General features: G+C 44.8%; 1 protein-coding gene across 1 annotated transcript; it reads left to right on the top strand.

Moving 5' to 3' along the window:
• The first annotated feature begins 12949 nt into the window (after nucleotides 1–12949).
• Nucleotides 12950–75244, top strand: LOC141111698 (embryonic protein UVS.2-like). Its single transcript, XM_073603845.1, has 14 exons — nucleotides 12950–13136; nucleotides 16197–16390; nucleotides 49226–49256; nucleotides 51338–51409; nucleotides 53219–53359; nucleotides 55520–55637; nucleotides 59178–59353; nucleotides 62124–62205; nucleotides 64785–64912; nucleotides 65124–65239; nucleotides 67801–68026; nucleotides 69965–70083; nucleotides 73367–73589; nucleotides 75234–75244. The coding sequence occupies exons 1-14, from the start codon at nucleotides 12950–12952 to the stop codon at nucleotides 75242–75244; spliced, it is 1824 nt and encodes a 607-aa protein (XP_073459946.1).
• The last annotated feature ends 68935 nt before the right edge of the window (nucleotides 75245–144179 follow it).

Raw genomic sequence — 144179 nt, forward strand, 5'->3', positions numbered from 1 at the left:
TGTAAGCACATCAGGAAGGACACTATGGGGGTTATTTATGAAAGGCAAACTGAAAATGCACTTGGAAGTGCAATTGCTATAGATCTGAGGGGTAGATCTGAAATGAGGGGAAACTCTGCTGATTTTATCATCCAATCATTTGCAAGCTAAATGCTGTTTTTTATATTCCTTGCATGTCCCCCTCAGATCTACAGTGACTGCACTTGAAAGTGCACTTTGAGTGTATTTTCAAGTGCCCTTGTAGTGCAAAGTGGATTTGCCTTTCGTAAATAACCCCCTATGGTCCTGTATTCAAATTCTTGGTAACTGTGGGACGCTAGCCACTGCACCAGCTTGGACTGCATTTATGGGACTCGCCACATCACCACGTGATACTGCAGTGCTGGTGTGTAAAATGCCAGGATGTACTAGGCCACTGGTGCCTACCAGATCACCAAAAGGTAGTACGGTTCTAGTACTTGGACCTTGCTGAATATGAGACAAGTCATGTATTCCTAGCCCTTCAGCTACCTGGGGTCGGGGTACACCTGACCCTAGCAGGGACCTCTTCTCCATTGACCGGGCTCCCTGACGGGGTGCCGCTGCTTTCTACAGATTCGTATTTCAAGGTGGATTCTATCAGACAGGCTTCCCCTTCGCTCTCATCTGACATGCTCAGAATCCTGCAGAATTCTTCACTAGTGTACCTTTGTTTGGACATTTTTGCCACTAAATTAACAGGTACCTAGTGCGATTCATGGGAAAAAGAGCACATGGCTGTCAAGGATCACTATAAATAAAACTTACCTGCTAGTGCTAGCAGAGTTTAGGCCTGATTTTGCTAACACTGAGGTTTTGTGTGCAATGTATCACATGTGACAGTGATCTAATGACACTGCACTTGTTCAGGGGGCATAGGGGCTAAACATAAGTGCTGGCAGCGAATGACTAACACTGTGTTTTAGAACACTATACTATACACCAACGTCTGCTCTACTGACACTGTCCACTGCTCTAATGACACCATCCATTGCCCCACTGACACCAACCTGTGCCCTACTGACCCATCCACTGCCCTACTGACACCGACCACTGCCCTACTGAAACTGTTCACACACCATCCATCACCCTACTGACTGACACCATCCATTGCCCTATTGACACCAACCTTCACTTTTAAGAAAGGCCACGTTCTTATTTTTTACAGTGACAGTGTTAATCAAGGCATATTTTATTAATACAAGAATGCTTTGATTTTATTTAAAGCAGAGTTCCACCCATTTCTGTGTTTATTAAAAGTGAGCAGCTACAAAAAGTTTAGCTGCTGACTTTGAATAAACAGACACTCACCATTCCCACGGTCCAACGATGCGGCTGTCTGAAGCCTCGCTTCTCTCCTTCTCTTCTCCGCGGCACTGGCATTGCAAGTGAGGGCACCCGGCTGTGACAGCTTGTGGCTTCACAGCCTGATGCACACTGCACATGCACGAGTTGCGCCGCGTTTTCTGAATGACCATGCAATGTTCTGGGACCTGTGACGTGTCCAGGAAGATTGCAGGGAGGGAGGGGGGAGAGGAGAATTTCCACTCAGCACCACATCAACACTAGGTACCCGCTCCCCCGCCCCCCAAAAAAATGACATGCCAAATGTGGCATGTCAGGGGGTCAGGAGTACTTAAAGCAGAAGTTCCACTTTTGGGTGGAACTCCGCTTTAACCGTGCCCCTTTAAGCCCCTACCACTGTTTATGCAATTTGGCCACACCCAATGTTTAGCATTACTATTCTCCTTTGTGCACTCAGGTCTTTTGCAATCCTATAGTGTATAATACAAAAAAAGTGTTCAGGTTTGGCTTGAAGAAAAGGGCTGCCCTATGCATACATGTTGCTCAAAAGAAGCTCCTGCTCCTTTTTAGGCAGTGCAGTTCTATCAAGCGACAATCATGGCAGAATTGCCATTAAGAATAATGCCACCCAAAAGCTTGTTCTGCAGCAATTTGGAATCGTGGGCAGTTTTACAACGATTCTGCCCACAATTTAAAATCGCCTTACATGAATTGGGCCTTAGCGACCAGACCCTTAAAACTCCTATAGCCAGGCCTGCCTCTAAGTCAGTATGTGTGTATAGGTACAGGACAATGGGAGAAGAGATGAGCTTTGAGTTCGAGTCGAACATCGCCTGTTCGACCGTTCGTTGAATTGCGAATGTTAGGGGCCGTTCGCACCACATTCGAGTGGCGCGTCACGGCCCATAATTCACTGCGGCATCGCAGTGCATTGCTGGCTGACGATTGGCCAAGCATGCACTATGACCCACATGCTTGGCCAATCATAGTGCCGCCTGTACAGAGAGCCGTAATTGGCCAAAGCCAGGGTGGTTTGGCCAATTATTGCTCAGGGGGTTTAGTACACGCCCCACACTATATAAGGCCGCCTGCGTGGTGGCCTTGTGTAGTCATTTGATTTAAGTTAGATAGAGTAGGCAGGCGAGTCAGTTAGCTTCACTTACAGTATATTGTGTATATATATATATGCATCCTAGGTGTTGTATATATATATATAAATATATATACACTGTATTCAGTTTATATATACACTGTATCCGTTCCTGTTATTCTCTTCCTACTGACAGGCAGGCAGGTGTATTTACAGCTGCCTGAAGAAAATTGCTGGTGTTCTTAAAAATCCTATTAGTACCACAGGCAGACAGCTACAGTATTTACAGTTAGTGTACTGTGTCCTCTGCACAGTGTGCACCTAAAGCTACCTGAAGATAATTGCTGTTGTTATGATCCTATTAATACCACAGGCAGGCAGCTGCAGTATTTAAAGTTAGTGTACTGTGTCCTCTGCACAGTGTGCACCTAAAGCTACCTGAGGAAAATTGGTGGCGTTCTTCTGATCCTATTAGTACCACAGGCAGGCAGCTGCAGTATTTACAGTTAGTGTAGTGCGTCCTCTGCACAGTGTGCCCGTAAAGCTACCTGAAGAAAATTGGTGGTGTTCTGATCCTATTAGTACCACAGGCAGGCAGCTGCAGTATTTACAGTTAGTGTAGTGCGTCCTATGCACAGTGTGCCCCTAAAGCTACCTGAAGACAATTGCTGTTGTTCTGATTCTATTAACCACTTGAGCCCCGGACCATTATGCTGCCTAAGGACCAGAGGTCTTTTTCCAATTTGGCACTGCGTCGCTTTAACTGCTAATTGCGCGGTTATGCAATGCTGTACCCAAACGAAATTTGCGTCCTTTTCTTCCCACAAATAGAGCTTTCTTTTGATGGTATTTGATCACTTCTGCAGTTTTTATTTTTTGCGCTATAAACGGAAAAAGACCGAAAATTTTGAAAAAAAATGATATTTTCTACTTTTTGTTATAAAAAAAATCCAATAAACTCAATTTTAGTCATACATTTAGGCCAAAATGTATTCGGCCACATGTCTTTGGTAAAAAAAATGTCAATAAGCGTATATTTATTGGTTTGCGCAAAAGTTATAGCGTCTACAAACTAGGGTACATTTTCTGGAATTTACACAGCTTTTAGTTTATGACTGCCTATGTCATTTCTTGAGGTGCTAAAATGGCAGGGCAGTACAAAACCCCCCCAAATGACCCCATTTTGGAAAGTAGACACCCCAAGGAAATTGCTGATAGGCATGTTGAACCCATTGAATATTTATTTTTTTTGTCCCAAGTGATTGAATAATGACAAAAAAAAAAAAAATATTTACAAAAAGTTGTCACTAAATGATATATTGCTCACACAGGCCATGGGCCTATGTGGAATTGCACCCCAAAATATATTCAGCTACTTCTCCTGAGTATGGGGATACCACATGTGTGGGACTTTTTGGGAGCCTAGCCGCGTATGGGACCCCGAAAACCAATCACTGCCTTCAGGATTTCTAAGGGTGTAACTTTTTGATTTCACTCTTCACTGCCTATCACAGTTTCGGAGGCCATGGAATGCCCAGGTGGCACAACCCCCCCCCCAAATGACCCCATTTTGGAAAGTAGACACCCCAAGCTATTTGCTGAGAGGCATATTGAGTCCATGGAATATTTTATATTTTGACACAAGTTGCGGGAAAGTGACACTTTTTTTTTTTTTTTTTTTTTTTTTGCACAAAGTTGTCACTAAATGATATATTGCTCACACAGGCCATGGGCCTATGTGGAATTGCACCCCAAAATACATTTAGCTGCTTCTCCTGAGTATAGGGATACCACATGTGTGGGACTTTTTGGGAGCCTAGCCGCGTACGGGGCCCCGAAAACCAATCACCGCCTTCAGCGTTTTTAAGGGCGTGAATTTTTGATTTTACTCTTCACTGCCTAACACCGTTTCGGAGGCCATGGAATGCCCAGGTGGCACAAAACCCCCCCAAATGACCCCATTTTGGAAAGTAGACACCCCAAGCTATTTGCTGAGAGGCATGGTGAGTATTTTGCAGCTCTCATTTGTTTTTGAAAATGAAGAAAGACAAGAAAAAACTTTTTTTTTTTTTCTTTTTTCAAATTTCAAAACTTTGTGACAAAAAGTGAGGTCTGCAAAATACTCACTATACCTCTCAGCAAATAGCTTGGGGTGTCTACTTTCCAAAATGGGGTCATTTGGGGGGGTTTTGTGCCACCTGGGCATTCCATGGCCTCCGAAACTGTGATAGGCAGTGAAGAGTGAAATCAAAAATTCACGCCCCTTAGAAAGCCTGAAGGCGGTGCTTGGTTTTCGGGGTCCCGTACACGGCTAGGCTCCCAAAAAGTCTCACACATATGGTATCCCCGTACTCAGGAGAAGCAGCAGAATGTATTTTGGGGTGTAATTTCACATATTCCCATGGCATGTTTGAGCAATATATCATTTAGTGACAACTTTGTGCAAAAAAAAAAAAAAAAAAAATTTGTCTCTTTCCCGCAACTTGTGTCGCAATATAAAATATTCCATGGACTCGACATGCCTCTCAGCAAATAGCTTGGGGTGTCTACTTTCCAAAATGGGGTCATTTGGGGGGGTTTTGAACTGTCCTGGCATTTTATGCACAACATTTAGAAGCTTATGTCACACATCACCCACTCTTCTAACCACTTGAAGACAAAGCCCTTTCTGACACTTATTTTTTACATGAAAAAGTTTTTTTTTTTTTGCAAGAAAATTACTTTGAACCCCCAAACATTATATATTTTTTTAAAGCAAATGCCCTACAGATTAAAATGGTGGGTGTTTCATTTTTTTTTTTCACACAGTATTTGCGCAGCGATTTTTCAAACGCATTTTTTGGGGAAAAAACACACTTTTTTAAATTTTAATGCACTAAAACACACTATATTGCCCAAATGTTTGATGAAATAAAAAAGATGATCTTAGACCGAGTACATGGATACCAAACATGACATGCTTTACAATTGCGCACAAACGTGCAGTGGCAACAAAATAAATACATTTTTAAAAGCCTTTAAAAGCCTTTACAGGTTACCACTTTAGATTTGCAGAGGAGGTCTACTGCAAAAATTACTGCCCTCGATCTGACCTTCGCGGCGATACCTCACATGCATGGTGCAATTGCTGTTTACGTTTGACGACAGACCGCCGCTTGCGTTCGCCTTAGCGCAAGAGCAGGGGGCGACAGGGGTGCTTTTTTTTTTTTTTTTTTTTTTCTTTATTATTTTTTTGCTTTTTTATCTTATTTTTAAACTGTTCCTTTCATTTTTTTTTTTTTAAATCATTTTTATTGTTATCTCGGGGAATGTAAATATCCCCTATGATAGCAATAGGTAGTGACAGGTACTCTTTTTTGAAAAAATTGGGGTCTATTAGACCCTAGATCTCTCCTCTGCCCTCAAAGCATCTGACCACACCAAGATCGGTGTGATAAAATGCTTCCCCAATTTCCCAATGGCGCTATTTACATCCGGCGAAATCTAAGTCATAAAATGCTCGTAGCTTCCGGTTTCTTAGGCCATAGAGATGTTTGGAGCCACTCTTGTCTCTGATCAGCTCTATGGTCAGCTGGCTGAATCACCGGCTGCATTCTCAGGTTCCCTGTTGAGACAGGAGAGCCAGAGAAAAACACGGAAGAAGGTGGGGGGGGGGGGGCATTCCCTCCCACGGCTTGTAAAGGCAGTCTAGAGGCTAATTAGCCGCTAGGATTGCTTTTACATGAAAGCCGACCGCTGGCTGAAAAGAATGATACCAAGATGATACCTAAACCTGCAGGCATCATTCTGGTATAACCACTCAAAGTTGTGAATGGCGTACCTGAAGACAAAAAAATGGTTAACAATAAAGCACAGTAAACAGTAAAGTATAAATAATTACATACCTGAAAAACAAACATGATAAAACATAATAACAATAACAATAACAATAACAATAAAACACTGCAGAATAGAATACAGTAAAAAAAGAGCAGAACAATAGAGAGAGAGAATAGAGAGAGAGAACAATAAAACGACAACTATTTTTTTTTATTTTATATATATATATTTTTTTTTTTTACACTTTTTTTGTAACTAACTTTTATAACTGTAACCGGTTCCAGGTTCGGGTCTCTCAAAATGCGATGGCATCTTGGGAGACCCTGTGAAAGTGTGCCTAGTCTGTGCAATGCTGTACCCTACGCTAATACTCAACTAGTGCATGGTAGCGTTCAAAACATTCACCAATGCAAAGACCAGGATTGTCAGGACAGGAGGGACAATAATAGCGGGTGTCACGCCTATATCCGCGCTTGCTGCAGACACAACATCTTTTTGGGGGGGTTCGTTGGGTAGGGGTACTCGGGAGCACATAAAAATGCCTCTCATGCAGCCGACTGCATTTCGTTGGGGATGTGAATGGGGGAAGTACGGGCGCTGCAGAAGTGGTGGGTTCCCAATTAGGATTGGCGAATGCAGCAGGAAGGGCACTATGGGCACGACGGGCCTGTGTTTGTCTTTTTGGTGGCAGCGGGACACTACTTGTGCTTGTCACCTCACCAGCTTGAACTGCACTTATGGGACTCGCCACGTCACCAAGTGTTACTGCAGAGCTGGTTTGACTACGACCGGGGTGTACTAGGCCGCTGGCGCTTGCCAGTTCAATAAAAAGCTTCCAAAAAAACTGTTAGCGATCGCAGGGATCAGGCCTGACTCTGCGAACGCTGCAGTTATGCGTTTAGTGTTTTGTAAGTGTCAGTGATCGATCAATACTGCACTTGGGTGGGCTGGACTGGGCCGGGCGGAGGGGCAAAACGCAGGTGCTAGCAGGTATCTGGGTTGATCCCGCTAACACTGCGTTTTTGGGAACCCTAAACTGCTGGGGACGCTAGTATAGATCTGATCTGATCGGATCAGATATTGATCCGTTCAGATACTATACCACTAAAGGAGGCGTATGCTGCGTGCGTGGGTGTTAGTGGTACTGGCGCTAACCTGACGCTGCCTGGGGCCGGTGCTTGCTAGTTCACCAAAATGCTACCAAAAAAACTGTTAGCGATTGCAGGGATCAGGCCTGACTCTGCGAACGCTGCAGTTATGCGTTTAGTGCCTTGTAAGTGTCAGTGATCGATCGATACTGCACTTGGGTGGGCTGGGCTGGGCCGGGCGGAGGGGCACAACGCAGGTGCTAGCAGGTATCTGGGCTGATCCCGCTAACACTGCGTTTTTGGGAACCCTAAACTGCTGGGGACGCTAGTATAGATCTGATCGGATCAGATATTGATCCGATCAGATACTATACCACTAAGGGAGGTGTACGGTGCGTGCGTGGGTGTTAGCGGTACTGGCGCTAACCTGACGCTGCCTGGTGCTTGCTTGCCAGTTCACCAAAATGCTACCAAAAAAACTGTTAGCGATCGCAGGGATCAGGCCTGACTCTGCGAACGCTGCAGTTATGCGTTTAGTGTTTTGTAAGTGACAGTGATCGATCGATACTGCACTTGGGTGGGCTGGGCGGAGGGGCAAAACGCAGGTGCTAGCGGGTATCTGGGCTGATCCCGCTAACACTGCGTTTTTGGGAACCCTAAACTGTTGGGGACACTAGTATAGATCTGATCAGATCAGATATTGATCCGATCAGATACTATACCACTAAGGGAGGCGCATGCTGCGTGCGTGGGTGTTAGCGGTACTGGCGCTAATCTGACGCTGCCTGGGGCGACGCATATCACCGCCGGGCGATCAGGGGGCTAAACCTTTATTAGGTAATAAACGGCGGGTGCCCTGACACTATAAAAAATAAACGAACTAACCTGCGTCACCCGTAACGGTTATACGGTGATCAGTGGTGAAAGGGTTAACTAGGGGGCAATCAAGGGGTTAAAACATTTATTAGGTAGTATATGGGGGTCCCTGTCACTATAAAACGCTGACGGCGAACCTAAATATTTACCTCACTAACTAGCGTCACCAGCGACACTAATACAGCGATCAGAAAAATGATCGCTTAGCGACACTGGTGACAGGGGGTGATCAAGGGGTTAAAACTTTATTAAGGGGGGTTAGGGGGGTACCCTAGACCTAAAGGGGGGTAATACTCACTGTCCCAACACTGTAACTGTCACAAACTGACACTATGCAGTAATCAGAAAAAAAAAAAAAAAAAAAAACCTGCTGGTGTCAGTTTGTGACAGGGGGGGGGGGTGATTGGGGGGGGATCGGGGGGCGATCGGGGGGGGGATCGGGGTGTTTTGTATGCCTGGCATGTTCTACTGTGTGTGTGTGTGTTGTGCACTCACATTGATGTCTTCTCCCCTCGGCGCTGGAACGGAAACTACCGAGCCGAGGGGAGATGACATCATTTCCTTTGCTGCTGTTTAGCATACAGCAGCAAAGGAGTGTTCCCATTGGCCGGCGGCGATCGCGAGGGGGGGGCCACGAACGGATGGCCTCCCCCTCATCTCGGATCGCCGGGGAACAGAACGGGACCGCTTCGGGCACCGGGGGGGGGTCCGATCGGACCCCCCACCCGCGAGAGGCAAATCACGTACATGTACGTGATTTTGCCTGCCCGTGCCGCCTTGCCGACGTAAATCGGCGTTAGGCGGTCCTTAAGTGGTTAATACCACAGGCAGGCAGCTGCAGTATTTACAGTTAGTGTACTGTGTCCTCTGCACAGTGTGCACCTAAAGCTACCTGAAGAAAATTGGTAGTGTTCTTCTGATCCTATTAGTACCACAGGCAGGCAGCTGCAGTATTTACAGTTAGTGTAGTGCGTCCTCTGTACAGTGTGCCCATAAAGCTACCTGAAGACACTTGCTGTTGTTCTGATCCAATCAATACCACAGGCAGGCAGCTGCAGTATTTACAGTTAGTGTACTGTGTCCTCTGCACAGTGTGCACCTAAAGCTACCTAAAGAAAATTGGTAGTGTTCTTCTGATCCTATTAGTACCACAGGCAGGCAACTGCAGTATTTACAGTTAGTGTAGTGCGTCCTCTTGCAATGTCTGCCCGTAAAGCTACCTGAAGAAAATTGGTGTTGTTCTGATCCTATTACTACCACAGGCAGGCAGCTGCAGTATTTACAGTTAGTGTAGTGCATCCTCTGCACAGTGTGCACCTAAAGCTACCTGAAGACAATTGCTGTTGTTCTGATCCTATTAATACCACAGGCAGGCAGCTGCAGTATTTACAGTTAGTGTACTGTATCCTCTGTACAGTGTGCACCTAAAGCTACCTAAAGATAATTGCTGTTGTTCTGATCCTATTAGTACTACAGGCAGGCAGCTGCAGTATTTACAGTTAGTGTACTGTGTCCTCTGCACAGTGTGCACCTAAAGCTACCTGAGGAAAATTGGTGGTGTTCTTCTGATCCTATTAGTACCACAGGCAGGCAGCTGCAGTATTTACAGTTAGTGTAGTGCGTCCTATGCACAGTGTGCCCGTAAAGCTACCTGAAGACAATTGCTGTTGTTCTGATTCTATTAATACCACAGGCAGGCAGCTGCAGTATTTACAGTTAGTGTACTGTGTCCTCTGCACAGTGTGCACCTAAAGCTACCTGAAGAAAATTGGTAGTGTTCTTCTGATCCTATTAGTACCAAAGGCAGGCAGCTGCAGTATTTACAGTTAGTGTAGTGCGTCCTCTGCACAGTGTGCCCGTAAAGCTACCTGAAGACACTTGCTGTTGTTCTGATCCGATTAATACCACAGGCAGGCAGCTGCAGTATTTACAGTTAGTGTACTGTGTCCTCTGCACAGTGTGCACCTAAAGCTACCTAAAGAAAATTGGTAGTGTTCTTCTGATCCTATTAGTACCACAGGCAGGCAGTTGCAGTATTTACAGTTAGTGTAGTGCGTCCTCTGCACAGTGTGCCCGTAAAGCTACCTGAAGACAATTGCTGTTGTTCTGATCCTATTAATACCACAGGCAGGCAGCTGCAGTATTTACAGTTAGTGTACTGTATCCTCTGCACAGTGTGCACCTAAAGCTACCTAAAGATAATTGCTGTTGTTCTGATCCTATTAGTACTACAGGCAGGCAGCTACAGTATTTACAGTTAGTGTACTGTATCCTCTGCACAGTGTGCACCTAAAGCTACCTGAAGACAATTGCTGGTGTTCCCATACTAATAATACTACAGGCAGGCAGCTGCAGTATTTACAGTTAGTGTACTGTGTCCTCTGCACAGTGTGCACCTAAAGCTACCTGAAGACAATTGCTGTTATTCTGCTCCTATTAACACCACAGGCAGGCAGCTGCAGTATTTACAGTTAGTGTACCGTGTCCTCTGCACAGTGTGCACCTAAAACTACCTGAAGACAATTGCTGGTGTTCCCATACTAATAATACTACAGGCAGGCAGTTGATTCTGCTAGCTGGCCTATCAGTATATATACATCCCAGCTTTGTGCAGTTATATTTCACTGCAGGCCATTAGTATGTCTGGAAGGCCAACAAGGAGAGGCAGACAGTCAAAAGCCAATAAAAGAAGGCAAGTAGGCTCTGTGTCTAGAGGCAACAGTGCTGGTTGTGGAGACGGTGCATCCTCATCAGCACGTGGCTGTGGAACACGCTTGTTGTTTTTTTTGGCAGCTGGCCGTGTTGAGCCGCAACATACGAAAGACTTGGTAGAGTAGATGACCAAGCCGTTCTCATCCTCCTCATCCTCTCTCAGCCAGGCTCAGGGTACTTTGTCTGGCAAAGCAGCTGCCAATGCGGCCTCTTCCCTCGGCTCAATGGCATCAGTCATTCCTTCCCTAGCCCCACCATGTCCTCCTGAGGAGTCCACCGAACTGTTTGACCACAGTGTTGGGTACATGCTCCAGGAGGATGCCCATCGTTTTAAAGGCTCCGATGTTGGTACCCAGCTAGAGGAAGACAGTAACGTAAGCCCAGAGAGAGGGGGTGCCCAAGAAGGACAGCAATCTGGCAGTCATGTTCCCCCAGCTGCAGCATACTGCCAGGTTTGCTCCAGTGATGAGGAGGGAGGGGATGATGAGGTCTCTGAGTCCACGTGGGTGCCTGATAGGAGAGAGGAGGAGGAGGAGGCACATCTCCAACGAGGCAGAATGCCCTCCAGGGGCCAGCTTAAGGGCAGCACACCGACTGCATCACACTGCAGAGCTCCGCATGTGCAGGGCGCTGCTGTCTCTGCGCGTTATTCCAAATATTCTTTGGTGTGGGCCTTTTTTGAGACAAGTGCATCAGATCCCACCGCTGCTATTTGCAACATATGTCTCAAGGGGATCTCGCGTGGCCAAAACATCTCGCGCTTGGGCACCACATGCTTGACCAGACATATGTCGACCTACCATGCAGTTAGTTGGCAAGCGTACCTAAAAGACCCACACCAAAGAACAAAGCGGACCTCTCCTTGCTCCTCATCAGCTGGGATCTCCAACCCCTCTATACCTTCAGTCCTCTCTGAAACCTGCACTGAGAGGAATGAAGGTGTAGAATTAGGTGTGTCACAGCCAAGTACTTGCGGGCAATCTGCTATCGGTACACTGACGTCAGATTGTACCAGGCAAATTTCCCTGCCCCAGCTGCTGCACCGCCGAAAGAAGTTTGCTCCATGCCCAGCGGTTGAATGCTAGCTTGGCTAAATTGCTAGCACTTCAACTGCTGCCTTTTCAGCTGGTAGACTCTGCCCCCTTCCGTGAGTTTGTGGAATGTGCGGTTCCTGAGTGGCAGGTTCCCAAATGCCACTTTAGTGAGGCCCGGAACGAAAAGGAAAGAAGAAGAGAATAGTGCAGGGCCGGGCATGACAGTGTGTCTAGTGACACACACAGGGTTAAGTTGGCCAGGTTGTGGTGGGGTGGAGCCAGCAGGAAAACTTTAGGGGTGGGGTCATATAAGAGGAGGGGCGGAGCTGGGACGGAGTCAGTGGAGAAGGAAGAGACACGAGGAGGCAGATTTTCTCTGCTCCTCTACAACAATGGCCGACATCGACGCTATATTGGCTCGTTTGCGGCAGGCGGCAGCATCCAAGGGACCGGAGTGGCTCCAGAGTCAGGTCGCAGGGCTCTTTGAGGTAGAAGCAGGCGGATCGGCGGACGGAGGTGAGGGGACTGCCCGTGCGCGGAAGTCGCGGCCGCCGGCGCGGTATTCGCCTGGACCCGACGGACGGACGGGTCGCCAGGCACGTAGCCCAAGGGGAGAAGAGTCAGCCCCTCCAGCCAAGAGGAGCCAGCCGATGGCGGATGCAAGGCCCGGGAAAAACACACGCCGCGGCCGCAGCGCGGTGGGCGGGGCTACGGGTCAAGATGGCGCCGTTTCACTTAGAACAGGACCCAGGCGTGCAGATAGAGAGAACACCCCTGCAGCTTCGTACGAGCCGAGGGGGGAGGACAGAAGTGGGAGAAGTGCAGCTACAGGGCCCAGGACGGGGAGGAGAAGCACCGCTGACAACGCAGGTGGCAATCGGTCGCCTGGCGGGGAGAGGGAACTCCACAGGGACGGTCGGAGGAAGGAGCAGGCCGGCCCGGTCACAACCATTTCAGGGCGGCGTGGAATTCAGGCGGGAAGCAGAGCTGCAGAGGTCGGACGAGGCATGGGTCAACGGGTGCATACGGCCTCCAGGAGGGATGCGCCTGGGGGGCTCACCACGCCGGCGAGCCCATCCCAGGGGGACCGGTCCGAAGATGAGGAGTTGGAAGAAGGCGAGGTGGAAGCGCACCAGCAGGACACGGCGGTGGAAACCAGACCAGCGGCTGTCGGGAGGTCTCCAGGTCAGCCCGGTAAGTCCAATGACAATGTAGATTTTACTACTGCTTTACAAAATATGTGGGGGGTAGTTAACCCAGGTACAGCAGGGGCAGTAACCCGACCACCACGGGTGTCGCAGGGTCAGGACCACCAAGTGGCGGGACAAGGATCCGCCAGTTCGGGGTCAGGGGGACAACTGAGTGAGCTGTTGGAGGGCCTAAAGGCGCTAGTAGGACGTTTTGGGGAGCTACCTACCCAGGCGGCCACAAGGGGAGTGCCGCAGGTAATCGGCGGGGGGGTATTAGCGGGTGGGGAGGTGGAACCTTCCACGGGGGTGTCTGCTGATAAGGCCCTTGAGTCGAGTAGGGCTAAAGAGAAGCCGGGGGAAAGCGGGGCAACAGAGGCGGCGGGTAGGGCGGACATAGTCAGGATTGCAGATGCAGCAAAATGCGAGATATATGTCTGTTTTGAGGGCCCGCTGGGTGCACATCTGAAGCAGGAGGTTAGGGAAAAGATTCAAAAGGGGGAATACGTGGAAATATTTTCCTTGTTGCCGTTGGAAAAGTTCAACCTGGACAGGGTTAGGCCTGATGACTCCAAGAAGGAAGATGAGGAGAAGAGGAGGTACAGGTTGATTCCGCGGACGTTTGTCAATTGGTTACAAGCGTTCGCTATCATGGCCAGCGTCATTGGCGAAAAGAATCCGGAGCATTGCTCTGGGTTGTTTTGTTATATGGATGCTATTGGGGAGGCACACAGAGTTTATGGTGGAACGGCTTGGCTGCGTTATGACGAGCAGTTCCGACAACGCAGAGCGGTTCGCCCGGCCCTGCGTTGGGACCATAAGGACATCAGCCTTTGGATGAGACTTATGTCCTCGGCTAGGGCCTCTCCTCAGTTTTTTCAAGGGGGGGCCGGGGGTGCACACTCCTCAGGACTACCGGCCGGCAAGAAATGGGGAGTGTGTTGGCAATACAACGAAGGACACTGCAAGTTTGGGGGGTCGTGCAAATTCAAGCACGAATGCTCAGGATGTGGGGGAGCTCACACACTGGCCAGATGCTTTAAAAAAGGAAAACGTACCGGGGAGCCTGTTAACAAGAGGGATGACGCCGGTGAAGGTGGAAAGGATGCTGCCTTTCCTAAGTAAGTATCCGGATAGGGAGGCGGCATCGTTGCTTACTGCGGGTTTTCGGGAGGGGTTTAAAATACCTTGCGCCTTGGAGGCTGTTCCCCCTATGGCAAGGAACTTGAAATCAGCATTGCAACACCCAAGGGTGGTGGGAGAGAAGTTGGCAAAAGAAGTGACATTAGGCCGCATGGTAGGGCCATTTGAAAATAAGCCCTTACCGGATCTGGTGGTGTCCCCGTTGGGAGTAGTGCCCAAAAAAGAGGCGAATAAGTTCAGATTAATTCATCATTTATCCTTTCCAAAAGGGGGCTCGGTCAATGATTTCATCGACCCTGATGCCTGCGCGGTGTCCTATACTTCTTTTGATGCGGCGGTGCGGTGGGTTCGGAGGTTTGGACAAGGGGCGCTCATGGCGAAATCTGACATAGAAGCGGCGTTTCGGCTACTGCCAGTGCATCCGGACAGTTTTCGGCTGCTGGGTTGCCACTGGCAAGATCAGTTTTACGTCGATAAATGTCTGCCCATGGGTTGCTCCATTTCTTGCGCCATGTTCGAGGCGTTCAGTTCCTTTTTGGAGTGGGTGGTTAGGGATGTATCAGGGCTGGATTCGGTTATCCATTATTTGGACGACTTCCTGTGTATAGGTCCTCCTTCATCCAGTGTGTGTGCGATTTTACTGTCAACGTTGCAGCACATTGCGGGAAGGTTCGGAGTGCCACTGGCAGCCGAAAAGACAGAAGGCCCGACAACCGAAATTAGTTTTCTGGGCATAGTAATTGACTCCATAGCAATGGAATGCAGATTGCCGCAAGGGAAGTTATTGGATTTACAGAAGGAAATCCGGGAGATTCACGGAAGGCGGAAGGTGCAGTTGCGGACACTGCAGTCGTTGCTAGGTAAGCTAAATTTCGCTTGTAGGATCATACCCATGGGTAGGGTGTTTTGTCGGCGGCTGTCAGCAGCCACGGCGGGAGTTAAAGCCCCAACTCATTTTATCAGGCTGACGAGGGAACATCGGGAGGACCTGAAGGTATGGTATCAATTTCTGTCAGTTTACAACGGAAGATCAGTGTGGATGTCAGGTCCGGTAAGTAACTTCGATGTGGAACTTGTTACGGACGCGGCAGGTTCTACTGGTTACGGGGCTTATTTTCAAGGGCAATGGAGCGCAGGGCCGTGGCCACAATCATGGGTGGAAGCGGGGTTTCTTCGGAACCTGGTACTACTGGAATTATTTCCGGTGGTGCTGGCGATGGAGTTATGGGGGCGGTCTTGCCGGAATTTAAAGTTGAGAATTAACTGTGACAACATGGGGGTTGTGCAGGTGGTCAATCGCAGGTCAGCGTCTTCCCAACCTGTCATTAGACTAATGCGACAGTTGGTATTGCGGTGCTTGCAATTGAATACCTTTATATATGCGGTACACATACCAGGGGTTGATAATACACTGGCTGATTCGCTGTCTCGCTTTCAGTGGGACAAGTTCAGGGAATTAGCCCCGGCAGCGGAAAAGGAAGGGATTCCTTGCCCGGAGTGGATCTGGGAGCTGGCATTGGAGTCGCCGCAGGATGGATTCAGCAGTCAGTGAGTAAGTCCACCTGGATGGCCTATATGAAGGTATGGAGAGAATGGGAAGGTTTACGGCAAGAAATTGGGATAGACAAGGATGGGTTTGAAGCGAGATTGTTGGTCTTGTATTTCGTGTCCAGAAATATGGAAAATGGGGTGGGGGTGTCTTCTATTGAAAAGAAAATAGCGGCCTTGTCATTCCTTTTCAAGCTAAAAAGGTGGGAAGATTGGACAAAAGATTTTTGGGTTAGGCAAGCCATAAAAGGGTACAAGAGAGGAAAAAGAACAAAAGATGAAAGAAGGCCTGTCACTTTTAAAAACCTGGTGGCCATTTGTGAACAGTTAAGGTTAGTATGTTCTTCAAGTTATGAATGTTTGCTGTTTACGGCAGCTTTCTCGTTGGCTTTTTTTGGGGCGTTCAGAATTGGGGAGCTTGTGAGCCCAGCACGGGGGGATGCGGGTGGCATTATGGTACAGGACGTTAGGTTACACGGGGATAAAGTGTGCTTGAGACTGCGGAGGTCAAAAACCGATCAGACAGGTAAAGGAGTGGATGTATGGGTGTACGCTCTGCCAGGATCCACGGTATGCCCGGTAAGGGCGGTCGAGGAACTGGCGCAGGTACGGCCAATGGGGGATGGGCCATTTTTGCGTCACGAAGACGGGTCTTACCTATCAAAATTCCAATTTGTAGCAGTGTTTAGGAAATGTTTGAGGAAGTTGGGTTTGGATGGGAAGGCTTACGCTTCACACTCCTTCCGCATTGGGGCGGCTACTGAAGCTGCCAGATGCGGGTTGGATGAGGCAGCAGTGAGGAGGATCGGTAGATGGGAATCGAGGAGGTTCCGCACCTACGTACGACCTCAAATGATTGTGGAATAACGTAAAAAAAAAAAAAAAAAGGGAGAATTGAATAAAGTGTTTAAAAAAAAAAAAAAAAAAATGATGATGAATGACGTTACCTTGGTGTGATTTTATTACAGGGAGAGGTGCTCCGCGCCTCGTCTGGATTCTTGGGCACTCTTATGTGTGTTGGGGGGCCAGGAGAGGTGATGCGAGACCGGACGGGAGGCAGCTGGGAGTATCGAGGAGAGAGGCATACATCAGGTGGCTGGGGAGACCGGGGATGATGTGGGGCAGAGTGGTCACGGAGGTGGAGCGTTATGCTTGGTTGGACAGACCCCCTGATGTGTTGGTGATCCATGCAGGAGGGAACGATCTAGGGGTACGCACGGTGAGAGATATACTAGCAAGTGTTAAGGCGGATTTGTTATATATTCGCACGGTCTTTCCCAATACTCTGCTGGTATGGTCCGACATGGTGGCACGCACCACCTGGCGGATGGCAAGGTCTGTGGAACGGCTGAACAAGGCACGCATTCGCATTAATAAAGTTGTGGGGAGGTTTTTGGTAAAACAAGGGGGCTTGGTGATAAGACACAGAGAGCTGGAAATTAATGTAGGCCTGTACTTACGCAGGGATGGTGTTCACCTCACAGACGTGGGGACTGATCTGTGGACCATGGGTCTGCAAGAAGGAATCCAAAGGGCACTGAGTGTGTGGAGGGGCCCTTAAGGATAAGGTTTCATCCTTTCGGGCTGTGGCTGTGTTTTTGCTGTTGGTCGGTGACGGTAGCGGTAAACAAAATGTGGTAAAAAGGGGTGGGGGGTCATCGATAGTATGGCCCCTCCGGTGTATTCCCGAAATGGAATACCGGTACGGTTACACTGCGGGCAAGGGGTTGTCTCCGAGCGGTACAGCTGGAGGCCTATCAAGTTGGAATGGTTCCCGCGTGTAAGTTTTGATATGTGGAAAAAGGGTGGAGCTCCGTCATTGACCAACAGATTGCAGTTAATAACATGTTGTTTGCACTAAAGTTATATGTTATTTATATATTTAAGGTTATTGGAGTTATTTATTCAGTTTGTTTAATAAATAGGCTGTTATGGCCATTTTAAAACTCCAATAGATTGGTGTGGTCTCGTTAATTTAAATAAGAAAAGGGGGTTGGTAAAATGGTATAGCAGTAAGAGAAAATAAGTGGGGTATATCTGGAATACACTTGTCATGCACTTTTCCAGCTCTCTACCGGCATGTGGAAGGTGATGTCTTGGTCTCGCTGGACAGTGTGGTCAGCGGTAAGGTGCATATTACCGCTGACTCATGGTCCAGCAGGCATGGACAGAGACGTTACCTATCATTCACCGCACACTGGGTGACTCTTCTGGCAGCTGGGAAGGATGCAGGACAGGGTGCAGTAGTGTTGGAGGATGTTCCGCCACAACGCCTCCAAAAAAGATGCCATGCGGTGTTTGAGCTGGTGTGCTTGGGGGGACAGGAACCATACTGGGGCAGAGATTCTGTCAGCTCTGCAGGGGCAGGTTCAGAGGTGGTTGACGCCACGCCAGCTTAAGCCAGGTATGGTGGTTTGCGACAATGGCACCAACCTCCTCTTCGCTCTCCAACAGGGACAACTGACCCATGTGCCCTGTTTGGCTCACGTCCTTAAGTTGGTGGTGCAGCGGTTCTTGGGCAAGTACCCGGGCTTACAGTCCTGAGGCAGGCCAGGAAAGTCTGTGTGCATTTCCACAGGTCATATAATGCCAGTGCTCGGCTGGCTGACCTCCAAAAGGAATTTAACCTGCCCAAGAACCGCCTAATCTGTGACATGCCCACCAGGTGGAACTCAATGTTGGCCATGCTGCCTCGGCTGCACACGCAGCAGAGGGCCATCAATGAGTACCTATGCGACTATGGCACCAGGACAGGGTCAGGGGAGCTTGTTTTTTTTCCCCACGCCAGTGGGCTATGATCAGGGATGCATGCACTGTCCTGTCGCCATTTGAGGAGGCCACGAGGATGGTGAGCAGTGACAGTTCATGCATCAGTGACACTGACCCTCTTGTCTACTTGTTGGAGCACACGCTGCATGGAATAATGGACAGGGCACTTGAGGCAGAACAGAGGGAGGAAGAGGAGGACTTCCTTACCTCTCAAGGCCCCCATTATCCAGACAGTGTTCCTGCGTGCCCGCCGATCACACAGGAAGAGGAGGAGGAGGATTGTGTCAGCATGAAGGTGGAGCCTGGCACTCAGCATTAGCAGCAGTCTTCAAGGGATCTTTTACAGTCCAAAGAAACCCATGGACTTGTACATGGCTGGGAGGAGGTGGCTGCGGATCATGTCATCCTTAGTGTCCCAGAGGACTCAGGACTGAATGCCTCAGAAAAACTATGCTGCATGGCCTCCCTGATCCTGCAAAGCCTGCGGAAGGATCCTCGTATTCGTGGTATCAAGGGGAGGGATGATTACTGGCTGGCAACCCTCCTTGATCTATGTTACAAGGGTAAGGTTGCGGACCTTATCTTGCCATCGCAGAGGGAGCAGAGGATAAAACATCTTCAGGAGGCCTTGCAGAAAGGTTTGTGCAACGCGTTTCCAGAGCCTGGGAGGTTACAATTTCCTGGTCCTCCTGGACAACGTGTTGCTGAGGCTTGGGTCAGTCACAGAAGGAGCGGTGGAGAAGGTGGCCGTCTGACCAATGTGTTCAGACAATTTTTTAGTCTGCAGCCCCAGGGTCTGATCAGTTCCAGCAACCATCACCAGCATCTGATTCACATGGTGCAGGATTACCTAGGGGCAAGATCAGACCTGGACACTTTTCCCACCGAAAATCCTCTGGGTTACTGGGTCTTGAGGATGGATCACTGGCCAGAGCTTGCACAGTGTGCAATTGAGATACTGGCCTGTCCTGCATCCAGCGTTCTTTCGGAATGCACATTCAGTGCTGCTGGAGGCTTTGTAACCGATCACAGGGTGCGCCTGTCCACCAAATCGGTCGATTGGCTGACCTTCATAAAAATGAATCAGTCTTGGATCACCAGCTACCAAGCACCTGATGCTGATGTAACCGATTGATTTTTTTTTAATGTGAGATCCCCCCAAGACTGCCTATGCTGATGCTGAGTGACTATCCTGTTATGCTGAGCGACAATCCTCTACCTCCTCAGTTTTCATGCTGATAGCTTGTAAGAACATTTTTGGTTCTGGGCACCGCCACCAGTGGCCAAGGCCCAATTTTTCAGCCTCTGTTTAACAGGGGCGTGTAATTACAATTTTTGATGCAATACTTTGCAGCAGGGTTCATTCCTGCGCTCCAACTATAGTATCTGTGAGGGGTTGCATTGTTGTGGCACCAGCACCAGTGCCCAAGGCCCAATTTTTCAGCCCCTGTTTAACAGGGGCGTATAATTACAATTTTTGATGCAATACTTTGCAGCAGGGCTCATTCCTGCGCTCCAACTATAGCATCTGTGAGGGGTTGCAGTGTTGTGGCAGCAGTGGCTAAGGCCCAATTTGTCTGCCCCTGTGTAACAGGAGCATGTAATTACAATTTTTGATGCAATACTTTGCAGCAGGGCTCATTCCTGCGATCCAACTACAGTATCTGTGAGGGGTTGTAGTGTTGTGGCACCAGCAAAGGTGCCCAAGGCCCAAATTTTCAGCCCCTGTTTAACAGGGGCATATAAGTACAATTTTTGAAGCAATACTTTGCAGCAGGGCTCATTCCTGCGCACCAACTATAGCATCTGTGAGGGGTTGCAGTGTTGTGGCACCAGTGCCTAAGGCCCTATTTTTCTTCCCCTGTTCAACAAGGACATGTAATATACAATTCTTGATCTAATATTTCACAGCAGGGCCCATTCCTGCGCCCACCAAGAGTAACTGTGAGGGCTTACAGTGTTGTGGCAATAGCAACACCTAAGGCCCTAATTTCTGCAGAGTATATAGGGCAGGCCCCTACTTTCAAACATCCAACTTACAAACGACTCCTTGCAAACGGAAGGAGACAACAGGAAGTGAGATGAAATTTACCCATCGGATGGGAAATTCTCTCCTGTTATGCCCCGTACGTATGCCCCCTACGGACTTTGTTCGGACATTCCGACAACAAAATCCTAGGATTTTTTCCGACGGATGTTGGCTCAAACTTGTCTTGCATACACACGGTCACACAAAGTTGTCGGAAAATCAGATCGTTTTAAACGCGGTGACGTAAAACATGTACATCGGGACTATAAACGGGGCAGTGGCCAATAGCTTTCATCTCTTTATTTATTCTGAGCATGCGTGGCACTTTGTCCGTCGGATTTGTGTACACACGATCGGAATTTCCGACAACGGATTTTGTTGTCGGAAAATTTTATCTCCTGCTCTCCAACTTTGTGTGGCGGAAAATCCGATGGAAAATGTCCGATGGAGCCCACACACGGTCGGAATTTCCGACAACACGCTCCGATCGGACATTTTCCATCGGAAAATCCGACCGTGTGTACGGGGCATAAGAGTTAATATGGGAAAAACGTGTCTCCTCTTCACTGATGCTTTATCACTTGTTTCGCTAAAAACCCCAAATTTTCAAAAAACATTTGTCATTGGGACAGAAAGTGAGGTAAAATCTTCTGAAGAGGAGCACAGACAGCAAAACAAATGTTACAGGGGTGATAACCCTTCCCTTTGTTTTCCAAAAGCTTAAAAATAGATTTTTTGGCTGGAGCTACACTTTAAAAATGTACCAGTTCAAAATTACAAACAGATTCTACTTAACAACAAACCTACAGTCCCTGTCTTGTTTGCACCGCCTGTATACTGCTGTTCAGAGTATATAGGGCCTTGGGGCCCCACGCCTTTCCTTTTTTTAATGTGGGTGAGGGGTTCCCCTTAATATCCATACAAGACCCAAAGGGCCTGGTAATGGACTGGGGGGGGTACCCATGACGTTTATCTCACTAGTTTTCATCCATATTGCCGGGACCCGACATTACATTAAAGCCGCAAGAAGTTTTAAATGACTTTTATTCCTTTAAAAATGTCATTTTGTGCAGGGACTGTTCTAAGCACGGGAAACACGGGAAACACGCGCCACTTTACAGGCGTACTATAGACACCCCCCAGGTATGATATTTAAAGGAATGTTTCACTTTTTTTCACTTTAAGCATCATTAAAATCACTGCTCCCGAAAAAACAGCTGTTTTTAAAACTTTTTTTGCATTGATACATGTCCCCTGGGGCAGGACCCGGGTCCCCATACCCTTTTTAGGACAATAATTTGCATATTAGCCTTTAAAATTAGCACTTGTGATTTTGAACGTTCGAGTCCCATAGACTTTAATGGGGTTCTAAAGTTCGCACAAACTTTCGGTCCATTCGCAGGTTGTGGTGCGAACCGAACCGGGGGGTGTTCGGCTCATCTCTAGACAGGAGAAACAACCTATGGAGTGTGGAGGTTGGCCTGTTACAGATGAGCTCCAACGTGGGCTGAGTGTTGGAACTTCAGTGGACTGGTCCATAGGCCGTCTACACCCGGGCAGACCCCAGTGGCCACAGCCTGGCGTGATCATTCTATTTCCTGCCATTAAGGGGAGCCGGCTCTCTACTTGGTCTACAGGCAGCGGTGCATTAACGCCATCGCAGCACTTCATAAAGCGGAACTTCACCTGAAAATGGAAAATCCGTTACATGTCCTCCTCCCTCTCATTTCCTCCTTTCCTTTTTTTTGGGAGCGAGTACCTAGTTTTGTCAGGTACCTGCTTTCCTCTCCTTCACTGTCCGCAGTCGCCTGACATTCACAAAGCGCAGAGCGACTCCCGCATGCGCAGTGGGGATCCGGCTGTGAAACCACAAGACGTCACAACTGGCTTCTCAAAGTAAACATGTTGAAGGCGGGGACCCAAACACTGAAGAACCGGCCCGGGTGAGGACAGTGGTGGACAGATAAGTGTCCTTTTATTAAAAATCAGCAGCTACAGTATTTGTTGCTGATGATCTTTAATATTTTGGTCAGACTGAAAAACCTTTTTAACCGCTTCCCGCCCACCGGACGTCAAATGACAGCTGGGTGGCAAAGCTCTCGTTCTGCGTGGACATCATATGACGGCCCTCCAGAAAGACCGCTCTTGTTCGCCCGTGGGGGTGTGTATCGCTGCAATCGGTGGTGCGATGTGTCATTCTGACACACCGCACCACCGATCTCGGTAAAGAGCCTCTGACGGAGGCTCTTTACCACGTGTCCAATCACGGCTGATCACGATGTAAACAGGAAGAGCCGTTGATTGACTTTTCCTCACTCGCGTCTGACAGACGAGAGTAGAGGAGAGCCGATCGGCTGCTCTCCTGACAGGGGGGGTCTGTGCTGATTGTTTATCAGTGCATCCCCCCCTCGGATGACCACCAGGATACCGCCAGGTCCACCAGGGATGGCCACCACACTGGACCGCCAGGTATGCCACTCTAGACCACCAGGGAAATGACAATCAGTGCCCAGGCAGCTGCCAATCAGGGTCCATCCCTGATGCCTGCCAGTGCCATCAGTGATGCCTAACAATGCCATCTATCAGTGCCACATGCCCAGCAGTGTCGCCTATCAGTGCCACCCTTAATTACCCATCAGTGCAGCCTTTCAGTGTCACCTATCAGTGCCCATCAGTGCCCACCAGTGCCACCCATGAGTGCCCATCAGTGCCGCCTATCAATGCCCATCAGTGCTGCATATCAGTGCGCGTACCAGTGCCCATCAGTGCTGCCTGTTAGTGCCCATCAGTACCAACTTATCGGTGCTGCCTTATCAGTGCCTGTCAGTGCCGCCTTATCAGTGCCCATCAGTGCTGCATATCAGTGCCACCCATCAGTGCCGCCTACCAGTGCCCATCAGTGCCGCCTATCAATGCCCATAAGTGCTGCATATCAGTGTGCGTACCAGTGCCCATCAGTGCTGCCTGTCAGTGCCCATCAGTACCAACTTATCGGTGCCGCCTTATCAGTGCCTGTCAGTGCCGCCTTATCAGTGCCCATCAGTGCTGCATATCAGTGCCACCCATCAGTGCCGCCTACCAGTGCCCATCAGTGCCGCCTATCAGTGCCCACCGTGAATGCCCATCAGTGCCACCTCATAGATGCCGCCTTATCAGAGCCCGTCAGTGCCACCTTATCAGTGCCCATCAGTGAAGGATGAAGGAAAAAACTTGCTTATTTACAAAATTTTATAACAGAATCAAAAGAAAAACTTTTTTTTAAACAAAATTTTAGGTCTTTTTTTATTTCTTTAGCAAAAAATAAAAAAACGCAGAGGTGATCAAATATCACCAAAAGAAAGCTCTATTTGTTGGAACAAAATGATAAAAATTCTGTTTGGGTACAGTGTAGCATGACCGCGCAATTGTCATTTAAACAGCGACAGCGCTGAAAGCTGAAAATTGGCTTTTTTTAATTATGCTGCTGGGATTCGACTGTTCAGAAAGCGGATCTTCAGAGAGCACCGCTGGTGTGAATGTGCCCTAAGGGCTCATTTACCCTTGCCTCACCCTCTGAAGAGCGATCCATGGTGAATTACTTTTCAGAAGGCATTTGACAGGGGATGAGGAAGGATTATGCTGCCTCCTTGGCACCTGTTTTAACCCCAAAAAAGCACCATACCACTGTGCTGCAACCACATGCGCAGCACACAGTGATCCCATTCAATTGAATTGGTCACATTCAGTGGGTGGCACTGCCTTCCAAATATGATGGCAGGGATAACTTTTACCACCTACCCCCCCCTCCTCCCCCATTGCCTTTATAGCCTAAGACTCCATTTACATCTGAGTGTACTGGAATCATGTGATTCTGCCTGCGATTCTAGAAGCATAGCAAAACACAGGACGCATTTGACATGCCATTATTTCTTAACGGCACCCCAAACGCAGTGCGATGTTGCCGTGTTTGTCAAGCCAGAAAACCCTCTAAAATCGGGGCCAAAATCACCATGCCGAACACGCCTGGCTCTGTGCTAAAATTTGCTACATGAGCTCCTTTGGAGCGTTTTTTGAAGCAGAGGGAGGCCCATTCAAATGAATGGTGTCGCTCCAAAAACACAAAAAAGCTTTAAAAAAAAGCAGGTGTCACTGCAGTATGCTTATGCCCCGTACACACGGTCGGACATTGATCAGACATTCCGACAACAAAATCCATGGATTTTTTCCGACGGATGTTGGATCAAACTTGTCTTGCATACGCACGGTCTCACAAAGTTGTCGGAAAATCCGATCGTTCTGAACGCGGTGACGTAAAACACGTACGTCGGGACTATAAACGGGGCAATAGCCAATAGCTTTGGTCTCTTAATTTATTCTGAGCATGCGTGGCACTTTGTCAGTCGGATTTGTGTACACACGATCGGAATTAAAAGGATCGGATTTTGTTGTCGGAAAATTTTATAGCCTGCTCTCAAACTCTGTGTGTCGGAAATTTCTATGGAAAAAGTCAGATGGAGCCTACACACGGTCGGAATTTCTGACAACAAGCTCTGATCGCACATATTCCGTCAGAAAGTCCGACCGTGTGTACAGGGCATTAGGTGTCAATAGAACCTAAGGGAGAGCGGGGGTGGGGGGGTAGTATCATGGCTCTTACTGCTCCCAGCTGCACACAAGACCTAGCTAGAGGAAGAGTCTGCAGGAGCCTTTGCAATGCGGTTTTAAAACTCTTCAAGCATATTTGCAAAAAAAACAATAAATGCACATTATTTTGGGCAAAATACAGGAACATTTATTAGTTTTTTGGGGGGGGGGGTTGGAAAAGATGCAATAAGTCAACAACATCAGCTCGGAATTGTCCACGTTTCCTTTTTTTTAAATGTTTTTATTTATTTATTTATTTTCTTGCCCCCAATGATTTTTTTTACTCACCTGTTACCTGTTGAACCCGCCCGGACACCTGCTGTCTGTACATTTGCATGCCAAACAGGATCAATGACACCCTGCAGATTTGCTACAATTTATGGCTGACCCTCCCTGTGATCCATTTCACGCTTCACTCACAAGTGCTTATCTGATAATGTGATTGGTGGGAGCCGTACAATCAGTAAAATCTAAATCCATTAAGGGTCCATTTACAATATCATGTTTTAACACAAGTATTCAGAAGTGCTAAAGCGCAGGTACCATGGTTTTCCCTTCCTATAGATAGTGTTTGTTCCCAGCTCAGCGTATTTTTAAAAATATAAGTCCGATTTTTCCCGTGTTTTAGTGTGCTGGGACACCCAAAGAAATCTACGGAAACACTTAAGAAACACATGATCAGAAAATCATATGAAAAATGCCAATTTCGGAGCGATCGTACGATAATCTGATCGTTAGTACAGAGCTTTCGAGAGCCGATCATGACAGTTCATCCGATATTATTTGATCGGACATGCACTGATTTTCGTTTAGTCAGTACAGCTGTTGTTTGAAAATGCAATACAAATGTATTACAACACATGACATCACTTCCAATTTTTTATTCTGTTGTACGGGAATTTTCGTGACTTTAGTAAACCCTTCAGATTCGATCTGAGATTATCATGCAAAAAATAAAAAAATAGACGTTCATTCGTCCGATAATCTCATCGTGTTTACCGGGCATTAAAACATGTTTTGATGAATTTACAACAGGTATTATTAACCCTTTCACTGACACCAACATATGACACATGTCGGGGCAGCGAGGGGTTTTACACACACACTTCCAGCTGCTGTAATCTGCGCATATCTGACAAGCTGACTATTGGCTGTCAGGTGGAAGTGATCAAACTGCCTGATTGTTTCCTCGCACCCCAGGAATATTCCATCCCCCATCACCACCATGTTTCCTGCGCTTCGTACTCCCATCAGTGACACCAGGACCACCATAGCAGGTGTTGCCGGGTAGAAGAGAGAGAGACCAGTGAATGTCCATTCTTCCAAGCTGCAAAGAACCTGGAAGCAACGTGTCATTTCCTGTTTCTGCCGTCACTTTCCCCGCCGGCTGTGGCACAAACTGCGCTCCGTTAAAGCCGGACATAGATGGTTCAAATCTCCGCCGGTTCAGTAGGGACGAGCCGAGATTCAAATCATGTATGGACAGGCTGAATGTACCCAAGATGATCGGTCAACTTTGGTACAACCAGCCTGTTGGATTTAAATGCGATTATTGCTAGTGGCTATTATGGCTGGGAGAACACAATGGCTCAGTGGGAGGGACTGACTGTGTTGATGGGGGAATCAAGCGATTTTCGTTTGGAAAGAAAATCGCTCCATCTATGGCTGGCTTAACTTCAATGGAGGACAAGTGAGACATCAGGGGCCTGAAAGATCTCATTAAGAGAACCTGTCATGCCAAAATAGTATCACATTGGGGAATTTTTGTCCCCTGTGTGATAAAAAATGAAATTCAGAGCACTTAAAATGCGCTATAAAAAAGTATCCCAAGGCCAGATAAACGCACAGATGAAAACATGTGCACTACACGTTACATATCACTGCAATCATTTTATTCACAGTTACAGTGCCTTGAAAAAGTATTCATACCCTTGAAATTTTCCCCATTTTGTCATTTTACAACCAAAAATGTAAATGTATTTTATTGGGATTTTATGTGATAGACCAACACAAAGCAGCACATAATTGTAACGTGGAAAGAAAATGTTAAAAATGGTTTTCAAAATTTTCTACACATAAATATCTGAAGAGTGTGGCGTGCATTTGTATCCACCCCCCTTTTCTCTGTTACCCCTTAGAGCCCTTTCACACTGCCAGCGAGGGGGTGTCGGTGGTAAAGCGCCGCTAGTTTTAGCAGTGCTTTACCATTGTTTTCGCAGCATTTTTCGGGTGCTAGCGGGGCGCTTGTAACCCCCGCTAGCGGCCAAATAAAGGGTCAAAAGCGCCTACAAAGCAATGCTGTTGATTTCAATAGGCAGGGGCGCTTTAGGAGCGGTGTATACACCACTCCTAAAGCGCCTCAAAGCTGGTTGCAGGACTTTCTTTGACCTTCTGCCAGTGCAGCACGCAGTGTAAAATCATTCTGGCTTTCACACTGGCATTGCAGATGAGGCTTTTTTCAGGCCTTTCCAGGCGCTATAGTGCCTGAAAAATGCCTCCAGTGTGAAAGGGGTCTGATTAAAGTCTAGTGGAACCAATTGCCTTCAGAAGTCACCAAATTAGTAAATAGAGTCCACCTGTGTGTTTTTTTTTTCTAAAGAGAACCTTAGTGAACAAACAGCATCATGAAGGCCAAGGAACACACCAGACAGGCCAGGGATAAAGTTGTGGAGAAGTTTAAAGCAGGGTTAGGTTATAGAAAAATATCCCAAGCTTTGAACATCTCACAGAACACTGTTCAATCCATCATCCCAAAATGGAAAGAGTATGGCACAACTGAAAACCTACCAAGTAGTGTTGCCACATCATCCCTTTAATCCAGGACACACATTAATTACACAGGTTCTGTGCTTGATTAAGGTGGTAATTAAACTCACTTGGTGCCTTATCTGCATTAAATCAGCCTCAGAACCTGTGTAATGTGACATATCAATCAGCACGGTACTAGCAGCTCATTGGCTGTTTCCCGGTCAGAATGTGAATAAAAACGGGGCATCTGGTTGGCGGCAAGCAGAAGAAGACGAATTCTACACAGCACAAGTGTACCAAGACATATCCGCTTGAAGATATCTGCTGCAAGATGGGCATCAGGAGGGTTCCTTTAGTTCTCTTGGCCTCTCTAATTCACATTTGCATTGGAATTCCCCTACAGGTAAGATAAAGACTTTAACCACTTGGCCACTGGGCACTTAAACCCCCTTCCTAACCAGACCAATTTTCAGCTTTTGGTGCTCTCACATTTTGAATGACAATTACTCAGTCATGCAACACTGTATCTATATGAAATTTTTGTCCTCAAATAGAGCTTTCCTTTGGTGGTATTTAATCACTGCTGGGTTCTTTATTTTTTTGCGCTATAAAAGAAAAAAGACCGAAAAATGCTTTTTTTTTTTTTTTTTTTTTTTTTTTTTTTTTTTTTTTTTTAATTTTAATTTTGCAAATTAGTAATTTTTCTTCATATATTTTGGCCAAAATTTATACCGCTACATATCTTTGGTAAAAATAACCCAAATCGGTGGATATTATTTGGTCTTTTTGAAAGTTAGAGTCCAAAAGCTGTGGTGCCAATATCTGAAAATCACACCTGAAGTACTGATGGCCTAACATGCCAGAAAAGTACAAATACCCCCCAAATGACCCTTTTTTTTGGAAAGAAGACATTCCAAGGTATTTAGAAAGATGCACGGTGAGTTTTTTAAAGTTGTCGTTGTGTGTGTGTGTGTGTGGGGTGTTTTTTTTTTTTTTTTTTTGCAAAGACCCTAGAGAATACAATGGCGGTCATTGCAACTTTTTATCTCGCACGGTATTTGCGCAGCAATTTTTTTTTAAAGCTTTTGTTTTTTTAAGCACAAAACTCCCCCCCCAAAAAAAAAAAAAAAGGCAAAGTTAGCGCAATGTTTTTGCATAATATAAAAGATGAAGTTACGCTGAGTAAATGGATACCAAACATGTCACCTTTCAAAATTGCACGCGCTTGTGGAATGGCGCCAAACTTCGCTACTCAAAAATCCCCATAGGCGACGCTTTAAAAATTTTTACTGGTTACATGTTTTGAGTTACAGAGGAGGTCTAGGGCCAAAATTATTGCTCTCGCTCTACCGATCGCACCGATGCCTCACGTGTGGTTTGAACACCGTTTTCATATGTAGGCGGGACTTGCGTATGCGTTCGCTTCTGCATGCGAGCACACAGGGACAGGGGCGCTTTAAATTTTTTTTTTTTTGTTCATTTTACTTTATTTATTTTAGTTGGATGCTTTTGTAGCTGCACCCATCATTCAGATATCCCTGCACAAAGTCAAAGACGTCATATGACAGCCGGTGGGCAGGAAGTGGTTAAAATGCTTTTTTTTTTTTTTTTTTTTTTCACAAAGTTGTCCATTTATACAATATTTCTAACACATAGCATGTACATACCAAAATGACACCCCAAAATTCACCTACTCCTCCTGAGTACGGCAATACCACATGTGTGAGACTTCCACAGCCTGGCCACATACAGGGGCCGAGTATGGCAGGGTATGGCTGGGTATCACGAGTATTGCAGGGAATGGCGGTGTATTTTGGAGTATGGCGGGGGCATTGCAGAGTATTGCACATTATTCTGGGGCATTGCAGAGCGTTAGGGATGGCTGAGCATGTATGGCTGGATGTCACTGGTTAGCACTGTGGGCACTACACATACAGCCCACAGCGCTGCAGCCATCCATCCATCCCCCTCTCCGCTCAGTGTGCCGATCTGTACACAGGAGGGGAGGAGAGGAACCGGCGTCATGAGTTTACATGTGATCGCTCCGTCATTTGACGGAGCGATCACATGGTAAACTGCCGCGATCAGCGGCCATTTACCGGGATCCGTGATCCTCTGGACCCGGCGGTCATGGATATGTTCAGGTGCGCACCCCAGGGGGCGCGCTAGAGGGGAACTCTGGGAAGACGTCATATGACGTGATCCCAGAGTTAAGCAACCACCCTGCAGCCGTCATTCGGCTATGGGCCTGTTGTAAAGTGGTTAATTTCTAGACTTTGCAAACAGAAGTGTACATGAATGACAATGTGGATATATATATATATATATATATATATATATATATATATATATATATATATATATATATATATATATATATATATATATATATATATATATATATATATATATATATATATATATATATATATATATATTATATTGTATATCTCTATCCATAACCCCCTTTTTTTTTTTTTTTTTTTTCGTTAAATATAAAATGCTGCATATATATGGATATTTTCTACTTGCATTTTCAGCCAGCAGGTAGAGCTCCAAGTTGTTTTTTACATGTTTACCTGTCTATTTTTAGCTGCTCTGTTGCATACCTCCCAACCTTCAGAGATGGGAAAGTGCAACACCCGTTAGCATTAAGTGTATAGGCAAAGGGCACACCCCTGCTATGCCCCCAGTTATGTGGCCCATGAAGAATTAATAAGCTAGAAATGATTGGCTAAACCCAAAAGTCCTTTTTTTCATAACCATGTTGCCTTTATACCGTCTTTCTAAAACAATAATTTGTTATTAAAAAGGTTTGTATGAAAAGTTTGGTGTGTAAAACTTTTGATAGTTAAAGTGGAGCTCCACCCAAAAGGTTGCTTGTCTGCCTCCTCCCCCCACTCCATTTGGCACCTTGTGGTGGGGAACGGCTACCTGGTTTTGACCAAAACCAGGTACTACCCACTCCCACTTCCTGCTTGCAGCGGCAAATTTAGCCATAAGTTCGGGCCTCGCTGTAGCCAGCCCATTGAGAAAGTGCAGTGTGATTCACGCATGCGCAGTAGGAAGCTTGTTGTGAAGCCACAAGGCGTCACTGCCGGTTTCCCTTACCCAAGATGGCAGTGCCAGCACCGAGAGCCAATTCAAGAATCGGCTTGGTTGAGGACACCGTGGGATCCCTGGACAGGTACATGCATTAATACTAAAAGTCAGCAGCTACAGTATTTGTAGCTGCTGACTTTTAATTTTTTGGTGGGGGGGCTGGAACTCCGCTTTAAGTATTGCATTTATTATAGAGGTCTACACATCTGACCAAAGGAGGGATGGTTGGGTATTAAGCTGGCCATACATGGATCGAAACTGGGTCGGTTCAGCGGGGTCCGGCCAAATTTCAATCCATGTATGGGCCCCCTGGATGTACACAAGTCGATCGATCAGCAACATTGTGTTTGTCATTGTGTTCTGCTGGCTGGGAAGGCTCCCCACTGGCAGAATATAATAGCGAGCGCTGCAGGAGGGATTCTGTTAGGGAAATAATTCACCGTCTCAGACCGTCCTCGGGCATCAAGGTAATATTTATTGCATATGCAAGAGAAATGAATTACACGTTCATGCAGCCATCATAATTTCTAAGGAAAATACTGTGGTACATGTCTTTTTATAAGCCCTGGACACCCCCTTTTCCTGTCTTAAAACATGCCCAGTCTCATGTATTTTCAACTTTATTCTGGACAGAACAGGAAAGGTGGAAGTGTCTGTTACAGACTGTTATCTCCATATAACAATGGTTACAGGATACTGACTTAAACTCCCCAAGTCAACACAAAAATACAGGATATATTCAAAACTGCACATCTAAGCATATTATATTGCTGAGTATATATATATTGCTGATTCCATATTATCACTATAGCTTATTTCTAGGCCATGATAAACAAAATGGCGTCTTTCATAACTGACATTTAAAGTATAATTTCTCTAACATCTCCCCCCTTTTATACTCATAATGTCAATACTTCAAATATCCAGGTTATTTTATTTTACCAGGTATTATCATTTCGACAGATGAGTCCTTAGCGAGAGTTGTAAATTCATCATCAGGTTCCGAGTATAGTTCCGTGTCGCTCTGGAGGAGCATAGTTTTTGTTAAAGATGTGTCAATCAGTCTTTGAAGAATTCCCCTAATACAGGGAATGCAGCAACATCCACACAATGTAAGAACTGCGGCTGCCATGACAATAGAGATAAGCAAACTTTTTGCAAGATCACCCCGTTTACCAAACCATTTTTCGAAAAGTCCTGTCAGGGGGTTCTCTACACCAGTGTTCTCAGCCAATTCTTCAGATAGCATTTGTAGGCCTTGTAAGGCTTTGGTGATACTTCCATCAGGTGCTGTATTGTTTGGAATAAAAGTGCAGCAGAAGGTGCCGAACATTTTGCATACCCCGCCCCTTTCTGCCAGCAACATATCCAACGCTATACGGTTCTGCCACGCTGTCAAAGAGGTGGCGTCCAATTGTGCTGCTATGCCTTTGATAGCATCTCTGGTGTAACTCACAAACCTCTGCTGGTTGTAGTAGATGTAGTTTATCCAGTTGACGTTCTTGTTGGGCTGGACCCATATGAAGAGTGAGGTGAGTCCTGCTGTTTGATTCTGCGCTTTAAATTCATCTGGAACTCCTCGTGGAACACCTATTTCATCTATATACACTCGGTTGTCAAATGAGCCTTGTGGTGTTTCTCTCTTAATTCGTTTAAAAAAGTATTTACCTGGTAATTTCATTGATTTATCACTTATAGGTACTATATAAAAGGGAAGCAGCAATCGGGTAAGGGCACAACTACCCCCCCATCTGGGTGGCAGTCTGGGCCTTAGTCTCTTATCTCCACACAGCCACCAAACATCAGCCAATTGCCGTTTCTGTTCCTGAAACCATTTTAGTTCATACTTGATGTCTGTAGTAAGGATCGTAGTTGCACAGTATTCAGGGGATAGGGTGCCAACATTTGTACCATTACTGTCATTGTTAGAAAAACAAGTAAAATTTCCTGGTAATGCTTGTACTGATGGGGGTATACTTTGCATTTTAGTCTTAGGGTAACTCTTTTTCTCATTTGCACATTCCGACCCAGTAATATTTTCTGAAAACATTCTTATTATACAAGTCAAGTCAGTTTCCTCTTCAGGGAGAGGAACGGTGGCTAATTGTGGTCTTGGATTTGCACAAGAAATACAATCACCTAACCCTTTAGATTGGGTTGTGTATCTGACCCACTCTATCCACTCATTTTTGTCTCCAAATCCTGTTTCTATACTTAATTGTTCTTTATAGGTAAAATCTGTTTTGACCAAAGAGGGATTAAGTTTAAACTGTTGATTCTGGGGCTGGGGTGATCTGACCAGGGGTTACAACCTTAATAGTAATTCTCCATAGTAGATCACCCTGACTTGCCCTATATACTCCTCCTAGTCCATAAACTCCAGCATCTGATACCTGTGGGTTTTTTATTGTTGTTGAAATGGGATTACACTTCCCACGTATAGTACGGTACTGGCAGCTCCCAGTCCACCCCCGGCGGCTATATATTGATATACGTTCTACCTGATCCTTCCTCTGTTCAGGGATCACGACAGAATTAGCAAGCCATCCGTCATCATCGGATGACCACCATACATCAGCCCATGCACTGCATTCTGGAGTAGAGCGTAGATATTTGCCATCAAAGACATACCTTTGATGCCCAATGTCCATGACCTGACTGAGATCAAATCGTATGGTGGTGGTCTTACCCTGTGTAACAGTTATGGTGGCACCGTCTGGTCCCTTCATCATCTGTCTTTCCCCCCTTTGACCCATTATGCTCAACATCGGGATAAGGTCAAGAAGCACATAAATTCCCACAACTATGCCCACTATTATCAATATGGCAAAAAGTATTCTCCCCCTCCATGTCTTGGTAAAATACCCTGGCTCGAACAAAAGTCTCTCTCTGGGTCTTCCCTCCACCCCTATGAGTCCATATTGCACCATGTTCTTCCTCTGTTGTGTGGTAGTTAATTCTTAATCAGTTTTTTACTCAAATAGTGTGCCTTCTTGCAGCGGGTGAGATGTATCCAAGGTATCCGTTCCACGATTTTTACTGCAGTAGGGGTAGACAACAATACTTGATAGGGTCCTTCCCACCTGGGGTCAGACCAAGTCTCTCTTTATTATTTTTATCCAGACCCAATCTCCAGGTTGTACAAGATCTTCCTGCTCTGATTTAGTCTCTTGACCTGTAAGAGAATTTGGGCATAGGAGTTCTTTAGTTGTTAGCAACTTCCTCATATAATTTGCCAGTTCATAGTCCATTTCCTCGTCATCTCGAGTAAATGCTCTAAGTTGTGGAATATAATAAGGTTTACCATACAGCATTTCATACGGTGTTAGTCCTTTAGCAGTAGGGGTAATTCTTGTACTCAACAATGCCATTGGCAAACACTGAACCCAGTTTTTTTCCTGTCTCCTCTATCAATTTTCTTAGTTTACTCTTTAAGGTACCATTGTGTCTCTCCACTGTGCCCGCAGATTGTGGGTGGTAGACACAGTGGTTCTTTAGGTCAATATTGTACCATTTACCAATTTGTTGTATCGTTCGGTTTACAAAATGGGAGCCGTTGTCACTGTAAATCACAGAGGGGATTCCTTGACGTGGAATCGCCTCTTTGATTAGTACTTTGGCCACTGACTGCCCATCTGGGTGTGTCATAGGAAAAGCTTCCACCCATTTCGTAAACATGTCAACAATAATCAGACAGAACTTTTTATTCTCACATTTGTTCAATTCAATAAAATCCATGCATATCGTGTGAAATGGATAAGGGGGTTGTGGGAAATGGCCCCTTAAGGGTCTTAGAGCACCTTGAGCATGGTATCTGTTACAAAGCAGACATGTGAGGCAAAAATTTCTAGAATAGTTCGTAAACCCATATGTTGATCACACCTTGTTGATCACACCTTGTTGATCACCATCCCTCCTTTTGAGATATGGGCTTGCCCATGACTCAATAATGCAGCATATCTAAAAAGTGATGTAGGTAAGATGGGTTTACCTTCTGTACTTGTGTATATACCATTGACCAGCGTTGCCCCTTTAGATAACCACTTTTGTTTTTCACCTGCCGGTGATGTTTTCTGCATTTCTGATAACCATGTTTTATCAATAGCTTTCCGTACCCCATCATTTTCTTGGGGACCTGTATAGTATATGTGTGTTTTTTGCGGTCCTGTAGCAGCTTCCCTTGCGGTCTTGTCTGCTAGTGCATTCCCTAGAGTAATTGGATCTGTTCCCTTTCTATGTGCTGTACATTTACAAATAGCCACTTGTGTTGGTTTTTGTACATTTTCTAGAAGGGCCAGGATAAGATCTCTATGTGAGATTGGTTTACCTGTGGACGTAATCATACCCCTATTTTTCCATTGCTGGGCAAATATGTGTATAGTAGAAAAACCGTATTGGCTGTCTGTATAAATATTTATTTTCTTCCCTTCCCCTAGACTACAGGCCCTGGATAGGGCAAAAATTTCAGCTTGTTGTGCGGAGTATGAACTGGGAAGGGGTCTGGCTTCAATGACCTGGTCATGTGTTACTACAGCGTATGCCGTTTGATTTACCCCTTTATCGTCCTTTTTACAAGACCCATCAACAAAAAAGGTAATGTCAGCATCGGTAAAGGGAATATCAGTGAGATCCTTCCTAGGGAGTACCCGTTCATCAATTTGTGCTATACAATCATGTGGATCCCCATCACTAGGTGTTGGTAACAGTGTGGCTGGGTTCAATGTGGTACACCTCTCGATTGTAATGTGAGGCTGTCCCAAAAGAGTAGTCATACATGATAGATGCCTGGCAGGAGATAAATAGGAGATTTTGTCTTGCAGTAAGATTACTGAAATGGCATGTGGGACTTTAAGTACCAGGGGGTGGAACACTACTATCAGTGCAGAGGACTGTATGGCCAATGAGGCTGCTACTACAGCTTGTACACAGTGGGGCAAACTCCGGGCTACTGGATCTAATTTAGTGGAATAGAATGCAATTGGTTTGTGCTTGTCCCCATAAACTAAAAAAAAAAGTTTTACTGTAATTCGGAAGGCTAAGTACAGCGGAACCTACAATGAGGTGCTTTATCTTTGTAAATGCATCCTCTGCTTGCACATTCCACTGAATGGAATCTTTTGCAGCCATTAGTGAACCATAGATGAGATCAGAAAGAGGCGCCACCTCCGTAGCATAATTTGCTATCCATGCTCTACAGAAATTTGCCATGCCAAGAAATGACATCATTTCTTTTTTGGTATGTGGTTTGGGGGCTTGAAGGATGGCCTCTTTTCGGATCTCATCCAAATGTCTACCTTCTTGAGATAAAATATAACCCAGGTATTTCACCTTTCCAAATCGTCTTTCAGGACAGCACCCGAGAGAGATCATGGCTCCTCCTCCCACAGGAAACACCTCATCAATTAAGTCTTTAAATTGGAATCCTCCACATTGCTTCATCAGTTTTTTGTGTTTCCTCCAGCTGGAGGAACACCTCTGGTGGGAGCCATGATCTCTCGGGTTTATCCCGAGAGACACAGGTTCTCACCTGTTAGGTCTTTTTTAGGCCAGGAGAGTGAGCCTCCCACTTGCCTCTTACATGGACGGTCCCGTGGGCTCCCTCTCCCTCTTCCGTGCTCGGGGAGAGCCTGTACGCCGGGGGTGCTGCCTCAATTTTTGGCCTGACGGGCGGCCGTCCTCTGTTCCCTTTTGGGAGCGAGCGGTGGCGGCCGCCATGTTGCTGGTGGCAGAAGAGCGCTTCAGCCACGTCCAGGCAGCACTTCCGGGTCGGCGCGTGCGTCATTTCCGGCGCAAAGCGCAGTGGGAGAGGGCAGGGTCACCTGGCGCCTTATTTCCGGTTCCAGGTCAGCGCAGCGGCGTTTTCGAATCTGGAACCGGTCGTTCTACCACGCACCGCAGACAGCTATGGATAGCGATGCAGCGGAGAAGGGGGCAAGCCAAGGCGCCAGCAAGGCTAAGGTAAGGGACTGTGTCCTCTATTACCCTGGGCCGTTTTCTCCTGTGGGGGGGGTTACTCACCCTTTCCCCCCCTTCCCCCACCCCCCCCCCCCCCACCCCCCTCTCAGAAGGTATGTTGCAGTGGCTAGATTTAGATATCTGCCCTACAACAGGGGATTAGGTGGTGGTGGCTTGCTGGGCACATGGAAATGAGAGGTTTCTTCCTTAGTGCACCTGGGTGTATTATTTGCGCTGTATTACAGCCTTTTAAGCGTGGTTGCTTGTCTCTTTTCTGTTTGTCCAGGCCAAAGGTTCTGCCCAACCAGTCAAGAAAAGGTGCCCTGTTTGCAAAGAAAAATTAGGCGATGCTTGGACCAAAACGCTTTGTGCAGAGTGCATTACAAATTTGGTCAAAGAGGAGACTCCATCCGTTTGTGGCGACTTAGTGTCAACAATAAAGGATGAGCTCCGGGCCACCTTTCAAGCTTTTAGGTCAAACCTAAGAGAGGAGCCAGGTCCCTCTAGGGATCCTCTGGTTCCGCAGCCATCTTCAGAACCCCAGAGCGGTTCTCAAATAATTTTTGGGGGTCCAATATCCCAGGACGCTTCTCAAGGGTCCGTTTCCCTCGCTCCAGATGATACAGATTCTGAGGAGGAGGAAAATGAATCAGATACCACTTCTAAATACAAATTGTCACTAGAAGAGGTGGGAGGACTCCTGAAGGTAATCCATGCCACTTTGGGGATAGAAGAAGAAAAGAAGGAACTCTCCCTGCATGACCGCATGTATGCTGGTTTAGGAGATTCAAAAGGTCGTTCTTTTCCAGTCCATTCAGTTATCACTGATATGATTAAAAAAGAGTGGCTGGAACCTGAGAAAAAGCCTTTCTTTTCCCGGGCTCACAAGAAAAGATTTCCATTTGAAGAAAATCCAGATTCTATATGGAATAAGGTTCCAAAATTGGACTCTGCCTTTTCCCAGGTCTCTAAGTCTACGGACCTAGCCTTTGAGGATATGGGCACTCTGAAGGAGCCCATGGACAAAAGGATGGACCTGCTTCTTAAAAGAACCTGGCAATCAGTAATGCACAATCTGAAACCAGCAATGGCAACAACCTGTGTTGCAAGGAACTTAGATCACTGGGTTAACCAGTTGAAAGCCCATGTCATAGCAGATTCCTCAAAACAGGAGATTCTAGACTCTTTTTCAACCCTGTCGGCAGCAATATCATATATTGCAGATGCGTCCGCGGAATCTATCCGCATGTCAGCAAGGTCAGCAGCTTTGACAAATTCTGCCAGAAGGGCCTTATGGCTGAAGACGTGGCCAGGAGATGCTGCATCTAAAAATAGATTGTGTGGTATTCCGTTTGCGGGTGATCTGCTATTTGGTTCAGAGCTGGAGTCCATTCTTGACCGAACGGCAGATAAGAAAAAGTCGTTTCCAGTTAGGAAGAAACAGGTGCAAACCCGTAAGCGTTTCTTTCGGCCCCAAAAAGGTCAGCAGGAAGGGAAAATGCAGGGCAAGAGGAAGTCATGGTCTTCTCAGAAGCCCAAAGGTAGGGGTGGAGTGCTCTTCAATCCTCCTGCGGCCTCCGCAAAACCACAATGACTCTGTCAAGGTCGGGGGAAGACTACAGGAGTTTCTTCCTCAGTGGAGAGCCATTTCCTCAAATCAATTCATTATAAAGATGCTCTCCCAGGGGTATGTGATAGAATTCACGGAAGAACCTCCAAGAAGATTCCTGGTGACAAACGTCCCAAGGGACGCAGTCAAGGCTCTCGCCATGAAGTCCTTAATTCAGGAACTGAAAAATCAGAGAGTCATTGTTCCGGTCCCAGCGGGGGAGTTCTTCCAGGGGTTCTACTCACATGTCTTTCTGGTTCAGAAACCTTCAGGAAAGTTCCGTCTTATCCTGAATCTCAAAATGCTGAACAAATCGGTAGAATACAGAAGGTTTCGGATGGATTCAATATTTTCAGTAAGAAACCTCCTGTACCAAGGATGCTATATGGCATCAATAGATTTACAAGATGCCTACCTCCACATTCCTATTGCCGCCAGGTCGCAGAAATATCTGAGGTTAGCACTGAAAGAAGGGAAGAAGGTGGTACATCTGCAATTCAGAGCACTCCCGTTTGGTCTGTCATCATCCCCAAGGGTCTTCACGAAAATAATGGCCGAAGCTCTGGCGCCTCTGCGTCTAGAGGGGATCTCAGTTATTCCTTATCTGGACGACCTGCTGTTTTTTGCCCAGACCAGAGAAGGTCTTCAAGAAAACTTGCTCAGAGCCCGTGTTCATCTAGAATCCATGGGGTGGATTTTAAACCTTCAAAAATCAAATCTGATTCCCTCACAGGAAGTGTTATTCCTGGGTTTCCGTATCAACTCTTTAGAACAAAAAATTTTTCTTCCAGAGGAAAAACAGAAAAAGTTGATTCAAGTAGTGTCATTGCTACAGTCCAATCAAGTTCTGTCCATCAGGAAGGTTATGTCAGCATTGGGAACCCTGACCTCTTCCATTCCGGCCATCCAGTGGGCAAAGCTCCATTTCAGACCTCTGCAAAGTTTCCTGTTAAAAACCTGGAATCACCAGCAGGATTCACTAGATTCATTAGTGAAGATCCCTACTTCAGTAAAAAGAAGTCTGTGGTGGTGGAAGAACCAGACAAGGTACTCAGAGGGGCTGTTATGGTCCTTCCCAACTCAGGTGAGGTTGACAACAGATGCCAGTTCCTGGGGTTGGGGGGCTCATATGAGCGGCCGGTGGGCCCAGGGCTCGTGGGACACAAGAGATGCCCTGAGGTCCTCAAATTGGAGGGAACTAAAAGCTATAGAAATGGCCTTACTGACCTTTGCGAAAGAAGTCCAGGGGCAACATACTCAGATCCTGTCAGACAACGCCACGGCGGTGGCTTACATAAACAGACAAGGGGGAACCAGAAGCAAGGTTCTGCAGAGTTTGGCAAAAGGCATTCTGAGTTGGGCAGAGCTCCATACTCTATCCTTATCCGCGGTCCATTTAAAAGGGACCCTAAACAGAGTGGCGGATTTCCTAAGCAGGAACCAGATTTTAGAAGCAGAGTGGCAATTGAATCCAGAAGTCTTCCAGTTAATAGTGCAGAAATGGGGGCGCCCAAGAGTGGATCTCTTTGCCACCCAGGAAAACTCGCAAATGTCTCGCTTCTTCTCCCTGGACAGGAACGAGACATCACTGGGAGTGGATGCTCTGGCACAAGATTGGAAGTTTCACCTCTGTTACGCATTCCCCCCGTTTCAGCTTATCCCTCGGGTCATAGCGAAAATCAGGAAGGAGGAGACAACAGTGATTCTCATCACTCCTTTCTGGCCAAAAAGGCCTTGGTTTTCATCCCTTCTCCAGATGCAACAAGAACCTTACTGGCACCTTCCGTTAAGAAAAGACCTTCTGTTACAAGGTCCTCTATTTCACCAGGAAGTAGCAAAACTAAAGCTCACGGCCTGGCTACTGAGGAGCAGCTCTTGAAGAGGAAAGGTTTCTCGGATAGGTTGGTAGCTACCCTTCTGTCTAGTAGAAAGAAGGTTACAAGAGCAATCTATTCCAAAGTCTGGAAAATCTTCAACTCCTGGTGCACAGCATCTGACAGATCTCCAAAACAAATTTCTTCTGTGCTTGAGTTTCTGCAAGAAGGGGCGGACAAGGGCTTAGCGGTCAGCACCCTCAAAGTTCAGGTTGCTGCGCTGGGGGTATTCCTGGAAAAATCCATTTCATCAGAACCCCTAGTAATAAGATTCTTCAAAGCTCTTACCAGGTCTAGACCAGTGGTAATCAAAAGCTGTCCAGCATGGGACTTATCGGTTGTTCTACAGGCCCTGACCAAGGAACCTTTTGAACCCATTAATTTAGCCTCCCTGAAATTTATTACTTTGAAAACAGTGTTTTTAGTGGCTGTTACAACAGCTCGAAGAGTCAGTGAGCTGCAAGCCTTATCAATCAGGGAGCCTTTCTTTTCCATTTTTTCAGACCGAATTGTTCTGAAGACGGATCCTAATTTTTTGCCGAAGGTCGCTTCGATCCAGAATCGAACTCAGGAAATAATACTTCCTACCTTTTGTTCTAATCCATCGGGTAAGAAGGAAGAAGAATTCCATACCCTGGATGTTAAAAGAGCAGTCTTGAGTTACTTGGAAAACACTAAAGACTTTAGATGTTCAGATGCTCTGTTTGTTTTATTTTCCGGTAATAAAAAAGGAAGACAAGCTTCTAGAGCAACCATTGCCAGATGGTTAAGAATGGCTATCTCAGAAGCCTATTCCCTTACAGGTCTGGAGAGTCCATTAAATGTCCGGGCTCATTCTACAAGAGCTTCCGCGGTGAGTTGGGCAGAAAAAGCTGGCGCCACCCCCGAACAAATCTGTAAGGCAGCTACTTGGACAAGTCTGACAACCTTTGCCCGTCATTATAGGTTAGATCTCATGACGGCTGGGGACCAGGCTTTTGGAAGGAAAGTCTTACAGGCTGTTGTCCCACCCTAAATGGAGTAAGTCTCGATTATCCTCTCGGGTGCTGTCCTGAAAGACGATTTGGAAAATTGCAAGTTAGACTTACCGGTAACTTGTTTTCCAATAGGCTTTCAGGACAGCAGTAACCCGCCCTTGGTTTATGCTAATGCTGTAATACTATGATATAACTGTCGCTTATGTGTTGCAGCTGGGGCTGGAGTTCTCTACAAACAACTGATGAAGCAACGTGGAGGATTCCAATTTAAAGACTTAATTGATGAGGTGTTTCCTGTGGGAGGAGGAGCCATGATCTCTCTCGGGTGCTGTCCTGAAAGCCTATTGGAAAACAAGTTACCGGTAAGTCTAACTTGCAATTTTTTTCTTTCCACAGTTGCAATTTGTCTTTGCTGACCTTGTGACCTTGGTCTGCGAGGAAATGCATAAGAGCCAAGGTGTCAATTTTACATTGTTGCTCTGTAGGAGCCGCTACCAGAATGTCATCCACATACAAGAGAATTTGGCTCCCACTGGGAGGTACAAACCGAGACAAATTATTGGACATTTCTTGTGAGAATATAGTTGGACTTTCACAATATCCCTGGGGTAACCTGGTGTATGTGGGTTTTTTTTTTTTTTTTTTTTTTGTACGTAAATGCAAACCAGAACTGACTATCTTTGTGTAAGGGAATGGAAAAGAAAGCATTACTGATATCGATGACAGAAAATAACTTATTCTCTGGGTGGAGGTCGTTCAGGAGGACATGCGGGTCTGGGACCACCGGGGCCCTCGGTAATACTGCCCTATTGACCGCCTGTAAATCCTGCACGAGTCTCCACCCATCTTCCCCTCCCTTCTGCTTCCTAACTGGGAACAAGGGCATATTGCATGGTGAATCTGGGCATTCAATGATGACCCCTTTTGCTAAAAATTCCTTTATCAAGGGATCTACACCCTCTTCAGCGTCTTTCCTCAGTGGATATTGTTTTTGGTGAGGCCTCATTGTACTCTTAGGGGTTATTTGGACTTCACTGGCTGTTTTAATTAGGCCCACGTCCGTCTTTCCTCTTGACCACAAGATATCGGGGACGTCTTTTAGGGCATCCTCTTCCTCTTGGGTCAAAAGTGTCAGTCACTGTCTTTTGTCACAAATTTTAATCATGTGAGTTCTGGGTATACACTTAACAAACCACGTCAATTTGTACCTCCAAATCCCTCTAGATTTTAGTTCCTCGTCTGTCAATTGGACCCAGTCCGTGATAAGTTCTCCTAGCTCATGCCATGATACCTTGGGGTTCCGGGTGACCGAAACATGAGGTACAGTATCCTGCCTGTATATTTGCAGAATAGGCTGTGGTAGGAGACAAGTAGCCACGCTATTTCCTTCCTTATCACAGTACAAGTATATTAAGAGAACTTCAGTGTTAGTGAGACTCATTAACTGTTTCTCATAGGACTTATCGGGCCCAGAGGTCTTTTTGTATTACATGGTGCAATAGAGGTTTGTCTGGACCTTATACCTTTTTTTCCTCTCAGGCTCTTCTTCAATTATTTCTGTCAGGGTTTTGGGTATATTTAAGTCCTCAGTTTGCAAATCCAGGCTGTACCAGTATCGGGGCTCATTATCCACGGCTGTGATTTGTTTTTCACACAGCCGATGGGCTTTGAGACCTCCCTCCATTGGTACGACAGAAATATCAAGAGCGTGCAACATGTCTCTATCCAACAAATTAACAGGACATTTAGTTGAAATTACAATTTTACACTGAGCCTTTTTACCTGTCTGTGGATCTTCCACAGTAAGGCCTTCGGACACAGCCTCCTGGTGCATCAACCCATTTGCAGATTTCACATATACTACACCTTTTTTCTTTACCCCTGGGGGCATATCCAGTGGGTGTATTGGGGTCCTACAAGGCCCAGTGTCACAAAGAAATGTTACCCATCTACCCTTCACAACCAAGGTTATTTCTGGTTTGACTTCAGCATGCAAACAAGTTTCAACAGCACATACATCCAAAATTTCAGATTCTTTCTCATCATTTTCTTCTGTATCTCTCTCTGCAGACATACCAACATCTAATCATGCTTCTTCCTCTCTGTTTGACCTACATTCTTTTGCCAAGTGACCTCTTTTACCACACAGGAAACACTCCCCTCTCTCCTTTTTCCCCTCATAATCTTGAATGCGGGGCCTTGTTCGAGTGTTTCCCATCCTTCTGTTCTCCTTCTCAATGACATACACATCATTACCTTCATCTACCATAAGCACTTTCCCTTTCTTTACTCTCTTTTTTGATTGGAAGTGCTGCTCAGCATGCCTCGCATACTCAATCAGCTCCTGAAGTCTGCAGATCCTATGGTTGATCATGTGTTTGGTAACAAAACTTGATATAGGGGGAAGCAGCCCCTTCAAGATTGCATTCTTTAACTGTTGTTCATATGGGCTATCGTTTACTTGATTTACTGGGACTTCTATTCCAGAGTGATTATTGAAAATCTCCCTCATCCTAACAATGAAATTGTCCACTGTTTCCTCTTCTCCCTGCACACACTGATTTATCATGGACCAGTCGGCTCGACGTATCCATCTATTCTCTATCCTTGCTATAAGAGCATTTCTCCTGTTTTCCAGTGCTGCATCATCATGAGGCAACACAACTCCCTGATTGTTTAATCCACTCCAATCTCCCACTACATGCCAGTCGGGACCCAGGATCTGTCTGATGACCTGCTCTATTTCCCTCCCATTGAGATGATAGCTAGCAATCATTCCCATGATACCATCTCTGAATTGAGCTATGTTGACCTTGGGATGTGGTATCCCTTCAGTAGCTTTTTTAACATCCTCAGGGGTCCAGGGATGATAGACCATCATAGTGTTGGGGACTACTATACCTCCTACATTTTGTCCTGCCCTAGGGTTGGGAACTTCAATTAGTGGAAATTCTTCCTCTCCACATTCTGTTTGTTCCCCTGCTGTGGGGGTTATCAATTTGTTCACCAGGTCCCCAAGAAATTTTGTAACCGTTGCTGTAAGGGGCGTCCCTTGTGGACTCCTCTGGACAGCAAGGGTCATCTTGAGAGGGGGTTTAGCTACAGCCATAGGAGAATCGGTTGCATCTGCGGGTGACCCAGGTGACCACAGAGGAACAACAAACAGTGGAGAGTCAGGTTGCATGGTAAGAGGGTTATTCGTCAATAGTCGGGAGGTCAATGGGGGTGACTTATTGCATACCTCTGTCCCATATGGTGGTGGGGACTGCAGGTCTGCAATAGGATATAGGGAATTGGGAGTGGGTATTGAAGTCGGAGGGGGAGCAGCAACTGTCAGTGAGGTTGGCGAGGTCTCCAAAGTATGTGCGGGGGCTGTCGGGTGCATTTGGTTTGTTACGTTTTGTTCAGTCAATACTTGCTGAACTAAACTTCGGAGGATGGTCATATTATTGTCCTCCTCTTTGTCCAAAAACATAGTCTTTTTATGGTTTTCTGAATTTAACCTACGGTTAGCCTCCTCCAGCCATTTCTTTGCCTGGGGAAGGCCTAATTTCTTCTGTTTCCTTATTTTTGTGCCGGCATCATTTTTAAGCTTTCTACACAGTTTTACACAACAATCCTTATTTAAAGATGCATCAAAATCATACTTTGTTTTCCACATTTTAAGAAATTTCACATTCTCTTAAACTACACATATACTTAGCATCCTCATTCATACCAATAGATTTTCCATGGATCATACCCATTTTGTTTATCGTGCACACGGAGCTCTTTTTTTGTTAATGTCTTCTCACAATGACACAACACACGCACACAGTATCTTATCACTTGCAGTCACTCACAGACTTTCTAGTCGTGATATATCACTTCTAGATTACTGATCTTGTGTATTGCTAAAACACAGGTGTCTTAGAGAATTACAGAATTACGAGGAGACTGAATTCTCCCGACTGTTCTTTCATCCTATTAAAACATTTAATATTTCAGTCCTTGATCCAAGGGTATTTATGTGCCTGCTCAGGATTAATACAACATATGAGGCTGGCATGAACACTGCGGTCCGCCAAATGTCCTCTGTTTGTTACCTGGAAATCTATCAGGCCACACCCTTGTATCAACGGAGGGGGGGGGGGTTCTTTATCTGGAAGTATTTTTGATCCAAGGGTATTTATATGCCTAGAAATCTATCAGGCCACACCCTTGTATCAACAGGGGGTTCTTTAGGTTTTGATCTAGGAGTATTTGTGTCCCCCAAGGGATTTTTTGCAGTTTACAAGGCTGTCTGGATCTAAGATCCAATCGACAAATTTCCTTTATCTGCACCCAGATATTAGTATGGGACCATACCCCTATATCAAATGACTATTAACCAGAAGAATCAAACAAGAACACACAAGAGAGAGAACACCCGCAGTGCTCGACTGCCGCCAGGTCGCCCTGAGCGCGTCTTCCCAAAACGCGGGCTAGTCACTAGGTCTGCCCATCCAGGATGGCCACAGACGGATCTATACGGGGAATACGTGACCACTTATTTCCCCTCAACAAGAGTAAAGCAGATAGGACAGAAACGGATAAACATTCAATCAATCTCTATATTGTATGTATATATTCAAATCCCTTATTCATCAAATTCCTAATCAAGTCTAACACAAAAGGTTAATAATAAAATAAAAATAAAAATCTTACCTTGTCCCGAGAGCGGTCTCTTGTGCTGATCCAGTAAGTCACTGCCCGGGAGGCACTAGTTCAGCGGACCGGCCTCTTTTTAACATCTAATTTGAGATGGAGGACTTACAGTTTTGCTGTACGGTCATCGGTCACTGTTGGCCAGTGCGTCTCGGGGAATTGGACTCCCGGCTCGAAAGACCAAATTGTTAGGGAAATAATTCACCGTCTCAGACCGCCCTCGGGCATCAAGGTAATATTTATTGCATATGCAAGAGAAATGAATTACACGTTCATGCAGCCATCATCATTTCTAAGGAAAATACTGTGGTACATGTCTTTTTATAAGCCCTGGACACCCCCTTTCCTGTCTTAAAACATGCCCAGTCTCATGTATTTTCAACTTTATTCTGGACAGAACAGGAAAGGTGGAAGTGTCTGTTACAGACTGTTATCTCCATATAACAATGGTTACAGGATACTGACTTGAAAACTCCCCAAGTCAACACAAAAATACAGGATATATTCAAAACTGCACATCTAAGCATATTATATTGCTGAGTATATATATTGCTGATTCCATATTATCACTATAGCTTATTTCTAGGCCATGATAAACAAAATGGCGTCTTTCATAACTGACATTTAAAGTATAATTTCTCTAACAGATTCCCCTATCAACACTGACTTTGATGATGGAGGAATCAAACTATTTTCTTTCTTTCCACCCATGATGATTTATGGCCTGTCTAATGCTTTTGCAAAAAAAGGTACAGTTTACAAAATAAAATGATTATGATTGGGCTGCCAGTGCACCACAACAGATTCAAAAATGTAAATGAGACTTTTTTTAAAAATCGTAGCATACCACAATGTATGTTATATGTGTTAGGCTCTGCTGCACAATGCATTGGGGTGCTTTGGACTCTATACAATGTATTGGGGTGTTTTGGGTTCTACTGTGTAATGGTTTGCATTAGGCTCTGTTCTACCATGGGATCCATTGGGCTTTACTGTACAATGGGTTGTATTGGGCTCTCCCGTACGATGGGGCGCGTGGGGCTCTCCCGTACGATGGGGCGCGTGGGGCTCTCCCGTACGATGGGGCGCGTGGGGCTCTCCCGTGCGATGGGGCGTATTTGGCTAATGTGTTGGGATGTCATTTACAATGAATGGCAATGCAATGCTCATAGTGAAGATGTGTTGTAATGCAATGCCCATTATTACATGCGCTGGCACACTGTCAGTGCTGTATTTAGGCCTAGGCCAACAAGGCCTAGGGCGGCACTTTGCGGGGGGGGCAGCGAAACAGCCGCTCCCGTATCCCGCGGCCTTCTCCCGCACAAATGCAGGGTTTGCCGTGGTGTGATGGCGTGCTTGGCCATGGGGGAAGCTGCTCACGTCCCCATAAGCGGCCGGTGTCTGGCTGCATGTAATTCGGACAGGCGGGGGCGGAGCCTAAAGCTCCGCCCTCTACCCTCCTCCGTTCGGCCCTCTTTTGCTCCACTCGTCTCCCCAGCCAGGGGCGGGGTCTGTCTGATGACAGGACCAGAAGGAGGAGAGAGAGCACGGAGGGGAACCCCCTACCCTCTAGCCAGGACAGCGGGTAAAGTAAAGTACATTTCTATTACTCTTCTATTTAGCACATGCATGGGATCACTTTATTGCAGCTAATCTGTGCTCAATATGGAAATGAATTTGCAGATCATGATGCTGCAATAGAGTGATCCTTTGCCTTTGCTACAAACTCATTAAACAGTCCACCTTCAGTGAAAGTTCATGTACTGCAAACTTTGCAGTACATGAACTTTCACTAAGATCCCTTTCACACTGGGGCGCCATCGCTGTTAAAACGCCGATATTTTTATCAGTGATCTACCGTCATTTTTGCAGGGAATTTTGGCCGTTAGCAGGGCGCTTTTAACTCCCACTAGCGGCCGAAAAAAGGATTAAAACGACCCACATCGCCGCTTTGCTGGCGGATTTAACCCCTTTTCAGCCGCTAGCGGGGCAGTTTTAACCCTCGCTATCGGCTGAATAGCGCCGCTAAAACGACGGTAAAGCTGTGCTAAAAATAGCGCCACTTTACCGATGACGCCCGGGCGCTTTCAGTGTTAAAGGGCTCTAAAGAGGTTAAGGCTGCACTGATTGCCACTGATTAGGCGGCACTCTTAAGCTGCACTGATTTGCTACAGTGATGGGCACTGATGAGGCCGCACTGATGACCACTGATAACCTGCACTGATGAGGCTGCATTGACGGGTACTGTTGAAGCTGCGCTGATGGGCACTGGCGAGGCTGCGCTGATGGGCACTGGCGAGGCTGCGCTGATGGGCACTGGCGAGGCTGCATTGATGGGCACTGGCGAGGCTACACTTGGTACCCACTTTTAATGTAGAGAGAGGAAGAGGTGGAGCTCTAAGATGAAAAGATGGAGCCTAAAATGGAAAGGTATGTGGTTTACGGATGAAAGGGCAGGACTTAAACTCAAAGGGGTGTGGCCTTGACAAGGGGCGGGTCATATTTAAATTAGGGGTGCATGGGTTTAGTCAGGCCTAGGGCAGCACAAAACTTAAATACACCACTGCACACTGTACGTGTGTGAATAGGCCCTTATTTTTATTTTGATGAATGTATAAAATTCACTCACCCTTCAAAAATTTTGACCATGTGTTTTGTTTAATATGTTGATTTCCTATGATTGTCATTTCCATCTAGTGGCCATGATTCAGTATTTTCCAGACTGAGATATTTCAGGAAAATACTGTGTTCTGGCCACTAGAAGAAGCTGACAGTCACAGGAAACCAATGTATTAAGCAAAGGTTGAAATTTTTAAAGGACTGAGTAACTTTTTTTTTTTTTTTTTTTTTTCCAATGAATAGAACAGTCAAGAAATACAATATTCTTGCAGAGTTCATGAGAACAGCGAGCGGCTTGTATATTAGAGTCATGGACTTTAACAGCATAGACCTCTAATGGGTTTGACTGTCATTTGACTCTGTACTCATAATATTATGATCTTATAATTACTTTACTTATGGTTTGTTTTCCAGATTCACTTTGAAAATGTTGTGGAAAATAAAGGTAAGTGTCATTTGGTGTTGGTGTGCAGGTTGGGGTATGTATTCTGTGCTGTTCATAAAATGCAGACTTCAGAATGTCCTCATAGCTTATTAAAAGGAAATTAATTAGAACATGTCCCAGAAGAATCTGATGGAAGCTGAGCTTTGTTCATATCCTGGAGCTGCATGCCGGAGAAGAGAGGTGGAGGTGTTTTGTAGTCCCTGTGTGTCAGTGATGATCCTCCATTGATAAGAAGTCATTCTAGAGCAGGCTAGGTGAACCTCGGCACCCCAGATGTTTTGGAACTACATTTGCTTGTGCACTGTAGCTGAACATCATGGGAAATGTGATAGATAGCACGGTACCAGTCCTTAGGTGTGGTGGCTGCATTCGTTTTCTTTTTCATGGTAAGAGTTTATTCTTCCAATAAACTATATAGTATATCCTGCCAGAATTCCAGTCTTGAGCACTAAACAGATATGTAGAAAGTATTATTGTTCCCAGGTATCTTCTGTGAACTACAAAGGAGTCCCTCCCTATATACTGAAGCTAAGGAGTGGAGGAGGGGTTAGTAGTCCAAACCCTGGTTCACACGGGAAACACAGCGATTCCTGAGCGTTTCCCGCACAGCATAGCAGTCGCGATCTGCTGCAGGTGTCAATGGAAAGTTAACGACACCCAAAAAGCAGGTCGCAAACACAGTGCGTTTTCCTGAACTGGATCGCATCCGGTTCCAGTGCAAATAAAATAGTTGCCTGCGCCATACTGATGTGGATATGGTGTGATTTAAGCCATCCAAAATAAATGGGCTCAAATCACACTACACAGAATCGCATGTGCTTTGCACAGGAATGCAGTGTGATTCCTGTGTGATTGACATACAGTTCACAATGTGAACCTAGGCTGATACTGAAGAGCAGCCAGGAGTGACAACATTGTTCCTCCAGTGATACAGTGGGGTGGGTGAGCGTTGTCACCCAAGGGCAGGAAATGTGTTAGTGGCAGGGTCCAGAAATCCAGAAAATGAATGCAGCCACCACATCTAAGGGCGCATTCACACAGGACGTTTTTACAGCTGCTGTTAGGGGTGTTTGACTTTTTTTCTTAAATGCCTCCTAAAAGCCCCTCCATGTTAGCCTATGTGTCCATGCACACCAGGGGCGTAACTAGAAATAGCAGGGCCCCATAGCAAAATGTTGTATGGGCCCCCCCCCACAGCTGCCCTAGTGTCAATGCAGCGTGACCTGTGCCCATACAGCCTGGTCTGCCTGTGCCCCATACAGCCCCACCTATGCAGAGGAAGAGGCAAGCCACCCGGATCAGCAGAGAGCAGGATTACCCGCTGTAATAGCTTTCATTTGAATTTCCTGTCTTCCTGGGGCTCATCGTCACATAGCCCCACCTCTTGGCCCGATGCCTTTGATGACATCACATGTCCCGCATTGGATTGGCGTTCTGTCTATCAAAAGCAGTGGCACCGGGCCAAAAGGTGGAGCTATGTGACGTGAGTCCCCGGGAACACTGGAAGTTCTAATGAAAGCTCTTACATCGGGCAATTCAGCTCTCTGCTGATACGGACAGCTCGCCTCTTCCTTTCCTCTCTCTTCCCCTGGCTGGGAGACTGTGCCAGCGGTGCTCTTATCCTCACCGGGCCCCACTCGGCTACGGGCCCCATAGCGCCCGCATGGGTCGCTATGGTGGTAGTTAAGCCCCTGATGCACACCTAAACTGTCAGAGGCGTTTGGCGGCATAAGTGTTTAGGGGCAGTCAAAAAAATCAGCCTGTGCTTCCAGGAGAAGTAAAAATGAGAAGTGCGGCTAAACACGTCAAGCCGCGTTTGATGTTTTTAGGAGTTTTTACATTATAGGGAGTGTTTTTAATGAAAAAACACCCAAAAGCGCTAACGCTGAAAAACTCGCAAAAAAGTGCAATAGCACAAATTTAAAAATGTGGCCAAACGCAAAAAAAAAACAGGCGTTTTTAGCACTGCTGGAACGCTGCATGAGTCCTAAGGATTGATGAGCTGCTTTTTTTTTTTTTTTTTTTTTTTTTTTTTAATTCTTTGTTTTTGGTGTTGATCTCACCGTCTTTCTGTCTTTCAGATGGGACTATGGCGCAGTGCCCGAAGGTGGAGCCTCCTGATGTTTTCAGTCTCATCATTGCGTCCAACAAAGGTAAAAATACGAGCGCACTGATGTAGGCACCCATTGGCTGACTGAAAATGCTAGTTGCCTGGCTGTTATTCGGATCCCATGGCTTTTATTCTTTCTGCCTTATGGGCTGGAAACAGGAATGTAGATCTGGAGTTCATCCGCTGCACTCATCTGCTCCAGGTCTTGTGACTCCAATGAAGCCAGAGACAGCCAGGTCATCTGCATTTTCTGACCCAGGTATATAGATTTCCGTTAAATCAGTCCCAGATTATATATACATCTTTCTGCTTGTATATCTGCTAAAGCAAACAAGGGGTTCACGTTAAGGGCTAGTTTACACTTGCATTGTTGTCTGAAAAGCGATCTGCATTTGGAATGCTCTTTAGAGAGCATTTGACAGGCGGTAAGGAGGTGTTGTATGGCCTCCTCACTGCTTGCTTTAACCCATTGAACATGTTCAGTGGGTGGTACTGAACATGACAGTGGGTATAGTTTTTGCCAAATGTACCCCCCCCCCCCATTACCTTTGCTGCATAACGTTAGAAGGTTGGGGGGAAACGCACATTTTTCCCATTTCACCCCCCCTGCCAAGCACAGGCCCCACCAGTCACTCAGACTCGCCTTCCATTTGCTCTCGTATAGACATCACAAAGACGGAAAGTGATGACAACTAAACGGAAAATTATTCCCCAAGCTGTCCAAATCTAGAGACAATAATTAAAGCTGAACTCCGGACACAAGCACTTTAATTTAAATATATTTTATGGAGCCTCAAAGAACACAAATCCACTCTATATGTACCAGATTCCTTAACCACCAGGAGATTTACCCCCCCCCCTTTCATGACCAGGTCATTTTCTGCGTTCATTTAACTGACAATTGCGCAGTCAGGTGATGCCGTACTGAAATAAAATGTATGTCTTCTTCTTTTTTTTTTTTTTTTTTCGCTATTAACAAAATGACAATTTAAAAAAAAAAAAAAAAAGTTTTACTTTTTGCTATAAAACATACCCCCCCCCCCCCCAAAAAATCAAATTTTTCATCAATTTAGGTCAATAAGTATTCTGCTACATGTTTTTGGTAAAAAATCCAAATAAACTTATATTGACTGGTTTTCATAAAAGTTCTAGTGTCTACAAACTACGGCATTTTTATTTTATCTTTTTACTAGTAATGGCAGCGATTAGCGACTTATAGCAGGGCTGCGATATTGCAGCAGACAATTTGAACACTAACTGACACCACTAAACAGCAATCTGCCTTGTTTACATAGACAGACTGCTGTTCTGCCTCTGTACTGAAGCATTGGCTGGAGCCGGCGGACATCGAGTCGTTGTACCCGCTATGTATATGTAAGTTATACGGTCGGCAAGCGGTTAACAAAGCCAGATATTACCTTGTCGCAGTATCAGTGACATCGTTACTGTGCTGTACATAGTCTGTGCAGAAAGCAGGGATGTGGGAGGGGCCAAGCAGGCTCCACCCACTACAGGCTGTCTGCAGAAAATGACAGGAGGGGGCGGAGACAAGACCAGTCACCCTACACAAGGAGAGAGAGCAGCAGTGAGCGGTCTTTATTACAGAAAGTCTCACGTTAGATTGCTGCACAGATCTGGAAAAAATGCACAAAGCACACCGAGATACAAGGAAGAATTCACATGACGAATGTATTTGGACAATATTTGCTGATCCCAGGTTTCAGCTGTACCTGGGGTTGGCTTTACTCCTGTCTGTCACTTCTGTTTGATAACCTTTTGTGACTTTCAGAAAATTAGTATTGCACTTTTTTTATCTGCCAGTTAGTGATACAAATGTCTTATCTGTTTGTAGAGAGCAAAGCCCTGCTGTATGAAGGAGACATCGCTGTGCATATCAAACGAAACGCTTTAAAGTGTGATGACAACCCCTGTAGATGGACTAAAGACAGCAGTGGATTCGTCAACGTGCCCTACAACCTCTCCTCCACCTACAGTGAGTATTCTGACTCCTCCCACAATGAAACATCCATCTGCAGTGCTGGGGCCCCTGGGGGCCATTTCCCAGCAGGACACTATGAGAATGAAGGCTTTGTCTACTCTCTGTGCCTGGGAGCAACGCCTGTAGAAGACAGTAGGACCGGCATCTAGAGTAGAAGGGGCAACACCTGGATGAAATGTTGTCCATTTTCATTAATTTCCTTTTTTTTTTTTTTTTTTTTTTCAGATTCTTATGGTTATTGTATAATAACTGAGTGCATTAAAGGGGCCCCTTTCAGGACACCGGCGCATGGATTCCAATGTGGGGGGGGGGGGGGGGGCTGTGTTTTTGAAGCACCGATTTAGAGCCAGAGGCTCAAATAGCCTTCAATATAGGGTGGGCTCGGGTCGCAGAGAGTACGCTCCGATCCCACCCAGGTGTGTTACAACTGCAAATGAATATTGACTGTTTTAACACTGATCTTCCTCCCGGCCAATCAGGAAGCTGGTTGACACCAGTCACTCGATTGGCTGAAAGGACAGATGGGTGGTTGTTTGCCCCCCCCCCCACCAAAAAAAAAACACCAGCCGCCACTGCTCCCTTTATATTGTAAAGCGCTGGGAAAACTGACGATATATATAAATACAGAATATGTTCCATAGGCTTATACAGTGGTCATCAACCCCTATCCTCAGGACCCACTAACAGGCCAGGTTTTATGTATTACCTTGGGGAGATGCAGACTAGAATTCTGCAATCACTGAGCAGCAAATTAGGCCCCTTTCACACGGGACGGATCCGTGTTGATCCACCCCGTGTTTATCCGCTGCTCAGCGGGGGTCGCTCCGCTTTCCCCAGCTGAGCAGGCAGATGACAGGGCGGGACCCGCACACTGTGCAGGGACCGCCCTGTCAGATCTCTGCTCTCCCCTATGGGGGATCGGAGGAACACGGACCGTCTGTCCGTGTTCATCCAATCCGCTCTGCAGACGGATAGAAAAATAGGATTTTCTTCCGTCCGCAGAATCGGACGAGAGCGGAGGCGGACGACATCGGGTGTCAGCGGATGTACATCCGCTGACACCCGCTATCCCATAGGGATGCATGTATGTCCGTATTTCATCCGAAAACGGATGGATGAAATACGGACATACGGTCCGCATGTGTGAAAGGGGCCTTATATCACCTGTGATGTATTTCAGTTATCTTGCAAACCTGGCCTGTTAGGGGGTCCTGAGGACAGGGTTGATGACCACTGGGCTAGTACATAGAGCTGTTTAGAGAAAAAAAAAGCAATAACAAGTGGAAAATAGCTGTGACAAAAAAGTGGTATACTGTATGAAGGTGGTGACAAGACTCTCTGCAGCTCAAATAACATTATTATTATTATTATACAGGATTTATATAGTGCCAACAGTTTGCGCGTGGCTTTACAATATAAAAGGAGACAATACAGCATTAATACAATTCAATACAAGAGCGTTAGGAGGGCCCTGCTCCTGGGAGCTTACAATCTAATAGAAATGCACTCATCACTTCCTTCTCTTCAGGATCTTGTACTCTGCAGTTTAGCCTGTTGTACTACTTATTTCACTGGCAGCTTTGGCTTAGCAATAGCATACTGCCTCCCCTAGCGCATAGTTGATTACTTTTACATAATAATAATGGATGTGTATAGCGCCATCGTCTGCCATGCCAAACTACAAAGTGATCAATGTTACAAGAGAGTGGGCAAGTATAATACAATACTGAAAATATTCCATAGACTAGTACCTAGAACTGTTTTGCAATAACAAGTGGAACATAACTGCGACCAAAAAAGGGTGGTATACAGTATGAAGGTGGTCATAAGACTCTTTGCAGTTCAGTACATATTTTGATTTATTCTTGCATTGTTTACAGTCAAAACTTATATTTTTTTTCATGTTAGTTTCACATTTTTCCATGCTTGTCATTCCATATTTTTTGATATTGCATTGATTAAATAGATAATTGATGATCAGCCACTAGAGGGAGCAAACGTTCTTGCATTCACCCCATTCAGCTGGCCTCCCATAACCACTGGGATGAGATGAATATGGCTGAATCCGTGTATATAAAGAGGGTTGTGGGAAAACGCAACGCCAGGATTATTTCACAAGATGCACCTAATAAAGGGGGTCTTCTGGTTCCACAGGTTCCTCTGATATCGCGGTATTCCTTGGCGCCATGCAAGAATTTGCAACTCTCACCTGCGTGCGCTTCATCCCACGCTCCACGGAATCAGACTATGTGCACATTAAGGACGACGACGGGTATGTGAAAAATTCTTCTCCAACTACTTGTTTTTATGCAGCTGCCAAAAATGTAAATTTTACTTTCTTGCAGCCGTATTTAGTGGAGATCTCCTGGAATTGGCATTGCTCTGTTCTCTTGAAAGTCTTACCAGAGCTTGAGGTCAAGTTGCAGACAGCCTCTGGCACAGAAAACTGTCTTCATAGTGACCTTTGGGCTTCTTGCACCAAGAGTTTTATTTCTGAAACCCTTTTCTAAGGTCTCATTCACGTGTGTGGCTCTTGTTGGGCGTTTGACAGGTGGTGGTGCCTGCTGCCTGTGTCAACCCTCAAAATGCCACCCCCACCGTGCCACAACCACGTGCACTGCATGCGGTTGCAGGGCAGTTGTGGCGTGGACCCATTGAATAGATCATGTTCAGCACCAGTACCCCCCGTTGAATGCGATGTGACTTTTAACTGCTTACCTACCTGAGCAGTTTGTTTTTTTTTTTTTTTTTTTTTCACATACATGTTAAAATCTGCATTTCTTTTTATTTTTAAAGAACATTACTTAGAACCACCAAACATTTTCAGAAAGTGGATGCCCCGGAGAATAAAATGGCAGCTGTTGCAATTTTTTATGATAATTACTAGGGATGCGCCGATGCCAAGCATTTGAGCGAGTATCGGTAGTCAGGGAAATAAGTAAAAACACTGCACTCTACGGAAAAAAGGCAATAAGCAGCAGCATACGTTGTGACAAACAACTGTGGATAAAAATTAAAAATGCAGCGCTAAACAGTGTTATAGCTAAGAAACTAAAACATACAAGAGTCCATATATACATGTAAATAGAAAATGTGATGACACAACATAAGTCCAAATAAAACCATGGTGGGTGAGTAGAGTATTAACTCATGTCCATACATTAAAGGCAGGATGGAAATGGATGGTTGGAGACCCAAAGGACTGATGGATACAGTGTAGATCCGTGGGGTTAGGTTGGCATCGATGATGTTAAACATCAAATGAATAAAAAGGTGGATACTCTTACCAAAAAAGGTGGACTCCCCTGTCAGTGACATGAAGTCATTCAGGCAATGAGCCCCATCGGGCTGGAAAGGGAATCCAGAATGTTGAAACACACAGGGTGAACTTCCAGCAACAGGAACATGCGATAGGTGCCAAGGATGGAAATTTCCAGGTGTGGAGTGGTAAACCAGCACTGGTCATCCAAAGGGAAGATGTTCTTGTCCGAAGATTATGTAAAAGAAAAAAAATCACCACTTCTGCATGGTGAAGGTAAAAAAACGGGAGGATTTTTTTTGCTAAAAGGCCATGAACAATAAAATGGTGATCACAAATTAAAAACCAAAGCAGCATGGAGGAGAGGTACCGCTCCTCCATGCTGCTTTGGTTAATTTTGTGATCACCATTTTATTCATGGCTTTATGGCTTTTTAGCAATAAAAATCCTCCCGTATCTTTACCTGCACCATGCGGAAGCTTTTTTTTTTTTTTTTCTTTTACATAATCTTCAGACAAGAACATCTTCCCTTTGGATGACCAGTGCTGGTTTACCACTCCACACCTGAAAATTTCCATCCTTGGCACCTATCGCATGTTCCTGTTGCTGGAAGTTCACCCTGTGTGTTTCAACATTCTGGATTCCCTTTCCAGCCCGATGGGGCTCATTGCCTGAATGACTTCATGTCGCTGACAGGGGAGTCCACCTTTTTTGGTAAGAGTATCCACCTTTTTATTCATTTATTTGATGTTTAACATGATCGATGCCAACCTAACCCCACGGATCTACACTGTATCCATCAGTCCTTTGGGTCTCCAACCATCCATTTCTGTCCTGCCTTTAATGTATGGACATAAGTTAATACTCTACTCGCCCACCATTGTTTTATTTGGGCGTGTGTGTGTGTGTGTGTGTGTGTGTGTGTCGTCGCCCAAATGCACCCGATACCGAAACCAATACTTTGCAGTGCAATTTGCGTCGATACAAAATGAATGGGCGCACATCACACTGGCGGTCCGCTTCCAAGCTGACATCACTTCCGCCCCCTACCCATGGTGTCCCGGAACTTCTCCTCCAGCCCTGTGAGCACCTCCAGAGGCCCTGATTTGCTACCATTGGTGGACCTGGACACCTATGCAGATATTGTACCTATTAAACCCCTGCTGTCTCCCTGGACTTTTAAAGCATCTGGTCAAGCACAGATCGGGTTTGATCAGATGCTTCCTTGGCTGTACCGGCCAGGCCAGGACCGCTCTGAAACCTGAAGTGACAAAATCCTTGTGGCTTCCTGCTTTATTGTCAGAAGATGGGGGGATCATGGCTGCAGCAGCGCTGGCATACACCGTTCCCATACTTGCCAATAGTCCCGAATTTCCCGGGACATGCACGAATTCGGGAGCCTCGTCCCGATTTTTTTTTTTTTTTTTTTTTTTTTTTTTTTTTTTTTATTTCCTGGGATTTGTCCCGAATTTCCTTGCTTGTCCCAGAGGATTGTAAATTTTTTTTTTTTTTTTTTGCAATAAAAGGGTTAATTAGCATCGCCGCAGCCTCGGTATCCTCCCCCCTTGCCTCATTTTGTCCTCTATTGGACAAGGACACCTGCTCCTTCTGCCTGCCTTGATTTGCCAAGTATGGCAAGCAGGGGTGTGGCTACTTTGCAGTCGGAGCCCATGGATGGATGGGGGAGGAGGTGTGCGCCGCTGTCACGCTGACTGCTGCTGTGTCAGTGCCAGGACTCTCACTCAGAGGAGGAAGAGGTTTGCCTCCTCCTGTTTACACAGCACCAAGGAGGAGAACGTGAAAGGTCTGGGGGAGCCCGAGGCCGGGACCACCAGGGAACAGTCGGCGCCACGTGGGGGAGCTAGTGTGTCATTCGGTAAGTCAAAGTGCTCCCAGCTTCTGTTTGAAGGGGGGGAAAAAAAAAATTCTCCCTCCCCACCAATGCCTGATGTAAGGGGGGGACTCTGCTGGCAATGCCTGGTGGCAGGTGACACGCTCAGGGTTCCCACTGATTTCTGCATTATGGTGAGTTAAATGATTTCATTTTATATTACAATGTAATAATAGAAATAATGCGCTTCAATCTGGCACCATAACAACCATGGTGCCGGGATGATTGAAGTGTTAACACCAGGTGTTTGGAGTATCTTTATCTGCTGATTGTTAAACTTTCTAGAATACACATATTTTTATTGTGTAGGATCTGGGGCTGCTGTCCCTTCATTTCCCCCTTCCCTCTCCATCCCTCATTCATCTCAGACTCTAACCACACCCTCTTGAGCCATGCCCACTATTTTGCATAAACCACGCCCATTTTTCCGCTTTGCACGCCGCACTTGTGGTTTTTTGCTAAACCACGCCTACAAATGAATGCCCCCGTCCCCTAATTATTGTACAGCTCCGCCTACAGCCAAAAAAGTGTCCCACTTTTTTTTTGCTATGTTGGCAACTATGCGTTCCCTACACTTTAATATGATTGGCTACTGGTTGCAGCACTTAGCGTATCACCCTTTGTGATGACATAACCATATTATTATCTCCTGTTCCCCACAGATGTTGGTCCATTGTTGGTAAGCAAGGAGGAAGTCAAATAGTATCGGTGTCGAGCAGCTGCCTGGTCCAAGGCTCCATCCAGCATGAGCTGAACCACGCTCTGGGATTCTTCCATGAGCAGAGCAGGAGCGACCGCGATGACTACGTCAATATCATATACAGCAACATCATACCAGGTATCCGACTGGGTGATATCATTACAGTAAGGCAGGGGTAGGCAACCTTGGGCCCTCCAGCTGTTGCAGAACTACAAGTCCCATCATGCCTCTGGTAGTAATTGTAACTGCAAGGCCTCATGGGAAATGTAGTTCAACAGTTGGAGGGCTACTGGTTGCCTACCCCTGCACTAAGGGATGTATCATTACAAACTTTTTCATAGCTGTTCGTCCATAGAAACTGCATGTAAATTAGTTCTGTGTGAATGAGGCAAAATCAAATGTTCTCAGGCTACAGTATATTCTCTGCGGACCCAGTGGCCATAATGCAGTATTCTTCTCATTTACATATTTAGTATAGCCTGAGAACATTAAAAGGAATTTACATACATTTTTGATGGAGGATAAGCTATGCATTTTTAATTTTTTTTTTTTTTTAAATAGAAGTATATTATGTGTAATTCGGGCCAGTTCACACCTTAAATCGCACAGGAATGCATTCTGTGTTCCTGTTCAACTCAGTGCAGTGCGTTTCCCCCGCCCCCCATGAATGGGCTGAAATCGTGTTGGATTGCACTAATTAAGTTTTTAAAAATGCACTGCACCAAATTGCATGGTAGTGCGATATCATGTGATCTGCCACAGCAATCTCAATTGGGGTTTGGGGTTTCATTAGGAATATATGGACACCCACAACAGTGCATTTTGAAGGTGGTGTGGGAAACTCTCTGCATTCTGGTGTGAACAAGCCCTTACAACATATTTTAGATCATAAAGTGCAAATTCTCCTTTTCATACATCTAGTGTGTGTGAAAAGTAATGTTTTTGGCTACTATGAGAAGCATAAGTCCTACTTTTTAGGTCACTTTCAAAAATGAGGGTCGTTTAAAGAGGAAGTAAACTTTCATCACTAAATTGTACCTATAGGTAAGCCTATAATAAATCTTGCCTATAGGTAGTGTAATTATCTCCTGAACGTGCGCTGTTTAGGAAATATTTAGTGTACAGGCAGCCGGTGACTTCAACCAGTCGTGCCACTCCTTCAGAGCCCTGTGCAGGGAACGGCGGCTCCTGCACGCACGTGCGGGAGTGACATCACGCGGCTCCTGCCAATCACACAGGCGGAGTCTGCAAACCCGGAAGAAAGACGGGTGAAGATGGAATTGGCCTCCAGTGATGACATCGGAATGCTTCGTTTTCAGGAAAGATTCACATAATGTGCTAGTATGCGACGCATGTTAGCACATTATAACATTACCTTGCAGGTAAGGGGGGGGGCGTCCAGTGGTTTACAACCGCTTTAAAGAGGATCTTCTGTCAATTTTTAAAAAATTAGGTCAGCCGCAACAAATACTGTAGCTATCGACTTTTAATAAAGAGACACCTGTCCAGGGTTCCAGCGCTGTCCTCGCCTAGGCCCGGATCTTTGGGTCCCCAACACCAGCTGTGACTTCCTGGAGATTCAAAGCTAGCTCCTCACTGTGCATGCGCAAGCTGCGCTGTGCTGTGTGAATGGTCTCGCAGCCTCTTGAGACCTGTGAAGTGTGGAAGTGGGTACAGGTACCTGCAGAAATAGGTACTCGCTCCCTAAAAAAAAAAGTGCCCAAGGTGAAGGGGGGGGGGGGGGGGAGAATCAACGGAACTTCTCTGTGAAAATTCTGCTTTGGAGCGGAACTCAAGCCTACAATTTTTAGGCCACACTGGAGCACTTTCAAGGGCGTTTGACTTTTACTTTTTTCTGCCTTTAAAAAAAAAAAAGTGTCCATGCAGACATAGGCGTTTAGAGGCAGAAGGAAAACATCACTTGTGCGTTCAGAAGCGGTACATTTGAGCAAAAAGGGAAAAAAAAAAAAAACAAAAAAAACAGCAAAAGCACATTAACAATAGACGTGTTGGTGTGTTAATGCATGCGTATAGGATTCATGCACACTGGGCATTTAGCCATGGGCAGAGGGAATAGGCGCATCATCCAGCCTGGCTTCCTGCAGCCTGTCAAAAATCTGACTGCTGCTGGACGATGCGCCTAGCAATATGTACTTTTGGGGCAGTATGTGCCCAGGGATGAATGCCCACAATGCAAGCAGTCTACGTTCCAGGCATTCATCCCTGGGCACATACTGCCCTAAACAGAAGTATCGCTAGTGGCGGCTGGTGCTCAAAATTTCAGGGGGGGGGCGGCAGCACAAACCAACATCAGTCCCCCACCACACCCCGGGAGCCAAATGGCGACTATCACTCCCTTAAACCCCCCCCACAGGAGACAAGTAGCAGCGATAAGCTAACATCACACTCCTCCCCCGACCCCGCCATGGGAGCAACATGGCAGCGATAGCCTGACACCCAATCAAAAACCCCCCCCCCCCTTGGAATCCATAGTCCGGCGCCCTGTATGTAGATCAGGGGGCCGGATGCATGGATAGGCGGGTGACCTTATGGAGCGGCCACCACTGAGTACCGCTGAGGTCACTGCCCAGCCACATGCCAGCTGTCAGACTCCTAGAGTCTAGGCTGGATGGTGCGCCTATGCCCTTCGCCCAATTTTAAATGCCCAGTGTGCATGAGGCCTAATACTATTTGTCACTGATCCTGAACAAGCATGCAGCAAGTGATGTAAAGATTCCTGATTCTATGTTTGCATTGAGTCTTTGAACACTGGATCATCATGGCAGCCAGGCAACTAGCATTTTTAGGATGTGAGCAATGAAAGCCAGCCCATATCTCTGTGAAGGTTTCCTTTTATTAGAATTGAATTGCTATATAATATTGCTGCTGCAAATTTTGTCTCCTTCAGGGAACGAGAACAATTTTCAGAAGTTGGACACATTGAATCAAGGCATGGAATACGACTACAACTCCGTCATGCATTATCCAAGGTACAAATGGTTACATTTCATAGAAATATCAAACGACTTTCACTTGCCACTTTGCATTGGCCAGAAACAGTTTTATTAAACTGCTGCGATATCCTTGTAGGTGGCACAGTTGGATCTATTAAAGTGGGAACATTCACTGATCCTGATTCATCGAGCTCCAACAGGCACCTTAAAGTTTATTTAGACCAAAAACTTAATAAATTGCAGATTACCAGTCATCAGATGCATTTTCTTTTTTTCAGGATTATTCCTTTATTTTCACCTGGGGATCCTGCCAGTGACACGCTTCCTGTCCTATGGACACAATCTGGGTCGGGACAAGGGGTGGGCAGGAGGGACGGTTGCCCTGGGCACTGCGGTATCATGTGAGGAGGGGTGCCGCAAGGAGATTGGTGGGGAGGGAATTTGTGTAGGAACAGGGAATTTGGGGGTGGCAGGGGGTAAGTATTGTCCTAGGAGAGAACATTTTGGAGGGGGGGGTGCTAAGAGTGATGATTTGTGTTGGGAGGCGGGGATGGGAGGAAAAGGATTTCTGCTAGGATGGGGGATTAGGGGAGACTATTTGTGTTTGGATGATTTGTGTTTGGGGGGGGGGGGGAGATGTGTGCTAGGTGGGGAAATTTTAAGGGTAGAATACTTGTGCTAGGTTTTATTTATTTTTTTTTGGGGGGGGGGGGGGGCGCTTGGGAGATGGTCAGGGCAAAGATTTGTGCTAGGAAGGGGGATTAGGGGGAGACTTTGCACTGGGAGGGGGGGATTTGAAGTGGTGGGGGGAGAAGATGTGTGCTAGGAGGGGAAATTTTAGGAGTAGAGCATGTGCACTAGGAGGGGTGAATTTGTTTTATGGGGGGCATTTGAGCCGGGGGGGAATTGGGAGGTGGGGGCAAAGATTAATGCTGAGAGGGGGATTTCAGCAGGGGGGACAGATTTGTACTGGGAGGAGGGTAAATTTATGCTGGGGGGGGGTTAAGCATGCAGATTAATGCTCAGCCTTTGTGGGTGGGATTTTTGCTGACACATAATGCTCATACATCTTGAAGGGGGGGGGGGGGGGGCAGAGTTTGGCATGTTCGCCCTGGGCTCTAGATGACCTTGTCCCGGCACTGATGACAACGCTCAATCACTGCACTGTCTGTATGAAGGAGGAGTTGTCAGCCGAGGGTGCTCTGCTGATTTAGATTGCAAACACCTCCCCCTCTCTTCTCATATCCTTGCATTGGAAGGAGAGGTTGTGCAGTTTACAGAAGGTAGCTGAAAAAGCTGATAACAATGTTTGATATTTCATCTTGGTGCACGGACACTGGATTTCTGACAGGATCAACAGGCTTTTTTCTGTACTTCAAAAAAATTTATTTAGCCTGAAAAAAGATGCGTTCCGGCATCTCCCATGTGACCGCCGTGCAGGGCTGGACCAAGACATTGTGCTGCCTGGGTCCAAGAATGAAATGCTGCCCCCCCCCCCCAAAAAAAAAAATTACACCCATCCAGCAAAGACATTTCCATAAAGTAAAGAGACATCCCCCAAATAGTAAAGGGACATCCCCATGTATTCAGCAAAGAGACATGCCCAATCCAGCAAAGAGAGATGACAATCTAGCAAAGATACATGCCCCCTCCAGCAAAGAGACATGCCCAAAAACATGCACCACTGACCAACTAAGCTCAGATCCCGGCACAATAATGCAACATGCGGTGACAGCAGCTCTGCAGTGGTGGCGGGTGCTCCTACTATTGAAGCCTGTGCTGCTCCACCCCTCGCCCCGCTCCCCAGCAGTACAAGTTGTTCTGGCACTGCGCCCCTGTTGCTGCACCTCTTAAAGTGCCGCCTGGGACCCATGGTACCCTGCCGCCGCGACAGCCCATCACGGCGGTCACATGACTATAAACCCCGCCCCACCTCCCGGCATCCTAAACCCCTTAAAGGGCTGGGAGGCGCAGACTCTAAGGGGTTAAAGAACAATTCTATTTAAGAATGTATTCTTAGCTCCTTTCTATTGATCTCAGCCTGCTCCAAATCTTTTTTTTTTTTTTTTTGTGTCATCATTCGACTTCCTGAGGGTGGCAATGTTGGTTCTCAATGGTTCTACGGTATGTAGGAATGTAGCCACCTTCTCTTGCTTGCTCCCAAATGGGCTATGGACTAGAAGAGTACACAGAGCAGTCCACATGACTGCAACTAACATGCACTGCTCATTCCAAACAAACAGAAGTGAGAGGGCTTGCCAAATACATTACAAGGAGGCAGAAAAACACAGTATGAAACAATTTAATAAAAAGATTCCAGGGCCGTGTATGGATTATTATAGGAATATGAGGATATTGTATAGTGTCACCCTAATTCTACTGACTTTATAGTGCAAAGTTTGCACTATAATACCTGTTTTCACCTGCAGGGGGTGTTGCAGAGAAAGTCAAGGATTACAACTCCTAATTCTTGTATAAAGAGGAAGAGAAGCTGGAGGCACCTGAAAAGCTTTTCTTTTACCTAGAGGACCCCCTTTTGGCTAAAGCCATGATAATGGAAGAGTGTGTGTGTGTGTGTGTGTGTGTGTAAAATATATAATTTTATTTGTTTCTAGGACTGCTTTCTCTGTGGATGGCATCTCTGCTACCATTGTCCCGAAACCAGATGCCTCTATCGCCATCGGACAGCGCTATGGACTCAGCAACTTGGATGTTGCCAAAATTAACAAGTTATATGATTGCGGTAAGAACGTGGAATTCATAGAGCTCTACATATCAGGGTAGTCACTATTTTTCGATTAAATATACCTTGAGTGAGCCCGGAGCATAAGAAAAAAAATCCAATCATACCTCTGTATGTGAATGGCCTGATTCTTGCTGTTGCCGATGTGCTGCTCTGTCTTGCTTTTTATACTGACAACCACTTTGAATTTCTAATCATGTAACTTTTATAGGTCTCTGCCGAACATTGCTCTCCGATCCTTCAGGATCCCTAGCATCTTCCAACTACCCCAGTAATTATCACGCTGCCAGCAGCTGCTTGTGGCTCATTCGTGTTCCATCAAACCAGGTAAGGTCACAATTCAGAGTATGAAAGGGTTAAAAAGTTATTACTTAAAGTGAACTAAACTCATTCAAGGCCAGTTCACAGCAGAACGTGGTGCAGGAAACCTGCATTCCGTGTGCATTTCCCACACCGTGTTCAAAACGCACTGCAGTTCCCATCTGCAGCAGGTGTCGGTGTTAGGTTAACGACACCCCAAATGCAACTCGCAAGTGCAGTGCGTTTGTCTGCACTGGGTGGCGTTGTACAGTAGTGTAACAACACCCAGAGTATGAAAGGGGTTAACGTTGTTTACGACATTCCATACCCGAACACAAAGGCAGCTACCGAACACTTCAATCAGCCGAACAAGGAACCCATACAAATAATTCTCCCCCAAATACGAGACAAGGCTCTGTCTTGAGGTTCAAGCAGGAATAAACCCATTTATTATCACACATGGACACAACAGATAAAATAACTCAGACTCTTCCCCCCTACCCTTGGAAAAGAGGGCGGGTTAAACTGTCCAATGACAATAGACACACAAGTCAGGTGTGTTCAAACTTATCAGTAAACCATCTTATCAGCAGGGGCTGCTGGAGGAATCCCCCCTCCCTCCATAGAGATAAACATCCCAGAATATCAGACACAATAGAACATTGGAATACAGCCACACCCCAAACATCACAGCAAAGAGTACACAAGATAATGAGACAGCACACATTATATATACATATATACAGCATTGAGTCTGACTAGCACAGATCATATTGGGGTTCTCATTCACCTTGTGCCCCTATTAGTGACTCCCATCACAATGGCATATCCAGGGTCCCCAGAGTCTGTGTCTTGGGGGACATGGACCTGAATCTAAAGTAATGCCACCGCAAGGGTCCCCAGGCATACAGCTCACAACAAGCACCGTTCCCCCAAATGCCAGGGCCCATAATCGGTAGGCAAGAGGCTTGCATTCAGTCCCCTCCAAAAGCCTCTGTCCCGGCTAGGTCTGTCACAAGTAGTATCATGCAATCTGGTTGTGGTGCAAGTCTTAGGTTTGGTGCGGTCTGGTGCCCATTCAGATGAATGCCTCCCTGTGCGATTCATGGTGTGAACCGCCCCTTAATCAGCATTAACTATTTTTCATCCTTTTTGCTGCTAGCATTAGTAAACAGATACGAAAGAATATTATAATTACCTATTTTGAACTTTGTTTTTACATTTCTTCATTTGGTTTCAGGCCTAGTCCAAAATGATGTCATACATCCCAGAAGTCTGGAGAGACTTTCCAAGCTAAGCACACCCTCCTTCCTGCATGCCTGAGCTAAGGGCAGATGGATTCTAGGAAGTAAATGCTACATGAATCATCTGCCCTTACTCAAGATTGCCACAGCTAGAAATGCTAGGGGGGGTGTTTGTTTTTTTTTTAAAGGTATTCTCAACAAAATAAATAAGATGGATGGGTGAGTTTTCTGTAAATATTAAAAATGAATGAAATAGTGTTTTCAGTTTGTGGAGCTCAGATACAGTTAAGTTCCACTTTAAATACTTGCCCACCGCGCTATAGGCGAATGACAGCTACAGCACGGTTGTCCAGTTCTGGGAGGGCATCTACTGATACCCTCCCAGAACCACGCCCCCCCCCCCCCCCACACACACACACACTCGCGCCTGCTGTGGCACACACCCGGCATGCTCTGATCGCTGTGTCCTTCAGACACAGATGATCACAGATTGGAGTAAAGAGCCAATCACAGCGACTCTTTACCACATGATCAGCTATGTCCAATTACAGCTGATCGCGATGTAAACACACTTGCCACTTATCGGCATACCTTTCCTCGCGCTGCCACATCGTGAGGAGAGAGCCGGCAAGTTTGATAGGGGACATCTACACTGATAATCAGGGCACTGATCATTGGTGTCCTAATGATAAGTAAAGCATAGCTCCCAACTGTCCCTGATTGGGAGCAATGTCCCTCTGTCCCTCATTCCATCTCATTTGTCCCTCATTTTGGTCTGATCTATATAGTTGTATATAAAATGCACTTTTTATCTTTCAAAAAGTGTTTCCCAGTGCTAAACCTTTCATCCAATTTCTAAATTGCTGCATTTGTACATTTTAAAAGCTAATATAAAGGAATAGTGGTAAAAGTCCTTGTGACTTTAATGAGAATTTTTTTTTTTTTTTTTTTTCTCCTTTAAGGGGGTGTGGCTGGGGGCGTGTCCTATGCCTACATACATTTGTTAGTAGGTGTCCCTCATTCCCATCTCAAAATGTTGGGAGGTATGAGTGCAGTCCCAACAGTGCCCTTCAGTGCCACCTATCAGTGCTGCCTCATCAGCGCACATCTGTCTGAAGGAGAAAAATTACCTGTTTGCAAAATTTTATAACAAAAAGAAACTTTTTTTTTTTTTTTTTTCTTTCCAAATCTTTGGTCTTTTTTCGTTTGGCAAAAAAAAAAATCAGTGGTGATAAAATATCACCAAAAGAAAGCTCTATTTGTGTGCCCGGTAGGCAAGTGGTTAACAGACGCTCCTCTTGCTGACTTCATAAATTTTTTTTTTTTTTTTTTTTTCCCCTCTAGGTCTTCCTGCAATTCCTTGCCTTTGATGTCCAGAACTCAGCAGGCTGTGCTTCTGATTACCTGAGGATCTACGATGGGCCCACCACGTCCTCCCCAGTGTTATTGGACAGAGCCTGTGGAGCCACCCAGCTTCCCCCTATGGTCTCTACAACCAACAAAATGCTCCTTGAATTTGTCAGCGACAACAGTACCGCGGCCACTGGGTTCAAGGCTTCATACAGCACTGGTAAGGATGCACACAACAGAACCGAACTTTACCCCATTTTTATGATGTGATGTTCTGAAATAAAAAAATCCTAAAATGTGATAAAAGAGAACCTTTAGGGCTCATTCACACAAACCTTGCAAAGCAGTCTGCATTCGGATCGCTGTTCAGAGAGCATTTGACAGGCGGTGAGGAGGTGTTGTATCATCGTATCACCTTCTCACTGCCTGCTTTGACCCTTTGAACCCTGTGACCGCTTGAATGGGTCACGCTTGGCGGGTGCTACGCCCACCAAAAGCGGCAGGGGTATAATTCCTGCCACAGCTGCAAAGCAGATGTACAACCCCGGCCTCTGCAGCTAAAGGGGGTGAGGTTGGGGAAGCCATAAAAATGCAGCTCAACTGCGGGGCATTACCACCTCACAGCCGCTATTATCAACAAGCCCTTGCTGGGGGCTTTACAAAGGCTTCCATTGCATAGATCCCTATGAGATGCTAGTTGTCACCGTCCTGGTCACTGGTGTCACTGGCAGGGATAAGCATGCAGATCTGGAGCAGCAGAATGAAGTCAGGGCACCTAATTCTATACTTATTCTATGTCAGTGACTCAGAAATACTGCCATGGAATCAGATCAGCCAGGAAACTAGCAGCAGCAGTGAGCAGTATATTATATCAGTAAGGTCTCATTCACACAGGACTTTTTTTTTTCCTCTCGGACACTTTTGCTCTAGGGAAGGAAAACGCAGCTTAAACGCTCCTAAAGCCTAATTTTTCCATAAATGTATGCGCATTCACGCTTTTGGCTTTAATATTCTGGCCAATAGAATGCATTAATCTATTCTAGCCATTAAAATGCATTAATGTGCAAACGCGCCTTAATGTGCATTTATGCACGTTTGCCTTTTTTTCCGTCCAAACTTACCAACTTCTGAGCATGCAAGTAATAGCGGTGGGGGGGTTCTGCCTCTAAATGCTCCTGTTGAGCAGGAGCGGCCATAGATGAATCGGAATTCAGCCCATCCCTGCTGAACTGGCCAAATTTCAATCCAACTTTGGCCAGCTGGGACAAATATAGAGAAATCTTTTTCAGCAGGAACATAGACAGCTATAAAAACCTGACAGGCATTGTAATCCTTTACTGGTCAGCTCTTTGGCTGAAGGCTGCATGGCCTTATATCCATTTCAGTAATCTACTGACATAAGTGCTATAATGTGTAATGTCAATCGAGAGCTTTTTTTTTTTTTTTTTTTTTTTTTGGGCATATGTATTGAGCTTTTCCACAAAACATACATAAAAAACACAAGTCAAAAAGAGGGGGGGGGGGGGGGGGGGAGGGAATCTACATTCCAATTAGTGACCACGCAGGGTCTCACAAATAAAGGATTGTTAGTATGTGACAACAGAGAATTACACATGTAACAGGGTTACACACTCCAATTCAAAATTTCATGGTACATATAGACAACAATGAACAAATCTTAAAGTGATTGTAAAGCTTTAATTTTTTTTTTCATTAAAATAATAACCATGTTATACTTATCAGCGTATAACACGCACCTTAATTTTAAGAGGGAGGTTTCAGGGAAAAAAATCTTACATTTTAAATAAAGAACTTTGAGGCAAAATAAGGGCCAGTGCCCATCTGCAGCCTGCTCAGTGCCCATATGCAGCCTCGTATTGCCCATCATTGCAGCCTCACCAGTGTCGGATTAGACAGAGCCGGATCTCTGGCTGTACTGTGTACTCGGCTCGCAGTTATGCCCTGTCCCGCCTCCTATGATGGACATCTGTCCAACGCGGTCATTTCTTGAAATGTCTTTACCAAGGCTGCTGTATATTTCAGTGGGTTCTGACTGCAAAAAATATATCTTTCATGTGTTTCTGTCTTATCTCTTATTTGTTTAATAGTTTTGGTTTGATTGAATTGCATTTCAGTAATTTTATTTTCCTTATTTTAGTGACCTGTGGCTCAGTGCTGAGCAACCCAACGGGCACATTCTCTACTCCCAACTACCCCTCTAACTATCCTCCCTATATGGACTGTACCTGGGTAGTGACGGCCCCGATTGGTTATCGGGTGAGTACCCAGAATGACAGGTTATAGAAACCCTAACAATTTACTTTTTCAATTTGGTCTTATTTGGTGTGGATCTGGTGATGAGCTTTCTGTAGTATGAGAGCACCTTGTATTAAAATGGAGTTCCACCCATTTTTTTCATGATCATTGCAAGACAATGCCCACCCGCAGAACAGTACGTAATGTACAGCTGCACGATTCTGGCTAAAATGAGAATCTTGGGTTTTTCTTTATTTTAAGAAAAAAAAAAAAAAAAAGATCGCAATTCTCGTGGCGTAACATCATTCACATTATACAAAAAAAATTGGGCTAACTTTATATCTAAATATAATATCTAAAATATTGCAACAACCGTCATTTCATTCTCTAGGGTCTCTTTGTGAAAAAAAATGTATATAATAATTGGGGGTTCTAAGTAATTTTCTAGCAAAAAATATTGACTTTAACTTGTAAGCAACAAGTGTCAGAAAAAGGTTTAGTTTGGTTAAACGGACCTCATTTCTTCTTGATCTAAGAGAAGCCTAAGTGATGTCAAAAACTAGGCAGGTTGGCAGGTTTTTTGTTTTTTGTTTTTTTGTTCAGGTGTGAATTCAGGGAAAATTTGCACCTGAACCGGTGAACAGAAACGCACAGGACACCGGACTGCAAACCGCAGCCACATATATGTAAATCCAGCCTAAGGATAGATATAGATGTGCGTCTAAACCTCCCTTTCCTCTGGAGCCCAATCTGTGTTTAGATTGCTCTTCAGAGGCTACTGGCATGCAATGAGGAAGTGATGCAACGCCTCCTCAGTGTCTGGTTTTTAACCCCATTATTGCTGACAAATGCACTTCAACCACATGCATTACAGGTTGCTGGTGGTGCTTCCCCCATTTCCTTGAGTATGTTGCATTTGAGCTCGTCATCCGCTAATTGCTACATGTCCGGTAAATTTTACTGTGGGTGCAAAGCCTCATGAAGGCAGCATATAAACACCTCCACCTGCTGCCTATTGCAGCTTAAGGGGGATGGGTGCTTGTCGCGTGGCAAAAACGTGGCTCAACAGCACATTTTTGCTGTCCCCAACTGCATGTCTAAAGGAGGCCTTAATGAAAATAAACTATACTTAAAAACACTTTTCCGATAATACAATTTTTTTTCATTAACGTAGATCTATCTAGTCTTAAATCTTTACAGGATGACAGTTGCTGCAGGATTTGGGTTTTATGTGGATGAACCCAATCTGAATTGCAACAGTTCAGATGTCTTCCATCTGATTTTTAAGAAATTGGATATCTGCTGGGCAGTGGGGACACATAACCTCAGCCAAGATGAAACCTACAGCAGGCCAATGATCAATTTATACATAGTTGAACTCAGAATTATTTTTTAAAATTTAAAAAATGGCATCCTACTCAACATAGGAAGGCATGTGGGGAAGAAAAGAGCAGGTCCATCACAAGGCTACAGAGTGTAAGTATAGTAATAAACAGGCTCCTGGTTTATAATTTAACTTTTACACGAGAGCTTTATTTAGGTAACATTATGCTCTATTCATTACAATTGTTGTATTAAAACAATATGATATAATCTGGAATTACATTTCAATAGATTTGTAGAAGCATACAAAAATTGGTTCCTAAACAACTTGCAGAGAAGCTTCTTTCAGTAGTTCGAGTGATGGTGGGTGATAGGTGAGCCTTGTGTCATCATAAGATATCCTGTTCCATCATGCCCTTCAAAGGAAGGAGTGTAGAGCAGCCATTCTCAACTAGGATTCCGTTGAACCTTAGGGTTCCTCCAGAGGTTGCTAGGAGTTCATTGAACAATAAACAGCTTATGCCTCTTAGACGGGTAACTGACACCAATGATCCTTTTTAGCGATTTGTAAGGAGTAGCTTTTTCCCAATGACCACCATGTAAGAAGCATTCTTCCTACTGGCCTCCAATGTAAGGAGCATCCTTCCCATTGACCACCAATGTAAGGAGAGTCCTTCCTACTGCAAACAATGTAAGGAGCAGTAGCGGCTGGTGTTTAAATTTTTTTTTTTTTGGGGGGGGGGCGCGCATCAAACAGACCTCCCAGTCGCCCCTCCGATCAGTCGATCACCCCGCACTACTTACCACATCCAGGTCGCAGGCGGCTTCCCCACTGCTTCTCCTCGACAGCTTCCTGGACGGCTTCCAAGCTGCTTCTCCTCCTCGGTGGCTTTCCAGCTGCTTCTCCTCCTTAGATGGCTTCCCCACTGATTCTCCAACCGGCCAATCTGGTCGCTTCTCCTCCCAGCTAATCAGGTCCTGATTGGTCGGGAGGAGAAGCAGGAAGATGTTAGCGAATTTTAATTTGCTAATGTCACTCAAGTGAGTGGGCTCAGGGCACAGAGCCCACCCATTTCAAAGCCAATTAGAGCCTCAGACTCTGATCATGTGCTTCTACCAAAAATAAAATAAAACCCCATATAAATCCATGGGTCCGGCGCCCTGCATGGGGATTAAGGGCTGGGGGCATAGAGATTAGGGATGGCGGTACCCTTGCGCCCCATATGAGCACCCGCCAATGGTAAGGAGCATTTTTCCAAATGACTACTAATGTAAGGAGAATTCTTCCCACTGGACACCAATGTAAGGAGTATTCTTACTGGCCAACAGTGTAAGGCAAATTCATCCTACTGACCACCAATGTAAGGAGAATTCTTCCTACTGGCCACCAATGTAAGAAGCATTTTTCCCATTGACCACCAATGTAGGGAGCATTCTTCCAATTGACCAGCAATGTCAGGAGCACGCTTCTCAGTGATCACCACACTAATGTACCATGAGCTGTAGATATAGTAATTATTAGTGGGGGTTCCCTGGGGCCAGAAAGATATTTCTCCATGTTAAAATGGTTAAGAGTGTTGTATAGGAAAGTGTGCTAAAGAGAAACACGTATGGGTCAAATGGGATGGTGGACATGGATAAATGTATTTCTGTAATATATGTTTGGAACGGAAAGGATTGTTATGAAAATAGATGGTGAACTAATATACTGCTTTATGGACTAGAAAACAATGTTTGAGATAGGGACTCTCTGGGCCTATCCATTATTGTCCAAACATGCCCATAGATGTGACAGCTGACACAACGATTGTTCAGCCAAGCATACATGCCTATGCAAATCTTGGGGGGGGGAAAAAAGGCACAGACTGGTCAGAAAAAAACAACTTGGTTGATCCATTTATCACTCGAAATTATCCAGGGAAGTCCACCCAGTTTGCTGAGTGCAATTGTCCAATAATCGTATGTTTTAATTCCATTACAGGTCTCTGTAAATGTGACAGACTTCAACGTGGAGTACAGGAACACCTGCAGTTATGACTATATGCTTGTTTTCAATGGACCAAAGACCACCTCCCCATTGATGGGAAAATTTTGCGGCAAAATCACCATACCTACCTTAACCTCCACAGGAAATACCCTTGTTTTTCAGTTCCACAGTGATGAGTCCATTCAGCTCAACGGGTTCTTTGCCAAATATGCCTTTGGTAAGTATATAGGAAAGGTGTGTTTTTTTTTTTTTTTTTTTTTTTTTTTGACAGAAGACACATCTAATGCCGGGTATTTTATCCTTTGGTAATAAAAAGAAGAGATTATAATTAAAGGCTAAGGCCAGCTAAAGCCTTTTATATTATTTTGGAAAGAGTGGTGGTGTAGTTGCCCTCAGTGTCCCCATTGAGGAGATTTTCCCTCTTCATATCAGGACAAGAAATGATGATTCAGCAACAGAACAAGCAATACCAGGGGCCCTGTATGCAGATGGCATACTAGTAGAACATAAGGGGGTTGATTTACAAAATACATTTAGGCTGTTCACTTTGCAAGGGAAGTTGCACTGTCCTATTTGCCTTTAGTAAATCAGCCTCAACGTGTGACTGATTGAAGTGTGTGTGTGTAAACCCTAACAATCAGCGACTCTGATTTTCTCTCTTTTGGTCTGTTAAATATCCCATTCCAACCATTCCTTTTCCAACCATTCTTTTTGAAAAAGTTCTTGATGATTCTGACAGAAATCTTGGCAGCTGATAACTTCCTTTAGAACAGCTATTCTCAAATAGGATTTCATGGAACCCTTGGGTTCCTCCAGAAGTTTCTAGAGGTTCCTTGAGCTGTGGCTGGTTGACCTCCTATTTGATGATGCCTCCATAGTTCTTGGGTCAGTGCTACTTGGCAGTACCAGCTGCAGGATACCAATGATCTTTTTCTCTTTCTGTAAGAGGGCATTCTGACCACTTCTGTAAGGAACATTCTTTCCATTGATCACCAATGTAAGAGGCATTTTTACCACTGACCCTCAAAGAATTGGTTTTAGCAAGGGTTCCCCCAAGACCTAAAAATTCATTCAAAGGTTCCTCAAAAGGTTGAGAGAGTCTGCTCTAGACTGCCTGTGTGCAGTCTCCTGAGTTACATTGTTCCCATTTATCTCTGTAGACTTCAGAACCCCCTTCGGCAGCCATTCACAACTCTATAGGTTGGTAGGGGTTCATTGAGCTGTGAGAGATTGGCCTCCCTTTTGATGGTCCTTGCATCATTCTGAAGCCAATGCCATTTTGGCATAACATCAGTGATGTTTTAATCTGTAAGAGTGTCTGCAAATTTATTTCAAGGGTTACTCCTGATTTAAAAAGGTTGAGAAAGGCTGCTCTACGCTATGGAGAAGGGGGTTTCTATAGTGCTGTCATAAGGTGACAATGCTGCTACTCCATAATTACAAAATGGTAAGCAAATGTTGTCATGCAAGGACAAGTGTGTTTCAGGCAGACTCACTAGATGAAAATTAAAGGGGGGGAAAAAAATCCTAAAAGAGAACCAATGCAGCCATCACATCTAGGAAGCTACAATATATAATTGTGTTCCTGGATTTGGATAGGCTTTAATTTATTCATTGCGTAGGCTTTTTTTTTTTTTTTTTTTTTTTTTTTTTTTTTGTTTTGTGCCTTACAGTTGTGGTACAATTCTAGATGTCAGCAGAAGAAGCTATAGGTGAAATTAGAGGTTACAGCTCCTAGTCTAGGTAAACCCAGTGGGATCCGCTATTGAGTAATAAACAACTGTTCATATCTGGAACGCCTTCTTGCTTTTATTTAAAATTTGATCAATACTCTAAATCAATTTTTATGTTTTCTTTCTAGTGAAACAATAAGAGGAGGAAGCCAAATCTATAAGAAGATATACTGCAATTCAAGTTTTGGTTTTATTTGTTATTTACACATGCCTACTCTTGGTTGTGTCCGCATGTTGATAATTAAATAAATGATAATGTGATTTAATAAATATTAATAATTAAATACTATAAATTTGTGTTGGTGCACCATTGGCTTTGCTTAAAGTTCTGTTACTTTGTCATGTAATGTAGCAGGACTGAGGACCAGTTCCCACTCTGTGCAGTGACCACCACAGGGTAAAACATCTGTCACGCAGGAACACACTGCAACACAGCCTAGCGCTGCGCTGTAGCGTGCTGCATTTTATCGCAGTGCACCGGCCTGTATGGCACTGCGGTGCCAGGCAGCACCTTGCCCAACATAGCAGTGAATGAATTGTACATTTTGTACCCTTCAAATAAAGCTGGTACAAAACAAAGGGACGGTGCAGTGTGCTGAATCGTGCACCACACTGCCCCCTAGCCAGCCGGCAACGCAGAGTGGCCAGAACATTGAAGGTGTAAATTCAACCTGAGATATTTACATTAAGGGCTTGTTCACACTTGATAAAATTTCTGACGCTCAACAAACCCTCCTATAGCGTTTATTGTGTTAGTATGGGTGTCAGAGAGGCGTCGAGCTTTAGAATGGGGCGTTTTGCAATCGCTAAAAAGCTCCCTAAAAGCCCTATGCACGATTTCATAGCATTTGATTAGCATTAGGGTGCGTTACAACTGCTGACAGAAATAAACAAATTTTAATGCGCCGCAACTGCACCAAAAACGCCTGCCAGAGTTTGCAGAGCATTACCATAGACTTAAATGGGAGGCGTTGAAAGTTTTCAAATGCCTCCTGACTTGACATGAGACTTCAATTTTGAAGCGAAGCTTAGTGTGAACAGCACAATGGGGTTGATTTACTAAAGGGGAAAAAAAGTGCAGTTACCCTCTGCAAGTGCGGATTTTGTTGTCGGAAAATTTTATAGCCTGCTCTCAAACTATGTGTGATGGAGCCTACACACGGTCGGAATTTCTGACAAAGTCCTATCACACATTTTCTGTCAGAAAATCCGACCGTGTGTACGGGGCATTTGTGTGAGTACAATTAAGAAGGCTATACACACATGGATTCTCTTTTTTTTTTTTTTTTTTTTTTTTTTTTTTTTTTTTCCCCCAAAAGCTGGTTGAACAACATTTGTGGAGCCATATAGGGAAGCCTTTAGACTTGCTGAACACATTTTCCAATATGATGTTTGTCAACTGTGTACAATACTCAGCATAAATGAATGCAAAATGACCAATGAACTGATCTTTGGGTTAAACTGACTTTCTCTTTGTCTGTTGAGGGCCACTTGAATTCTTAAACCTTCGGGATATACTGTCACCTACAGCAGGATTGGATAATGGAAAACAAAAAAGACTGTTGGCCACCCCAGGATAACCTCTCCTATTACTAGCATGCCTCAAATGTTTGCTTGTGTCCTGGAGAGATGGTCATCTTTTTGTCCTGTTCTGCTGTAAAAGACTAACCTATTTCTTACTACTCTTCTCTACATCACTGCTAGAGCCAGTTTCTTAGACTTGACCTTGCAGGGCTAGCCTGGAAGTGACCTTTTTGGTGATTGGCTTCCACATAAGGCATATTCCAAATCCCATTTTGGTAACAAGTAGGGATGAGCTTCGTGTTCGAGTCGAACCCATGTTTGACTCGAACATCGTCTGTTCGCCGAATTGCGAACGATATGGGCCGTTCGTGCCAAATTGGTGTAGCGCGTCACGGCCCATAATTCACTGCGGCATCGCAGTGCATTGCAGGCTGATGATTGGCCAAGCATGCACTATGACCCGCATTCCTGGCCTATCACAGCGCCGTCAGCAGAGAGAGCTGTAATTGGCCAAAGCCAGGGTGGCTTTGGCCAATTATGGCTCAGGGGGTTTAGAACACGCCCCACACTATAAGGCCGCCTGCACGGCGGCCCTGTGTAGTGTTCCGGCGTGCTTAGAGAGACGGTGTCATTTCATTTGAGTTAGCTAGATTAGGCAGGACAGTCAGTGAGTTAGCTGCACTTACAGTGTAGTGTGTATGTAATATATATATTACACACTGTATTCAGTTTAGCTAGATCCGTTCCTGTTATCTTCCTACTGTGACAAGCAGGCTTGTCTTGTTACAGGATTTACAGCTACCTGAAGAAAATTGCTGGTGTTCTTTTCATCCTATTAGTACCACAGTCAGGCAGCTAGACTATTTTACAGTTGGCGTAGTGCGTCCTCAGTGTTCAGCTAAAGCTACAAGTTAGTGTAGTGCGTCCTCACAGTGTTCAGTTAAAGCTACAAGTTAGTTTAGTGTGACCTCTGCAGTGTTCAGCTAAAGCTACAAGTTAGGTAGTGTGTCCTCCTCACAGTGTTCAGCTAAAACTAAAAGTTCTTTTTTTGCGAGCTCTGCACAGTGTTCAGCTAAAGCTACGGTTGGTGGTGTTCTCATACTACAAGCAGGCAGTTGATGTTGGGGGTATAATAAATATATATATCTATATCTCTCTCTATATGTATATATAATCTCCCAGCTTAGTGCAGCTGCTACAGGCCATTAGTATGTCTGGAAGGCCAACAAGGAGAGGCAGACAGTCACAAGCCAATAAAAGAGGGCAAGCAGGCTCTGTGTCTAGAGGCAACAGTGCTGGTCATGGAGACGGTGCATCATCAGCACGTGGCCGTGGAACACGCTTGGCCTTTTTTTTTTTTTTTTTTTTTTCAGCAGCTGGCCGTGTTGAGCCGCAACATGCGGAAGACTTGGTCGAGTGGATGACCAAGCTGTTCTCATCCTCTCTCACCCATGCTCAGGGTACTTTGTCTGGCAACGCAGCTGCCAATGCGGCCTTTTCCCTTGGCTCAATGGCATCAGTGACTCCTTCCCTAGCCCCACCATGTCCTCCTGAGGAGTCCCTCGAACTTTTTCACCACAGTGTTGGGTACATGCTCCAGGAGGATGCCCAGCGTTTGGAAGGCTCTGATGATGATACTGAGCTAGATGAAGGCAGTAACATGAGCACGGACAGAGGGGTGCCCAAGAAGGACAGCAATCTGGCATTCATGCTCCCCCCTGCTGCAGCATACTGCCAGGTTTGCTCCAGTGATGAGGGAGGGGATGTTGAGGTCACTGACTCAACGTGGGTGCCTGATAGGAGAGAGGAGGAGGCACATCACCGAGGCAGGATGCCCTCCAGGTGCCAGCCTAAGGGCAGCACACTGACTGCATCACACCCCAAAGCGCCGCATGTGCAGGGCGCTGCTGTCTCTGCGCGCTATTCAAAAAGTTCTTTGGTGTGGGCCTTTGAGACGAGTGCATCAGATCGCACTGCTGCTATTTGCAACATATCTCTCAAGCGTATCTCGCGTGGCCAAAACATCTCTCGCTTGGGCACCACATGCTTGACCAGACATATGTTGACCTGCCATGCAGTTCGTTGGCAAGCGTATCTAAAAGACCCACACCAAAGAACAAAGAGGACCTCTCCTTGCTCCTCATCAGCTGAGATCTCCAACCCCACTATACCTTCAGTCCTCTCTGAGACCTGCACTGAGAGGAATGAAGGTGTAGAATTAGGTGTGTCACAGCCAAGTACTTGTGGGCAATCTGCTTTCGGTACACCGACGTCAGATTGTACCAGGCAAATTTCCCTGCCCCAGCTGCTGCACCGCCGAAAGAAGTTCGCTCCCAGCCATCCACATGCCCAGCGGTTGAATGATAGCTTGGCAAAATTGCTAGCACTTCAACTGCTGCCTTTTCAGTTGGTCCATGAGTTTGTGGAATGTGCAGTTCCTCAGTGGCAGGTACCCGAACGCCACTTTTTCTCACGGAAGGCGATTCCGGCTCTCTACTGGCATGTGGAAGGCAATGTCCATGCCTCGCTGGACAGGGCTGTCAGTGGTAAGGTGCATATTACCGCTGACTCATGGTCCAGCAGGCATGGACAGGGACATTACCTAAGTTTCACTGCGCATTGGGTGACTCTTCTGGCAGCTGGGAAGGATGCAGGACAAGGTGCAGTAGTGTTGGAGGTTGTTCCGCCACCACGCCTCCAAAATGCCATTACTAATGATTGTGACACACCTCTCTCCTCCACCCCCTCCTCTTATTCTTCCTCCATGGCCTCTTCCTGTGCTTTGTCGTTGGAACCAGCGGTGCTCCGTAGGCGTTCAAGGGGCTATGCAAGTACGCAGGCCAAAAGATGCTATGCGGTGCTTGAGCTGGTGTGCTTGGGGGACAGGAGCCACACTGGGTCAGAGGTTCTGTCAGCTCTGCAGGGGCAGGTTCAGAGGTGGTTGATGCCACACCAACTTAAGGCAGGAATGGTGGTTTGCGACAATGGCACCAACCTCCTCTCTGCCCTCCGACAGGGACAAATGACCCATGTGCCCTGTTTGGCTCACGTCCTTAACTTGGTGGTGCAGTGGTTCTTGGGCAGGTACCCGGGCTTACAGGATGTCCTAAAGCAGGCCAGGAAAGTCTGTGTGCATTTCCGCATGGTCATATAATGCCAGTGCTCGGCTGGCGGACCTCCAAAAGGAGTTTAACCTGCCCAAGAACCGCCTAATCTGTGACATGCCCACCAGGTGGAACTCAACTTTGGCCATGCTGCAGCGGCTGCACACGCAGCAGAGGGCCATCAATGAGTACCTGTGCGACTATGGCACCAGGACAGGGTCAGGGGAGCTTGTTTTTTTCCCTACGCTAATGGGCCATGATCAGGGATGCATGCACTGTCCTGTCACCATTTGAGGAGGCCACGAGGATGGTGAGCAGTGACAGTGCATGCATCAGTGACACTGTCCCCCTTGTCCACCTGTTGGAGCACATGCTGTGTGGAATAATGGACAGGGCACTTGAGGCAGAACAGAGGCAGGAAGAGGAGGACTTCCTTGGCTCTCAAGGCCCCCTTTATCCAGACAGTGTTCCCGCGTGCCCGCCGATCACACAGGAAGAGGAGGAGGAGGAGGAAGAGAATTGTGTCAGTATGGAGGTGGAGCCTGGCACTCAGCATCAGCAGCAGTCTTTAAGGGATCAGTCCCAAGAAACACATGGACTTATACGTGGCTGGGGATCATGTCGTCCTTAGTGACCCAGAGTACTCCGGACTGAATGCCTCAGCAAACCTACGCTGCATGGCCTCCCTGATCCTGCAAAGCCTGCGTAAGGATCCTCGTATTCTTGGTATCAAGGAGAAGGACCAATACTGGCTGGCAACCCTCCTTGATCCACGTTACAAGGGTAAGGTTGCGGACCTTATCTTGCCATCGCAGAGGGAGCAGAGGATGAAACATCTTCGGGAGGCCTTGCAGAAAGGTCTGTGCAACGCGTTACCAGAGACTGGGAGGTTACAAACTCCTGTTTCTGGACAACGTGTTGCTGAGGCTTCGGTCAGTCAAAAAAGGAGCGGTGGAGGAGGTGGTCGTCTGACCGATGCGTTCAGACAATTTTTTAGTCCGCAGCCCCAAGGTATGATTGGTTCCAGCAACCATCGCCAGCGTCCGTTTTACATGGTGCAGGAATACCTAGGGGCAAGATCTGACTTGGACACCTTTCCCACCGAAAATCCTCTGGGTTACTGGGTCTTGAGGATGGATCACTGGCCAGAGCTTTCACAGTATGCAATTGAGCTACTGGCCTGTCCTGCATCCAGCGTTCTTTCGGAACACACATTCAGTGCTGCTGGAGGCTTTGTAACCTTTCACAGGTTGCGTCTGTCCACCGACTCGGTCAATCGACTGACCTTCATAAAAAGGAATCAGTCTTGGATCACCACCAAGCACCTGATGCTGATGTAACCGAATAATTTTTTTTGAAATTTCAGATCCCTTCAAAGACTGCCTATGCTGATGCTGAGTAACTATCCTGAGTAATTATCCTCTTCCTCCTCAATGATCACGCTGATAGCTTGTAAGAACATTTTTGGTTCTGGGCGCCGCCACCAGTGCCCAAGGCCCAATTTTTCAGCCCCTGTTTAACAGGGGCGTGTAATTACAATTTTTGATGCAATACTTTGCAGCAGGGCTCGTTCCTGCATTCCAACTAGAGTATCTGTGAGGGGTTGCAGTGTTGTGGCACCAGCACCAGTGCCTCAGGCCCAATTTTTCAGCCCCTGTTTAACAGGGGCGTGTAATTACAATTTTTGATGCAATACTTTGCAGCAGGGCTCGTTCCTGCGTTCCAACTAGAGTATCTGTGAGGGGTTGCAGTGTTGTGGCACCAGCACTAGTGCCTAAGGCCTAATTTTTCAGCCCCTGTTCAACAGGGGCATGTAATTACAATTCTTGATCTAATATTTCACAGCAGGGCCCTGTGAGGGCTTACAGTGTTGTGGCCACAACAACACCTAAGGCCCAAATTTCTGCTGAGTATATAGGGCAGGCCCCTACTTTCAAACATTCAACTTACAAACGACTCCTACTTGCAAACGGAAGGAGACAACAGGAAGTGAGATGAAATCTACCCCTAGGAAGGGAAATTCTCTCCTGTAAGAGTTAATATGGGAAAAACTTTTCTCCTTTCCACTGATGCTTTATCACCAATCCTTGTTTCACTAAAAAACCCAAATTTTCAAAAAACACTTGTCATTGGGACAAAAAGTGAGGTGAAATCTTCTGAAGAGGAGCACAGACAGCAAAACAAATGTCACAGGGGTGATAACCCTTCCCTATGTTTTCCAAAAAGCTTAAAATAGATTTTTTGGCTGAAGCTAAACATGTTAAAAATGTACCAGTTCAAAATTACAAACAGATTCTACTTAACAAACCTACAGTCCCTGTCTTGTTTGCACTGCCTGTAAACTGCTGTTCAGAGTACAGAGCCTGTATACTGCTGTTTCCTTTTTTAATTTGGGTGCGGGTTCTCCTTAATATCCATACAAGACCCAAAGGGCCTGGTAATGGACTGGGGGGTACCCATGCTGTTTGTCTCACTGATTTTCATCCATATTGCCAGGACCCGACATTACATTAAAGCCGCAAGCAGTTTTAAATGACTTTTTTTCCTTTAAAAATGCCATTTTGTGCAGGGACTGTTCTAAGCACGGGAAACACGCGCCACTTTACAGGCATACTATAGACACCCCCCAGGTACGATATTTAAAGGATTATTTCACTTTTTTTTTTACTTTAAGCATCATTAAAATCACTGCTCACGAAAAAACTTTTTTTTGCATTGATACATGTCCCCTGAGGCAGGACCCGGGTCCCCAAACCCTTTTTAGGACAATACCATGAAAATTAGCCTTTAAAATGACCACTTTTGATTTTGAACGTTCGAGTCCCATAGACGTCAATGGGGTTCTAATGTTCGTGCAAATTTTCGGTCCGTTCGCAGGTTCTGGTGCGAACTGAACCGGGGGGGTGTTCGGCTCATCCCTAGTAACAAGTTGATTGCAGACTGCTTTCCAGGTCCATAGCTGCTAGCATTGCCTGAGTGTTTACCTTGTCACCGGTGCCTCACTCTGGGAGTAGGTCAGACAGGTTGAGCACCAGGAGCTACCCAATTTGCTTGGATCGTCGGGCAGCTTTTAAAAAATTCCCACTTACTGCCAGTTCTCACCATGGAGGGGTTTAATGCTGCGGAACTGAACGTTCATGTCATCAGAGCCACATGAAACTCTAATCTTTGATCAGTGCTTGCTGCCTGTTTTCATTGACTGTGTTCACATCTGATTCTCCCCATGCTACCAGCTGTTTGGGTTTCATGAGTGTCTGAGGCCTTGCCTAATACTCTGAGATTCACTTAACTGGATTCTATACACGTGGCAGGGAATTGCAGTCCCGCTATACTGGATGCTCATGCCCACACACTACTAATGCTGCTTACAGTATGCGCATTGATGTCGCCAACATCACGTTGGCTTCTGATCCTTGAGTCCTTCCAATCTTATTCAAGTTTACGGTCTCAAGGATCAGGTTCAACCTTTCTTGTCAAGATACAGCCTACTAGATCTGTGATATGGCAAAATCAGATGGATTAAGGCAGAATGGGGCTTTGGCATTCCCATCCCTTCCATTGACAGGCACATAGAGGCTGCCCTATTTCCTCTGCCTGTACTGGCATGGCCCCATCAGAAGGTTGCAGCTGGGAGCCCTGAACATCCATCTACCCTAAGCTCCTGTCTAGGTTGATCTAGCTCTGGTCAGAATAAGGCACCCAGCTAGATTAAAGCTGAATTCCAGGTATGTATTTTATAGCAACGTTAAGTATGCATAACCCATACCTGTACGATCTAGGGGACTCCAAAGATGCAGTGATCATTGTATTAGCTGAGATTACTACAGGGATCCTCTGGTTCCACAGTGGTCCCATGTGTATGGCTATCCAAGTTGGACTAATGTAACTATGCTATAAAATTCATACCTGGAATTCATCTTCAAAGAAGTACATAATGGAAGCTACTAAAAGACATGGTGAAGGTGTTACTTAGATATTTGTTTTAACCTGGGACAGGAAAATTAGAGCTTGCTATAGAAATCATTCTTTATTTTGTGCATTTACATTAAAGGAATCCTATACAACTATGGAGTCTGCCATTATGCCATTTTGCCTGGCCATCATGCTGATCCCACAGATCTAATTCTGACCCAAAACTAATAAGAAGTAAAGAATTCTGGGTTGGGCAGTGAATGGTGGAAGTATGATGGTGCAGAATCTGGGGGCTGCCAATCAGGATTTGTAAGCACATCAGGAAGGACACTATGGGGGTTATTTACGAAAGGCAAACTGAAAATGCACTTGGAAGTGCAATTGCTGTAGATCTGAAATGAGGGGAAACTTTGCTGATTTTATCATCCAATCATGTGCAAGCTAAAATGCTGTTTTTTTTCCTTGCATGTCCCCCTCAGATCTACAGTGACTGCACTTGAAAGTGTACTTGTAGTGTAAAGTGCATTTGCCTTTCGTAAATAACCCCCTATGTTCCTGTATTCAAATTCTTGGTAACTGTGGGACACTAGCCACCACACCAGCTTGGACTGCATTTTTGGGACTCGCCACATCACCAGGAGATATTGCAGTGCTGGTGTGTACAATGCCAGGATGTACTAGGCCACTGGTGCCTGCCAGATCACCAAAAGGTAGTACGGTTCTAGTACTTGGACCTTGCTGCATATGAGACAAGTCATGCATTCCTACCACTTCAGCTACCTGGGGTTGGGGTACACCTGACCTTAGCAGGGACCTCTTCTCCATTGTCCGGGCTCCCTGACGGGGAGTTCATAGCAGCCAGAGACCTTAGCAGGTCCTCAACTGTTTGAAGTTCTGGGCATCTCATGTATCTCTAATCCACATCCAAGTTCAACGTTCTACAATAAACCTTCAAAAACCAAATCCCTTAGACCGATTATTGAGCCACTGGAGAAAGTGTGGAAAGTCCCTTTGCCTGGCTGTGGGTGCAGTGTGGGGAAAAAGGCCCAAAATCCAGCAGCCCTTTCGGGGGGTAGTGCTATACACACAATAGAACATGTTGATAGAAGAAGAGAACAGAGGACATTTATCAATCCTGTAGGGGGGCAAAGCAATACTGATATAGCACCCTGGGGTTTAGTCAGGGAGCTCCTCACCACAGTGAGTAACTGAAGCAAGTACCGGAGCAGAATTCTCACCCAATGGACACAAAGGAGAGTGATGTCCAAAGCCTGTCGGTTGTCACCCAAGCTGTGCAGGAAGCTGCTACCACAGCGACTGATTGATTCATTGGATTTACCTTTCAAGATAGACTTTCTAAGGTGATCACCCAAAATGTCAGGGAAATACCTTTCAGTGCTGAGTACCTGGGGCTACTGCCGCAAAATTATTCTGGATGGTGTAGTCCTCCGTAGGCCAGACAAGGGAGATGTCAAATACCATGTGGTCACTGTAAATGCCAAAGGGGAAGATGTAACACTGCCAGACCCCAGATATTATTGGTGAAGTCAAAGTCATATCTTGTGGATTACAAATATGGGTTGTGTGACGTCAAGGACACTCTGCTGACAGTTACCTTGCACACCCATTTAAAATGTTATTAATGGGAATATCCCAGAAAGCTGTAACGCCAGGACTGTGCTGGACTAAATGCTACTGGCGGTTACAGGGAGCGATCATTTGAGCCACGTTGGCTAAAGATTAACCACTTCCGCCCGCTGTATGCAGAATGATGGCCAGGAAGTGGCTCTGTTATCCTGACTGGGCGTCATATGATAGGATAACATGCTGGTGCCCGCCGCGTGTCAGTCTGCCACCCCGAATCTCTGATCGTGATAAGGAGCCTCTGTCAGAGGCTTCTTACCACATGATCAGCTGTGACCAATCACATTGATTATCAGCACAGCCCCCTCAAATGTACAAATCACCTGCCAACCAGTGCCCAGCAATTTAAAAACAATAAATTCTGCCACTGCCCACCACAGTGCCAATCACTGCCCACCACAGTGCCAATCACTGCTTCCAACCACAGTGCCAATCACTGCCCAGCAGTAACACCTGTCAGTACTTATCAGTACCTCATCATCAGTGCTGCCCATCAGTGCTACCTGTCAGTGCCAATCAGTACTGCCTGTCAGTGCCGCCTGTCAGTGCCCATCAGTGCCCATCAGTGCTGCATATCAGTGCCGCCTATTGGTGCCCATCAGTGCTACATATCAGTGCTGCCTATCAGTGCCCATAAATTCTACATATCAGTGCCGCCTCATCAGTGCCCATCAGTGCCACTTTCAGTGCAAACTCATCAGTGCCGCCTCATCAGTGCCTGTCAGTGAAGGAGAAAACAACATTTTATTTTTGAAACTAAAAAAAAATTTTTTTTTTTCAAAAATTTTGGTCTTTTCTAGTTTGTTTAGCAAAAAAATAAAAACCGCAGATGTGATTAAATACCACCAAAAGAAAGCTCTATTTGTGGGAAGAAAATGATAAAAATTTAGTTTGGGTTCAGTGTTTCATGACCGCGCAATTGTCATTCAAAGTGTGACAGCGCTGAAAGCTGAAAATTGTCCTGGGCAGGAAGGGGCGTAAGTGCCTGGTATTGATGTGATTAACCACCCAAAAAATCGAGAATAGGAGAAACACATATATGAGAGAAATAGTTTTCATATTGATTTGCTCTGGTCATATGTATATGTATTATTTTGTTTTAATTATTTATTATAAGAGCTGAAGTTATATTGGTACAACCAATTGAATGAAAAATGGGGAGGGAAAAATCATTGTCTTCCTTCATCCCAGGAGTGGTATTCTCCTATGCCTAAATAGTTAGTTTAATCTATCTAAGCTACATCTTCAAACAATTAGGATATACCTCAGCTCATATTGGGTCTCTCATTTGTTGGAAGGGGAGCGGGTGTTTAACCACCCAAAAAATCGAGAATAGGAGAAACACATATATGAGAGTACCCGGGGCCACACAACCTGTGCCAGCGGCGTCCTTTGATCACCGGCAGACTGTCAGTGACGTCACGCACGGGTTATCCCATGCGTGTGACGCCGTGACGTCACGCAATTGCGTCGGAGGTGACGGCAAATGCCGGGGCTCGCTCCTAACGCAACGCTGAGAGGGCCACGCAGATGCCGCTACCATATCGGCGGGGACGAGCAGGGGAGGTTCGAAGAGGAGTCCAGCACCTGCAATTCATGGGCACTCAATCAAGACACAATATAAAGCGGCAGCTCCCAGATGATCCTGAGTAGGGATGAGCAGCGAACAATTTAGGGTGTTCGCGCAAATTCGAATGCCGCAGAACACCCTTTAAAAGTCTATGGGAGAAATCAAAAGTGCTAATTTTAAAGGCTTATATTGCATGGTATTGTCATAAAAAGTGTTTGGGGACCCGGGTCCTGCCCCAGGGGACATGTATCAATGCAAAAAAAAGTTTTAAAAACGTCCGTTTTTTCTGGAGCAGTGATTTTAATAATGCTTAAAGTCAAACAATAAAAGTGTAATATCCCTTTAAATTTCGTACCTGGGGGGTGTCTATAGTATGCCTGTAAAGGGGCGCATGTTTCCTGTGTTTAGAACAGTCTGACAGCAAAATTACATTTCAAAGGAAAAAAGTCATTTAAAACTACTCGCGGCTATACTGAATTGCCGGCCCGACAATACACATAAAAGTTCATGGGCATGGGAATTCCCCACAGGGGAACCTCGAACCAAAATTTTTTTAAAAAATGACGTGGGGGTCCCCCTAAATTCCATACCAGGCCCTTCAGGTCTGGTATGGATATTAAGGGGAACCCCGGCCAAAATTGAAAAAAAAATTGGCGTGGGGTCCCCCTCAAAATCTATACCAGACCCTTCAGGTCTGGCATGGATTTTAAGGGGAACCCCGCGCCAAAATTAAAAAAAAAGGCATGGCGTGGGGTACCCCCAAAAATCCATACCAGACCCTTATCTGAGCACGCAACCTGGCAGGCCGCAGGAAAAGAGGGGGAGATGAGTGAGTGCCCCCCCCCTGAACCGTACCAGGCCACATGCCCTCAACATTGGGAGGGTGCTTTGGGGGTAGCCCCCCAAAACACCTTGTCCCCATGTTGATGGGGACAAGGGCCTCATCCCCACAACCCTTGCCCGGTGGTTGTGGGGGTCTGCGGCAGGGGGCTTATCAGAATCTGGAAGCCCCCTTTAACAAGGGGACCCCCAGATCCCGGCCCTCCCCCCTGTGTGAAATGGTAAGGGGGTACAAAAGTACCCCTACCATTTCACAAAAAAAATGTCACAAATGTTAAAAATTACAAGAGACAGTTTTTGACAATTCCTTTATTTAAATGCTTCTTCTTTCTTCTATTTTCTATCTTCTTTCATCTATCTTCTTTCTTCTATCTTCTATCTTCCTTCAGTTTCTTCCTCCATCTTTTTCTTCTTCTGGTTCTTGTTCTTCTGGTTCTTCTTGTTCTTCTGGTTCTTCATCCGGTCTTCTCGTCCGGCATCTTCCTCAGCGGCGCCATCTTCACTTCATCTTCTTCTCTCGGGCCGCTCCGCAACCACGATTGGACGGGAGGCTCCCGCTGTGTGACGCTTCTCCTCTTCTGACAGTTCTTAAATAACGGAGGGCGGGTGACCCCTCCCCCCTCTGACATCACGGGGAATGCCACAGGGAAGTCCCCGTGCGTCAGAGGGGGGCGGGGTCACCCGCCCTGCATCAGAGGGGGGTGGGTCAGTCGCCCTCCATTATTTAAGAACTGGCAGAAGAGGAGAAGCGTCAGACAGTGGGAGCCTCCCATCCAATCGTGGATGCGAAGTTGCCCGAGGAAAGAAGATGAAGTGAAGACGGCGCCGCTGAGGAAGATGCCGGACGAGAAGACTGGATGAAGAACCAGAAGAACAAGAAGAACCAGAAGAACAAGAACCAGAAGAAGAAGAAGATGGAGGAAGAAACCGAAGGAAGATAGAAGAAAGAAGATAGAAAATAGAAGAAAGAAGAAGCATTTAAATAAAGGAATTGTCAAAAACTGTCTCTTGTCATTTTTAACATTTTTGACATTTTTTTGTGAAATGGTAGGGGTACTTTTGTACCCCCTTACCATTTCACACAGGGGGGAGGGCCGGGATCTGGGGGTCCCTTTGTTAAAGGGGGCTTCCAGATTCCGATAAGCCCCCTGCCCGCAGACCCCCACAACCACCGGGCCAGGGTTGTGGGGATGAGGCCCTTGTCCTCATCAACATGGGAACAAGGTGCTTTGGGGGGCTACCTCCAAAGCACCCTCCCAATGTTGAGGGCATGTGGCCTGGTATGGTTCAGGGGGGGGCCTCTCTCTCGTCCCCCCCTTTTTTCCTGCGGCCTGCCAGGTTGCGTGCTCGGATAAGGGTCTGGTATGGATTTTTGGGGGTACCCCACGCCACACCTTTTTTTTTTCTTTTTTTTTTGGCGCGGGGTTCCCCTTAAAATCCATGCCAGACCTGAAGCGTCTGGTATAGATTTTGAGGGGGACCCCACGCCAATTTTTTTTTTTAATTTTGGCCGGGGTTCCCCTTAATATCCATACCAGACCTGAAGGGCCTGGTATGGAATTTAGGGGGACCCCCACGTCATTTTTTTTTTAAATTTTGGTTCGAGGTTCCCCTGTGGGGAATTCCCATGCCTTTTTATCAATGAACTTTTATGTGTATTGTCGGGCTGGCAATTCAATATAGCCGCGAATAGTTTTAAATGACTTTTTTCCTTTGAAATGTCATTTTGCCAGACTGTTCTAAACACGGGAAACATGCGCCCCTTTACAGGCATACTATAGACACCCCCCAGGTACGAAATTTAAAGGAATATTACACTTTTATTGTTTGACTTTAAGCATTATTAAAATGACTAATCCCGAAAAAACGGCCGTTTTTAAAACTTTTTTTGCATTGATACATGTCCCCTGGGGCAGGACCCGGGTCCCCAAACACTTTTTAGGACAATACCATGCAAATTAGCCTTTAAAACGAGCACTTTTGATTTAGAACGTTCGAGTCCCATAGACTTCAATGGGGTTCTAACGTTCGTGCAAAGTTTTGGTCTGTTCGCAAGTTCTGGTGCGAACCGAACCGGGGGGTGTTCGGCTCATCCTTAATCCTGAGGTGATCTCGGGAATGCCGCCATTATATATAAGAAGCAAGCACTAGGTAAGCGCAGTGCCTTGAACACACCAGACTGGCTGATATCGGTACTTTTTTGAACATTTTATCTACTCATATTTTTCCCTTCTGGGGCTCTTTATATAATAATTATTTAGCACTGCCAGTACATTTCCTTATTGTTGCAAAGATATGGTTCTATTCACAACACTCACACTTAGCACTATACAGGCTTTATTCTGTTTAGCTTAGCCAACACATGGACTCTTTCATTAGCATAGGCACCTAATATACACTTCAAAGCTTTTTATAATTTCTACAATTATTCAACATAGGTTTATCATTAACACTACATTGCTTTTCTTTACACTACTTTTTCAGCGCTTTCTATCACATTTGTATCATACCCCCACACCTTTTTCATCATCACGTACACCACTGCACACCTAGCACACCCATTCCTACACCCTGAATAATCGGGTACCAATACCGCCCCCCTTTTTTTTTCATTCCATTCCAATTTAATTTATCCTACTCATGTTAATCTGAACTAACTAAACTATAAACTAATCCAATTAATGGTTAAACTATGTAGTAAAAGCAATAGGTCTAATTACCGTATTTATCGGCGTATAACACGCACAGGCGTATAACACGCACATTCATTTTAAGAGGGAAGTTTCAGGAAAAAAACTTAAATTTTAAATAAGGAACTTTGAAGCAAAATAATGGTCAGTGCCCATCTGCAGCCTCACCATTGCCATCAATTCAGCCTGATCAATGCCCATCTGCAGCCTCACAAGTGCCATCAATGCAGCCTCATCAGTCCACATCAATGCAGCCTCACCATTTCCATCAATGCAGTACCCTCACCATTGCCATCAGTGCAGCCTGATCGATGCCCATCTACAGCCCAGAGGGGACAGGGAGGTGGGCGGGACGAGCGCCGACAGATTACATACAGTGAGAATCTCCTATGATAGACAGAACAGTGGTCCAATGGCGGCCCAGGAGACGGGACTTCCTATTACAGAGGCCGCCAAGTAAACAGGAGATTCTCACTTTATGTAATCTGATGCTGATGGCGCTCGCCCTGCCCCCCTCCCTGTCCCCTCCAAGGAGCTAAAATTGAAGTATTGGCGTATAACACGCACCCACAATTTGCACCTGATTTTCATGGTGAAAAAGTGAGTGTTATACGCCAATAAATACAGTAATATGAATTAAAAATTCAATTCAGTACGGGCCAGTCTGTAGTCGCAAAGCTGAACTAGATACTCACAGAATACTTGAATAATAAGATTTCTCAAATGCCCAATTGCAGGTGCCTTGCCCCCCGTCCTCCCCTCCAGGTCCAAGCGCGTGGCCCCTTGCAAGTCCGATGGACTGTGGATCCACCTGGAGGGCGCGGAGGGGATGTGCGGAGACGATGGGGTTGCTGAACGCGAATGTTTTTAACAATCTGGTTTGTGAGATGCATCCTCACTCTTTCATCTATTCAATGGTAAATATACCTGCATGTATATGGAGATACATTTCTTGCACAATTTGAAATATTGTAATGATGTTTTATATATCGTCAAATGTCTTAAATAAAATTCTATTTTTTGATACATTTCCCTAGAATCTAAATCCCCCTGAAGAAGACCAGAATGGGTCGAAATGCATTGGGGTATTCATGTGGATATTAATGTTGTAAATGCAATTGGCAAACTATGTTTTCCTGGGGGCCTCTTTGCCATGAGTGATGTTCTATGTTGTTGCTTGTAACGTAAACCAGAGTTTGTATTTTATAATAAATCTAGTGTATATTTGTACCTATTTTTAATTCTTGACTCACCTAACATTCCTATACAAATTTCCAAATGTACCGCTGCCTAAAAAACCCTCTGGGGAAACTTTCCATTTTTTGTACTTCTTTTCAGGTTGTGCAGCCCCGGGTACTCTCATATATGTGTTTCTCCTATTCTGCCTTTCTTAAATAACCCCCATAGTGTCCTTCCTGATGTGCTTACAAATCCTGATTGGCAGCCCCCAGATTCTTCACCATCGTACTTCCCCTATTCACTGCCCAACCTGAAATTCAGGTGGAAACAGCAAATTTAACAACTCCCTTTGATTTATTTTTTTTTTAGCTGTTTTTCGAAGAAGATCTGTATAATCTGATTGAGGACCAAAGCAATTTATACGCTGACCAGTACATCGCCGCCCACTTAAATTCAACTCTTACTAGTTTTGGGTCAGTATTAGATCTGTGGGATCAGCATGATGGCCAGGCAAAATGGCATAATGGCAGACTCAATAGTTGTATAGGATTCCTTTAATAGAAATGCACAATATAAAGAATGATTTCTATATCAAGCTCTAATTTTCCTGTCCCAGGTTAAAACATAAATGCAAATATCTAAGTAACACCTTCACCATGTCTTTTATTAGCTTCCATTAGGTACTTCTTTGAAGCTGAATTCCAGGTATGAATTTTATAGCATAGTTACATTAGTCCAACTTGGATAGCCATACACATGGGACCACTGTGGAACCAGAGGATTCCTGTAGTAATATCAGCTAATACAATGATCACTGCATCTTTGGAGTCCCCTAGATCGTACAGGTATGGATTATGCATACTTACATTGGTCCACTCTGGACCAATGTAACTTTGCTATAAAATACATACCTGGAATTCAGTTTTAATCTAGCTGGGTGCCTTATTCTGACCAGAGCTAGATCATCCACAACCTAGACAGGAGCTTAGGGTAGATGGATGTTCAGGGCTCCCAGCTGCAACTTCTGATGGGGCCATGCCAGTACAGGCAGAGGAAATAGGGCAGCCTCTATGTGCCTGTCAATGGAAGGGATGGGAATGCCAAAGCCCCATTCTGCCTTAATCCATCTCTGATTTCATATCACAGATCTAGTAGGCTGTATCTTGACAAGAAAGGTTGAACCTGATCCTTGAGACCGTAAACTTGAAAAAGATTGGAAGGACTCAAGGATCAGAGGCCAACTTGATGTTGGGCGACATCAATGTGCATGCTGTAAGCAGTATTAGTAGTGTGTGGGCATGAGCATCCAGTATAGCGGGACTGCAATTCCCTGCCACGTGTATAGAATCCAGTTAAGTGGTGAGTATTAGGCAAAGGACTCAGACACTCATGAAACCCAAACACTGGTAACATGGGGAGAATCAGATGTGAACACAGTCAATGAAAACAGGCAGCAGGAACTGATCAAAGATTAGAGGTTCATGTGGCTCTGATGACATGAACGTTCAATTCCGCAGCATTAAACCCCTCCATGGTGAGAACTGGCAGGAAGTGGGAATTTTTTAAAAGCTGCCCGACGATCTAAGCAAATTGGGTAGCTCCTGGTGCTCAACCTGTCTGGCCTACTCCCAGAGTGAGGCACCGGTGACAAGGTAAACACTCAGGCAATGCTAGCAGCTATGGACCTGGAAAGCGGTCTGCAACCACCTTGTTACCAAAATGGGATTTGGAATATGCCTTATGTGGAACCCAATCGCCAAAAAGGTCACTTCCAGGCTAGCCCTGCAAGGTCAAGTCTAATGGGTTCTGGATGCAGCAGTTCAATTCAAAGAAACTGGCTCTAGCAGTGATGTAGAGAAGAGTAGTAGTAAGAAATAATAGGTTAGTCTTTTACAGCAGAGCAGGACAAAAAGATGTCCATCTCTCCAGGACACAAGCAAACATCTGAGGCATGCTGGTAATGGGAGGGGTTATCCTGGGGTGGCCAACAGTCTTTTTTGTTTTCCATTATCCAATCCTGCTGTAGGTGACAGTATAACCTGAAGGTTTAAGAATTCTAATGGCCCTCAACGGACAAAAAGAAAGTCAATTTAATCCAAACATCAGTTCATTTGTCATTTTGCATTCATTTATGCTGAGTATTGTACAAAGTTGACAAACATCATATTGGGAAATCATGTGTTCATCAAGTCTAAAGGCTGCCCTATATGGCTCCACAAATTTTTTCAACCAGCTTTTGTCCATGGAGCTGGGTAAAAAAAGTGGAATCCATGTGTGTATGGCCTTCTTAACTGTACTCACACTAAGGCTGAGTTCACACTGGCATTAAGAGCAGGAGTTTAAAAACGCTCCTCAAACGCCTATGCACAAGATATAATAGACAGCACATTGGGGTTGATTTAATAAAAGCAAATAGACTGTGCATTTTGCAAAGTGCAGTTGCACGCTGCAAGTCCATTTGTTCCAGAGCTTAGTAAGTGAGCAGAAGCTCTGCTGACTTCCATCATCCAATTATGTACAAGCAAAAATGCTGTTTTTTAAATTTTCCTTGCGCATGATTGGGTACTCTTTGCAACATGAAGCCTTATCTCATTTACTAAGCTCTGGAGCAACCGCACTTGCAGAGGGTAACTGCACTTTTTTTTCCCCTTTAGTAAATCAACCCCATTGTGCTGTTCACACTTATGCCCCGTACACACGGTCGGACTTTGTTCGGACATTCCGACAACAAAATCCTAGGATTTTTTCCGACGGATGTTGGCTCAAACTGGTCTTGCATACACACGGTCACACAAAGTTGTCGGAAAATCCAATCGTTCTAAACGTGGTGACGTAAAACACATACGTCGGGACTATAAACGGCCAATAGCCGTTTATAGTCAATAGCTTTCATCTCTTAATTTATTCTGAGCATGCATGGCACTTTGTCCGTCGGATTTGTGTACACACGATCAGAATTTCCGACAACGGATTTTGTTGTCGGAAATTTTTTTATCCTGCTCTCAAACTTTGTGTGTCGGAAAATCCGATGGAAAATGTGTGATGGAGCCTACACACGGTCGGAATTTCCGACAACAAGGTCCTATCACACATTTTCCGTTGGAAAATCCGACTGTGTGTAGGGAGCATAAGCGTTAGCGTCGCTTTAAAATTGAAGCCTCATGTCGAGTCTATGGTAATGCTATGCAAACTCTCTGGCAGGCGTTTTTGGCGCATTAAAATTTGTTTATTTCTGTCACTTTCCATTGTGCAGCAGTTTTAACGCGTCCCAACGCTCATCAAATGCTATGAAATCGTGCATAGGGCTTTTAGGGAGTGTTTTTAGCGATTGCAAAACGCCCCATTCTAAAGCTCATTGATGTCTCTCTGACACCCATACTAACGCCATACAAACGCTATGAGAGTGTTTGTTCTGGCCACTCTGCATTGCTGGCTGGCTAGGGGGCAGTGTGGTGCACGATTCAGCACACTGCACCGTCCCTTTGTTTTGTACCAGCTTTATTTGAAGGGTACAAAATGTACAATTCATTCACTGCTATGTTGGGCAAGGTGCTGCACTGCCTGGCACCGCAGCGTGATACAGGCTGGTGCACTGCGATAAAATGCAGCACGCTACAGCGCAGCGCTAGGCTGTGTTGCAGTGTGTTCCTGCGGTGACAGATGTTTTACCCTGTGGTGATCACTGCACAGAGTGGGAATTGGTCCTCAGTCCTGCTACGTTACATGACAAAGTAACAGAACTTTAAGCAAAGACAATGGTGCACCAACACAAATGTATAGTATTTAATATTTATTAAATCACTTAAAAATCACATTATAATTTATTTAATTATCAACATGCGGACACAACCAAGAGTAGGCATGTGTAAATAACAAATAAAACCAAAACTTGAATTGCAGTATATCTTCTCTTATAGATTTGGCTTCCTCCTCTTATTATTGTTTCACTAGAAAGAAAACATAAAAATGGATTTAGAGTATTGATCAAATTTTAAATAAAAGCAAGAAGGCGTTCCAGATATGAACAGGTGTTTATTGCTCAATAGCGGATCCCACTGGGTTTACCTAGACTAGGAGCTGTAACCTCTAGTTTCACCTATAGCTTCTTCTGCTGACATCTAGAATTGTACCACAACTATAATGCCCCGTACACACGGTCAGATTTTCCGATGGAAAATGTCCAATCGGAGCGTGTTGTCGGAAATTCCGACCGTGTGTGGGCTCCATCGGACATTTTCCATCGGATTTTCCGACACACAAAGTTGGAGAGCAGGAGATAAAATTTTCCGACAACAAAATCCGTCGTGTGTACACAAATCCGACGGACAAAGTGCCACTCATGCTCAGAATAAATAAAGAGATGAAAGCTATTGGCCACTGCCCCGTTTATAGTCCCGACGTACGCGTTTTACGTCACCGCGTTCAGAACGATCGGATTTTCCGACAACTTTGTGTGACCGTGTGTATGCAAGACAAGTTTGAGCCAACATCCGTCGGAAAAAATCCTAGGATTTTGTTGTCGGAATGTCCGAACAAAGTCCGACCGTGTGTACGCCCTATAAGGCACAAAAAAAATGCCTAAGCAATGAATAAATTAAAGCCTATCCAAATCCAGGAACACAATTATATATTGTAGCTTCCTAGTCCTTAGATGTGATGGCTGCATTGGTTTTCTTTTTTAGGATTTTTTTCCCCTTTATTTTCACCTAGTGAGTCTGCCTGAAACACACTTCCTGTCCTTGCACGACAACATTTGCTTATCATATTGTAATTATGGAGTAGCAGCATTGTCACCTTATAACGGCACTATAGAAACCCCCTTCTCCATAGCGTAGGGCAGCCTTTCTCAACCTTTTTAATCAGGAGTAACCCTTGAAATAAATTTGCAGACACTCTTACAGATTAAAACATCACTGATGTCATGCCAAAATGGCATTGGCTTCAGAATGATGCAAGGACCATCAAAAGGGAGGCCAATCACTCACAGTTCAATGAACCCCTACCAACCTATAGAGTTGTGAATGGCTGCCGAAGGGGGTTCTGAGGTCTTCAGAGATAAATGGGAACAATGAGGAAACTGCACACAGGCAGTCTAGAGCAGACTCTCTCAACCTTTTGAGGAACCTTTGAATTAATTTTTAGGTCTTGGGGGAACCCTTGCTAAAACCAATTCTTTGAGGGTCAGTGGTAAAAATGCCTCTTACATTGATGATCAATGGAAAGAATGTTACTTACAGAAGTGGTCAGAATGCCCTCTTATGCCCCGTACACACGGTCGGATTTTCCTACGGAAAATGTTCGATGGGATCTTGTTCCAACCGTGTGTAGGCTCCATCACACATTTTCCATAGGAATTTCCGTCACACAAAATCTGAGATCTGGATCTCAAATTTTCCAACAACAAAATCCGTTGTCGAAAATTCCAATTGTGTGTACAGGGCATTACAGAGAGTTAAAATGATCATTGGTATCCTGCAGCTGGTACTGCCAAGTATCACTATATAGAACTATGGAGGCATCATCAAAAAGGAGGTCAACCAGCCACAGCTCAAGGAACCTCTAGAAACTTCTGGAGGAACCCAAGGGTTCCATAAAATCCTATTTGAAAATAGCTGTTCTAAAGGAAGCTATCAGCTGCCAAGATTTCTAGCAGAATCAGGAACTTTTTCAAAAAGAATGGTTGGAAAAGGAATGGTTGAAATGGAATATTTAACAGACCAAAAGGGAGAAAATCAGAGCTGCAGCTAGTTAGGGTTTACACACACTTCAATCAGTCACACTTTGAGGCTGATTTACTAAAGGCAAATCAGCAAGTGCAACTTCCCTTGCAAAGAGAACAGCCTAAATGTCTTTTGTAAATCAACCCCTTTACGTTCTATCTGCATACAGGGCCCATAGTACTGCTTGTTCTTTTGCTGAATCATCATTTCTTGTCCTGATATGAAGAGGGAAAATCTCCCCAATGGGGTCACTAAGTGCAACTACACCACCACTCTTTCCAAAATAATATAAAAGGCTTTAGCTGGCCTTAGCCTTTAATTATAATCTCTTTGTTTTACTACCAAAGGATAAAATACCTGGCGTTAGATGTGTCTCCTGTCTCAAAAAACCTTTCTGATATACTTACCAAAGGCATATTTGGCGAAGAACCCTTTGAGTTGAATGGACTCATCACTGTGGAACTGAAAAACAAGGGTATTTCCTGTGGAGGTTAAGGTAGGTATGGTGCTTTTGCCGCAAAATTTTCCCATCAATGGGGAGGTGGTCTTTGGTCCATTGAAAACAAGCATATAGTCAAAACTACAGGTGTTCCTGTACTCCACGTTGAAGTCTGTCATATTTACAGAGACCTGTAATGGAATTAAAACATAAGATTATTGGACAATTGCACTCAGCAAACTGGGTGGACTTCCCTGGATAATTTCAAGTGATAAATGGATCAACTAAGTTGTTTTTGTCTGACCAGTCTGTGCCATTCTTTTAAGATTTGCATAGGCATGTATGCTTGGCTGAACAATCGTTGTGTCAGCTGTCACATCTATGGGCATGTTTGAACAATAATGGTTAGCCCCAGAGAGTCCCTATCTTAAACGTTGTTTTCTAATCCATAAAGCAATACATAGTTCACCATCTATTTTGCTAACAATCCTTTCAGTTCCAAATATATATTACAGAAATACATTTATCCACGTCCACCATCCCATTTGACCCATCCATGTTTCTCTTTAGCACACTTTCCTAAACAACACTCTTTCTTAAATTTTTTAACATGGAGGAATATCTTTCTGGCCCCAGGGAACCCCTACTAATAATTACTATATCTACAGCTCATGGTACATTAGTGTGGTGGTCACTGAGAAGAGTGCTCCTGACATTGCTGGTCAATTGGAAGAATGCTCCCTACATTGGTGGTCAATGGGAAAAATGCTTCTTACATTGGTGGCCAGTGGGAAGAATTCTCCTTACATTGGTGGTCAATGGGAAGAATTCTCCTTACATTGGTGGTCAGTAGGAAGAATACTCCTTACATTGGTGTCCGGTGGGAAGAATTCTCCTTACGTTGTTGGCCAGTAGGAAGAATTCTCCTTACATTAGTGGTCATTTGGAAGAATGCTCCTTACCATTGGCGGCCGCTCATACGGGGCGCAAGGGTGCCGTCCCCCCTAATCTCTATGCGCCTGGCCCCCAATCTCCATGCAGGGCACCGGACCCATGAATTTTTTTTTTTAGAAGCACATGATCAGAGCCTGAGGCTCTAATTGGCTTCGAAATGGGTGGGCTCTGTGCCCTGAGCCCACTCACTTGAGTGACATTAGCGAATTGATATTCACTAACGTCTTCCTGCTTCTCCTTCCGACCAATCAGGACCCGATTAGCTGAGAGGAGAAGCAACCGGATTGGCCAGTAGGAGAATCAGTGGGAAAGCCGCCTGAGAAGGAGAAGCAGCTAGGAAGCCACTGAAGCCGCCGAGGAGGAGAAGCAGCTGGGAATCCGCCGAGGAGGAGAAGCAGCTGGGAATCCGCAGAGGAGGAGAAGCAGTAGGGAAGCTGCCTGCGACCTGGATGGGGTAAGTAGTGCAGGGTGATCGACCGATTGGGGGGGCAGCTGGAAGGTCTGTTTGACGGCCCCCCCCCCCACAAAAAAAAATTGAGCACCAGCCGCTACTGCTCCTTACATTGTTTGCCAGTAGAAAGAATTCTCCTTACATTGGTGGTCAATGGGAAGGATGCTCCTTACATTGGTGGCCAGTAGGAAGAATGCTCCTTACATTGGTGGCCAGTAGGAAGAATGCTCCTTACATTGGTGGCCAGTAGGAAGAATGCTCCTTACATTGGTGGTCAGTAGAAAGAATGCTTCTTACATTGATGGTCAATGAAAAAAATGCTCCTTACATTGGTGGTCATTGGGAAAAAGCTACCCCTTACAAATAGCTAAAAAAAACATTGGTGTCAATAGTTACTTGTCTAAGAGGCATAAGCTGTTTATTGTTTAATGAACTCCTAGCAACCTCTGGAGGAACCCTAAGGTTCAACTGAATCTTAGTTGAGAATGGCTGCTCTACACTCCTTCCTTTGAAGGACATGATGGAACAGGATATCTTATGATGACACAAGGCTCACCTATCACCCACCATCACTCGAACTACTGAAAGAAGCTTCTCTGTAAGTTTAGGAACCGATTTTTGTCTGCTTCTACAAATCTATTGAAATGTAATTCCAGATTATATCATATTGTTTTAATACAACAATTGTAATAAATAGAGCATAATGTCACCTAAATAAAGCTCTCATGTAAAAGTTAAATTATAAACCAGGAACCTGTTACTACACTCTGTAGCCTTGTGACGGACCTGCTCATTTCTTCCCCACATGCCCTCCTATGTTGAGTAGGATGTCATGTTTTAAATTTAAAAAAATAATTCTGAGTTCTGAGTTCAACTATGTATAAACTGATCATTGGCTTGCTGTAGGTTTCATCTTGGCTGAGATTATGTGTCCCCACTGCCCAGCCCAGCAGATATCCAATTCCTTGAAAATCAGATGGCAGACATCTGAACAGTTGCAATTCAGATTGGGTTCATCCACAGCTGCCCCATCCCCTCACTGTAGCAATTAGTGGGTGACAAGCTCACCAAATGCAACATACTCATGAAAATGGGGGAAGCGCCACCAGCGCCCCGTAATGCATGTGGTTGAGGTGCATTTGTCAGCAATAATGGGGTTAAAACAGACATTGAGGAGGCGTCGCATCACTTCCTCCTTGCATGCCAGTAGCCTCTGAAGAGCAATCTGAACAAAGATTGGGCTCCAGAGGAAAGGGAGGTTTAGACGCACATCTATATCTATCCTTAGGCTGGATTTACATATATGTGGCTGCGGTTTGCAGTCCGGTGTCCTGTGTGTTTCTGTTCACCGGTTCAGGTGCAAATTTTTCCCTGAATTCGCACCTGAAAAAAACGCATAGGACCCTTTTTGAAACCGCACCGCGGCCGTCCCGCACATGTGTGAACCGGCTCCATTGAGAGCCGATCCCATTTACGTGTCATGCAAATTTAATGCGGTTTATAAGGCATCCAATTCGCAACCTTAATACTTAGGTTTGCAAGTTTTACAGTTCTTTTGCATGTTTTCATTATTTTTGCAAAACCCCAAAATATAAAATACACATTTAAAGCGGAGCTCCAGCCTCCTTGACAATTAAAAAAAAAAAGCACACCGTGGTTCTTGTTAGTTGTACTATATAATTAGGTTACTGCTGTAAGTGTAAACCTTCTTCTTACTTACAAATTTGTCATTATCCACAGGATCCCAGACCCAGAAGGCAGGCAGTGACCATTCATGATGTGGGCATCTGAAGCCCTTTCCTATTTGCTTCTGGGATTCTGAGCAGGTGGCTCACGCCTGCGCAGTAAGGACACTGCGTGGCGCAGCGTGCTGTTTGTCCGTATCGGCAGAATTTCCTGCCCCATTGTTATGGCAACCTGTCCATAAACACAGAACTTTCTGTATTGTGAGATTTCATTGTTAGCCGTTATTAGGACTTCTGGGATAGATGATGACCATATCCCAGTAGTCCTAGGGAAATGCCTAATTACGAAATCGCCTAGGCGGCCGGGACAGGGAGTGCAGACTGCATATATATATATATATATTTTTTTTTTTTTTGCAGAGACCCTAGAGAATAAAATGGCGGTTGTTGCAATATTTTAGATCACATGGCATTTGCGCAGCGGTCTTTAAAATGCAATTTTTTGGGGAAAAAAAAACACTTTAATGAATTTAAAAATAGGAAACAGTAAAGTTAGCCCAATTTTTTTTGTATAATGTGAAAGATGATGTTACGCCGCGAGAATCGTGATCTTTATTCTAAGCAAATAAAAATCAAGATTCTCATTTTAGCCAGAATCGTGCAGCTGTACATTACATACTGTTCTGCGGGTGGGCATTGATCTTGCAATGATCATGAAAAAATGGGTGGAACTCCATTTTAATACAAGGTGCTCTCATACTACAGAAAGCTCATCACCAGATCCACACCAAATAAGACCAAATTGAAAAAGTACATTGTTAGGGTTTCTATAACCTGTCATTTTGGGTACTCACTTGATAACCAACCGGGGCCGTCACTACCCAGGTACAGTCCATATAGGGAGGATAGTTAGAGGGGTAGTTGGGAGTAGAAAATGTGCCCGTTGGGTTGCTCAGCACTGAGCCACAGGTCACTAAAATAAGGAAAATAAAATTACTGAAATGCAATCCAATCAAACCAAAACGTTTAAACAAATAAGAGATAAGACAGAAGCACATGAAAGATATATTTTTTGCAGTCAGAACCCACTGAAATATACAGCAGACTTGGTAAAGACATTTCAGACATTCCAAGAAATGACCGCATTGGACAGATGTTCATCATAGGAGGCGGAACAGGGCATAACTGTGAGCCGAGTACACAGGAGATCCGGCTCTGTCTAATCCGGCACTGGTGAGGCTGCAATGATGGGTACTGGTGAGGCTGCAATGATGGGCAATACGAGGCTGCAGATGGGCACTGGTGAGGCTGCAATGATAGGCAATGGCGAGGCTGCAATGATGGGCACTGACCCTTATTTTGCCTCAAAGTTCTTTATTTAAAATGTAAGATTTTTCCCTGAAACCTCCCTCTTAAAATTAAGGTGCGTGTTATACGCCGATAAATATAGTATAACATGGTTCTTATTTTAAAGAAAAAAAAAAAAGCTTTACAATCACTTTAAGATTTGTTCATTGTTGTCTATATTTACCATGAAATTTTGAATTGGAGTGTGTAACCCAGTTACATGTGTAATTCTCTGTTGTCACATACTAACAATCCTTTATTTGTGAGACCCTGCGTGGTCACTAATTGGAATGTAGATTCCCTTTTTTTTCTCTTTCTTTTGACTTGTGTTTTTTATGTATGTTTTGTGGAAAAACTCAATACATATATCTTAAAAAAAAAAAAAAAAAAAATCTCGATTACTACAAACCTTGCTAAAAGGCATAAATTGGGATAAAATATTAGGAACAAAGAATACGGAGGAGAGATGGGTTTGCTTTAAGACCATATTAAACAAGGGCATTAGCCAATGTATCCCATTGGGTAATAAATTTAAAAGAGCGAACAAAAGTCCTGGATGGCTTAACTCCAATGTAAAAATGCATATAAAAGCAAAGGAGAAGGCCTTCAAAAATACAAGGATGAGGGATCATCCTCAGCATTCAGACTTTATAAAGAATGTAACAAGAAATGTAAGGGTGCAATTAAGACAGCTAAGATAGAACATGAAAGACACATAGCGGAGGAGAGCAAACAAAATCCCAAGAAATTCTTTAAGTATGTAAACAGTAAAAAAGGGAGGACAGACCATATTGGCCCCATAAAGAATGCAGAAGGACATCTGGTTACAAAGAAAGGGGAGATGGCGAAGGTATTGAATTTATTCTTCTCCTCAGTCTTCACGAGTGAATCGGGGGGCTTCAGTAACCAAAACTGCAGTGTTTATCCTCATGACATAACACAGGAAGCACCTCCATGGTTAACAGAGGACAGAATTAAAATTAGACTTGAGAAACTTAACATTAATAAATCACCGGGACCAGATGGCTTGCATCCGAGGGTACTTAGGGAACTCAGTCAAGTGATTGCCAGACCGCTGTTCCTAATTTTTACAGATAGTCTACTGACTGGAATGGTACCAGCGGATTGGAGAAAAGCCAATGTAGCACCAATATTTAAAAAGGGTCCAAAATACATCCCTGGGAATTACAGACAAGTTAGCCTAACATCAATATTATGTAAACTCTTGGAGGGGATGATAAGGGACTATATACAAGATTTTAGTAATAAGAACGGTATCATTAGCAGTAATAAGCATGGATTCTGTAATTGTAACATGCATTTGACGCTATTGTCACTAACGTTTCATGAAAGTTTTGACTATGCACTGTTATATCATTTGTACAACATAACCTTTATAAATTTAATAAAATTATTTGAAACAAAAAAAAAATAAGCATGGATTCATGAAGAATCGTTCTTGCCAAACCAATCTATTAACCTTCTATGAGGAGGTGAGTTGCCATCTAGATAAAGGAAGGCCCGTAGACGTGGGGTATCTGGATTTTGCAAAAGCATTTGACACAGTTCCCCATAAACGTTTACTGTACAAAATAAGGTCCGTTGGCATGGACCATAGGGTGAGTACATGGATTGAAAACTGGCTACAAGGGCGAGTTCAGAGGGTGGTGATAAATGGGGAGTACTCGGAATGGTCAGAGGTGGGTAGTGGGGTCCCCCAGGGTTCTGTGCTGGGACCAATCCTATTTAATTTGGTCATTAATGATCTGGAGGATGGGATAAACAGTTCAATCTCTGTATATGCAGATGATACTAAGCTAAGCAGGGCAATAACTTCTCCACAGGATGTGGAAACCTTGCAAAAAGACCTGAACAAATTAATGGGGTGGGCGACTACATGGCAAATGAGGTTCAATGTAGAAAAATGTAAAATAATGCATTTGGGTGGCAAAAATATGAATGCAATCTATACACTGGGGGGAGAACCTCTGGGGGAATCTAGGATGGAAAAGGACCTGGGGGTCCTAGTAGATGATAGGCTCAGCAATGGCATGCAATGCCAAGCTGCTGCTAACAAAGCAAACAGAATATTGGCATGCATTAAATAGGGGATCAACTCCAGAGATAAAACGATAATTCTCCCACTCTACAAGACTCTGGTCCGGCCGCACCTGGAGTATGCTGTCCAGTTCTGGGCACCAGTCCTCAGGAAGGATGTACTGGAAATGGAGCGAGTACAAAGAAGAGCAACAAAGCTAATAAAGGGTCTGGAGGATATTAGTTATGAGGAAAGGTTGCGAGCACTGAACTTATTCTCTCTGGAGAAGAGACGCTTGAGAGGGGATATGATTTCAATTTACAAATACCATACTGGTGACACCACAATAGGGATAAAACTTTTTCGCAGAAGAGAGTTTAACAAGACTCGTGGCCACTCATTAAAATGAGAAGAAAAGAGGTTTAACCTTAAACTACGTAGAGGGTTCTTTACTGTAAGAGCGGCAAGGATGTGGAATTCCCTTCCACAGGCGGTGGTCTCAGCGGGGAGCATTGATAGCTTCAAGAAACTATTAGATAAGCACCTGAATGACCGCAAAATACAGGGATATACAATGTAATCACACACATAGGTTGGACTTGATGGACTTGTGTCTTTTTTCAACCTAACCTACTATGTAACTATGATTGACATTATACCATTATAGCACTTATGTCAGTAGATTACTGAAAAGGATATAAGGCCATGCAGCCTTCAGCCAAAGAGCTGACCAGTAAAGGGTTACAATGCCTGTCAGGTTTTTATTGCTGTCTATTTTCCTGCTGAAAAAGATTTCTCTAAATTTGTCCCAGCTGGCCAAAGTTGGATTGAAATTTGGCCAGTTCAGCAGGGATGGGCTAAATTCCGATTCATCTATGGCCGCTCCTGCTCAACAGGAGCATTTAGAGGCAGAACTCCCCCCCTCCCCATTACTTGCATGCTCAGAATTTGGTATTTTTGGACCGAAAAAAAAAGGCAGACGTGCATAAACGCACATTACGGCTAAATGCATTTAGGCACGTTTGCACATTAATGCATTTTAATGGCCAGAATAGATTAATATTCTGGACAATAGAATGCATTAAAGCCAGAAGCGCGAATGCGCATACATTTATGTAAAAATGAGGCTTTAGGAGCGTTTTTAAGCTGCGTTTTCCTTCCCTAGAGCAAAAGCGCCCAAGAGAGGAAAAAAATGTCCTGTGTGAATGAGACCTTACTGATATAATATACTGCTCACTGCTGCTGCTAGTTTCCTGGCTGATCTGATTCCATGGCAGTATTTCTGAGTCACTGACATAGAATAAGTATAGAATTAGGTGCCCTGACTTTATTCTGCTGCTCCAGATCTGCATGCTTATCCCTGCCAGTGACACCAGTGACCAGGACGGTGACAACTAGCATCTCATAGGGAGCTATGCAATGGAAGCCTTTGTAAAGCCCTCAGCAAGGGCTTGTTGATAATAGCGGCTGTGAGGTGGTAATGCCCCGCAGTTAAGCTGCATTTTTATGGCTTCCCCAACCTCACCCCCTTTAGCTGCAGAGGCCGGGGTTGTACACATGCTTTGCAGCTGTGGCAGGAATTATACCCCTGCCACTTTTGGTGGGCGTAGCCAGGGCCGTCTTTAATATTGCTTGGACCCTGGGCAAAACTTTTCTTGGGGCCCCCCTCCATGCAGTTTTGCTCTCCGCCTGCTCTGAGAAATACAATAAATAGCAGCTAGACTCAAAATCAGTTTACTGAATCAGATCAGGCAGCTATTGATATTGGTTGCCAGAGGTTACAGTGTATCATTACCGCTCACTGACTGGTTGCTAGAGGGTAAAGCACATGATTTCTGCTTGTTGATTGGTTGCTAGAGATTACTGTGGATATGACCTCAGGGGGGCATGATATACATATCAATGCTGCCGGCTGCCCCTATTTACATATGAATGCTGCCACTATTTACATATGAATGCCGGTTATTTACATGTGACCACAGGGTCTGCAGGTGAGTCATCTGTACACAACAATAGGGCAGAGCTGGGCAGCATTAGTAGCAGCACTTCACACTGAGATATTGGGACACAGCACAGGACTAAAACCTCAAGGGATGAGGGAATTTAAACCAGGATAGTTGGCAAGTTTGAGGCAGCTGCTTTGGGCCCCACAACAATGACAGGGCCCAGGGCAGCTGCCCCTTTTGCCCTGCCTTAAAAATGGCCCTGGGCGTAGCACCCGCCAAGCGTGACCCATTCAAGCGGTCACAGGGTTCAAAGGGTCAAAGCAGGCAGTGAGAAGGTGATACGATGATACAACGCCTACTCGCCGCCTGTCAAATGCTCTCTGAACAGCGATCCGAATGCAGACTGCTTTGCAAGGTTTGTGTGAATGAGCCCTAAAGGTTCTCTTTTATCACATTTTAGTATTTTTTTAATTCAGAACATCACATCATAAAAATGGGGTAAAGTTCAGCTTTGTTGTGTGCACCCTTACCAGTGCTGTATGAAGCCTTGAACCCAGTGGCTGCGGTACTGTTGTCGCTGACAAATTCAAGGAGCATTTTGTTGGTTGTAGAGATCATAGTGGGAAGCTGGCCGGCTCCACAGGCTCTGTCCAATAACACTGGGGAGGACGTGGTGGGCCCATCGTAGATCCTCAGGTAATCAGAAGCGCAGCCTGCTGAGTTCTGGACATCAAAGGCAAGGAATTGCAGGAAGACCTAGAGGAAAAAAGAGATGTCAGCAAGAGGAGCGTCTCTCTGTCAACCACTTGCCTACCGGGCACACAAATAGAGCTTTCTTTTGGTGATATTTTATCACCACTGTGATTTTTTTTTTGCTAAACAAACGAAAAAAGACCAAAAATTTGGAAAGAAAAAAACAACACGTTTTTCTTTCTGTTATAAAATTTTGCAAACAGGTAATTTTTCTCCTCACAGACAGATGTGCGCTGATGAGGCAGCACTGATAGGTGGCACTGAAGGGCACTGATGTGAAGAACTGATAGACGGTATGTATGGGCGGCACTGAAGGGCACTGTTGGGACTGCACTCATACCTTCCAACATTTTGAGATGGGAATGAGGGACACCTACCAACAAATGTATGTAGGCATAGGACACGCCCCCTGCCACACCCCCTTAAAAGAGAATTAACCAAAAAAAAGGTTAATGAAATCCACAAGGACTTTTTTTTACCACTATTCCTTTATATTGGCTTCTAAAATGTACAAATGCAGCAATTTAGAAATTGGATGAAAGGTTTAGCACTGGGAAACACGTTTTGAAAGATAAAAAGTGCATTTTATATACAACTATATAGATCAGACCAAAATGAGGGACAAATGAGATGGAATGAGGGACAGAGGGACATTGCTCCAAATCAGGGACAGTTGGGAGCTATGCTTTACTTATCATTAGGACACCAATGATATCAGTGTAGATGTCCCCTATCACACTTGCCGGCTCTCTCCTCATGATGTGGCAGCGCGAGGAAAGGGATGCCGATAAGTGGCAAGTGTGTTTACATCGTGATCAGCTGTGATTGGACATAGCTGATCACATGGTAAAGAGTCGCTGTGATTGGTTCTTTACCCCGATCATCTGTGTCTGAAGGACACAGCGATCACAGAGCATGCCGGGTGCATGCCGCAGCAGGTGCGGGGGGGGGGGGTGCGGTTCTGGGAGGATATCAGTAGATGCCCTTCCAGAACTGGACAACCTTGCTGTAGCCGTCATTCACCTATAGCGCAGTGGGCAAGTGTTTAAAGTGGAACTTAACTGTATCTGAGCTCCACAAACTGAAAACGCTATTTCATTCATTTTTAATATTTACAGAAATCTCACCCATCCATCTCTCCCTGATCTATTTTGTTGAGAAATCCCTTTTAACCCCCCCCCCTAGCATTTCTAGCTGTGGTAATCTTGACTAAGGGCAGATGATTCATGTAGCATTTACTTCCCAGAATCCATCTGCCCTTAGCTCAGGCATGCAGGAAGGAGGGTGTGCTTAGCTGGGAAAGCCCCTCCTCCAGGTAAAAGAAAAATAAATGCCCATGAAGACTCCTGGGATGTATGACATCATTTTGGACTAGGCCAGAAACCAGGAAGCAAATGAAGAAATGTAAAAAAAAAAGTTCAAAATCGGTAATTATAATATTCTTTCCTATCTGTTTACTAATGCTAGCAGCAAAAGGTTAAAAAATAGTTAATGTTGATTAAGAGGCGGTTCACACCATGAATCGCACAGGGACGCATTCATTTGAATGGGCGCCAGACCGCACCAAACGTAGGACATGCACTACTTTAGAAGATGCACAGCAACCAGATTGCATGGTACTACTGCACAACGCCACCCAGTGCAGACAAACGCACTGCACTTGCGAGTTGCGTTTGGGGGGTCGTTAACCTAACACTGACACCTGCTGCAGATGGGAACTGCAGTGCATTTTGAACGCAGTGTGGGAAATGCACACGGAATGCAGGTTTCCTGCACAACGTTCTGCTGTGAACTGGCCCTGAATGAGTTTAGTTCACTTTAAGTAATAACTTTTTAACCCTTTGATACTCTGAATTGTGGCCTTACCTGGTTTGATGGAACACGAATGAGCCACAAGCAGCTGCTGGCAGCGGGATAATTATTGGGGTAGTTGGAAGATGCTAGGGATCCTGAAGGATCGGAGAGCAATGTTCGGCAGAGACCTATAAAAGTTACATGATTAGAAATTCAAAGTGGTTGTCAGTATAAAAAGCAAGACACAGCAGCACATCGGCAACAGCAAGAATCAGGCCATTCACATACAGAGGTATGATTGGATTTTTTTTCTTATGCTCCGGGTTCACTCAAGGTATATTTAATTGAAAAATAGTGACTACCCTGATATGTAGAGCTCTATGAATTCCATGTTCTTACCGCAATCATATAACTTGTTAATTTTGGCGACATCCAAGTTGCTGAGTCCATACCGCTGTCCGATGGCGATAGAGGCATCTGGTTTTGGGATAATGGTAGCAGAGATGCCATCCACGGAGAAAGCAGTCCTAGAAACAAATAAAATTCTATATTTTACACACACTCTTCCATTATCATGGCTTTAGCTAAAAGGGGGTCCTCTAGGTAAAAGAAAAGCTTTTCAGGTGCCTCCAGCTTCTCTTCCTCTTTATACAAGAATTAGGAGTTGTAATCCTTGACTTTCTCTGCAGCACCCCCTGCAGGTGAAAACAGGTATTATAGTGCAAACTTTGCACTATAAAGTCAGTAGAATTAGGGTGACATTATACAATATCCTCATATTCCTATAATAATCCATACACGGCCCTGGAATCTATTTTTTATTAAATTGTTTCATACTGTGTTTTTCTGCCTCCTTGTAATGTATTTGTCAAGCCCTCTCACTTCTGTTTGTTTGGAACGAGCAGTGCATGTTAGTTGCAGTCATGTGGACTGCTCTGTGTACTCTTCTAGTCCATAGCCCATTTGGGAGCAAGCAAGAGAAGGTGGCTACATTCCTACATACCGTAGAACCATTGAGAACCAACGTTGCGACCCTCAGGAAGTCGAATGATGACACCAAAAAAAAAAGAAGATTTGGAGCAGGCTGAGAGCAATAGAAAGGAGTTAAAAATACATTCTTGAATAGAATTGCTCTTTTAACCCCCTTAGAGTCGGCGCCTCCCAGCCCTTTAAGGGGTTTAGGATGCCGGGAGGTGGGGCAGAGGTTCATAGTCATGTGACCGCTGCGGTCACGGCGGCAGGGTACCATGGGTCCCGGTGGGTCCATGGAACCCAGGCGGCACTTTAAGAGGTGCAGCAACAGGGGCGCAGTGCCCGAGGACCCGAGGCTCCCCCCCTCTAGCACGCAGCGTGATCCTTGTATCATGCTCCGCTCCCCTGTCCCGCCCCGCTCCACTACGCTCCCCAGCAATACAACTTGTACTGCTGGGGAGAGGGGCGAGGGGTGGAGCAGCACAGGCTTCAATAGTAGGAGCACCCGCCGCCACTGCAGAGCTGCTGTCGCCGCATGTTGCATCATTGTGCCGGGATCTGAGCTTAGTTGGTCAGTGGCGGATGTTTTTGGGCATGTCTCTTTGCTGGAGGGGGCATGTATCTTTGCTGGATTGGCATCTCTCTTTGCTGGATTGGGCATGCCTCTTTGCTGGAGGGGGCATGTATCTTTGCTGGATTGGGCATGTCTCTTTGCCGAATACAAGGGGATGTCTCTTTTCTGGATTGGGCTGTCTCTTTACTATTTGGGGATGTCTCTTTACTTTATGGAAATGTCTTTGCTGGATGGGTGTATTTTTTTTGGGGGGGGGCAGCATTTCATTCTTGGACCCAGGCAGCACAATGTCTTGGTCCAGCCCTGCACGGCGGTCACATGATGGGAAACCTCCCGATCGTGAGCTTTCTGTTAGTCTGGTAACTGTGCTGGGAGAGGCAGGGCACCCGCTCTTGGCACAGCTGTATACCGCCAATTCATGCAAATATGTGGCCCCTCGGCACCAGGGCCCACCCGCCAAGAGGCCACATATTTGCATCCGGCCGGCGCCAACGAGTTTAACCAGAGTTTGGTGATGTATTAATCCTGAATCGGTTCCCTCCTCCTCCCTCCTCCTTCTCCCACCGCTGGGCCAGTAGGAGAGAGGAGCGGAGCCTCGTGCATGCGCAGTAGGGTTTCTGGCATGAAGCCGTAAGGCTACACTGCTGGGTTCACTCACCCGCAATGGCGGCAGCAGCACCCGACAGCTGATGGAAACATCAGCTGCAGTACCGACATCGCAGGACTCCAGGACAGGTAAGTGTCCTATTGTTAAGAGTCAGCAGCTGTAGTATGTGTCCTAGTGCACATGCTCTACCTCTAAAATTTCCACTCCTAGCACACATCTTCTCCCCCCCACTTCAAATCCCCCCTCCCAGTGCAAAGTCTCCCCCTAATCCCCCATCCTAGCAGAAATCTTTTTCCTCCCATCCCCTCCTCCCAACACAAATCATCACTCTTAGCACCCCCCCTCTCCAAAATGTTCTCTCCTAGGACAATACTTACCCCTTGCCACCCCCCAAATTCCCTCTTCCATCACAGATCTCCTCCCCACCTATCTCCTTGCGGCACCCCTCCTCACCTCACATGATACCACAGTGCCCAGGGCAACCGCCCCTCCTGCCCCTGGTAATCTGCAATATATTAAGTTTTTTGGTCTAAATAAACTTTAAGGTGCCTGTTGGAGCTCGATGAATCAGGATTAGTGAATGTTCCCACTTTAATAGATCCAACTGTGCCACCTACAAGGATATCGCAGCAGTTTAATAAAACTGTGTTTCTGGCCAATGCAAAGTGGCAAGTGAAAGTCGTTTGATATTTCTATGAAATGTAACCATTTGTACCTTGGATAATGCATGACGGAGCCGTAGTCGTATTCTATGCCTTGATTCACTGTGTCGAACTTCTGAAAATTGTTCTCGTTCCCTGAAGGAGACAAAATTTGCAGCAGCAATATTATATAGCAATTCAATTCTAATAAAAGGAAACCTTCACAGAGATATGGGCTGGCTTTCATTGCTTACATCCTAAAAATGCTAGTTGCCTGGCTGCCATGATGATCCAGTGTTCAAAGACTCAAAGCAAACATAGAGTCAGGAATCTTTACATCACTTGCTGCATGCTTGTTCAGGATCAGTGACTTAAATAGTATTAGGCCTCATGCACACTGGGCATTTAGCATTGGGCGAAGGGCATAGGCGCACCATCCAGCCTAGACTCCAGGAGTCTGACAGCTGGCATGTGGCTGGGCAGTGACCTCAGCGGTACTCAGTGACGGCCACTCCATAAGGTCACCCGCCTATCCATGCATCCGGCCCCCTGATCTACATACAGGGCGCCGGACTATGGATTCCAATGGGGGGGGTGTTTTTTTGAAGCACGTGATTAGAGCCAGAGAGGCTCCATAGGCTTCAAAAAAGGGTGGGTTTGGGGCGTAGAGCACTGCGCCCCAATCCCACCCAGTTGTGTGGCAATAGCGAATGAATATTTACTATTGTCACACTGATCCTCCTCCCGGCTAATCAGGAAGCCCCTATTGGCCAAGGAGTCTTAGGACTCCCTGGCCAATCGTATCTCAGGACACACTTCCTGTTCCTGTGCGGCTGGGAGGAGGATGTCCCACTGTTTGCTCTAGTCTCTGTAAACTAAATATGTAAATGAGAAGAATACTGCATTATGGCCACTGGGTGGCACCGAAGACCATATTTATTTCCTATGATACTCAGCGCCATCTTTTGGCTATAATGTAGTATTTTCCTCATTCACTCATTTGATCCGCAGAGAATATACTGTAGCCTGAGAACATTTGATTTTGCCTCATTCACGCAGAACTAATTTACATGCAGTTTCTATGGACGAACAGCTATGAAAATGTTTGTAATGATACATCCCTTAGTGCAGGGGTAGGCAACCAGTAGCCCTCCAACTGTTGTGGAACTACATTTCCCATGAGGCCTTGCAAGGCTTGCAGTTACAATTACTCCCAGAGGCATGATGGGACTTGTAGTTCTGCAACAGCTGGAGGGCCCCAGGTTGCCTACCCCTGCCTTAGTGTAATGATATCACCCAGTCGGATACCTGGTATGATGTTGCTGTATATGATATTGACGTAGTTGTCGCGGTCGCTCCTGCTCTGCTCGTGGAAGAATCCCAGAGCGTGGTTCAGCTCATGCTGGATGGAGCCATGGACCAAGCAGCTCCTCGACACCGATACTATTTGACTTCCTCCTTGTTTACCAACAAAGGACCAACATCTGTGGGGAACGGGAGAAAACCATATTATTATGTCATCACAAATGGTGATACGCCAAGTGCTGCAACCAGTAGCCAATCACATTAAAGTGTAGGGAACGGTGTATGCCAGGGCTGCTGCAGCCATGATCCCCCATCTTCTCTGTGACAATGAAGGAGGAAGCCACAAGGATTTTGTCACTTCGGGTTTCAGAGCGGTCCTGGCCTGGCCGGTACAGCCAAGGAAGCATCTGATCAAACCCGATCTGTGCTGGATCAGATGCTTTAAAAGGCCAGGGAGACAGCAGGGGTCTAATAGGTCCCTGCTGTCTCCCTAAAAAGTACTGTACCTGTGCCTGCCCAAAGCTATTGCAAGGTGCTTGTTCACCCCTTGAGATAGGAATAACATTAGAAAGATACGAAAGATAAAAAAACGCAAAAAAGGAATTTATATAAAGTAACAAAAAAAAAAACCAAAAACACTCCCCCCCCTGCTTGCAAGCAAATGCAAAAATGCATAGGTTTGGCACCCATATGAAAATGGTGATTGCACCACACAATGGAGTTATCATCATGAACTTTGGTGTGACAGTGTCAGGGCTGGGCTCAGCTCTTCCTTCTCTGAGCTGGCCACTCAGCTGTCAGCTAGTTGCCAGCTCCTATCTCTCCACAGTTTCTCAGCTGTTGATGATATCCTGCTAGTCAGTCCTGCCTACTTAAGCCATCCAGTCCAGAGGATCTCTGCCTTCGCCTTGGTCAACATCACAGAGACGATCTCCTGTGTTCCTGTTTAAAGACTTGCTTTGCTGACATCCCTTCTGACTTCAGATCCCGCTTGCTGTTCCACTACATTGATCCCTGACTTCTGGCTTGGCTGAATATCCGGTTACTGAACTTTGGCTATGTTTTGACTACGTTTGTTCTTTTTACTTTTATTATTAAACAAGTGTGATATAACTGTACTTCTGTCTCGGCCTGATTTCATGGTTTCTGACAGACAGCAATAATTCTAGCACCAGGACTCACAATTAACTGATAACCTGTAAAGGCTTTTAAAGTGGATCTTTGAGGTTTTTAATGCATTTTACCTATGGGAGTATATACTGGGAGTGCAGCTCCTGATAACCTGTAAAGGCTTTTAAAGTGGTTCTAAAGGCAGAAGGTTTTTTTTTAACTTAATGCATTTTACCTATGCATAAGGTTAAAAACCTTCTGAGTGCACCTACCCCCTCAGTCACCTTAATACTTACCTAATCTTAATCCAGCTTTGTGCACAAGAGCAGCGGCTCTACCGTGTCTCTCTTCCCTCATTGGCTAACATAGCGGCGGGAACCATTGGCTCTTGCTGGAATTCACAGCCAGTGAGCCAATGAAGAGAGAGTGGGGGCGGGGCTGAGCCATACTCCGTACATGAATGGACAATGTCCATTTATAGGAGTGTGTCTCGGTAGCGAGCCTGCTCAGGTGCCTCCATAGCAAGAGGATTGCTATTGGGGCCACTCAATAGGGAGGAGAGGCCAGGACTGCCAGCAGGGGACCCAAAAAGAATAGGGCCTGCTCTGTGCAAAACAATTACACAGAGCAGGTGAGCACCAGTGGCCCTGAATTGTTACCATCGGACGACCGGGACACCTATGTAGATTATTTTGCATGTGTCCAGATATGTACTGTGAGCTCTAACATTTTTTTAAACTGCCCACTAGATGGCGCTTTAATCCCTTTCTATACACACACACACAGGAGCGGTCGGGGAAATCCCAATTCCTGTTCAAATTGCATGCGATTTTTTGCAGTGCGATGTGTGCCCGTTCATTTTGTATTGATGCAAATCGCACTGCACAGTATTGGTTTTGGTATTTTTTCATGAAAATGTGATATATGGTTGCGCAACTATCGTAACCAATAAGGTTGTTGCACTGATAGCGTTTTTTACCGGTGAGTACGGGTACTGATACTTTCGGTCAAGTACTCACCGATACTGAGTACCGATACCTTGTGGTGTGATTGGGGTCAATACAAAAAAATTGGTGCAAATCACACTGCAAAGAATCGCATGCGATTTCCCCCACTTCTGTGTGTATATAGAAAGGGATTAAAGTGCCATCTAGTGGGCAGTTTAAAGAAAGGTTAAAACTCACAGTACATACTGTATCTGGACAAATTCAAAATAATCTACATAGGTGTCCCGGTCAGGGGCGGACTGACCATTCGGGCACTCAGGCACTGCCGAGGGCCCCATGCCACTAAGGGGCCCCATCAGGGTTGCCAGCCTCAATAAAGCCAGAGACAATATGTAAAAATCTGTGTTTTTTTAAAAATCCCAAGATTATAGCTGCCCCGCCTCTCCAGTACCTTTTCAGTGTGTGTATGTGTATACTGTGTGTGTATACTGTGTATCTGTGTGTGTATACTGTATGTGTGTGTGTGTGTCTGTATACTGTGTGGCCCCATAATCTCCTATTGCCTGGGGGCCCCATAATCTCCTATTGTCCGGGGCCCCATAATCTTCTCCTATTGCCCGGGGGCCCCATGAGTTGTCAGTCCGCCCCTGGTCCCGGTCCACCAATGGTAGCAAATCAGGGCCACTGGAGGGGCTCACAGGGCTGGAGGAGAAGATCCGGGACACCGTGGGTAGGGGGCGGAAGTGATGTCAGCTTGGAAGCGGACCGCCTGTGCAATGTGCGCCCATTCATTTTGTATCAACGCAAATTGCACCGCAAAGTATTTTTTTCCGGTATCGGGAACATTTGGGCGAGTACTATCCCTAGTATCTATCATAAAAAATTGCAACAGCCGCCATTTTATTCTCCAGGGCATCCACTTTCAGAAAATGTTTGGTGGTTCTAAGTAATTTTCTTTAAAAAAAAAAAAATGCAGATTTTAACATGTATGTGAAAAGTAAAAAAAACAAAAAATTGCCCAGGTAGGTAAGCAGTAAAAAGTCATGTCGCATTCAACGGGTGGTACTGGTGCTGAACATGAACTATTCAATGGGGCCACGCCACAACTGCCCTGATACCGCATGCAGTGCACGTGGTTTCGGCACGGTGGGGGTGGCATTTTGAGGGTTGACACAGGCAGCAGGCACCACCACCTGTCAAACGCCCAACAAGAGCCACACATGTGAATGAGACCTTAGAAAAGGGTCTCACCAGAAACAAAACTCTTGGTGCAAAAAGCCTACAGGTCACTATGAAGACAGTTTTCTGTGCCAGAGGCTGTCTGCAACTTGACCTCAAGCTCTGGTAAGACTTTCAAGAGAACAGAGATACAAGTGGAAGAGCAGAGCAATGCCAATTCCAGGAGATCTCCACTAAATACGGCTGCGATGGTTGCAAGAAAGTAAAATTTACATTTTTGTGCTGCATAAAAACAAGTAGTTGGAGAAGAATTTTTCACATACCCGGCGGCGTCCATAATTTGCACATAGTCTGATTCCGTGGAGCGTGGGATGAAGCGCACGCAGGTGAGAGTTGCAAATTCTTGCATGGCGCCAAGGAACACTTCGATATCAGAGGATCCTGTGGAACCAGAAGACCCCCTTTATTAGGCGCATCTTGTGAAATAATCCTGGCATTGCGTTTTCCCACAACCCTCTTTATATACACAGATTCAGTCATATTCATCTCATCCCAGTGGTTAATGGGAGGCCAGCTGAATGGGGTGACTGAAAACAGAACCTTTGCTCCCTCTAGTGGCTGATCATCAATTATCTATTTAATCAATGCAATATTAAAAATATGGAATGACAAGCATGTAAAAATGTACTGAACTGCAAAGAGTCTTGTGACCACTTTCATACAGTATACCACTCTTTTCTGTCGCAGTTATGTTCCACTTGTTATTGCTTTATTTTGCAAAACAGCTCTAGGTACTAGTAAGACAGTGGAAAAATACCGCGCTGAAAAACATATATAAATACAAAAAATTATGTAAAAAGAGCAGCTGCTAAAACCATGAGATACACACAGAAACAGATAAATAATACAAAATAGCAGCGCTGACCAAAACGTGACCAAATAAATGTAAAAATGAAAAAATGAATAAATAAAAAATACCACGTGCGGTTTGTTTCCTAGATAATGTTTTAATAAAGTTTCTTCTATATATTATCTCTATGGTTTTAGAGACTTTCGGGTTCCCGCCTCCCAAAACTCACATCGAGGCATGGTCCTGTCATTACATTATTTAGCGCGATGAGTCAGTGTGTCGCCTGATCTCCGAGACGACGTCAGATTGTGGCGAAACGCGCATAGGGAGGCAGACGTGCGGACGTTATTGCGCTTTCTCAGTGGATGGGTGTTTGCTTGCTGGCCGGCTGTTTTTTATGATCGTTTTGTATCTTCCTATTTGTAAGTGCAATCTTTGTATTGCATAAAAACCTTTGTGGTATGGTATACACTATGGAGTCTCTCTTTATATTTTCTGGGTAATACCTGAATTTGTTCCTTGGTGGCTGATGCTCGAGTATTCCAGGCTGTTTGGCGCTCATTACAAGCTCCTTCCAAATACTAGTGGGGGATAACCATCTTCCTTTTGGATAAAGGCCCTGGCTGGGTAATTAGCCGCAGGCTCCTTAAAGCTTGCCTTCTGGTAAGCGCACAATTCATGTGGTGGAGGTACGATGTCGTCAAGAGGTGTTATTCTTAAGAACTTTATGTGCTATATATGGAATGTTTTTTTTATTATCTACGTCATTTATATACAAAGATTGATTTGGACTCATTATTTATTTCTTTTTTATTTCTTTTTTCATTTTTACTTGGTCACGTTTTGGTCAGCGCTGCTATTTTGTTTTATATAGCTCTAGGTACTAGTCTATGGAATATTTTCTGTATTGTATTATACTTGCCCACTCTCTCTTGTAACATCGATCACTTTGTAGTTTGGAATGGCAGATGATGGCGCTATAAACATACACTATTATTGTGTCAGTTACATCAACTATGCACTATGGGAGACGGTATGCTATTGCTAAGCCAAAGCTGAGACTGAACTAAGCAGTACAAACGGCTAAACTGCAGAGTGCACGATCCTGGAGAGAAAGAGGGGATGACCGTGTGCCTTTTGAGCTGCAGAGAGTCTTGTGACCACCCTCGGCAGTAGCTAAACCCCTTTCATGCACACAGTTATTGTACAATAACCATAAGAATCTGCAAAAAAAAAAAAAAGGAAATAAATGAAAATGGACAACATTTCATCCAGGTGATGCCCCTTCTACTCTAGATGCTGGTCCTACTGTCTTCTACAGGCGCTGCTCCCAGGCACAGAGAGTAGACAAAGCCTTCATTCTCATAGTGTCCTGCTGGGAAATGGCCCCCAGGGGCCCCAGCACTGCAGATGGATGTTTCATTGTGGGAGGAGTCAGAATACTCACTGTAGGTGGAGGAGAGGTTGTAGGGCACGTTGACGAATCCAGTGCTGTTTTTAGTCCATCTACAGGAGTTGTCATCACACTTTAAAGCGTTGCGTCCGAAATCCACAGCGATGTCTCCTTCATACAGCAGGGCTTTGCTCTCTACAAACAGATAAGACATTTGTATTGCTAACTGGCAGATAAAAAAAAAGTACAATACTAATTTTCTGAAAGTCACAAAAGGTTATCAAACAGAAGTGACAGACAGGACTAAAGCCAACCCCAGGTACAGGTGAAACCTGGGATCAGCAAATATTGTCCAAATACTTTCGCCATGTGAATTCTTCCTTGTATCTCGGTGTGCTTTGTGTATTTTTTCCAGATCTGTGCAGCAATCTAGCGTGAGACTTTTTCTGTAATAAAGACCGCTCACTGCTGCTTTCTCTCCTTGTGTAGGGTGACTGGTCTTGTCTCCGCCCCCTCCTGTCATTTTCTGCAGGCAGCCTGTAGTGGGTGGAGCCTGCTGGGCCCCTCCCACATCCCTCCTTTCTGCACAGACTATGTACAGCACAGTAACAATGTCACTGATACTGCGACAAGGTAATATCTGGCTTTGTTAACCGCTTGCCGACCGTATAACTTACATATACATAGCGGGTACAATGGACTCCATGTCCACCATCACCAGCCAATGCTTCAGTACAGAGGCAGAACGCTGTTCTGTCAGTAAGGAAGGTATTGATTCTGTGTTCCTGATTGACATTGATCCATGCCTTCCTCTAGTACAAGCACCTCCCACAGTACACAGAAACACTGGCTAGGCACACAGTTAACCCTTTGATCGCCCCTGATGTTAATTCCTTCCCTGCCAGTACAATGACAGTGCATATTTTTAGCACTGATCACTGTATTAGCGTCACTGGTCCCCAAAAAAGTGTCAGTTAGTGTCCAGTTTGTCTGCCACAATATTGCAGTCTCGCTATAAGTCACTGATCGCTGCCATTACTAGTAAAGAGATAAGAAAATAAAAATGCCGTAGTTTGTAGACACTAGAACTTTTGTGCAAACCAATCAATATACGTTTATTTGGATTTTTTACCAAAAACATGTAGCAGAATACATATTGGCTTAAATTGATGAAGAAATTAGATTTTTTTTGTTACATCTTTTTTTATTAGGTATGTTTTATAGCAGAAAGTAAAAACAATTTATTTATTTTTTTAAATTGTCAGTTTTTTGTTTATAGCGCAAAAAAATAAAAAAACGCAGCGGTGATCAAATACCACCAAAAGAAAGCTTTTTGTAGTAAAAAAAGGACATACATTTTATTTTTAAATTTAAAGTTTAAATGAACGCAGAAAATGACCTGGTCATGAAAGGGGGGGTAAATCTCCTGGTGGTTAAGGAATCTGGTACATATAAAGTGGATTTGTGTTCTTTGAGGCTCCATAAAATATATTTCAATTAAAGTTTTTGTGTCCGGAGTTCAGCTTTAATTATTGTCTCTAGATTTGGACAGCGTGGGGAATAATTTTCTGTTTATTTTTCATCACTTTCCATCTTTGTGATGTCTATACGAGAGCAAATGGAAGGCGAGTCTGAGTGACTGGTGGGGCTGGGGCCCCCCTTACGCCTCATTTACACTTGTGCTTGGCAGGGGGGGTGAAATGTGAAAAATGTACGTTTCCCCCCCAACCTTCTAACCTTATGCTGCAAAGGTAATGGAGGGGGGAGGGGGGCAGTACATATGGCAAAAACTATACCCACTGTCAGGTTCAGTACCACCCACTGAACATCACCCATTTAACCGAATAGGGGCACCCCGAAACTGCATGTGATACATGTTAGTTCAATGGGTTAAAGCAAGCAGTGAGGAGGCCATACAACACCTCCTTACTGCCTGTCAAATGCTCTCTAAAGAGCATTCCAAATGCAGATCGCTTTTCAGACAACAATGCAAGTGTAAACTAGCCCTTAACATGAACCCCTTGTTTGCTTTAGCAGATAGACAAGCAGAAAGCTGTATATATAATCTGGGACTGATTTAATCTATATACCTGGGTCAGAAAATGCAGATGACCTGGCTGTCTCTGGCTTCATTGGAGTCACAAGACCCGGAGCAGATGAGTGCAGTGGATGAACTCCAGATCTACATTCCTGTTTCCAGCCCATAAGGCAGAAAGAATGGAAGCCATGGGATCCGAATAACAGCCAGGCAACTAGCATTTTCAGCCAGTCAATGGGTGCCTACATCAGTGCGCTCGTATTTTTACCTTTGTTGGACGCAATGATGAGACTGAAAACATCAGGAGGCTCCACCTCCGGGCGCTCCGCCATAGTCCCATCTGAAAGACAGAAAGACGGTGAGAACATCAACACCAACAACAGGAACTATCACTTCGAATGACACAGAAACCTTCACTGATTCTTCAATGATGTATTGGAGCCGATTTACTAAAGGCGAATAGACTGAGAACTTTGCAAGTGCAGTTGTTCCAGAGTTTAGTAAATGAGGGGAAGCTCTGCTGACTTTCATCATCCAATCATGTGCAAGCAAATATGCTGTTTTTTTCATTTTCTTTGCATGTGATTGGGTATTCTTTGTAAACTTTACCCCATTTACTAAGCTCTGGAGCAACTGCACTTGCAAAGTGCACGGTCTATTTGCCTTTCGTAAATCAACTTCAGTATGTCTCTTCTGCATTAAAGTGGTTGTATACCCATTTTTTTTTTATTTTTACCTACAGGTAAGCCTATAATAAGGCCTATAATAAGGCTTCCCTGTATGTAAAATGAATATCTCCTAAACCTGTACAGTTTAAGAGATATTCACGTTGCATGCAGCCTCTGATGTCAGCAGTGCATGCGCTGTGAATGCCCGGCTGCCGGACCTTGCCGGGAAGAAGTCTCCATCACGCATGCCTGAGAGTGACGCCATCGCAGCTCCGCCCACTCACAGCGCTGGAGCTGTGAACCCAGAAGTCACGCCGAGGGCAAGATGTCAGCTCCCTCTGGGTGGACCGGCCTGCGAAACGGGGACCTCATTCAAAAGTAAATATTTCAAGTATTTCAACACATTTCCTGCCCTTGGGTGACAACGCTCACCCACCCCACTGTATCACTGGAGGAACAATGTTGTCACTCCTGGCTGCTCTTCGGTATCAGCCTAGGTTCACATTTGAACTGTATGTCAATCACACAGGAATCACACTGCATTCCTGTGCAAAGCACATACGATTCTGTGTAGTGTGATTTGAGCCCATTTATTTTGGATGGCTTAAATCACACCACATCCACATCAGTATGGTGCGGGTAACTTTTTTTTATTTGCACTGGAACCGGATGTGATCCAGTTCAGGAAAACGCACTGTGTTTGCGACCTGCTTTTTGGGTGTTTCATTGACACCTGCAGCAGATTGCGACTGCAATGCTATGCGGGAAACACTCAGGAATCGCTGTGTTTCCCGCACCGCATCAGTGTGAACCGGGGTTTAGACTACTAACCCCTCCTCCACTCCTTAGCTTCAGTATATAGGAAGGGACTCTTTTGTAGTTCACAGAAGATACCTGGGAACAATAATACTTTCTATATATCAGTTTAGTGCTCAAAAAGACTGGAATTCTGGTAGGATATACTGTATAGTTTATTGGAAGAATAAACTCTTACCATGAAAAAGAAAACTAATGCAGCCACCACACCTAAGGACTGGTACGGTGCAATATATATATGCGAACCTTGGCACCCCAGATGTTTTGGTACTACATTTCCCATGATGCTCAGCTACACTGCACAGTGCACGAGCAAATGTAGTTCCAAAACATCTGGGGTGCCGAGGTTCACCTAGCCTGCTCTAGAATGACTTCTTATCAATGGAGGATCATCACTGACACACAGGGACTACAAAACACCTCCACCTCTCTTCTCCGGCATGCAGCTCCAGGATATGAACAAAGCTCAGCTTCCATCAGATTCTTCTGGGACATGTTCTAATTAATTTCCTTTTAATAAGCTATGAGGACATTCTGAAGTCTGCATTTTATGAACAGCACAGAATACATACCCCAACCTGCACACCAACACCAAATGACACTTACCTTTATTTTCTACAACATTTTCAAAATGAATCTGGAAAACAAAGCATAAGTAAAGTAATTATAAGATCATAATATTATGAGTACAGAGTCAAATGACAGTCAGACTTTTCAACAGCATAGCCCAGTAATAGGTTTAATGACCATGACTCTAATATACAAGCCGCTCGCTGTTCTTATGAACTCTGCAAGAATATTGTATTTCTTGACTGTTCTATTCATGAAAAAAAAAAATACTCAGTCCTTTAAAATTTCAACCTTTGCTTAATACGTTGGTTTCCTGTGACTTCAGTATTTTCCTGAAATATCTCAGTCTGGAAAATACTGAATCATGGCCACTAGATGGAGCTGACAATCATAGGAAATAAACATATTAAGCAAAACATGGTCAAAATTCTTGAAGGGTGAGTGAATTTTATACATTCATCAAAATAAAAATAAGGGCCTATTTACACTCGTACGGTGTGCCAGCGCATGCAATAATGGACATTGCCACAATGTATTACACCACACCTTTACTATGTGCGTTGCATTGCCATTCATTGTGAATGACATCCCAACACATTAGCCAAATACATCCCATTGTACATGAGAGCCCAACGTATCCCAACAAATTGTACAGTAGAGCCTCACACACCCCATTGTACAGTAGAGCCCAATGCATTGTACAGAAGTGTCCAACATAGCCCAATACGGTGTACAGTAAAGCCCAATGCATCCCATTGTACAATAGAGTCCAATGCATTCCATTGTAGAATAGAGCCCAATGCATCCCATTGTACTATAGAGTCCAATGCATCCCATTGTACTATAGAGACCGATGCACTCCATTGTACAATAGAGCTCAATACATCCCACTGTACAATAGAGCCCAATGCATCTCATTCTATAATAGAGCCCAACGTACCCCATTGTACAATAGAGCCTAATGTATCCCATTGTAGAACCCAGCCCAATGCATCCCATTGTACAGTAGAGCCCAAAACACCCCAACACATTGTATGGAGTCCAAAGCACCCCAATGCATTGTGCAGCAGAGCCTAACACAAACCAGCACACCACAGCACATATAACATACATTGTGGTATGCTACGGTTTTTAAAAAATGGTCATTTATATTTTTTAATCTGTTGTGGTGCACTGGCAGCCCAATCATAATCATTTTATTTTGTAAACTGTATCCTTTTTTTCTTCTTTTTTTTGCAAAAGCATTAGACAGGCCATTGATTATCATGAGTGGAAAGAAAATAGTTTGATTCCTCCATCATCAAAGTCAGTGTTGATGGGGGAATCCCTCCTGCAGCGCTCGCTATTATATTCTGCCGGTGGGGAGCCTTCCCTGCTAGCAGAACACAATGACAAACACAATGTTGCTGATCGATCGACTTGTGTACATCCAGGGGGCCCATATGTGGATTGAAATTTGGCCGGACCCCGCTGAACTGACCCAGTTTCGATCCATGTATGGCCAGCTTAAGTCCCAACCATCCCTCCTTTGGTCAGATGTGTAGACCTCTATAATAAATGCAATACTTAAAGCGGAGTTCCAGCCCCCCCACCAAAAATTAAAAGTCAGCAGCTACAAATACTGTAGTTGCTGACTTTTAGTATTAATGCATGTACCTGTCCAGGGATCCCACAGTGTTCTCACCCAACCTGATTCTTGAATTGGCTCTCGGTGCTGGCACCACCATCTTGGGTAAGGGAAACTGGCAGTGAAGCCTTGTGACTTCACAACAAGCTTCCTACTGCGCATGCGTGAATCACGCTGCACTTTCTCAATGGGCCGGCCACAGCGAGGCCCGAACTTATGGCTAAATTTGCCGCTGCAAGCAGGAAGTGGGAGTGGGTAGTACCTGGTTTTGGTCAAAACCAGGTAACTGTTCCCCACCACAAGGTGCCAAATATGGTACTGGAGTGGGGGGAGGAGGCAGACAAGCAACCTTTTGGGTGGAGCTCCACTTTAACTATCAAAAGTTTTACATAACACCAAACTTTTCATACAAACCTTTTTAATAACAAATTATTGTTTTAGAAAGACGGTATAAAGGCAACATTGTAATGAAAACAAAAGACGTTTGGGTTAAGCCAATCATTTCTTGCTTATTAATTCTTCATGGGCCACATAACTGGGGGCATAGCAGGGGTGTGCCCTTTGCCTATACACTTAGTGCTAACGGGTGTCCCACTTTCCCATCTCTGAAGGTTGGGAGGTATGCAACAGAGCAGCTAAAAATAGACAGGTAAACATGTAAAAAACAACTTGGAGCTCTACCTGCTGGCTGAAAATATTAATATAGTTATTAATATAATAAAAGTAGAAAATATCCATAAATATGCAGCATTTTATATTTAACTAAAAAAAAAAAAGTACACGCATGTATACAGGATATATATATATATATATATATATATATATATATATATATATATATATATATATTACACACACATTCATGTACACTTCTGTTTGCAAAGTCTAGAAATTAAAGTCTTTATCTTACCTGTAGGGGAATCCCAATGCAAATGTGAATTAGAGAGGCCAAGAGAACTAAAGGAACCCTCCTGATGCCCATCTTGCAGCAGATATCTTCAAGCAGATATGTCTTGGTACACTTGTGCTGTGTAGAATTCGTCTTCTTCTGCTTGTCACCAGCAAGATGCCTCGTTTTTATTCACATTCTGACCGGGAAACAGCCAATGAGCTGCTAGTACCGTGCTGATTGATATGTCACATAGTATAAGGGCCCGGGGTCATCCTTGGGAGGAAGCAGCGGGCAAGGAAGGCGAGCCGATTAACCAAATCATTTTGAATGTAGTAATTCTGACTTTTAATCCTCTAAACATAGAACAATCCATTATTTTCCATTGATACTGATAATTGCCACATCCAAGGTGGGCCTGGGAGAGGCTCCATTCATGAAATCAGCTTAATAAATCCTTACATTAGACAAAGAATGTTATACAGTTCACAGATGTTAATTTAATTGCAATAAGTTTTTATTGAAAATTTTTTCAGATTAATGACAAAGAGATAATAAAACAGTCATAAACATTACCATCAATAGCATTTTCATGTCAAGTACTTATTAGACAGAGATAAGTACATTCTTATACTTGTCATTTACATCCATATCTGCAGCTTCATGTTAAGAATACTTTCCAGGAGGTACCTCTTCCTCATTCCCGCACCCCACATGGGAACTAACTGTGCTTGGAAGAAGGAGAGGCCCCCCCAACCCGTGTCTTATCTAATTAATTAATTTATTTGTTTTATTTTGGCTACAGATACTAGTTATATGCTAGCTGCAATTGGATAATGTCTGACAGAAATGAAAGGTTATAGAATTATGTTAATGAACTTTAACTAACAGTAACTTAATATGTCCATAAGCAGCCTGTGTGGTGATATTCATCATAATTGTTATCCTGTGACTTTTCCGTTTACTGTTTTCCAAAGACTCTGAGACCCATGTTTTGTGGATACCATGTTGACCAAGGAACCCACATATTAGATATTTTATTCTGATTTCCAAGACTCCATGCGAATTGTATTTCATACATCCTATGCGTATTTATTAGTTGAAGGGTTTCTGTTACAGGAGGAGGATTGGTGTCTTTCCAATGGCGTACTATGGTGAGTCTAGCTGCGATGAGTATATGGGATACTAGTGGCCTAAGAGAAGCTGGAATAGATTCGATTTCCAATGAAAGAAGTGCCATACCTGGGGAAAACGCAACTTTTATACCTGTGATTTGTTCTATTATTTGAAATATAATCATCCAATATCTCTGAATGCGTGGGCATGACCACAACACATGAAGCAGTGATCCTATTCTCCCACACTTCCTCCAATATTCTGGGGATACTCCTGGAATAAATTTAGAAATGCGGTATGGGGTGAGGTACCACCGCAGTAGAAATTTGTGATGCAGTTCCCATAGATTGGCACTTCTAGTAGATACATATGTGATTTTAAGTGCTTTTTTCCATTGGTCATCAGTGTAAATCTTTTTAAAGTCCTTTTCCCATGCTACTATGTTGGTGGTTTTACTAAAAGAGTTTTTATTCTGTAGAAATTTGTAGAATAAAGCCGTTCCCTTGAGTTTAGTGCTTTTATGTGTAAAAAAGATGACAATTTGCCAGGGAAGATGAGTGATAAGTTCATTACTCTTTTTTTCTAGTAAGTGGAATATTTGAGTATATTTATAATAGTCAGAAGATGGAATATCATATTCAATCTGTAATGTTCTAAATGTTTTAAGCGTGGGTCCTACCAGGAGGTCTTCTAGGGATAGTTCGCCTCTAGAGCTCCATTTGGCTAATGATAAGTCTGGTATTATGAGTCCTAAAGCTGTAATTGGGAATTTTAGAGGAGTTTGAGGTCCTTCAGGTGTTATATGCTTGAGGAGATATTGCCAGGCTTCAATAGAAGCCTGGATAGTTGGGGAATTTACAAGTGTGGTAGGTGTGTGATAGGCATTAGTTATCAGGTAATTATACAGATTCCCTCCTTTAATTTGAAGTTTTTCTAATTCTGTCCATAGGGAGGTATCATGGTTAGGGAACCAACCCTTTATCTGTGCCAAAATGGTAGCCGCATGGTAATCTTTAATTATTGTATGGCCTATCCCCCCTGCATGTTTGGATTTAGTAATTTTGTTAAATGCACATCTTGCTTTTTTCCCAACCCATAGGTATCTATCTATTTCAGATTGTGCTGGCTGAAAGAAGGATTTGGGTACTGGAATGGATAGGGTTCTGAATAGGTATAAGAACTGAGGTAAAACCTGCATTTTGAACGCAGCCAGACGCCCAGTCCATGAAAGTTCAAATCGCTTTAATTTATCTAGTTTGGGTCTCAGAGACTTTAAAAATGGAATATAATTTTCTTTGAATAGTTCGGATACTGTGGGTGTAAGTGTGATACCTAGATAAGATATGCCATTTTCTTTCCACATATACGGAAATTTGTGTTTAATATTTTGTTTCACCTTGTCAGATAAGCCTAGTCCCAGAAGAAATGACTTGGTTTCATTGACTTTGTAATACGATATTGCATTAAATAATTGTAAAGTTTGTTGGACCGAAGCCAGGGAAGACATTACATCAGTGAGTATCAGGATGACATCATCCGCGAACAGGCTGATGGAGTGCATTCTATCTCCCATTGTTATCCCTTTAATTTGGGGGTGTTGGCGGATATAGGTTGCCAGTGGTTCCATCAGCAAGTTAAAAATTAAGGGAGACAATGGGCACCCTTGGCGAGTGCCGTTAGTTATACTAAACAGAGTAGATAATGTTCCAGATATGTAAACTTGTGCTGATGGCTTTGTGTATAGAGCCATAATGGCCTGGTACATCTGGCCATGGAAGCCAAATTTGTCTAGAACTTGTTCTAAATATGTCCAATGAATTCTATCGAACGCCTTCTCTGTGTCCAAAGAGAGGAGCAGAGAAGGCGTTCCCTTTTTATTAGCTAGATGGATGAGGTTAATCAGGCGTCTAGTCGCATCCGCTGTTTGGCGACCTGTGGTAAAACCAGATTGATCTGGGTGGATCAGTGAAGGGAGGAGATTTACTAATCTACCAGCTATTACTTTAGCGTAAATTTTCAGATCGTTATTGAGTAACGATATCGGACGGAAATTTTGAGGAGTATCAGGGTCTTTCCCCGGCTTCGGTAGTGCCACGATCATTGCCTTCAACATTTCAGGTGGAAAAGAGGAAGAGGAAGCAGCTTGATTAAATATTTCAGTGAGTCTGGGAGTTAGCATGTCTCTGAACGTTTGAAAATATTCACTCGTGAAGCCATCTGGTCCAGGAGATTTATTACTGGGGAGTGAGTCAATCGCTATTGATATTTCTTGTGTCGTGAATGGAGAGTTCAGTGCTATGTTTTGGGTATCAGTGAGTTGGGGAAGTTGAATTTTATTAAGAAATTCAGAAATTGTGTGGGTTTGTGGTTGAATCGTGTTAGGATCTGTGTTCAGGTTATAGAGAGAACCATAGTAAGTGCTGAATGCATCTGCAATATCTTGTGGGTGTTGTAGTTTGGTGTGGGTTTCAGGATGTAAGATGTAGGAAAGTTTAGTTTTGTGTCTGTGTCCTCGTAATTTGTCTGCTAATAATTTCCCTGCTTTATTGCCATTTGCGTAATACGTCATTTTCAACCTCCTAGAGGATTTTTCAAAATCCTCCAGTAGTATCATTCGAAGGTCTAGTCTTAATTTGGTCAGTTTGTCTGATAAGTCAGGGGAGAAATTGGCTTTGTTCTGAGATTCTAGTGTGTGGATTTGTTCAGAGACATTCAGTATACGCTGCTCCCTCATTCTCTTAGCCCTGGCTCCAAGTTTAATGAGGAGACCTCTCATAAACGCTTTGTGTGCGTTCCATGTTATAAAGGGGTCAGAGACTGAATTTACATTAAGCTCAAAGAATTCAGCCAGATCTTTCTGCAATATTGTTTTGGAAGGATCATCTCGGAACAGCCGCGGGTTGGATCTCCAAATGTAAGTAGAGTTGATTTTAGTTGTATCATCCACCAGCAGCGTTACCGAAGCATGATCCGACCAAGTGATATTATTAATTGTAGATGATTTGATTTTAGTTATTAACGCTTTATCTACCAAGAAAAGATCAAGTCGGGTATAAATTTTGTGACTGGCTGAAAAAAAAGAAAAGTCTTTCTCTGTGGCGTGAAGACATCTCCACGCATCGTATATGTCGTAGTTCCTCAGCAGCGGTTGTAGTGTTTGGGTTTTCTTGTTGGATAGTGAACTAGAGTCTATTGTAGGGTCCGGTGGTAAATTAAAATCTCCGCACAAGAGTAGGCGACCTTTTTGCAAACGTGAGACCTGTTTCATGAGCCTGTGAAGATAGCGGGTCTGATGTGTGTTTGGCGCATATACATTCACCACTGTGTAGGTGGTGTTGTTGATGTCCCAGATTAATATGTGATATCTACCTTGCACATCTTTTATTTCCGAGTGTAGGCTGAATGCTACTGTATCCTTAATTGCCGTGAGTACTCCCTTCTTTTTTGCGTCTGCACTTGCAAAAAAGATATGTGAGAATTTGGGGTGAGAGCAGATAGGTTGAGTCTGTTTTTTGAAGTGCGTCTCTTGTACACAAAGGTCATCAGCCTTATTTTGGATGGCTTCCATCCACATGGATCTGCGTTTCGCCGGATGGTTAAGGCCTCTTGCATTAATTGTTAAAAAGGTAATGGTCATAGTGTAAGGTCGAGTGTAAACGCGTTGGATGTCATGTGTTGGTAACACTTACATAGGTTACATCAACGTTGATCCATATGCGATGGGGAGATGAATCCTTGTGGCCGTGGTGTTCCTGAAGATTCGCTTTTCTAAGTAGTTGAATTTTTAGTGGTTGTTGCGGCTGCGGACATATACAATGATTAACACAAAAAAGAACAGTGTAGAAAAGGATAAAAAAAGGAAAACATAAAGGGGTTTTAAACCCAACCCTGAGTAGGTCTGTATGACCTGAATGTGACGTGTAGTCACTTAAATTGCAAGTAGGGGGTAAACAGCGAAACAGTTCAGCTTAGCGTTTTTTCTCTGCTTGGGAAACAGTAGAATGTAGTCTTCACTGACCTCAGTCAGCTCATGTATGCTTGCGGGAGTTTTTGGAGGTGACCAGGTTCCAGTTATCTGTAAACTGCTCAGGACTACGGGAAGCTTGGATTTTTGGTGAATCCTCTGCTATGATTTGCCATCTTTGAAGGAGCTGCATTCCCTTGTTAAGAGTGTCAACAACATGCTCCTTTCCATCTTTAGTGATAATCAATTTAGTAGGGAACCCCCATTTGTATGCGATCTTATGATTTCTTAATGCTTTGGAGATTGTGTTTAGGTTCCTACGTTTCTGCAGGGTGAATTGCGATAGGTCAGCAAAAAATTGTAGATCTTTATATTGTGTTGGAAAGAGATCTTTACTGCGGGAGGCCGCCATCAGGCGTTCTTTTGTTTGGTAAAAGTGTAACCGGAGTATAACATCTCTTGGTATGTTATCCGGTAAATGAGATGGTTTGGGTAAGCGGTGGATCCTGTCTACTGTAATATCCAATTCCGTTAAATCTGGTAGTATAGCCTGAAATAATTGGGCTGTGTAGGTGCGCAGGTCAGACTGCAGGACTGACTCGGGGATCCCCCTTATTTTAAAGTTATTTCTCCTAGAGCGGTCCTCAATGTCTGCTAATTTTGCTTTAAGGGCATCCAATTCATCTGCATTGTTATAATTTGCATCCACTAGATCATTGATGGTGGTAGCGAATTCCCCCATTTTGTGTTCGATATGATCTACCCTGGATACTGTTTCTTTAAGTTCCACACCAAATCTGTGAACACAGGAAAGCATGTCATCATGTAGTGAACTCCGGAGTGAGACTAACATATCTTTTAGTGTGGTGTCCAGTACAGGTTGATTGGTGGTGGGAAAGAGGTCAATTGAGTCAGGGAGATCTCTTGTATCTTCTCCTGAGTCTAGGCCTGGTGTTAAGTCCCGGCTGGAATCCGAGGCATCCAGCCTCAATCTTGCTTTTTCCGGACTGCCTGAATTGGGGGTATGTATAGGGGAGTGTGTACTCCTTTGTGGTGCATTCCTTTTTTGTGGATTGCCCTTGCCCGCTTCATATAGTGGGGTACTAGACATACCTCACGCCGCTGTCCCGCCGCCGCCATCTTGCTTAGGCCCGAGCGGGTAGTATGCAGTTAGTTTTTGCGGCCTCCGGTTCTCCTTGTTGCACCGCGGCATGATCGATCGGTTCCCGGAGATGTGCTGCCGCTCCGTAGGTGGTTGTATGTGGGTTTGGGTCAGTGGAACAGGCGATGTGGGCCGGTGTGTTCTCGAGCGCTGTGGAGCTCCTCTATTGAGCGTCCATCTTCTTCCGCGGCCACAGATGTTAATTTAAAGGACATGTATACCTGATCACTAAAATCTCAAATAAGCTTTAAGGCATGAAAATAATTTTATAAGTGTCATCAACATTTTTAAATCTGCTGCTTTAAAAAAATTAAATAAAACCCCATAATCCTGCCATGAAAGTTCTTGTTATGGGGTGACAATGACCTGTCCCTTTCCCTTTATTTTTCTCCTGCATTGTCACCCTGTCACATTCTCCCTCAAAGGAGAATACAAAAGGCCATGCCAATGTACAAAAATTAAAACATTTAACAAAATGAAAACATCAAATAAATTTTAAAAAAATTTAAAAAAATTAACAGGTATAGTCCACCATTGTTACCATCAGGAAATGTCATGCAGCCCTGTCATATACTCTCCCAAAGGAGAATACATAAAGCCATAGCAACATAAAAATGTAAAAAAATATATTTATGTAAAACTTTAAATAAATTTACAAAAATGTAAAAAAAATTAACAGGCATAGTCCACTGTTGTCCGCATCAGGAAATGTACCATGAGGAAGGCCATGCAGAGTCATACACTCTCCCAAAGAAGAATACAAGTGGTCATGCTGACGTACAGAAAAAAATAAATAAATAAATAAATATATATATATATATATATATATATATATATATATATAATAAAATTAATAAAAAAAAACAAATAAAAAAAAAGGCATAGTACACTGTTCACCATTAGGGATCACACCCTGAGAAATGCAATTCAGTCCTGTTATACATTCTACCAAAGGAAAATAAAATGATCGTGGTGACACAAAACATTTAAAAAATGAAATGATTATATTTAAAAAAAAAAAAAAACACTGAGAAATGCAACTCAGCTATCTCTGAAATGCATGTCAGCAGGATGTAGCTGCAAACAGACCACGTGCGATCAGCAATTTCGATATAGAATAAATAATAAAGATAAAAGTATTTTATTAGGAAAAAACATGAAGTGTTTATGCTAAACAGGGCTTTAGCAAACTAAGGGGTGATTTACTAAAACTGAAGCACACAGAATCTGGTGAAGTTATGCTTACTACCCAATTAGCTTCCAGGTTTTATTGCCAAAGCTTTATTAACCACTTCCCTACCCGCCCATAGTCATATGACGTCCCCAGATGGGATCTCCCATCCTGGGTGGACGTCATATGACGTCCTGGGATTCCCGGGCGTCTAGGGGGCGCGCGCGCGCCGCCGGGAGCGCGCGCGCGCCCGCCGCGTTCCTCGGGACCCGGTGCGTGTGCCCGGCGGCCGCGATGTCCGCCGGGCACCCGCGATTGCCCGTTAACCGGGCCGGCATGTGGATCTGTGTGTGTAAACACACAGATCCACAGCCTGTCAGCTCTGAGGAGAGCGATCTGTGTTCCCAGAACGGAGGAAAACTGATCGGTCTCCTCCCCTAGTGCGTCCCCTCCCCCTTTAGTTAGTAATCACTCCCTAGGAAACACATTAACCCCTCCCCACCCCCTAGTGGTTAACCCCTTCACTGCCTGTCACATTTACACAGTAATCAATGCAATTTTATAGCATTGATCGCTGTATAAATGTGATTGGTCCCAAAAATGTGTCAAAAGTGTCCGATGTGTCCGCCATAATGTCGCAGTCACCAAAAAAAAATCGCGATCGCCGCTAAAAAAATTAAAAAAACTTTTTTTTTTAAAAATGCCATAAATCTATCCCATATTTTGTAGACGCTATAACTTTTGCGCAAACCAATCAATATACGCTTATTGCGATTTTTTTAAACAAAAATATGTAGAAGAATACGTATCGGCCAAAACTGAGGAAAAAATGTGTTTTTAAAAAAAAAAATTGGGATATTTATTATAGCAAAAAGTAAAAAATATTGTGTTTTTTTCAAAATTGTCGCTCTTCTTTTGTTTATAGCGCAAAAAATAAAAACCGCAGAGGCGATCAAATACCACCAAAAAAAAGCTCTATTTGTGGTGAAGAAAGGACGTCAATTTTTTTTGGGTACAACGTCGCACGACCGCGCAATTGACGTTTAAAGTGCGACGGCGCTGAAAACTAAAAATTGGCCTGGGAAGGAAGGGGGTGAAATTGCCCTGTATTGAACCGGTTAAACAAGCTGAAGTTAGAAGCTGATTGGTTACTATGCACAGCTGCACCAGCTGTAGTAAATTCTCACCCAAATTTGTGTTTTGCTTTCATTACATGTGTAGGTGAATTGTTTTTTAAACGATTGGGAAGACACTGGGGTGGATTTACTAAAGGCAAATAGACTCTGCCGCAGACAAGTGGGTGTCTGTTTGGTGGTGTCATCTGCAAAAGTGTGTGTGTTGTATGGTGGAAATGCAGCTGTGTGCCTCGGTGGGGGCACGCTCGAGTGGCTCGCCGCCCACTGCCATTGCCAGACGAGGGAGGAGGGAGGGGCGCCGGGCGACGCACTAGGTGAGGTATGTGGCTGCATTTTTTATTGTGTGGCACAGACACTTTTGCAGATGACCTTGTTAAACGGAGTGAATAATAGGAATATTCAGGGCCCTCTTTAATATTGTTAAGACCCTGAACCCCCCCCCGTCCACAGCCACCAATGTACTCCCCCGCCCTGTCCACAGCCACTACTGTACCCCCCGCCCTGTTCACGGCCACTACTGTAGCCCCCGCCCTGTCCACAGCCACCGCTGTACCCCCCCACTCTGTCCACAGCCACTGCTGTACCCCCCTGCCCTGTCCACAGCCACTGCTGTACCCCCCCCCTTGTCCACAGCCACCGCTGTACTCCCCCCGTTCACAGCCACCGCTGTGCTTCCCCCAATCCACAGCCACCACTGTACCCTCCCTGTCCACAGCCACCGCTGTACTCCCCCCCTGTCCACAGCCACCGCTGTGCTTCCCCCCCATCCACAGCCACTGCTGTACCCCCCCACCCTGTCCACAGCCATCTCTGTACCCCCCGCCCTGTCTACAGCCACTGCTGTACTCCCACCCTGTCCACAGCCACCGCTGTGCTTCCCCCCATCCCCAGCCACTGCCACACCCCCCCCGCCCTGTCCACAGCCACCTCTGTACCCCCCCGCCCTGTCCACAGCCACCGTTGTACTCCCCCCCTGTCGACAGCCACCGCTGTTTTTCCCCCTATCCCCAGCCACTGCTACACCCCCCCGCCCTGTCCACATCCACCTCTGTACCCCCCTGCCCGGTCCACAGCCACTGCTGTACTGCCCCTGTTCACAGCCACTGCTGTACTCCTCCTGTCCACAGCCACCGCTGTACTCCCCCCCTGTCCACAGCCACTGCTGTACCCCCTGGTCCACAGCCACTGCTGTACCCCCTGTCCACAGCCACTGCTGTACTCCCCCTGTCCACAGCCACCGCTGTACTCCCCCCTGTCTACAGCCACTGCTGTACCCCCCCGGTCCACAGCCACTGCTGTACCCCCCGTCCACAGCCACTGCTGTACTCCCCCTGTCCACAGCCACCCCTGTACTCCCCCCCTGTCCACAGCCACCACTGTACTCCCCCCTGTCCACAGCCACACCTGTGCTTCCCCCCCATCCACAGCCACCGCTGTACCCCCGCCATGTCCACATCCACCGCTGTACCCCCCTCTCCACAGCCACAGAGTGGTGGGAGTAGTGGAGAGGAAGCCAATGAGAAAAAAAGAACAAGGAGTAGAGGAAGAAAGAAAAACATACGGAGAGCACAGAAGGCCAAGGAGTGGTTCGATAATCAAAAGAGACAAGGAGACAGAGGGAACTAGGAGTAGTGGAGGAAAAAAAGACATGTAAAGAGCACAGTAGGTCATAGAGTGGTGGGTGTAGTGGACAGGGAGCCAAGGAGAAAGAAGGAAGAAGGCATAGAGGAGGAAAAAAATACATAATTATTGGAGTAGTGGAGAGGGAGCCAAGGTGAAAGGAGGAACAAAGAGTACAGCAAAAAGGAAACATATGAACAGAACACAGTAAGCCAAAGTGTGTTGAGAGTAATGCAGAGCCAAAGTAAAAAAAAAGGAACGAAGAGTAGAGGAGGAAGGAAAGACATATCAGCACAGTAGGCCATAGAGAGGTGGAAGTATTGGTGATGGAGACAAGGAGAAAGATGGAATAAGGAGTAGAAGGAGGAAGGAAGACATGCAGAGAGAAAACATTAGGCTAAAGAGTTGTGGGAGTAGCACACAGGGGGCAAGAAGAAAGAAACAAGGAGTCGAAGAGGAAGGAAAGACATGGAGAGAGCACAGTAGGCCAAAGAGTGGTGGGATTAGCAGAGAAGGAGCCAAGTAGAAAAAAGCAACAAGAAGTAGAGGAGGCAGAAAAGGCATGCACACACAGAGAGCACAGTAGAACATAGAGTGGTGGGAGTAGTGGAGAAGGAGTCAAGGAAAAAGAATTAACAAGGAGTAGAGGAGAAAGGAGAGACATCTGACGAGCACAGTAAGGCTATAGAGTACTATAAGAAGCGAAGAGGGAGACAAGGAAAAAGAAGGAAAAAGAAGGAACAAGGAGTAGAGCAGGAAAGAAAGCACAGTAGACCATAGAGCAGTGGGAGTGATGCTGAGGGACCAAGGAGAAACAAGTCTAGGTAAAGGAAGAATGGGGTTATACAGGAGTAGGAAGGGTAATTTCGCACAGCCTGTGAAGGGTGGGGGTGCCCTTCAGGAGTAACCCTAATAGGACGTTGCCTTCATCCGAGTGGGAGAAATAAATTCAACCAAGTGTAGTAATAGACTGAATTTCATACTTGTTCTGAGAGGAAACTGTGAGATCCTTCATCCTCTTGATCTCCTCTACTTTATTTAGCCACATTGAAGTTGAGGATGATTGAGAGCCCTTCCATTTAGGGAGAATGGAAAAGCAGTACACAGGTCTTAGAGCGCGAAGAAGATGTCAGAAGACCAAACTCTGGTAGGTTTTCATAGGCATGTATGGAACCTGTGGAGGAGGAGAAAAAAGATCTTCTAGGATTACATAGTCCATATACTGGAATACATTTTTAATCCATGATGTGCGCCAAAAGGCTACAGCAAACATAGGAAGAATTTGTGAGCAAGGTCGCTTTGCTATAGAAAGTACACTCCAGCATTCGAACATACCCTAGAAAAGAGGTGGGGTATATAAAATTGAATCAAGCTCAGAGTTAGGGGGGGCTGCAAAAAAATGTAATCTGTGAGAACAGCATGTAGGAAATGGGATGAAGAGGGGAATAATACCGCACATGCATAAGACTGGGTTCTCACTTTCTCGGTGCATTGCTTTAAATCATGTGCGTTAACACACATTTGGTTAAGTCAGTCCGTTCAAATCAAAGGATGTCTATCCATAGGCGTGTGCAGGGGGTGTGCCAGGTGTGCCTGAGCACATCCTAATCACTACATGCGCTGCTGATTTCCCCTACTGCCCAGGCTTCGCTAGTGTTGGCTCCTCACCCCAAAGTGCTGCTGGCTTCCCTCCTCTCCCCCAGCTGCTGCAGTGGATGTTTCAGAATGGAGAATGGGGGAAGGGGGTAGAAAATATGTCATTTACCTGACCCTTCCTTTTCTAAATGAACACACTCACTCACTGTGTTCATTCATAACTGAAATATACTAAACCGTGTTTATTATGCTTCAGGTTGTGAATGAACAGGAAGATGCTTAGCAAAGAGCACTTTCCATTCATTCATTCATTGTCCAGTACAGCTGAGGCTGCAGAGAAAGGCGTGTGTGTTTGAGCTTTGGGGTGCACAACCTAATACAATAGGCTGCGCACACCTTTGTGTCTTTCCAAAAAATGGACATCCCTGACTAATTAAGAGTCAAGGAAAGTCCCTAAAAAAATTAGGTAAATCCTCCACTTAGAAAAGTGTTAGCGACACAGGAGCCCCCATTGGAACATCTCTCCACAGCTCCTATTTTGGTGGCAACTGTAAAATTTGGGGTTTCCAGTAGCTTTCTGTTTCGGTGATGACAGTCACCAGGGCAAATATAGAGATGACTCTCCCATAATTTTTTACAAATAAACATGTGAAAAGTTTGGTGAACATTTGTATTCAGCCCCCCTGAGTCGATACTTTGTAGAATCACCTTTCACTGCAATTACAGCTACAAGTCTTTTTGGGGATGTCTCTACCAGCTTTGCACATCTAGAGAGTGACATTTTTGCCCATTCTTTTTTGTAAAATAGCTCAATCTCTGTCAGATTGGACGGAGAGCGTCTGAACAGCAATTTTCAAATCTTACCACAGATTCTCAATTGGATTTAGGTCTGGACTTTGACTGGGCCATTCTAACACATGAATGTGCTTTGATCTAAAGCATTCCATTGTAGCTCTGAATGTATGTTTAGGGTCATTGTTCTGGTGGAAGGTGAACCTCCACCCCAGTCTCAAGTCTTTTGCAGACTTTAACAAGTTTTCTTCTAAGATTGCCCTGTAATTGGCTCCATCCATCTGCCCATCAACTCTGATCAGCTTCCCTGTCTATGCTGAAGAAAAGCATCCCCACAACATGATGCTGCCACCACCATGTTTCATGGTGGAGATGGTGTGTTCAGGGTGATGTGCAGTGTTAGTTTTCCGCCACACGTAGCGTTTTGCTTTTAGGCCAAAAAGTTCAATTTTGGTCTCATCTGACCAGAGCATCATCTTCCACATGTTTGCTGTGTCCCCCACAGGGCTTCTCGCAAACTGCAAACGGGACTTTCTTTCAACAGTAGCTTTCTTGCCACTCTTCCATAAAGGTCAGATTTGTGAAGTGCAGGACTAAAGCCTCGTACACATGATTAGATTTTCTGACGGGAATTGTGTGATGACAGGCTGTTGGCGGAAAATCTGACCGTTTGTACGCTCCATCAGACAATTGTTGTCGGATTTTCCGCGGACAAATGTTGGATGGCAGGCTTTAAAATTTTCCGCGGACAATGGTCTGTTGTCGGATTTTCCGAGCGTGTGTACACAAGTCCATTGGACAAAAGTCCAAAGTACAAACACGCATGCTCGGAAGCAAGGACGAGCCAGAAGCGGTCGGTCTGGTAAACTAGCGTTCGTAATGGAGAATTAACATTCGTGACGTGGGAAATTGTGAAATGTCAAAATGCAGCGCACAATTCTCTTCTTCTTTAATGGGATAATAATGAAGCTGCTTTGCTGGTGATACTGATGGAGATATTGCAAATTAAGGCTTTTTTTTTCTAGTGATATCGAGAATAATATTATTAAGCTTGTTTTTTTTTGTTTTTGTTTTTTGGTGCAAGTTACCACAACACCATTATCCCGTAGTTTTTAAGATCAAAGATACAACTATATTGGTGTCCCTTGTCAATTTTACATTGTATTTTTTTTAAATGTAACTGCCTACTCCCAAACTGTCATTTAAAGTAAAACACATAGCCAAGTATTATTCTCCACAATTTTTTTATTGTGCATTAAAAAAAGAAAACAAATAAAATTAGACATGCTATCTGCCAATAGAACTTAACCAAAAAGTGCATCATTATTATTCAACCAAAAAAAATATAAAAGCCACATGCATGTGAACTGCTTCCTAATATAGGGGCTCAACAATGCCAAGAGTTGGTGAAAGCAGGGGTCCGTCATCCAGAGATATTTCCAAAAATCATCCAGATTATTCTCCTGGAGCTCCCGCAGCAAAGGCATATGACATAATTGGTCATGATTAATAAAGTAACCAATTTTTGGTCCAAGAAATCCTCCTCCTGTTCCTATACTGGACTTGGGTCAAAGCAATAACTCCAAGGCCAATAATAATAAACATGTTATTCCTCTGATTCTGCAACATGTATGGTTGATGAACAGCCATTCAGAAACGAACTTAAAAGCACGAAATGAAAATCATGAATCAACACTCACCAAACTTCTACTAACACAAAATTAGCAGAAGGAGCGGAAAGGGTGGTGCTAAAGAGCTGAAAAACCACGTAGTACGTCACTACATTCGTGTTTGTTTGCAAGACAAGTTCCTGGACAACGCCCTTCAGACAAAAGTCCAAGGTTTTATCTGTGGAAAATCCAATCGCGTGTACGAGGCTTAATAGTTGTCCTGTGGACAGTTTTTCCCACCTGAGCTGTGGCTCTTTGCAGCTCCTCCAGAGTTACCATGGACCTCTTGGCTGCTTCTCTGATTAATGCTCTCCTTGTTCGGCCTGTCAGTTTAGGTGGACGGCCATGTCTTGGTAGGTTTGCAGTTGTGCCATACTCTTTCCATTCTCAGATGATGGATTGAACAGTGATCTGTGAGATGTTCAAAGCTTGGGATATTTTTTTATAACCTAACCCTGCTTTAAACTTCTCCACAACTTTATCCCTGATCTGTATGGTGTGTTCCTTGGCCTTCATGATGCTGTTTGTTCACTAAGGTTCCCTAAAAAAAAAAGAAAGAAAAAGAAAAAACCTCTGATGGGCTCTTAGAACAGCTGTATTTTTACTGAGATTAAATTACACACAGGTGGACTCTGTTTACTAATTAGGTGACTTCTGAAGGCAATTGGTTCCACTAGACTTTAGTTAGATCCCTTTCACACTGGAGGCGTTTTTCAGGCACTTTAGCGCTAAAAATAGCGTCTGAAAAAAGCCTCATCTGCAATCCCAGTGTGAAAGCCAGAATGCTTTTACACTGGGCGCTGCGCTGGCAGGATGTCAAAGAAAGTCCTGCAAAAAGCTTTGAGGTGCTTGAGGAGCGGTGTAGCGCCCCTGCCCATTGAAATCAAAAATGGGGAAAATTTCAAGGGGTATGAATACTTTTTCAAGGCACTGTAACTGTGAATAATGGGTCTAAAATGATTGCAGTGATATGAAACGTGTAGTGCACATGTTTCACATGTTTTCATCTGTGTGTTTATCTGGCCTTGGGCTACATTTTTTTTGTAGAGCATTTTAAGTGCTCTGAATTTCATTTTTTATCACACAGGGGACAAAAAGCCCCCAATGTGATACTATATTGGCATGACAGGTTCTCTTTAATGAGATCTTTCAGACCCCTGATGTCTCACTTGTCCTCCATTGAAGTTAAGCCAGCCATAGATGGAGCGATTTTCTTTCCAAACGAAAATCGCTTGATTTTTACCATTAACACAGTCAGTCCATCCCACGGAGCCATTGTGTTCTCCCAGCCATAATAGCCGCTAGGAATAATCGCATTTAAAGTCCAACAGGCTGGTTGTACCAAAGTTGACCGATCATCTTGGGTACATTCAGCCTGTCCATACAGGATTCAAATCTCGGCTCGTCCCTACTGAACCGGCGGAGATTTGAACCGTCTATGTCCGGCTTTAACGGAGCGCAGTTTGTGCCACAGCCGCCGGGGAAAGTGACAGCAGAAACAGGAAATGACACGTTGCTTCCAGGTTCTTTGCAGCTTGGAAGAATGGACATTCACTGGTCTCCCTCTCTTCTACCCGGCGACACCTGCTATGGTGATCCTGGTTCCACTGATGGGAGTACAAAGCCCAGGAAACATGGTGGTGGTGGGGGATGGAACATTCCTGGGGTGCGAGAAAACAATCAGGCAGTTTGATCACTTCTAGACATGTGCAATTCGTGTAGTTCTGAATTCGTTTTTTAACTACTTAAGCCCCGGAAGATTTTACCCCTTTCCTGACCAGGGCACTTTTTGAGATTCGGCACTGCGTCGCTTAAACTGACAATTGCGCGGTCATGCGACGCTGTACCCACACAAAACTGACGTCCTTTTTTCCCCCACAAATAGAGCTTTCTTTTGGTGGTATTTGATCACCTCTGCGGTTTTTATTTTTTGCGCTATAAACAAACAAATAGTGACAATTTTGAAAAAAATATTTTTTACTTTTTGCTATAATAAATATCCCCAAAAAATATTTAAAAAAAACATTTTTTTTCCTCAGTTTAGGCCGATATGTATTCTTCTACATATTTTTGGTAAAAAAAAACAAAACACAATAAGCGTTTATTGATTGGTTTGCACAAAAGTTAGCGTCTACAAAATAGGGGATAGTTTTATGGCATTTTTATTGATCATTTTTTCTTACTAGTAATGGCGGCGATCAGCGATTTTTATCATGACTGCGACATCATGACGGACACATCAGACCATTTTGACACATTTTTGGGACCATTGGCATTAATACAGCGATCAGTGCTAAAAAATTGCATTGATTACTGTAAAAATGTCACTGGCAGTGAAGGGGTTAACCACTAGGTAGCGCTGTATGGGTTAAGTGTGTCCTAGGGAGTGATTCTAACTGTGGGGGGAGGGGATGTGGGTGACCCTACACTGATCTCCGCTCCCGATTACAAGGAGCAGAGATCAGTGACAGTGTCATTAGGCAGAACAGGGAGATGCTTGTTTACATCAGCATCTACCCGTTCTTCCTCACCGTGAGACGATCGCGGTCACAGAGCTCCCGGGGGGTGCGTACGCCCGCAAGCCGTCTTTTAAAGGGTAATGTACAGGTACGTTAATCTGGCTGTATGTGCCCTTCTGCCGCAGTATATCTGCGTGAGGCAGTTGGGAATCGGTTTCGAAATCTCCGGATTTCCAAATTTTTCAATTCGAAATTTGGAAAATTTCGGAAATTGGAAAATTTCGGAAATTGGAAAATTCGGAAATTCGGAATTTCAGAAATTTGAAAATTCGGAAATTTGGAAATTTGAAAATCCAAAAATAAGAATGAAAATCTGAAAATTCAAAAGAATGAAAATCCAAAAATTCGAAAACTCGAAAATCTGAAATAACTAACTTATAATAACTATTAAATTATAGGTATTGGAATTTCCTTTTAAATTTGGCTGTTCTTGAACGTAACGAGTACGAATTTATCCGAAGTTACGAATTAATCTAATCTAATCGATCTAATAATAATAAATAACAATAATAATAATAAAACCGTTTTATTATTATTAATTATTAATTTGTTCCATTCCATTTGTTTAGATGCAGCATTCGTTATTTTGGATAATTCGTAACCTCAGATAAATTTGTAATCGTTACGTTCACAAACAGCCAAATTTGAAAGGAAATTCCAATACCTATCATTTAAAAGTTAGTTATTATTAGTTAGTTATTATTTCGAATTTTACTGATTTTCTTTCTTTTTTTCAGATTTTCAAATTTTTGGATTTTTGAATTTTTGAATTTCCGAATTTGGAAAACTGAAATTCGGAAATCGAAAATTCGGAAAGTCTAAATTCAGGAAATTTGAAAATTCGGAAATTTCGGAATTCGAAAATTCAGAAATACAAAAATTCGGAAATTCGAAAATCCGAATTTTCGAATTTCTGAATTTCCAAAAAAGCAAAAAAAAAACAATGAAACGAAAACAAACAAATTTTTTGTCAGTGCACATGTCTAATCACTTCCACCTGACAGCCAATAGTCAGCTTGTCCGATATGCGCAGATTACAGCAGCTGGAAGTGTGTGTGTAAAACCCCTCGCTGCCCCGACATGTGTCATATGTTGGTGTCAGTGAAAGGGTTAATAATACCTGTTGCAAATTCATCAAAACATGTTTTAATGCCCGGTATACACAATGAGTTTAGTGATCGTCCATTTTTTTTTATTCTTTGCATGATAATCTCAGATCAAAGCTGAAGAGTTTACTAAAGTCACAAAAATTCCCGTACAACAGAATAAAAATGCGGAAGTGATGTCATGTGTTGTAATGCATTTGTATTGCATTTTCGAACAACAGCTGTACTGATTAACCCCTTCCCGCCGAGCGTACGCAGATGTGCGTACTCGGCTTTCGGTGGTTATACCGGGATGATGCCCGCAGCTGCAGGCATCGTCTCGGTACTGTTTTTTAGAGCCGGCGATCGGCTTTTCAGGGAAAACAACTGATGTGGCTAAAAGCCACTCGGCTGTTATCCCGGAGGAGCAGGAGGGGACATCCCCCCTCTCCCGCCGCCTCCCGCCGCTCTTACCGGGCCTCCCGTTCCACCGGTAAGCCCGATCAACAATCCACTGCTTCCGGCGGCTAGGGACAGACTGCAACAAAGCTGTAAGTCATGACGTCACTTCCCATTTACTCGGCTGCCAATCGCGCCGGTTTTAAAGAAATATACAGTATTCAGAATCGCCAAAAACAGCGATCTGAATACTTTGAAGTGCAAAGGAGGGATCCGATCCCTCCATAAAGAGTACCTGTCACCACCTATTACTGTCACAAGGGATGTTTACATTCCTTGTGACAGCAATAAAAGTGATCAAAAAAATTTTTTTTTTAAACACAATTTATTAATATAAAAATAAATAAGAAAAAAATTTATTTTTAAAGCGCCCTCGTCACCGCGAGCTCGCGCAGCAAAGAAAACGCATACGGAAGTCGCGCTTGCATATGTAAACGGTGTTCAAATCACACATGTGAGGTATTGCCGCGATCGTCAGAGCGAGAGCAATAATTCTAGCACTAGACCTCTTCTGTAACTCTAACCTGGTAACCGTAAAAAAAATTTAAAGCGTCGCCTATGGAGATTTTTAGGTACTGTAGTTTGTCACCATTCCACAAGTGCGTGCAATTATAAAGCGTGACATGTTTGGTATCTATTTACTTGGTGTAACATCATCTTTCACATTATACAAAAAAATTGGGCTAACTTTACTGTTTGTTTTTTTTTTTAATTCGTGAAAGTGTCCCTTTTCCCAAAAAGTTGCGTTTAAAACACCGCTGCACAAATACCATGTGACATAAAATATTGCAACAATCGCCATTTTATTCTCTAGATTCTCTGCTAAAAAAATATATATATATATATATATATAAAATGTTCGGGGGCTCTAAGTAATTTTCTAGCAAAAAATACGGATTTTAACTTGTAAACTCCAAATGTCAAAAATAGGCTTAGTCTTAAAAGGGTTAAATGAAAATCGTACGATCTGGCATCATACGAAAAAAAATTTTGTGCATGTCCGATCAA

This window comes from Aquarana catesbeiana, linkage group LG11 (assembly GCF_042186555.1).
Source record: "Aquarana catesbeiana isolate 2022-GZ linkage group LG11, ASM4218655v1, whole genome shotgun sequence".
Taxonomy (NCBI): domain Eukaryota; kingdom Metazoa; phylum Chordata; class Amphibia; order Anura; family Ranidae; genus Aquarana; species Aquarana catesbeiana.

Bases quoted from the DNA above. Each gene is read 5' to 3' on its own strand.
- LOC141111698 (XM_073603845.1), top strand. From the start codon at position 12,950: ATGGGTCAACGGGTGCATACGGCCTCCAGGAGGGATGCGCCTGGGGGG. The intron at 49,257-51,337 runs GTAAGTGTCATT...TCTGTCTTTCAG, and splicing joins AAATGTTGTGGAAAATAAAG to ATGGGACTATGGCGCAGTGC. The intron at 62,206-64,784 runs GTACAAATGGTT...ATTTGTTTCTAG, and splicing joins TCCGTCATGCATTATCCAAG to GACTGCTTTCTCTGTGGATG.